This window comes from Chionomys nivalis, chromosome 14 (assembly GCF_950005125.1).
Source record: "Chionomys nivalis chromosome 14, mChiNiv1.1, whole genome shotgun sequence".
Lineage (NCBI taxonomy): Eukaryota > Metazoa > Chordata > Mammalia > Rodentia > Cricetidae > Chionomys > Chionomys nivalis.
Window position 1 is genome coordinate 46,466,717 of NC_080099.1, and position 115,718 is coordinate 46,582,434.

Genomic DNA, 115,718 nt, shown 5'->3' on the forward strand with positions numbered 1-115,718 from the left:
GGTCTACAGAACTAGTTCCAGGACAGGCTCCAAAAAACCACAGAGAAACCCTGTCTCGAAAAACCAAAAAAAAAAAAATAAAAAACAAAAGAAACATTCTTTTCTGTTTTCTTTTTTAAAGATTTATTTGTTTTACATATATGAGTGCTTTATTTGGGCTAGAGAGATGGTTCAGTGATTAAGAGCACTGCCTGCTCTTCCAAAGGTCCTGAGTTCAATGGCTTACAACCATCTATAAAGAGATCTAGTGTCCTCTTGAGGAAGAGACCTGGTCAGTTGTCCTCTCAACTTAGACAAGTTCAACAGAACCCCATATACGGGCTGCCCATGCCTGCCTCAGCATTGGCAGGGCAGACATCCATTCATTCATTCAGTGCTCTATTTGCATGTATGCCTTTATGGCAAAGAAGACATCAGATCCCACAGTAGATGGTTGTGAGCCACTGTGTGGTCGCTGGGAATTAAACTCAGGGCCTCTGAAAGAACAGTCAATGTTCTTAACCACTGAGCCATCTCTCCAGCCCCTTCTCTCTGGGTTTATTTACTTGTTTTGTTTTTGTTCTTTTGAGTTTTTAGGCATAGGTTTTCTCTGTGTAGCCCTAGCTGTCCTAGAACTTGCTCTGGTAGACTAGGCTGACCTTGAACTCACAGAGATCCACCTGCCTCTGTTTCCTGAGTGCTGGGATTAAAGGTTTGTGCCATCACTGCAAAACATCTCTTTTTTTTTTAATATTTATTTATTTATTATCTATACAATGTTCTGTCTGCATGTATGCCTGCAGGCCAGAAGAGGGCACCAGACCTCATTACAGATGGTTGTGAGCCACCATGTGGTTGCTGGGAATTGAACTCAGGACCTTTGGAAGAGCAGGCAATGCTCTTAATAGCTGAGCCATCTCTCCAGCCCCCCTTTCTGGTTGTTTTTGAGAAAAGGTTTCATGTAGATTAGATTGGTCTTAAACTTGCTATGTAGCTAAGAACTTAAACTCCCAATTTGTCTGCCTCCACACCCTGAGTGTGATGGTAGGCGATGACTGTTGTAATACGAGCGGCAGGGCTGCGTCCCCGGCACCCGGCCGCCCGCATGGCTTAGCTTATGCCCCGAAATAATTACACGGAAACTGTATTCTTTTGAACACTGCCTGGCCCATTAGTTCTAGTCTCTTATTGGTTAGCTCTTACATATTGATCTAACCCATTTCTAATATTCTGTGTAGCCCCACGAGCTGGCTTACCAGGGAGGATCTTAACCTGCGTCTGTCTGGAGTGGGAGAATCATGGCGACTCCTGACTCGGCTTCTTTCTCCCAGCATTCTCTTCTGTTTACTCCACCCACCTAAGGTTTGGCCTATCAAATGGGCTAAGGCAGTTTCTTTATTAGTTAACCAGTGAAAGCAACAGATAAAATACAAGAACCACCTCCATCATTTCCCCTTTTTCTGTTTAAACAAAAAATGGCTTTCACTTTAACATAGTAAGATTACATATAACAAAATAGTTATCAAGCAAGAATTACAGTTACAATATTTATATCTATTTTATCCTTTATCATAACTAAGGAAAACTATAACTATAACTAACCATTCTTCAACTCCATCAAAGACTCCAGAAGGATACAATATTACCTAAGTAAACAAGAAATAAGAAACTTCAAACTCTAGAAATGACAGAGACATTTTGCTGCCTGGACAGTCACCCAAAGTTCTTTTGTACCGTTGGGGCATCCATCTTCGGCCTACAGGCCCATAGTATCCAGCAGACACATTTTCATGAAGCAGGAAATTCCAAAGACAGTTCAGTCACTTTTTGCTGTGTCCTGCAGAATGTCTCGCAGACTCTTTTAGGAGTCAGGAACCCCGAAAAGCCATCTCACCTTTAGGCAAGTTCAGCAGTTCTCTTTCTGCGGGTTCTCTGTGTCCAGTTTATGTAACAGTCCAGGCAAGAGCAGTTTCTTGCCCAAATGGCTATCAAACTCCTTAAGGAGCCTCTTCGGTGCCCATCTTCCTCTTGAAGTAGATTGGTGCTGCCAGGAGCAGACGTATCTCATTATCATGAAAAGCCCTAAGTTATTAAAACATTAAATGCCATATTCTGCAGTCTTTGAAAGATATGAAGAATGCCTATCTAGCTGAAATATATCTATGCACATCTAGAAAATCTAAGTAACATGACTAAAAGCTTGACAATTATCGATGATTATCCATTAACAACCTATATACATTACATTTTTAAATGAACTATACAATCACAATACCTTAATCAAGATTAGAAATATGCATATACATATAACAAAATTGACCTTCAAATCCACACCAATGCAAATTATTTATATCTATATCATATCCCCCTTTAAATGTAAAAGAACATTTATAAACCATATTTGGGAACATGGGCGCAGTTTTTCTCTCCAAACTGCTTCCTGCTGAATGGGGGCGCTGTTATTCAGATCTTTTATGGTGTAACCTGTGTGTCAGGGTCATCTCAGTCGGCAGTTGAATGAAGTAATTTTCTGAAGGTGTTCACAGCAACCTTTCAGGAGGGCGTGGTCTATCATACCATATTGGGATAGATGCAATCCACAGAGTCTCATCCTCTGTGAAAACAAAAGAAGACCCTCTCCAAAGCATCATATCCTTAGACCCATATTCTGAAATCATAATACCCTTATATCCATTCTGGTTTAGCTTGGCAGCCCATATAATGAAATGTCTCTCTGTAGTTAGCTCCTTTACAGTCAAAAATTTTAAAGAAAACATAATAATACAAAGAATCCAGACTCTCTGTGAATTTTCCATTTTTACGTGGCTTATTTTTCTTTATTTCTTTTAATCTATAACTATCTGTACTCTGTCTCTTTAAAGACTTTACCCTTTTTTTTAAAGACATTAACTTTATTCTTTCTATATATTTTTTTCTCTCTCTCAAGCCTACGTACATTCATCCAACAGTGTCTGAATCAGTTCTATTGTGAATCTGTAATTTTTTTAGTATCCAGGAGCACTTTGTTTTGTGCTTTTAAATCGCTAAGCGCTTAAGAATCTAAGCTGTGACATTCCTAGGTCAAAAACAGGTACTGCCTGCTTGCCCCGCCCAGTCCAACATGGCGGAGCCGCTCGTGCCTCTGATTCTTGCACATTGTACCAGTAGCATGGTGGAGCTGCTTGTGCCTCTGAGCAGCAGCAAAAAATGACTTCCTTTTAGGCACACAGTGAGTCTAGTTGCCATCAAACAAATCGTAGCACTTTATTCCAAATGCTCCATTCAAAAGCTCTGTCTCCTGCAGGAGCCAGACAGAGATCGCGATGGCGGCACAGCCCAGAAAGCCGGCATTTTAAAACAGCCAGTTTTTTCTTGTTGCTGAGTCAGGACAATTTCTTTGCGGCAAGCAATCCACAAACAGCAAAAAGCTGTCTTAAATTCTCTCTGTGTCCTTTTTAAGCCCTCTCAGGTTTTACGTGGAGTTCATTAGCACGTTGGGTGCCATTCTGTTGTAATAGGAGCGGCGGGGTTGCGTCCCCGGCACCCAGCCGCCCGCATGGCTTAGCTTATGCCCCGAAATAATTACACGGAAACTGTATTCTTTTGAACACTGCCTGGCCCATTAGTTCTAGTCTCTTATTGGTTAGCTCTTACATATTGATCTAACCCATTTCTAATATTCTGTGTAGCCCCACGAGCTGGCTTACCAGGGAGGATCTTAACCTGCGTCTGTCTGGAGTGGGAGAATCATGGCGACTCCTGACTCGGCTTCTTTCTCCCAGCATTCTCTTCTGTTTACTCCACCCACCTAAGGTTTGGCCTATCAAATGGGCTAAGGCAGTTTTCTTTATTAGTTAACCAGTGAAAGCAACAGATAAAATACAAGAACCACCTCCATCAGATGACCAGTTATTTGTGTTTTGTTTGAGACAGGGTCGCATTAAGTAACCCAGGCTGGTCTCAAGCTCAATACTCTCCTGCCTCAGACTCCTGAGTACTAGAATTACAGGTGTGTACCACCCTGTTGTAGGAGTCCGCCTTGTTTGTTCCCGGCTGCTCAGCCCTGAAATATCCTCACAGAAACTATATTAATTAAATCACTGCTTGCTTGGCATATTAGCTCTAGCTTCTTATTGGCTAGCTCTTATATCTTAATTTAGCCCATTTCTTTTTAAAATTTATTTATTATGTATATAGTGTTCTGGGCACCAGATCTCTTATAGATGGGTGTGATCCATCATGTGGTTGCTGGGAATTAAACTCAGGACCTTGGGAACAGCAGTCAGTTCTCTTAACCTCTGAACCATCTCTCCAGCCCCAATTTCACCCATTTCTATTTTATATTTTACCACAAGGCTCATGGCCTACCAGCAAGTTTCCAACTGGCAGCTCATGTCTTTTTCCCCTCTGGCGGCTAAGCATCTGTAACTCCAGTTCCAGAAGGCCTGACGCCCCCTCCTGGCCTGAGAGTGCACTCCATGCACGTGGTATACACGCTATACATACAGGTAAAATACCCATACACATTAAAAATACAAATAAATACATCTTTAATATGTATGTATGTATGTATGTATGTATGTATGTATGTATGTATCTTCCAACCTGGCTATATTCTGCTAAGGCATTGACTGAAAGCAACTTCTTTATTCATTAACCAATAAAAGCAACACATGTACACATAATAAAACCACAACCCTTCCTGGCCTAGTTTTTCCAAGGTAATTTTTGGTACCAACTAGCTACCCATAATAAGCCATTCCTCATCTTGCCCCTTGGTGCAAACTGGCCTCTATTCACGTGGAGATCAGTAGACTTCAGAAGAAGCAGTAAGTATCAATAGCTTTTTGATTTCTTGCTTCTTATCCAAGCTGCCCACACCCTGTCACCTCCACTGAGTCTGGGATATTGACCCGACCATCAAATTCCTGAGGCCTCTTGGTGGCAGGCATGAAATATACCGATCATTTCCCCACGCAATCGAAGGTTCTGATGATATTCTGCACTCCCCTCCCCCCATACCTTGGTCCTTTTGTATCTTGGAAAGATGGAATCTGGACTTTGCCCTAAGTCAAGACTTTCACTTCTGAAGAAGAGAGTGGACTTTCTGGCCCCAGGCTTCTCCGTCGCTTGCCCGTATCCACACTCACCATTACAGCTGCCCCTCTTCCTTTGCCGTATCAGTAGCTGGGGCATCAGCCTTTCCTGAAATGTGTTCTTCTGCTCCTAAGGCCAGAGTAACCTTTTTTTCTCCTTAAACTCTATACAAGTGTGTTTCTTACCTGTTACTAGCATTTGCTTTTATCGTGTATGTCTGTGTATGTGATGTGTGTGAACTTGTGTGTGTATGCATGTTCATGTGTGTAAGTGTGGGCGTTTTTGTGAGCCAGCATGTACGCGGAGGTAGAGGACAACTCGGGTGTCACTTACCCCCACCTCTGTTTGCCGCTGCATGTGCCAGGCTCGCTGGCCTGAAGCTTCCCAGGGACTCTTTCCCATCTCACCCAGGAGCGTTGGGACTGAAGAACCACAGCAACATACCCAGCTTTATACCCGTTCTGGGGATTCAAACCCAGGTCCCACTGAGCCATCTCCAAGTCTACCTGTTTCTCACATTGTCAAATTTCATCTGAGACAGGAAGTTTGAGGTCATCCTGGGCTATAGAGTAAAAGTCTGTCTCAAAACAAAGTAAATAAACAAATTCACAAATGTATATAAAGTAACAATAATATTTAGAGAAGAAGAGGCCATGAATGGGAAGGAGCAGGGGGACACAGGAGAAGCTGGGAGGGAGAGAAGGGTGGAAATGATGTAAATACAGCACTCATGCATGAAATTCTCAAATAAAAATTTTTAAATAAACAAAGCAACAACAACAAAACCCAAGGTTTTGAGAGATGGCTCAGCAGTTGGTGCTCTTTCAAAGGATCCCTCTTCAGTTCAGTCCATTTCAGTAGCCACATGCCAGCTAAGCATCTGCAGCTCCAGTTCCAGAAGGTCTGACGCCCCCTTCTGGCCTGAGAGTGCACTCCACGCACATGGTATACAGGCTATACACACAGACAAAACACCCATACACACTGAAAACACAAATAACTACACCTTTAAAAGAAAAAAAGTAACAAAGAAAACAAAAAGCAGGGTTTTGAGAAAGGCTCATCAGTTGAGAGCACTTGCCGCCTTGCCAGAGGGCCCGAGTTTGGTTTCCGTCACTCACACAGGTGGCTCTGCGAAAGTGACCCCTTTTCCTGGCCTCCATGGACACCCATATACCCATATACATGTGGCGAAGGCACAGACACACAAACACACCAATAAAAATAAAATATTTAATTTGAATTTAATTTATGTGCTGGTGTTCACCTGCACATACGTCCGAGTAGCATGTGTGTGCCTGCGCTTGTCTAGAAGAGGGCCTCTTTCCACTGTGCCATCTTTCCAGTCCCTACAAAGCACTTGGGAGACAGAGGCAAAGGCAGGTGACCCTTTGTGAGTTTGAGGCCAACCTGATTTTACATAGTGAGTTCTAGGATAGCCAAAGCTGTTATACAGAGAAACCCTGTCTTGAAAAGCCAAAAAGAAAAGAAAAAGAAATAAAGAAAGAGAAAAAAACAAATCCCTCTCAAACAAGGGCCAGTAGAAGTATGTTCAGTGGAAGAATGCTTGCCTCTCTTGTACATGGCCCTGAACTCCCAACATCATGAAATAAATACATGCATAAATAAGAAAGCCAGGTATTGTGACCCACACAAGAGAAGGTGGGAGGGTTAGGAAGTCATGGGTGGTATGACCTCCAAAGTGAGTTACAGACCAGTCTGAATTATACCAGGTGCTACCTAAAAATCAATCAATAAATAAATTAATAGGCAGGGAATGATGTTGCACGCCTTTAATCCCAGCACTCGGGAGGCAGAGGCTGGAGGATCTGAGTTTGAGGCCAGCCTGGTCTACAGAGTGAGTTCCAGAACAGTCATGGCTACACAGAGATAAACCCTGTCTAGAATAAATACTTACATAAATGGAAGTAGTATTGTATGTCTGATATCTCTGTTCTTCATTTATTTCTCCTACTCTTAAGTGTTTTAGATTTAATTAAATGAGTACGTGCTGGAGCCTCGTTGTATGGTGAGCTTGTGTAGAATACTGCTGGCCTTCAGTCTTCAGGAGACAGCGAGAGCCTGAGGCATGCTATGGAGGGTAAGGACAGGGTATTGCCCAAGCGCACACTAGTGCAAGTGTCTGGACAAAGGCAAAAGGCCAGCCTCAGATGTTGTTCCTCCGGAGCCATCCACTTTGTTTTCTGAGATAGGGTCTTTCATAGGAACCTGGGCTCACCAATTGGGCTGGAGGGCCAGTGAGTCCCAAGGATTCTCCCATCTCTGCCTCTCCAGTGTTGGCAGAGGCCAACCACCTTGTCTGGCTGGAATTTAGGTTCTCATGCTTGTAAGGCTAGTTCTTTCCCCACTGAGCTCTTTGCCCAGTCTGCCTCTTGTTTTTCTGTTAGGAATAAGGAGATTGCTTGTAAGGCCTCCCTAAGGGATGCTGCAAGTCCCATCTGGACTGGGAGCCCTGAGTGGGGAGAGGAATGTGGAGAATTCTTAGTCTATAGAGCATGGGCAGCTGGTGGGTTGAGATTAGGGCTGGGTGCTTGGAGAGGAGAGTGTGTCTGGAACAGTAGGCTTGGGGGAAACTGCAGGTGCTGCAGGGAGGGACCGGAGGGATCGCCCAGAGAGGAAGGTAGTATTGGGGGCAGACTGGCACCACTGATCGCCCGTACACAGAACCCGGGGAGCCCAAAGAGGCCTCTCACAGCCTCTGCTGCTCAGGCTCACATCCTCATCTGGGATGTGCGCTCTACTGGGGCCCCTGGATCCGTCCCAATCTGTTTCCTTCTATTCTTTGACAGGAAGCTCCTGGAGGGCCAGCCCCGCCCCCCATCTCAGCCCAGCACTCCCTCTCTCTTCTCCACTATGGACAGAGAAAGCACTGAGAAGCCCGCCGGCTACACGCCCAGCTGATATGGGGACTAACAGAGCCGTGAGATTGGGTTCAGCAATCCTTGGTTTACTCCTGCTCCAAGGTAAGAGGCGCTCGCCACTTTTCTCCAGCAAGTCCCCCCCCCCCCCCCAGACACACACAGGTTCCCATCCAGGGAAATTCCAGAACCTTTCCATAAAGGGGATCAGCTGGCCTGGAGGATGGGAGTCACCGCCCTAGTAAAACAGATGCTGTTAGGTTCAGTTATGGTGTTTTCTAGGGTTCCCCATAGAGTCTGGCCCCCGAAGGTGGGAAATGGCTGTCTTGATGAACGACAGAACCTGGAAAATTCCTCCTGAGGGCACACAGGCAGAAGAAGCCTGTGGCTGCCCTGCAAAGACCCCTGACTGACCTGGTCACCACTGCCACTCTTCTGAAGGCTCTAGGCCTATGGTCCGCACCTTGGACTTAATGGTCACCTTCTCTTTTATTCTTTCCTGTGAAGAATTACAACCTGTGAATTTGAAATGCTGACTTTAATCTCAAATCACATCAAGAGGGCTTCTGGTTAGACTGTTTACCAAGGAGGGGACACACAACACAGGGGCTGGATGAGATGGCCTCCCGCAAAGGTGCCTGAAGTAAAACCTCCCTGATGTGGCTGGCAGTCATGAGTGGGGCCTTGGGGCAGGATCCTCTGATTAGGGAGTCATTGCTGGGAACCCTGAGAAGTCCGGGACACTCTGACTCACAGGGCAGCACTTCCCTTTGTCACACAGCCCCCAACCCCAGCCCACTGCTCCAAGCAGTGGAAAGATGGCCAGCCTGCTTAGGTGAAAGGGTCTGTATTCCAGAAAACACTGCCTTCTGCCAAAAAGTGAGACATTTCTTTAGAAGTCCACGGGCTGGGGGCAATGCTGATGCCCCTCCCTGCCCACAGGATAGAGTCAGAGTTTAATCGTGGGGACCTGAGGGATCCCAAAGGCCTGGACTCCCCCAGCCACGTTAAATCCTCACTTGCCCAAGCTCTCCATTCAGGAGCTCACAGCACATGTCTGCTTCATTTTGGCGACTGAGGAACTGTGTGGAGCAGACTCATGCCGACAGGGGTCTTGACTGTGGAGAGAGTCAGCCAGTTTCTAGATTTGGAAAAATCAAGAGAAAGGGGCAAATTTTAAAATGTCTAGCACTGATTGAGCAAGGGCTGTCAGAATCTGCCTATTTTATATGTATTTTCTCCCTCAACCCAACTGTTTATGAGGTGCTCTGTCTCTCTCTCTCTCTCTCTCTCTCTCTCTCTCTCTCTCTCTCGCCTCTCTCTGTCTGTCTCCTCCACCCCCCCCCCCCCCGTGTGTGGTGTGATCCTGAGGATCCAGTTAATTTAGGGCTTACACAGAATTACACCTCTAGTCTCTCACACCTCAGAGAATTCAGGTCCATCTCAGACAGTGAGTGAAGCCAGAACCCACCACTTTTTTGTTTCTCTTTGCTCTGCTGAGGGTCTCACGCAGGTAGTTAAGTGCTCTATCATTGAGCTACATCTCATGGTTTTCAACACTAAACTGCTGCTTAGGAAAACAGGGTGTGGGGGGGGGCGTGGGCAGGATTAAACTGGAAGGAAATGAAGCAGGTAGGGATTAGGAAGTGGAGGTCAGGAAAGTGAGAAACTCCTGTGGCCATGGTGCTGTGTCTGTTGCCTCTTGGTCAAAGACGCTGCCCTTAGAGAAACACATACTCCTTAAGCCTCCTCTGCCCGCAGAATAGTCTTCTGAGGTGACAATCGGGAGGAGTGGGACAGGAGGCAAGAGTACAGACCTTTAAGTTTTGATACATGTGCCTTGGGAACGCCTCAAAAACAGGTAGATCATTTTCTAAATAAGTTCAGAAAGACAGGTGCCCTCTGACTTCCACTCCTCTCAGAGCTAAGAGGATTCATAAGACGTGCCTGAACCGGAAGCAGTTGTGTTCAGAGACTTGGGAGTCTAGGTTCATCCTTTGTTAGGAAGAATTCTCTTTAGGCTGGGGTTCCTGTAATATTTACTTCCTTCTGGAACCTCTACCCACAAAGGAACAGGGGATGTGGGAGATCTTGACCTGGAAAAACACATCTCAGGGCTGGGGAAGCTTTGGCTTGGAAGCAATTCCACACTATCCAAGTGATAGCTGTGTGGAGGAAGGTAGTGGCTTAAGAAAAACAAACAGACCAGCAGGTCGCCATAACCTGGGGTGGGCCCCAGCTGCCTCAGTTCATGGGGCCTGGGCCTCATACTTCCCAGTAGGGCCAGCCTACAGCCTCAGTCCAGCCTGTGCGGAGGGAGCGGCTCCAGATGGGTGGTTCCATTTCCCCATGTTGTTTTCCTTTCACATTGTTCATAGGTTTCAAGAATGATTTCATTGTGGAAAGTGAGCAAACATGAGCTGACCTTCCAGCATCCCCCCCCCCACACACATAAACGCATACACACATCTACGCAGAGGCCCACAGACACACATCTACGCAGAGGCCCACAGACACACATGTGCACAAACAGAATGGTTAACAAGGGCTCCAACTATAGCTGCTGCTGGTAACCACCTCCTCCCTAAGTTTGGCCCAGAACAACCATTTCTTAACTTGTCTCTCTGCCTGTGAGAGTGAACCAGCCACTTCTTTCAGCCCTTCCTCCCCTCCTGGACGTACCTCAGAATCTATTTCCTGTGCAGGCCTCTACCTCCGGTGGGGGAGGAGAGAGACCGAGAGAGAGAGAGAGAGAGAGAGAGAGAGAGACACAGAGAGAGAGAGACACAGAGAGAGACAGAGAGAGAGACAGAGAGACAGAGAGAGACAGAGACAGAGAGACAGAGAGAAACCCAAAGTAAATCCTAAACCCCACCCCATTTCATTCACCTTCCCCTCCCCTCCCCTTGGAGTGGGTCCAAAAAATGACAGTCTTCCCAGGGGGGGAACAAATGAGCCAGTAGTGGCGTAGGCCCAGAGACCTGGAATTCTGGGTATTTGTCCAGACATGTCGCTAGTTTAAATAACCATCCCCTAGCCTTGTGTCAGGTTGGTGGGATACCTATAGAGGATTGAAGACACAGTAAAAGACTCTAGGACTCTGAACCATAAGGTGCCAAGTGTGTTCCCCTTCTACCATGGGGGTTTAGGCAGCCAGAAGACCCAGTTTCCCTTGTGAGCTCTGCTTGGCAGAGTTACTAAGGTAGTCTACATATTTGGTTTGATTTTTTTGAGACAGGTAGATCAGGCTGGCCTTGAACTTGCAGCGATCTGCCTACCTCTGCCTCCAGAGTGCTGAGAGCAAAGGCGTGCGCCACCATGCCCGGTCTATGTATTTTTGCTTCTCTCACAGGTTACAGCTCTCAGTCCACGACGACTCAGACCTCCCCAGGTAAGGTTCATGGTCTACTCCAGCATTTGTGCCTAAGGATTAAGAGAGGGAGTGTTGGTCTGTTTTTCTTTTCTTTTTGGTTTTTCAAGACAGGGTTTATTATGTAGCCTGTCTGTCCTGGAACTCTGTCTGTACACCAGGCCGACCTTGAGCGCAGAGAGCTGTCTGCAGCGCTGGGACTGAAGGCCGTGTGCACCACTACCTCTTGGCTTGGTCGCCTGCGTCTGCCCCCGGGCGCCGGGACTGAAGGCCTTGTGCACCACTACCTCTTGGCTTGGTCTCTGTCTCTCACTGAATGCAAGTGGTGTGAGCTTGGGCCAGAGGTCTCTGGTTCACTTAACTGGCCTAGTCTAACATGGCTTGCAGAGGGAAGAGATGAATAGTCAGAGGTAGAGGAGGGGAGGAAAAGAGACAAAAAAACCAAAGCAAAACCTAGCTTCAGAGAGGGAGAGAAGGGCACAGAATGGTTGGAGAACAGCGTAGCAGACCCTTCAAATGATGTGTTTCAGGGCTCTTCAGGAGTCTGAGCCCCTTAGCCAGTTTCTCTCAGCTCAGGTGAGTGAGTGAGTGAGTGTGGCTGCTGAGAAGGCCAGCTCTACCCACCTATGCCACCCCCAGCCATTTAGACCTCCTTGGAGCTTGGGGGTTCTCAGATGGGCAAAGGGTATGACATCACCAGACCTGCCCCACTTCCTCTCCCCATCTCCTTCTGTTCTTGCAGGAGACGAACCTTCCTCAGGGCCCGGCAGTTCAAGGCTTCTGCTTAGCACCACTACCCCAGGTACTCCGCTGCCAGGACTACAAATGTGCCCAGAGAGGGCCCAGGAAGAACTTGGCCATGTCGGCTCTGCAGGAGAATGTAGACTTGTGGCAGAAGGGACAAGGCCTTACACTGGTGATTCCAAAATAGGGAAGCAGAAGCAGGTGTCACAGGACCCATGCAAACACCACCCGCTTCCGACATCAGCTCTGGAGGACCCTCCCCACAGGCAGTGGCCTCAAGATCTGAACCTGTGAAGGAGTGAGATGAGCAAATGGAGGTTGTAGGGTGGAAGGTGGGGAAGATGGGTTCCAAGCTGAGCAAGCTGCAAAGACCAAGGTTCAGAGGTGAGCCAGAGAATGGCTCCTTGAGGAACGGAAAGCAGGGATGCGAAGGAGGGCAGGACTGGAGCACGGGTATAGTGCTTGCCTAGTGTAAAAGAAGTCCTAGCTTTATAACCATAAATACACACACAAGAAAAGAAACAGAAAGAAAGGAGGATATGTTGGATCAAGGAACCCTCCCTGTGTATATTCTGGCTGATGCTTTGAGGCAGTCATGTGTGCTCCCAATCCACAGAAATTCTACAGAAGGCCTCACAAGTCTCCTTGGTGTCCAGTCAGCCTGTAACACCCAGGCCAAGCACCACGGATAGTCACACCCTTTCTTTGCCTGACCTGACATCACTACAGCCTCAGAAGCACACACTGGGACTTGGTGAGTACCCAGGGCAGGCGGGCAGGAGGTGATGGACCTAGATATGTCCGGATGTGTTCCTTCCTCCTTTAGTCAGATGGCCTAAGTGCTGGATGGGAGGGTCTAGAAGCGACACCAGTGGTGCCCTGGTTTGGAAAATCATAAGAGAGCATTGGAGAGAAATAGAAAAATGAAGTTGGGCCTGCTCATAGTCAAGGTTAAACAATCCTGAATTTGGGACAGAAAAAAGAACGGACAGGAGAGGGTAATGGGAAGGGGACTCCCAAATACAGAGCTGGGAAAGGGCTAGACCCTTCTCAGGGCATGCTGGGAGGGATGGGAACCCTCCAACTTGGCCATTTGCTTTGGGTGCAGGCACAGAAACCCCAGACGGTGGTGGTGGCAGCAGTGGCGGTGGCGGCGGTGGCGGCAGCAGCAGCACTGTCAACAGCACAAGAGGAGGTATGTCCAGTGTGTGTTCCCAGCAAAGAGGAATGGTCAGACATGCCTATAACCATTTCTTTTCAATCATTTTTTGATCCTTGGACATTTTCCACTCCCAAGCTTATTCAGGAGGTGAGTAGAGATAAGGAAATAGGATGGCAAGTAGGTCTGAAGTATGTGACTTGTGCAAGGGAAGAGGAATGTGACATTGGCTCTCTCCTTCATCACATAGGTCCCAGGGTTTGAACTCAGACCATCAGCCTTGGTGGCAAGCACCTTTACCTGTTGAGCTATTTAGTCAATCCAATATTATTTTAAGAGGACCAGAAACCTGTGCACCCTCCCTAGCACCCTGGTTCTTTGGGTCAGTGCCTTCTCTCCTCTCATCTTCAACTGTTGGCAGAACAGAGATGGCTCTACTTTGCCCAGCATGTTTTCCCTATTCCTGCAGCATAAATCCTTTCTTCTGGGCACTAAGTGATGGTGGGAAACATCTTGAACCTTCTGGAATCCTCTGAAACCAGTATAACCAACCGGCAGAGCTATTCATGCAGGGACATAAGATCACTAACCTCTGTCTTTGTCTTCAGGTCGTCTAGTCAGAGGCAGGGAGGAAGTCTTTCCTAAGGGCTGTTAGCCCTCTGTAGGCTCTTATCTCGGGGATCAGGAGAGATCTCTCTTTGCCAGCTCCTGCCAGTCCCCTTCACTGATGCACGGACACACACTCTATTTCAGAAATGTCTCTGAATGCTACTGCCAGTTCAGTAACCACAAGCCTGCAGACAAGGGAAGATGTGAGCATCCAGCCCAGCCCCACACCACAGCCAATGATAACTGTGATGGCCTTTGGTGAGATGGCAGGGAGGATGGGGCATGAGAGGGTGGGTACTCTGCCTCAGGACTGACTTAGACTCTGGATGGGAACGCGAGTTCAAATCTCATCCATTCATTCTGGGATGGACTTGCTGGTGAACAAGTCTCTCATGGAAAGAAGTCTTCTCTGGCTTTCTGACCAGCTCTTCTTGGCTAGGGGTACCAGCTAATATAGAAGCAGAATTCACTTCACTCTGAGTGAACATATATCATGAGCACGCACGCACACACGTCTGTGTGTGCCACACACACAAACACACACACACACACACACCTTACCAGGGAGGGAATTCTAGACACATCCTTATTGCCTCACCTCTTTCCCTGTGCTCCCCATCTCTTCCCTGCTCAGGTGTTATCAGCTTCATTGTCATCCTGGTGGTTGTGGGGATAACCTTAGCCAGTGTGGTCAGTCTAAGGTTTATGTGTCGGAAGAACAAGGAGTCTGAAGGTAATTGTCTTGGCTTGCCGGGCTCCCTTGACCCCTGTGCCTAGGGAGGTGGACAAGGGGCTCAGGCTGACAGCACATGAGATGGGAAGGGGTGCTTGGGTGGCTTTGAGAAGAAGTCTGGGATCTGAACTATAGTGTGTGACCCTAATTTGTGTCCTTGGGATTTTACAGATCCACAGAAACCAGGCAGTTCAGGGCTTTCGGAAAGGTAAGATGTTAGAAGTCTGTGAGAGGAATCTTCTATCTAGCACACACACTTCTGCCTCCTGGACACACGCTGCACCCACTCACACCACTTGCAGACATATGCCCCACAGTCCTGCAGACTTCACTGAAGGTGGGCCAGGCTGGCAGGCTCAGGTGAGCAAAGATAAGGGCTCAGTTTCTGGTGTCTCTTCATGGAAAGTGCAGGAGCGCAGATTCTGGCCCAAGATACATCCTCTCTAAGCTCAGGAAACATTTTGAAAACCTACTCTGAGGCAGGGTGTGGTGGCTCACACCTTTAATCCCAGCACTTGGCAGGCAAAGACAGGCAGATCTCTGAGTTCGTGGCCAGCCTGGTCCACAGAGCTAGTTTCTAGGATAGACAGGGCTACACAGAGAAACCCTCGTTTTGGAAAACGAAACAAAAACAAACCAACTATACACCATACAAAATGGCATAAAACTTGTGATATTGTCTCAAATCTTTAGAGTAATTCTTTTTGTTTGTTTTTGAGACAGGGTTTCACTATGTTGCTCTAGCTGTCTTGGAACTCACTATGTAGACCAAGCTGGCCTTGACCTCACAGAGGTTCACCTGCCTCTCTGGCTTTTATAGCAATTCTTTAAGGGACATTTGACTTTATTTTACATATTAAAACATTGCCAGGGGGCTGGAGAGATGGCTCAGCGGTTAAGAGCATTGCCTGCTCTTCCAAAGGTCCTGAGTTCAATTCCCAGCAACCACATGGTGGCTCACAACCATCTGTAAAGAGGTCTGGCGTCCTCTTCTGGCCTTCAGGCATACACAGATAGAATATTGTATACATAATAAATAAATATTTAAAAAAAAAAAAAAAAGAAAAGAAACATTGTCAGTGCCGGAGACACAGTTCAGGAATTAAGAGCATGTACGTCTCTTTCAAAGGTTCTAGTTTGGGTTCCCAGCACCTACACTGGGCAACTACAGTCACCTGTTGCTCTAGGTCCAGGGACTCCACTGCTTCTGTCCTCCAAGGACACCCGCACTCCTGGATACCCTCCCCCTCCCAACACATACATACATATAAGGTTTAAAAAATTTAAACTTAATCTTTTTAAAAATTGGGGCTGAAGATGTAGCTCAGAGAGTGCTTGTCTAGTATACAGAAAGCCCTGGGTTCTAGTTCAGTTACTACGTAGTCCAGACCTGGTGGCACATAGCTGGAATTCCAGCATTTTGGGAAGTAGGAGGTAGGTAGATTGGAAATTCAAGGTCATCAGTGTCTACGGTTGTAGTTTGAGGCCACCCTGGGCCACAGAGACCAATCTAAAAAACAAACAGATAAAATACCACCAAAATAAAGCGAGCAAACAAACAGAAACCAGGTTGTAACTTTGTCAACCTCAAACAACTAGTAGATGGTAAAGACTGTCTTGCTTAGAAGAGAGAGCCTCACAGGGCCTGGGTTGGCCTTGATCTCATTATGCGGCTGAGGCTGAGGATGGCACTGAGCCCCTCATCTCCCTGCCTCTTACCTGCCAAGTGCTGGGTTTCTAGTTGTACCACCAACCCAACTCGAAAAAGAACAATAACATACCAGCTTTAAGTGCAAGTCTCCTGGATTTCAGAGTATATTCTCATTTTATCATGATCTGTCCCTAAATACATTTGTCTGAAACGAAGATAGAAGGTACGGTGCCCCCAAGTTCCCTTTACCCCCTTGCTCTGTCCCCTTCTCTCTGTAAACTGGACTCCTTCCCATCTCAGCTGCTCCACAGCCAATGGAGAGAAAGACAGCATCACCCTCATCTCCATGAAGAATATCAACATGAATAACAGCAAAGGCTGCAGCGCAGCAGAAAAGGTACATTCTTAAATTTTCTCTCCTTCCCCAAATTCACCCATTTCCTCCCCTCCCGCCCCCAACACTATTTTCAGGTTCCAGTTCCTTAGAAAGGCTAACACCATGATCAAAGTCTCTTCCCCTGCTTCCCTACCTTGCCCCTCCCAAGTTCACTATTCCTCATCATGTCTGTTCTTCAGATTCTCTAAAAGTGACCTGGAGTCCCTATGGGTCACAATGTGATGCAGCTGCCCAGTGACCTCGAGGAAGAAGATTTGAGATGAGACCGCTGAAGACAGGAGTCGGTTTATAAGTTATTTTGTTTCGTGTCTGCCCCAGCTCTAAAGGACACTGCATTCCTCTAGGATCGGAAGCAGCGCACCATGTGAGAGACTCTATCCCACGTGCAAGCCACTCTAGCATTTGGCCTGCTCTTCCTCCTCCTCAGAGACTAAGGAACAAGGAGTCAATAGATCAAGAGTCAAGGAAGGACTGAGGTAGACTGGTCGACTCTGCTCACATTAAAGTTGTTTTTCTGGCCTGGAATCCAATTTCTTTTAAGGTTTATGTTGCCATCTACCTGTTTCCTTCCTGGCTTTCTTCCCGTTTTTCTTTCTTCCTGTCTTTCTTTTTTTCTTCCTGTCCCTTTCCCTTTCTCTCTCTTTCTTTCTTTCTATGAGCGTGTGCTTGAGCATATGTATGTATATGCACCATGTACATGAAGGAACCCACAGAGGTCAGAAGAGGTCATGGATCCCCTAGAACTGACTTAACAGACAGTTGTGAGCTGGGTACTGGGAATCAAACCTGGGTCGTCGTCGTCGTCTTCTTCCTCTTCTTCCTCCTCCTCCTCCTCCTCCTCCTCCTCCTCCTCTTCTTCTTCTTCTTCTTCTTCTTTTTTAAAGATTTATTTATTTATTTATACAGTATCCTGCCCGTAGGCCAGAAGAGGGCACCAGATCTCATTATAGGTGGTTGTGAGCCACCATGTGGTTGCTGGGAACTCAGGAGCTCTGGAAGAGCAGGCAGTGCTCTTAACTACTAAGACATCTCTCTTCTCTCCTTTCTCCTCTCTCTCTCTCTCTCTCTCTCTCTCTCTCTCTCTCTCTCTCTCTCTCTTTCTCTCCCCCTATGTACATTTCTTAGCAGCATTCTAGCAACTTCGGTGTCTTCTCTTAGGCCATACATGCCTGTGTGTTTCTACCTCTGTACGTAGTTCTGAAAACTTGAGTGGTGGGGGGAGTTTTTCTTAGATTTGTCTGTTACACGTCTTTCTTTTCTTTCCTTTTTTTTTCGTTTCTTTTTATTTTATTTATTTATTTTTTTGCTGTTGTTTTTCAAGACAGGATTTCTCTGTACCTTTGGAGCCTGTCCTGGAACTAGCTCTTGTAGACAGAGTTGGCCTCGAACTCACAGAGATCTGCCTCTACATGTCTTTTCATTTACTAATTTAGTTATTTGTGTGTGTGTGTGTGTGTGTGTGTGTGGTAGTTGGGATTGAAACTCAGGTGGCATTCTACTGCTAAGGTGTATGTGCTGAGGTATACTTTATATTTTGAGACAGTCTCACTGAATTGTACAGGCTAGCCTTGAACTTACTCTGAGGTTAGGTGGGCCTTGAATTTAATAATCTCCCTGCCTTAGCTTCCTGAGTACCTGGAATTACAAACTGTGCAACCAGGCTCCAGCTTTACTGATCTTCTTAGGTAATATGGAAGCAGTGAGTAACCACCTCAACAGAAGAAACAGAGGCCATAGTCGGTGCCCAGTCATCATCAATAGTGGATGGAATCAGGCCATCAGGATGGTTCCGTGCATGGGAGTGCCTGTTGTAGGATGTTTGTACACTGTGTGAAAATGTATTGCTGTGATTGGTGTAATAGAAAGTTGAACAGCCAATAGCTAGGCCGGAGAAGAGGCAGAACTTCCAAGAGGAGAAGAGACTCTGGGAAGAAGAAGTCAGGGTTGTTAGCCAAACACAGAGAGGAAACAGGAGGTACAAGATGGAAAAGAGGCAGAATATAGATTAATATAAATGGGTTAATTTAAGTTATAAGAGCCAGTTGAGACAAGCCTAACTAAGGCCAAGCTTTCACACCCAATAATAGTTCTCCATGTTATTATTTTCGGGCTTGCTGTCCCGATGAGAAAGCTTGCTGCGGGTGCCTGCCACCAAGATTGGTGACTTGAGTTTAGCGCCCAGGACCCAAAGGTGGAAAGAGAGAACCAACTCCTGCAGGTTTTTCTTAAACTTCTACAAGAACCTACACATATAAACACACACATGCAACAGACAAGCAAGAAATCCTTCTTAAATTAATTTTTAAAAATTAAAATATAGGTCGGGTAGTGGTGGTGCATGCCTTTAATCTCAGCATTTGTGAGGCAGAGGCAGGAGAACCTCTGTGAGGTCAAGGCCAGCCTGGTCTACACATTGAATTCCAGGACAGCCAGGGCTATGTAGAGAGACCCTATATCAAAAAAATCAAAATAAGAAGAGAGAGAAAGCCGGGCGGTGGTGGCGCACGCCTTTAATCCCAGCACTCGGGAGGCAGAGGCAGGTGGATCTCTGTGAGTTCGAGACCAGCCTGGTCTACAAGAGCTAGTTCCAGGACAGGCTCCAAAACCACAGAGAAACCCTGTCTCGAAAAACCAAAAAAAAAAAAAAAAAAAAAAAAAGAAGAGAGAGAAATAAAAAGGAAAAAAAGAAATCTTCAGGAAAAAGAACACGAGAAAGACAGCTTACCTGACAAAGAAGCTCTAGGGCTGAGCACTGACAAACGCACTCTGCCTGCCTCAGCGTGAGCAGGTGTCATTTTGGTCCTGGCGTGGGAGGGAGACTGGAAAGGTTTACAAGGGCAGGTAGTGGGGCTTCGTACACCAAAGACTCACTTTGCTCTGTGCAGCTGATAGGCTTATTTCCTAGAAACAGAATTAAGGATCTTAGGTACACTGTGACATCACATGATCTTTTTTAAATTTACTTTTACGTGTATGGGTGTTTTGCCTGATATTGTCTGTGTTCCACAGAGGACAGAAGGTCGCTGGAGTGACAGATGGTTGTGAGCTACCATCAGGGTGCTGGGAATCCAACCAGCATGAGCAGCCAGTGTTCTTAATGCTGAGCCTTCTCTCCAGCAAGAGCAGCCAGTGTTCTTAATGGCTGAGCCTTCTCTCCAGCTCAGTGACATGAATTTTGAAAAGGAGAGGAAAAAAAGGAAAGATATATCTTCCTAACAATAGCTGTGTGCTACTATGTTAGTTTGGAAAGGACAGAGGGAATAGTTCTGCATGTGTCTGCAGAGTGTTTAATTTAGAACCCAGAGAGAATATCACGTACTTAATCTGCAGAAACAAAAAGCCATTTTCTTCTGGCTTAAACTTCACAAAGTGATATGAAAGAGGAAGAACAAAAACTTTTATTCTCCCTACCCCCATCTTGTTAAAACTGTAATATAATCATTTTTTCTCTCTTTTCTTAAATTTATTTTTAGATGTATGGTTGTTTTGCCTGCATGTATGTCTGCACCATGTGCAGTGCCCACAGAGGCCAGAAGTCAGGTCTCCTGTGCCTGGCATTACAGTTGTTAGCTGCCATGTGGGTGCTGGGATTTAAATGGATTCCTCTCCACCCAACCCCCCTCCAAAAAAAAACCTATTAAAATAAAAGTTTGGAGAGGTTGGGTTTGATTGGAGAGATTAATACTAGAATTTGGGAGCAAAGGCAGGCAGATCTGGCCAGTTGACTTTACATAGCTAGCCCCAGGCCAGCCAGGGCTACAGAAAGACTTTATCTAAAAAAAAAAAAAAAAAATCCACATGGTGGTGGCATGCACCCTTAGTGCCAGCACATGGAAGGCAGAGGCAGGCGGATCTCTGAGTTTTGAGGCCAGCCTGGTCTAAAGAGTGAGTTCTAGGATAGCCAGGGCTACATACAGAGACCTTGTTTCAAAAAACAAAACAACAACAATAAAAATAATACAACAACAATACCAATGCAACAGCAAAAACAATAATAATGAAGACAAGATGTGGTATTTACATTCATAATCTTAGCACTCTATGAGGCTTGGGCAGGAGAATATTAAGTTGGAGGCCATCCTGGAGCTGCATTGTAAGACAGTGTCCAAAGAAAAGAGCAGAAGAGACGGTTCATCAGTTAAGAATGCTTGCCGCTCTTCAGCGGACTGGAGTTACATTTCCAGCACAAAAGTCAGGCAGCTCACAACCATCTGTGACTCCAGCTCCAGCAATCTGATCCTCTGTTCTCAGCAAGCACACTCGTGTGCGTACACACCCACAGAAGCCACATAAAAATTAATCTTAAAAAAGATAAAGACGGGGGCTGAAGATATGGCTCAGCAGTTAAGAATACTGACTGCTCTTCCAGAGGACCCAGGTTCAATTCCCAGCACCCACATGGCAGCTCACAACTGTCTGTAACACCAGTCCCAGGGCATCCAACACCCTCACATAGACATACATATAGGCAAAACACCAATACAAATAAAATAAAAATATATTTAGAAAATTTAAAGACAGTGCACATCTTTAATCCCAGTACTCCAGAGGCAAGAGGACCTCAGTGAATTCAAGGTCAAGTTCTGGCCAGTATGGCTGCACGGTGAGACACTGTTTAAAAATAGCTGTATTCTAAAAAGAAAAGATGAGTAGGAGCCAAAGATGGTGTGAGGTGACTCCAGGCAAGTCTTCAGCATGCTGTGGACTTCCTCCTCTTTGTGTATTAGGAGAAGGAGCTGTACTTTGCCTTGCTCACCCCACACTCTACAGGGCAGTAGAATGGGAAGGAACTTGGGAAGACTAATCAACAGTTGTAGCGATCAGCGTGGGGTACCACTTCCCAGACCACACTTCAGAGCCAAGGCATTTGTTCCTAAGCTGTGGGCTGCTGAGGACACATGGCTGGCTGATGGTTGGCTGGTGGATGTGAAGGGCCTTGGTTTTTCTTGCACATGATCAATCTTCCCTTACTTGTTACAGAAACATTCATTAATAACTCTTTGGTATACATATCTCAGTGTCTCAGAGTCCATTTCTTGGAGCACTCATCCTATATAACAACACTATAGTATTTTCTTATTTAATTTTGAAACAGAATCTCCTCTATCCCAGGCTAGCCTGAGCTCACAACGTATCCAAAGATAACTTTGCCTTTTCTCCCAAGTGTAGATATGTACTACCGTGTCCGGTTTTATGCAGTGCTGGCTACCAAACTCATGATTCATGCATGTCAAACACTAGCAAATGAGTCACATCTCTGGCCCTAATACTACAGTACTTTTTTCCTTCATTGTGTGTGTGTGTGTGTGTGTTATGTGTACTTATGTGTGTGGGCACATATGTTTGTCAGTGGGAAGGCACATGTGAGTGCATGTGGAGGCCAGAGGTTGACAGGCCATGCAGGTCTTCTTCGCTCACTGTCTGTGCTGTGGATTCAGGTGGGTCTCTCAGTTGAACCCAGTGCATCTTAGTCTGGCCATCTGGCCACCCAGCTCATCCCAGGGAACGCCCATCTCCTACTTGGCTAACACTGGGCTCATAGGCCGGTCCCCACGCTTACCCAGCTTTTATAGGGTGCAGGAGAGCTCCGACTCTAGTCCTCAGGCTTGTGTGGCAAGTACTTTTAATCACGGAGGCATCTATGACCACACACTACAGTGATTATTTTTTAGAACTTCAGGCATGTTTTATTTAAATTGTATCTCCAACAGCACATGCTTTACTGTTCAAAAGTTTATCACTGGTGTAGAACTTTCCAGGTGACCTAACAATGTCTAGAAGGCTTGAATTCTGTTAGAACTGTTGTCATTCTGCCATGGCCACGTGGTTCAGCTGCTGAGCTTACTGCACTAATCAGGTCAAGGACATGGGTGGATTTCACTCTGGTTAACTCATGTGCCTTCTTTATTACAAAGCCACAGATTTCCCCGACTCTGGATAATGTGCTGCAAATGTGAGCTGTTAGTCATAAGGTATTTATATATGGGAGGGGGAGAAATGACCTGGTATTAATAGCCTTGAGACTGCCGGGCTCTTCCCCTACTACTGATGCTGTACTACACTAGCCACTATGATCTTCCTGTTGCTAAGTAACAATACTCTGGGGAGGGGTCCAGGATGAACTCATTTAACGCTAAATCCTGCTCTCAGCAAACGAGGTTGGAGGGGTGTGTCTTTGGTAGGATCCTATTTTGTATGTAAATACAAGAGTCCAGCTCTGACAGGAAATCCGAGTGCCGCCCTCTGCTGCTCCTGTAGCTTCCCTAAGCTTACTTCTCTTCCTTGACGTCTAGACAACAGGATGGTGACCATTTACAAGACAACTTCCTCCCTTATCTTACACAAGACTACACAATCCTAAAGCGGGAAGCTGTTTCTCTCTCTCTCTCTCTCTCTCTCTCTCTCTCTCTCTCTCTCTCTCTCTCTGTGTGTGTGTGTGTGTGTGTTCGAATGTCTTTTCATTTCTTTGCTCAACCTATAAGAAAGCAGGCAACACACCAGCTCAGGTACACAGGCCGTAACTAAAAGAAAGTTTACCCAGTATCTCTCTTTTTCCGGGCCTGGATGGGACAAATCTCACATCGGTATCTCTAAAAACAAATACACTGATAGAAAACTGACTCCATTGCCCTTACTTGTCACATAATTTCACAAAGTCAGGTCAATCCTACTAAATTCTATGTAAATCTGTCAAAATACCAAAAACCCATACAAAACAAAACAAAAAACAATAAAAAACTTGTGGTCCTGATTGCTAGCCACCTGGATTTCTGAATAGTCTGCTTTTCTCCACAATCCTTTTCACCTATTTTCTCTCTGCGAACTGCCTTGGAGATCCCAGTTCTCTTCCCTGTGAGTTCAAGGTGAGCCTGGTCTACAGAGCTAGTTCCAGGGCAGGCTCCAAAGCTACAGACAAACCCTATCTTGAAAAAACTAAACCAAAGCCGGGCGGTGGTGGCGCACGCCTTTAATCCCAGCACTCGGGAGGCAGAGGCAGGTGGATCTCTGGGAGTTCGAGGCCAGCCTGGTCTACAAGAGCTAGTTCCAGGACAGGCTCCAAAGCTACAGAGAAACCCTGTCTCGAAAAACCAAAAAAAAAAAAAAAAACTAAACCAAATCAAATCAAATCAAATCAAACAAACCAAAAAACAAAGGAAAAAGAATTGTTTTTGCTCTGCCATGCTAGTCTGTAGTATCAGCTGGCATTTATTAAATACCAGACAAATTGTTAAGCATTATCTTCTTGTATCCATCAGCAATGCTAGGCTAATCTCTTAACCATTATGCTGTTCGTCCTCCTAAATCAGATAATGCTCAAATGTGGAGACAGCTGTCATCTTCTTGCCAGTCATGGAGGTGGGGGCAGGGCACAATGCTATCTTTAGGGGCTCTGTTTGTAACTGACATTACAAATGGCACAAGCATTTCGGGGTGCATTAATCTGGGAGCTCTCAATATATGCTTTTTTAGGTAACAAAATATAAATCAGAAACGCTTTGGTTGGAGGAGGGCAATGCAGCTTTCCTGGCCGTCCCTCTCCTACCCCTCCAACTCCTCATGGATGATCTCAGAGGCAGTCACACACTTGAATCTTAAGGACGCCTCAACTTTGACAGAGGCCAAAGCAGAAGTAGAAGGAAGTCGGTCAGGGCCACACAATGAGTTGAGTCAAACTCCCAGCTACAACCTGTATCTAACTTCTCAGCCAGTTCTTGTTCCCGCTGAGAGGCCTTGTTCTCCTGGAGTTCCAAGTGGTTGTGAAGTCCGTATGCCAGGCTCTGACAGCAGGGAAGTATTGAGCCACATGTCCTCTGGGGCTCTCACCATTCTGTCTGGGTTCAGGGCTATGCATCCCCATGTAAACCCCATTTTCCCAACAGCCTAAGTAGCAGGTGGTTGACAGCATAATTGATCTAGTTTTCTTGAATAAGCTCTAAGCGAATTCCAGGAATTTTTTTTTCCAGATAATTTTCTGAAATCCTGATCATTTTGCCCTTTTGTAGACCTGATTTTTGGCTTGGTGATTAGATTAGGTTTGGTGATCCCCACCTCATCACCTTCCTCCGTGGATTGTAAGGGAGTGAGGAGACCAGAAATTCCCCTCTGAATCATGCGAAAGAATTGCTCTGAGTCTTTGCTAGACTTCCCAGAAAACAGGGTGAGAAACAGAAGGAATAATTGTTCATTTCCTCTTTACAAACTTCTTAGAGCTGGCCCTTCAGAAAAGAGAACGGGACAAAGAAAGAACTGGGAGGGACTGGAGAGATGGCTCAGAGATTAAGAGCACTGTCTGCTCTTCCAGAGGTCCTGAGTTCAATTCCCAGCAACCACATGGTGACTCATAACCATCTGTAATGAGGTCTGGTGCCCTCTTCTGGTGTGTAGGCATACATGTAGGCAGAATGCTATATACATAATAAATACATAAATCTTTAAAATAAAAAAAAAAAGAAACGAACCTCAGAGGTAGTAGAATGGTGATGAAGTAAACACAAGGGCTCTGATGGCGGCTCCCAAACTTAACGCCCCGCTCCCCATTGGTCCCTCTGAGGATTAAGGAGCTAGGATGGGAGGAATCCAAACTACTGTCTAACTATACTAAATTCACCCCACTTTTCTTTTTTTCTTTTTTTGCGGCCATTAAATCTCCCAGAGTTGAGTTTAGCCTTCCCCAAACCATCTTTCTATCCCCCAGGGCCTAGCATAGATTTTGCAGAGAATAGGCACTGGTAGATATTTAAGAGGAACATTCCTGAGGGTGTCACCGGTTGGCCTGCAGTGTGTGAAGCCGTTGCCCCCTAGGACCTTTGTATGTTCTCAGGATCAGGCAGGAAAGAAGCCACTCTTCCCAGCTATAGATGAGTCTGAGTCTGAGCCAGAAACACAGAAACGAGCCAACTAAACCGTCCTGGCCTCACTCTGGGGATCCCGTCTCTTCACACCTATGTATCTCTGCGTTTCTCGCGCGGGCCCCGTCGGGACTTGTAGTCGCGTAGCCCCGCAGCCTACATGAACTAAACTACAATGACCAGCGTGCCCCGCGCCCCGCGCCCCCTCTCTTTCAGCCTCCGGGACTTGAGAGGCTCAGCCGACCTGCTGACTGAAAACCGATATGGCGGCCACTCTGGGCAGCGGGGAACGCTGGACCCAAGGTACTAGGTTCCGGACTGGAGGGTGGGACAAGGCAGCATTCCGGAGAGATCAGGGATGCGGGCTCCTCGGATCTTAAGGCCGAGATCCTGGACCAGATGGAGGCTTGTGGAAAGATGCTAAGCCTGGGAAGGGCTCGGGTTGCGGTGGAGGACGGCCCAGGGCAGCGGCCGGGAACGCTGGCCCCGGCTGAGGCTGTAGCTCACAGCGCTGTCATCGGCTACTAGTTGCCTCAGAGCCCCCAGCTCCGCCCCGGCCATGCCCCATCCAGAGCCCCCGGCTGTCCGGCCAGTCTTGACCTCCTGTGATTCTAGGGCTCTTAGTATGCTGAGTTCCGTAGCATACCTGCCCTTTATGGATAACTCATTCACGTTAGGCCATCCGACTCTTTAGTTCCTCACAGCCTCACATCAGGGCCAGTAGGCAGTCTGTCCTTTTCCACCCTACAGTCAGGCAGAAAGTTTTGATCCCGATACCTATCATCTGTCCTGCGTTATGCTGATTCTGCAGGGGGAATTTGACAGACGCCGGTCCCTGAGCTCACAGAATTGTCAGTCCACTGAGAGAGTTTTATCGGTTAACAACCTTTTATAAAACCCAGCCAATAAGTTCCTGGGTTACCGCAGCAAGGTTGGGGTTTGGGGCTACACATTGACAAGGTACCCAACACAGCCTGGATGTCAAAAGAAGCTTCGTTTTCTCCAGACATTACATATAAAGATATGAAGGATGCCTTAAAGGAAGAGTGTCAAGGATCTTAAGTAGGAGAGAAAGATGTTTTTAAAGCCTTTTCGGGTCTGTTGACAAGACAAGAGTGCCCTGTACATTTTGTAGGCTTCAGGACTTACTGAATCCTCTTGCACTAAACTATAACCTTTGTGTGGTAGGAATTGGTCTGACCCATACAGCCCCTGATATGTCTAGCCCAGTGTCTCGGTTCGTATTAGTTCTACAGATGTTCGTTTCACTTTTTAAAAAGATTTATTTTATTTTTAATTATGTGTATGTGGGGGAAGAAATATGTCCCTGGGAATTAAGGCGCCCTTTGAAGCCAGAGGCATCAGATCCACCTGGAACTGGAGTCACAAGAGGTTTGAGCTGCCATGTGGGTGCTGGAAACCAAACTCAGGCTCTCTGCAAGAGCAGCCTAAACTTTTAACTGCTGAGCCATCTCTACAGCCCGACAAATGCCAGTTTAAGAGAATTAAACGACTCCATTCTTTCTTGTTTGTTGTGTTGTGGTTTTTATTTGTTTTTGAGGCAGGGTCTGTCCATGCTTCAAATTTTAAGGGTGGGAGCCTTTGCAAGCAAAGTATTCTTTTATGAGCGATGTCACCTCTGGCCATGCAGCACAAAGAAATGGGCCTCTCTCTGCACTGCTCGAAAGGCAAGGTCTTGGGTGGAACTGCCTCACAAGCCCCCCTTCTGTATCTCAGTTAAGAGCATTTGTTGAATGAGCACTGTCAGTATGGTGGAAATTTGGGGCTTTGTGCTTCTGGCATTTAAGTTTCTTCCTCGGGTGCATCCTGTATTCTCTGTGTAGTATCCCAGGCAAGACGTTTGTTGGAGTTTTGAATGGAAGCTTTGAAGTCTCCATGATGTCTGTAGTCATCTAAAGACACTTCTCCACCCTTCTCCACCCTTCTCCACCCTTCTCCACACTTCTTTGCTCTTATCTACAAGCTGCCTTCCAGAGAGGGAGGCAAGCAGCAAAATTACAGAGCCAGGCATAGTTGTGCATGGTTGTAATTCCAACCTAAGAGAAGCCGAGGCAGAAGGTTCGTGAATTTGAGGCCAGCCATAGTGAAACTTTGTCTCAAAAAGTAAACAAAAGTCTAAGTTGGTTTGAACTGGAGGTTGATTCGGCTGTTGGCTTGCAGCTTACATTGATGCAATTAGAAGAAACAAATACCCAGAAGACAGACGACCTGGCAGTCATGATCCCTGTGGTTGCTGTAACTGCATGAAGGCACAAAAGGAGACGAAGCCTGAGAATGAGAGGACTCAGCCCCGGCAGGGAGAGGGGAGCTCCACTTACACCGAGGAACAGCTACTTGGGGTCCAAAGGTAAGCCTGCAGGACGGTGGTTCTCAGCCTTCCTGATGCTGTGACCTTTAATACAGTTCCTCATGTGGTGAACCCAACCACAACATTATTTTGTTGCTACCTCATCGCTGTAATTTTGGTGCTGTTATGAACATAATGTAAATAGCTGGATATGCAGGATATCCAATATATGACTCCATGAGAGGGTCGTTCGAGCCCCAAAGGGGTAGAGACCCGCAGGTTGGGAACTGCTGTCGTCGGGTTAAATAAAGGATTTTATAGAAAGTGCTTAGAAGAATGTCTGTCTCAGGAGGGGCTAGGCAATGACTGACCTGTGTCATCACCATTTTCCTTATATTTATGTATTATTTTATGTGCGTAGATGTTTTCCCTGCACATATGTCTGTGCACCATGTGTGTACAGTGCCCTCCGAGGCTCAGGACTTTGGACACTAGAACGGGAGTTACAGGTAGACAGCTTTGAGCCTCCCTGTGTGGTGGTGGGAATCAAACTCGGGTCCTTCAGAAGAGCAGCCAGTGCTCTTAACCACTGATTCATCTCTCCAGCCCCCGTGATTGTATTATTGAAAGACACTAGCTTCTTGACTTCGAATGAAAGACTGGGTAAGAATGGAGTGTTAGAATACACTGTGAGTTGTGTGATATGCTTTAGGAGAAGCCAGGAAAACAAAGTAAGAAAGCAAGGGCTGGGAATGTAGAATGTAGCTCAGTTGTAGAGAGCTTTGTCTCGCAGACAGGAGGCCCGAGGTTTGATCTCCGGTACATTAAAATAAAAAAGATGTCTTTTAGCCAGGTGTGATGATCCAGGTTTGTGACAGCAGCTACTCAGGAGACTGAGAGCAGAGTGTTCGCAGGGTTGTGGCCAGTCTGACAACGTGAGTTCAAGGTCGTCCAGGGCAACTAGGGAGACCCGGTGTCAAAATAGGAAAGTGCAGAGTGGACTGGGGATACAGTTCACTGGTGGAGTGCCTGCCTAGCACTGCAGGACCCTGGGTCCAGTCCCCAGAATCACAAAACAGACAACAAAGAAACTAGAGGGTAGGGCTGGTGACATAAGCCTGTTGTCACAGAGCTTAAGTTGAGGTGGGAATATTTGGGGTTTGAGACCAAAACAACAAAACCCTACATAAGAAGGATAAAGGAAAAATATAAGAACAGATATAAATGAAATAGAAAATAGGAAAACAATAGAGAAAAACCAATAAAGTCATAAATCTTTAAAATGTCATTAAAACTGATGAACTTTTTTTTTTTTTGAGACAGGGTTTCACTGTAGTTCTAGAGCCTGTCCCGGAACTAGCTCTTGTAGACCAGGCTGGCCTCGAACTCACAGAGATCTGCCTGCCTCTGCCTCCCAAGCCCTGGGATTAAAGGCGTGAGCCACCACCGTCCAGCAAAACTGATGAACTTTTAACTGTACTGTCCAGGGAGAAAAACAATACTCACTCAAATGACTAAAATCAGGAATGAGGCATGCCTGGTTGTACAAACCTGTAATCCCATCACTCTGGAGCAGGAGGAATAGACAACTTCCAGGGTAGCCAGAGTTACACAGAGAGTTGTCTCACCCTCAACACACAGACATACACAAAATCAGGACTGAAAAGAGAGGACAGCACTACCCCTTTTTATTATTAATTTTATTTTTATGCCTCTGTGTGTGGGTGTGTGTATACGAGTACAGATACACGCAGAGACCTGAAGAGGGTGTCAGATCCCCTGGAGATGGAGTTATAGGTAGCTGTGAGCCACCTAATATTGTACTGGGAATGCGAGTTTGAGGCCAGCCTGGTCTGCATAGCAAGTTTCAGGCCTGAAAGAGCTATATAGTGAGAGACCCTCCCTCGTTGTTATTTGTTTGAGACAGGGTCTTTTTATATGCTGGGACTAAAGGCATGCACCTCTATGCCCTAGGAGACAGGATTTCTCTGTTTAGCCTGGTCGTCCTGGAACTCACTCTGTAGACCAGGAGGTTGGCCTCAAACTCAGAGATTCACCAGCTTCTGCCTCCTGAGTCCTGGGAATAAAGTTATGTGCTACCACTGCCTGGTAAACCTGGGAAACTCTGTCCAAAAAAGGAAAAAATAGAAAAAAAAATTAAAGAAAAGAAGGAAAGAGAGGAAAATCACATGGAGATGGAAGGGACCCAGAATAATTTTTGAAAAAGAACAAAGTTGGATAAGTAATGCTTTAAACTTTAAACTTACTTCAAGACTAATGATGAAGACCATCTGACAGATGTGAGGATGAACATGGATCTCAGTGGGATAGGCTGAGAGTCCAGAATAACCCTCATGTTATGGGCCCTTGAGTCTCGTTGTTGTGTTTATATAAAGCTTCACTCTGTAGACAGACTGGTTCCAAGACAGACTTACTCCCAGTAAGTGTCCTGCCTCAGCCTATCAAATGCTTGCAATGCCAGGTGGCATGAGCCACCAAGCCTAGCTCTGACCCGTTATTTGTTGATAAGATGCCCAGACATTTTAATGGAGGAAAGAATAGTCCTCAGCAAAGGTTTAGACAACTGAATATTTGTATGAAAAGGATAAACCTGGACCCCAGTTTCATGAGCACAGAAAATCAATTCAAGGCAGGTGTGGATCTCTGTAGTTTCAGGACAGCTAGGGCTACACAGTGAGTCCCTGTTTCAGAAAGAGATGAGAGGATGAGAGAAAGAAAATGTAATCTTAAAAATAAGGCGAAGAGTGGGAAGGAAAACACCTGATGCCGATACATGCCCATAAGAAGTCATTTTCCACTACATGGAGAGTTGGGGCTGAGCCTGGACTACACAAGAGTCTATCTGAAGAAAAAAAAAGACCAAGCATTGTGTGCATGCTTTTAATCCCAGCACTTGGGAGAGACAGACACAATTAGATCTTTATGAGTTGGGGGACAGACTGGTCTACATAGAAAGTTCCAAGACAGCCAGAACTACATGAAAAATCCTGTCTCAAAACAAAACGAAACCCCTCCCCATGTCCCTGAAGGGAAAACCACCTACACAATTTTGAAAGCTAGCCATAAGGGCAGATGTGAGAACACACACCTATAGTCTCAACGTGTAGGGAATGGAAGCAGGAGAATTAAGACCTCAAAACCTGTGATGTCTGCACCGCCTGGAACCAAGGTTGGGCAAGGGCCTGGGGATTAAAGAACACACAGAGACACAGGTCACTCTTGAAGCAAGAATGCCAATTTTATTATGTTCCCAGACAGCTTATATAGTGCTCTCCTTGACTAATGGCCATGCCCTAGCTCTCTGGATTTTTCACTGCAAGCCCACCAGAAACCACGTCCTTGTTATCAGGGTTCCTTGTTATTACGGTTCCGTGCTCAGAGCAGCTGCAAGCATAGGAAAACAAGTTGTTTACTCTGGCAGGCAAGAGGTCATAGAAAGTTCAGAGTCTGAGGGTCTGCAGCTCCCAACAAAAACCAGCCTTAGCTACATAGTGACCTTGAGGCTAGCCTGGACTGCTTGAGATGCTGTCTTAAGAAAAGAAAATAAGATAGCTAGCTAATTCTTCTAGCTTTGCTGTTCTTTGATTAATTTTCAGGATCTTAGCCTGAACTTTGGCATAGAGGCTGACATGCTTCTTCTGCCCACTTATATGACTGAAGGTCTGGATAGGATGATTTGAATGTTTATATTTTGTTAGGTTTGTTTTGGAGTTCACAGGTTGGAGGGATGAATTGTTTGGCTATTAGTTATACAAATAGAGCCTCTGTAGATATACACATTTTTAAGTTTTTTCTTTTAAGAATCAAGAAGTGCAGAAATTACTATGAAATTCTGGGAGTTTCTCGCAACGCCAGTGATGAAGAACTTAAGAAAGCTTACAGGAAGCTCGCCCTGAAGTTTCATCCTGACAAGAACTGCGCTCCTGGAGCAACAGACGCCTTCAAAGGTTTGCCCTTGAGCCCATGCCCATCTGCCCTTGTAGCAGTGGTGAAAGGAAATTTGTTTGTTTTTAAATCTTTTATTGTATTTATTTATCTTAGCAGGGGCATATTCATGGAAGTCAGAGAACAACTTTTGAGAACCAGTTCTCTCTTCCTATTCCATGGGTCCCAGGAATTAAGCTCAAGCCCCTCTTATCCTCTGTCTTAGAGTTTCTATTGATGTGAAGAGATACTACAGTGCGTGTGTGCGTGCATACACACACACACGCACACGCACACACTCGCACACGCACACACACACACACAGACAGCATTTTGCTGTTTATCTTTGGAGCCTGTCCTGGAACTTGCTCTGTAGACCAGGATGGCCTCAAATTCACAGAGCTCTGCCAGCTTCTGCATGTAAAGGCATGTACCACCACTGCCCGGCTGACCACGGCAACTCTTAGAAAGGGAAACATTCAATTGAGGTGGCTTGGTTACAGTTTTAGAGGTTCAGTCCATTATCATCATAGCAGGGAGCTTGGCGGTGTGCAAGAGATGTGGTGCTGGCTACATCTTGATCAAACTGTAACAGGAAGTGAACTGAGACACATGGATGGCAGCTCACAACTGCCTGCAGCTTTAGTTCTAGGGGATCTGGCATCCTCACACAGACATACATGCAGGCAAAACACCAATGCACATAAAACAAAAATAAATAAATAAACAAACAACATAAATATCATAGGAAGAAGAAGCAGTAATGCAGTTAGTAATTATACAGCCAAAACATGAAACCCTAGCGGAACCACGTTGGTCATGGAAAGTAAAAAGAGAACCTTAAGGTCCTTGATGAAGGACAGCAAAGGGAGCTACAAGAGAAGCACAGGTGGATTTAGTGATGAATCCAGGTTTGTACAAAGGGTGATACAACAGGCTTTATGGGTAGCAGGAAGAGGCAGAATAAATGCTTTTGTAAAGGGTATTTACAGAGAAAGGACTAAAAGTTGGAGTAGGCCAATCAGGGGTGTACCAAGTAGTAAAATTTTGAGGGAGCCGGGCGGTGGTGGCGCACGCCTTTAATCCCAGCACTTGGGAGGCAGAGGCAGGTGGATCTCTGTGAGTTCGAGACCAGCCTGATCTACAAGAGCTAGTTCCAGGACAGGCTCCAAAACCACAGAGAAACACTGTCTCGAAAAACCAAAAAAAAAAAATTTTGAGGGAATAAGGATTGAGGGTCACAAATAAATTTTTGTTTGTTAGATTCAAAATATGTTTTATAATCAAAGCTAAGGTTATTAAGGAGGCATTGAAAGGATAATAATGTACAGTTAGTAGCAAAAGTTAGTAGCAAAGCCATAAGAAAACCATTTAGGGAAAGCTTCTCTAGAGGGAATATGTGTCCATCATTACCCAGTGTTGAAGGGTCAGGACAAGCAAGGTTCTAGAAGGCAATGGCAAAAGAGTAGACTCATATTTACTATCCTTGAGGGCAGGAAGCATAATTTATAGAGTCCAAAGGTTTCTATTATATACATATTTGTTATCAGAGGTAGTAGTTACTCCACCAGGGAAATTAGCAACCAAAGTATGTTGGGTAACCAAAAACCAACCAGTAAATGGGGAAACAGAATCGGTGTAAAAACAAATGGGCGCTGGGCAGTGGTGACATACGCCTTTAATCCCAGAACTCAGGAGGCAGAGGCAGGCGGATCTCTGTGAGTTCGAGGCCAGCCTGGTCTAAATAGAGCTACTGCCAGGACAGGAACCAAAGTTACAGAGAAACCCTGTCTCGAAAAACCGAAAAAAAAAAAAAAAAAAAAAAAGAATTGCAATGAAGGGTGACTAGGCAGATGATGTAAAATCATTTGTCTGTGAGAGTGACAGGTAGACAAGAGACCATTTGCTGTAATACACCCATGGGTTTATGAGCAGTAGGCAGTGTTATTAGATCCCATGGTTCATCAAGTTTTATACTTTGTAATTGCTGTTTATTAATAGCCTGTTCCACAATTGTCAGTGCCTTTTTTGCTTCATCAGTTAAGGAACAAGGAGACAAGGGTGTCAAATAAAGACTTAAGTTCTTCAGTGGGTAACTTTTGTTGTTGTTGTTGTTGTTTTTGTTTTGTTTTTGTTTTTTCGAGACAGGGTTTCTCTGTGGTTTTGGAGCCTGTCCTGGAACTAGCTCTTTTAGACCAGGCTGGTCTCGAACTCACAGAGATCCGCCTGCCTCTGCCTCCCGAGTGCTAGGATTAAAGGCGTGCACCACCACCGCCCAGCTTTTTTGGTTTTTTTTTTTTTTTGAGACAAGGTTTGTCTGTAGTTTTGGAGCCTGTCCTGGAACTAGCTCTGTAGACCATGTGGGCTTCGAATTCACAGGTCCTCTTTGAGTTTTATTAGGACTCAGCTTATATGTCCTTTCTGACCATGGAAAAACAAGGCCCCCCATTCCCTGGTTGGGAAGTGGGGCTACCTCTGAGGAACTGAGTAGTTGTTTTACCTTGGAGGGTGGCAGCAGCAATAGCTATGCCCTGAGCAAAAGAGGGGGTGAAATCAACCCAAGCCTTCAGATAATCCGAAATAGTTCCCAGTCTTCTGACAGATTTACCAATGGCTTTTGCAGACAGTATTAACATTCTCATAGGCCAGTTGTTTGATAACTACTTCTGAAGCCTGCTCCTGAGGTATGTCTGGTCATAGCATCAGTGAGCCAAGGGATAAATGACTCATAAGGCTCAATCCCCTTTTTTGTTTTATATTAGCCACCTCCTGGGAAGAAAGAGTAGAAGCAGGCAGATTTCTCCAAGCAGCAATAACCGAATCAGACATTAAAAGCAAACCTTTCTAGGTATTTTTAGCTGTTACCTAGGATCAATCCATTGGCCTGCTCCCAACAGCATAGAAAGATCTAGATCCTCTTCTCTTTCTGATGCCAGCTTCCTTTTTGGCTTCTTCCTCATATTCCACCTTTCATAATAAGAAATGTCCTCCTGGTAGGCACACTTTAGCCAGTTGATGCCAGTCATTAGGAATCATCCAATAAGTACCAGAGTTCTTCAAAAGTGCGGTAACATCAGGTGATGTGGCCCCATAGCTGGCAACTGCCTCCTGTAGTTCTTTAACAAGCTCATAAGGCAGTGGTTCTCAAGAAGGTTTGTTATTTCTATCCTCTTTGTCCCCATAAATAAGAGGGGCACCAGACCTCCTTACAGATGGTTGTGAGCCACCATGTGGTTGCCAGGGATTGAACTCAGGACCTTTGGAAGAGCAGGCAATACTCTTATCCACTGAGCCATCTCTCCATCCCCAAGAGGGGAGTATCTTAAAAGAGGATCTCAAGATAAGGCTGCTTCCCGGGCAGTGCCAGAAAGCTTGAGTCCTGAGAGCTTTGATGTTTGATATCTCTCTCTCTTTTTTTTTTTTTTGTTTTTTAAGAGGAGGAGCAGATGACTTATCATAAGGGGGAGGCCAATCTTTATTATGATCTCGCAGCTTCTTCTAAATCCCGGGCATTATGAGGATCTGAGGGCTCCTAAGGAGCATCCTCAGGATCAGATTCTTCTGAGTCATTATTTAACAAATCAATTAAATCTCCATGTTTTAGTGCACGAGGCTTAGAGGAGATTTTATGTTAACAAGAGAAATTCTTTCAAAAATGTTGTCGGGGATATCTGTCCCTTCTTCTGCAGACAGGGCTTGTTTAATAAGGGTCCACAAAGAAATGCTTGAATAGGCACCTCTTTAGGGCCATGCTTAGTGTACCAACATCTTACATCTTTTCCAACTTCTTTTTCAAACTTCTAAGTGGGTGGATGCAAGAGCAGCAACAGAGAAATCAGACACAGGACACCCCTTAGTTTTGTTTCACAGAAGATGGACAGAGAGGAAGCACATCTCTGGATGGCTTGACCTACTCTGACAACCTGCACCTCTCATGGGCTTTATTTTATTTATTTGTGTTTTTTAGAAAAAACAGGGTTTCTTTGTGTAGCGAGCCTGTCCTGGAACTCACTCTATAGAGCAGGCTGGCCTCGAACTCACAGAGATCCTCCTGCTTCTGCCTCCCGAGTGCTGGGATTAAAGGGGTGCACCACCACTGCCTGGTCATCATAGACTTTATTTAGACTCAAAACCATTTCCCCGTAGACTTTCATCATTGATTACAAAGTCTTTTCATGCTACATACTTTTTTAAAAGTCTTCCTTGATTACATAAACATATCAAAGTAAAAAAACAGAACAGCGAATTTAATGAGAACTAAAAACTAACATGATAAAATCAATTCTTTTAACTCAATTTTTTTAAATTGGTGTTGTAAAAGTCTGTGGTTACAGAACTTAGACAAAGATGTCTCTATTTGTTTGACTAAGTTTATAGATCAGAACTTATTTCCTCCTACCTGTTAAATCAAGTTTCTACTGTATTATTCTGTTAATCTACTGTAATGAATAGCTGATCTTTCTACTGAAATCTAATTTCTTGGTCTCTTGTTTAAATTCTTTCTTTTATATCTACTGTAAGACCGCCATCCTTTCCCTTGACCTCTGAAATACCATGCTCTTCTCTTTATTCCTCCTATAGGCAGAGAAGTCCTGATCTGTGAGTCTCCTCAGGAAGCCAGGCAGTTCACTGAGCCAGATGTTTCTCTTTGTGTCTCTGTCATAAACCCTTGTTTTCAGCATGGTCTCTGTCTTTATCGCAATCCTCCAATGAGTAGAAGAACATCAAGGCTCCTAAAACTGTTTGCTTTGCCTTCAGGAGGGCACCAAGGCCTGTCATTAATATCCCAATCAAAATCCTTTCCTGTCATTAATATCCCAATCAAAATCTTTTCCTGCCCATGCTGGTTCTGTGTTTCTGAGACAGAACATGGATACCCAATGATTCAGTTATAGTTTATAGACAGTTTATAGACAGAACATGAATACCCAATGATTCAGTTATAGTTTGTTAGCTTCTAAAATTTCCCTGAGTTTTTCTTCTTTCATGATTTTTTTCCAAATCTTGTCTCAAACTTACTAATACCACCTAAGTAGTAGATTCTATAGAAGACTCAATATCTTGCCTAACTAATTCTCCTAGGGAACCATCATAAATTTTATTCTTATTAACATCAGCTTTTATAAGAATTGTTACATTATCCTAGTTCTAGCCTTAAGTGAGGGGCTCTTCACAAGCAATGAATTCAAACACCAAACATTTCAAAGACATAGGCAAGAGTTGTGTAGGAAATTCCACCAGGGCTGTGAAGGGTCAGTTCAAGTCGTCCGAGCACTGGAGCTTTGTCAAGCAGCTCCTGTAAGACGCGTGGCATCGCCAGAGACCTAGTGTCCTCTCCTGGCCTTTGCAGCTGCTCACTTATACATACACATACATTTTAAAACTTGTTTTTAAGTTGACCTTCTAAATAACGAGTGAATGAATCAAGTTGGCGTGTCCTGTGACACTTAGAGGTCGGAAACTGCTTTCACATGGCTTCCAGGAGCACTTCAAACTCCTTGTTCATGTTACATGTTATTGGCATGCTTGTAAGAAAACACCATACAGCGAGGCAGTGGTGGCACATGTCTTTAATCCCAGCAAAGGCAGAGGCAGGCAGATCTCTGTGAGTTCAAGGCCAGCTTGGTCTACGGAGTGAGTTCCAGCACAGCTAGAGCTGTTACACAGAGAAACCCTTTCTCGAAAAACAAACTAACAAACAAACAGACAAACAGAATACTGATCTAAAACCCTCAAGAAAATCAGTATAATAATGTTTATATGGAGACAGCTGAATACCAGCTTTGTCTCCTGCTTGGATTGCTTGCTGTACTAGGGATTGAAGCCAGTGGCGATAGCCATGACCTAAATCTCTAGCCCTTGATGGAGAGTTACAATGTAATAAAATACTAAGAATTAATCAATCAAGAAGCCCACCATGCTGCCCCTGGTGTGTGCAGAGGACAGACAGTCCAGGAAGCACAGAGACAGCACCGCAGCCCAGCACGCAGCTGAGCACTTGGGTGGTGGAGCAATGGGAGAAAAAGAAGCAAGCAGGCAGGTGGCAGAGAAATGGAGGACGAGGAGTTTGTGTACTGTGAAGCGAGGTGGAACTGGACTTCTGAAGGCGATTGCTGTTCTTGCTCCTTGGGAAAAGGTGAATTGCACTGCCCACCAATTGAGACAACAGCAAATTTCAAGGCTAGTGGACCTATGCCTTCTTCCTTTGAGAAAACTGACCACTATATGAGTCATTGTGACTCCCAGAGCCTCATCCTAGCCCAGGAAGAAGAGCGGTGCCTTCTTCCAGACTTGTCCTGCTGTTTCCTTCTCATCATTCTACCAGGCCCAGCCTCTATGTCTTTATTGTGCTAAACCAAAACAAAACATAACCCCATAAACCTTTCTGTATGTTTGATATTTTGAAAAAGAAGAAAAAAAAAGCCTTGAAAAAACTTGAAAATCTTTTTATTTGTGTGGATATGGGTATGTGGGTGTCTGAAGGCCAGAGGACAGCTTGCAGGAGTTGGTTCATCCCATGTGGTTCCATGTAGACCATGTGACTTCCAAGGATTGCACTCAGTCATCAGGCCAAATGACAAGTGCCTTTACTCACCGAGCTGTCTGTGGGCACCTCAGAGGGTTGGAGAGATAGAGCTGCTCAGTGTTTAAGAGCTCTGGCTATTTTTTTTTTTTGAGACAGTGTTTTTCTGCTTAGCTAGTTTTAATGCAAACATTATTAGAGTTTTGTAGAAGAATCCTAACAAAGTGCTTCTTCTGACTGTTGACACCAGCAGACACCTGAATCTGTGTGTGTGGTATGAGCGTAAGCATGTGTATGCCACAGCATGTGCAAGGAGGGCAGAAGAGCCTCTACCTGCCTGTTTTTGCTTTTCTGAGACTTGAGCCCAGGTTATCCTCAAACTGGCCACGTAGCTAAGGGTGGCCTTGAGCACTTGGTCCTCCTCCGTCTCAAGTGCTGGGATTACAGGTATCATGTTCCACTCTTGCAGGCACACTGCTCACATTCAGAAGACTGTTTCCTACAGTGTGCTCAAGTGAGACTCTGGGGAGCCTTTCAGGCTTTTGTTAGTTTGTTTTTGTGGTGTTTTGAGACAGGGTTTCTCTGTGTAGTTCTGACTGTCCTGGAACTCTCTCCATAGACGAGGCTGGCCTTGAACTCAGAGATCCACCTGCCTCTGCAACCTGAGTGCTGGGATTAAAGGCGTGGGCCACCACCGCCTCGCGGAACACCTTTCTTTTAAATTTCTGTTTCTGTTTGTGTGTGCTTATTTGTCTGTGTGTACAGATGTCCACAGAGGCCTGGACAGGTGTCAAAACCCCAGAAACTAGAGTTACAGGCAGCTGTCGGTACCTATTGCAATGTTGAGAACTGAACCTGGCTTCTCTACAAGAGCAGCAAGTGCTCTTGACCTCTGAGCCATCTCTCCAGCCCCCCAAATTCTATTTTTGAATAACAGGAACATTAGGCATTCCTTCAACATTCTGACATTATTGGCAGCCTTGAGTAGGGGCAGGGCCCCAATGTCAGGAGAGCTGGATGACATGAGAACATCGGCCAGGGGTTAATGCTCACTTCAGTAGCAGTTCCTAGTTGTTGGGTGCTAGTGTTGTTTCTGTTTTATCAATATTATGAGCAATCTCTGGGGGGGAGTCCTTCAGGGGAACTTTGTAGGCCTAAGTACCTCTCTTTGGAATTCTGTGAGCGGTCTAGCACCGGCTCCGGGCTTCTTGCCACCGCTGCTGCAGTGGTCACCCCCAGGCACAGCCAAGGATGTGCTCATGTGCTGCTTCTTGTTGGTTGCAGCAATAGGAAATGCCTTTGCGGTCCTTAGCAATCCCGACAAGAGACTCCGCTACGATCAGTATGGAGATGAGCAGGTGACTTTCACTGCACCTCGAGCCAGATCTTACCATTATTACCGGGATTTCGAAGCTGACATCTCTCCAGAGGAACTATTCAATGTGTTCTTTGGAGGACATTTTCCTTCAGGTTGGTATTTTTTTTTTTAATTTTGCCTGCATGTATGTGTATGCGCCTTCTGTGTGTCTGGTGCCCGCGTGTATGTGTATGCGCCTTCTGTATGTCTGGTGCCCGCATGTATGTGTTTGCGCCTTCTGTGTGTCTGGTGCCCGCATGTATGTGTTTGCGCCTTCTGTGTGTCTGGTGCCCGCATGTATGTCTGTGCGCCCTATGTGTGTCTGGTGCCCGCATGTATGTCTGTGCGCCCTATGTGTGTCTGGTGCCCGCATGTATGTCTGTGCACCCTATGTGTGTCTGGTGGCAAAGGTTAGAAGAGGACGACCCTGGAGCAAGAATCACTTTTTTGTGAGTGACTGTGGATGTTGGGTTCTCTGGAGGAACAGCCAGTGCTCTTGACCACTGAGTCTTCTCTCCAGCCCAAGGTTATTGTCTCTCCCCTCTCCCCCATGACAGAGTTTCTCTGTGTAGTTTTGGAACCTGTCCTGGCACTAGCTCTGTAGGCCAGGCTGGTCTCGAACTCACGAAGATCCATCTGCCTCTGCCTCCCAAGTGCTGGGATTAAAGGCATATGCCAGCTGACCTGAGGGTATTATCTTAAAATTAAAATTATTATGATTTTTTTTTTTTAAAGACAGAAATTCTCTGTATAGTCCTGGTTGTCCTGGAACTCTGCAGACCAGTCTGGCCTTGAACTCAGAGATCTGCCTGCATCTGCCTCCTGAGTGCTGGGATTAAAGGTGTGTGCCACCATACAAGGCTAAAATTATGATTCTTTCCACAATTTATTTATGGATCTCAGCAAATTCTTGTTTGATTTTTTATTATTTTATTTATTTATTATGTATACAATATTCTGTCTGTGTGTATGTTTGCAGGTCAGAAGAGGGCACCAGACCTCATTACAGATGGTTGTGAGCCACCATGTGGTTGCTGGGAATTGAACTCAGGACCTTTGGAAGAGCAGGCAATGCTCTTAACAGCTGAGCCATCTCTCCAGCCCTTTCTTATATGGAATTTTTATTATTTTATTTATTTTCTTGTTTGAAGATCTGAATAGAAGAACATCAGTGCTAGAGAAACAGCAAGAATTCGGATTGAGATGAGTGGAAGTTTGACGAAGTCTCTAGCCTCCAGCTGTGCAAAATTTTTTTTTCTTTTTTTTTTGGGGGGGGGGTTTCGAGACAGGGTTTCTCTGTGGTTTTGGAGCCTGTCCTGGAACTAGCTCTTGTAGACCAGGCTGGTCTCGAACTCACAGAGATCCGCCTGCCTCTGCCTCCCGAGTGCTGGGATTAAAGGCGTGCGCCGCCACCACCGCCTGGCTGAGCTGTGCAAAATTTTGACCATATCATCTGATTTCTTTTACTGTAGTCACCCACCTGAAAAATGGGGCTGATATTTCAGGACTGCTGTGATATATATATATATATATATATATATATATATATATATATATATATATATATATATATATATATATATATATATTCATATGATATAGAGACTGAACCCAAGGCAAAGTCTAAGTGCCCTGGCTGGTTTTGAACCTCTTGTGTACCCACAACAGCCTTGAACTTGCTGTCCTCTTATCTCAGCCTTTCCAGTGGCTGTGGTTGCAGACTGTACTGCTCTGCCTGACTCAAGGACTAGGCATGCCCATCAGGGTCAGGTAGTTACAGACTAAATACCTTTCATTAATGTCGTCATCACAGAATTACAGTTACAGAGAAGTTAGACCTCCCCCCAACACAAAAGTTCTTTGAGAAAAGAGGGGACCAGGGAGAGGGGGAGACAAGATAAAATAAAGGAGAAAAGTGAATATGGCCTAAGTGTGTGATATTCATGTATAAAAATTAATGCTAGGGGCTAGTGAGATGACTCAGCAGGTAAAGGCTCTTCCCACCAAGCCTGAAGACGTGAGTTTATCTCTGGGTCAGACATGGTAGAAGGAGAGACACAGTTCCTGAATGTTGTCCTTTAGCCTCCATACATGTGATTTGTATGCATGTATACATGTGCACACGTGGGCGTGCACACATATACAAACACAATCTAAAATAAATGTAATATTTTCAAAAGTTCTGTCAGGCAGTGGGGTACATGACTTTAATCCCAGCATTTAGGAGTTAGAGGCAGGCAGATCTCTGTGAGTTCAAGGCCAGCCTGGTCTACAGAGTGAGTTCCAGGACAGCCAGGGCTACACAGAGAAACCCTGTCTCTCAAAACCAAAAAGAAAAACCAACCAAACAACAATAAAAAAAAAAAAAACCACCACCATCAGCAACAACAACAAAACAAAAACAAAATGTGTATCTGGGGTTCAGTGGGTGAGGGTTCAGAGGACCTAGGCTGGAGCCGTGGTGCTCGAATGGTGACTCACAAACATTTGTGACTCCAGCTCCAAGGGACTGACTTCTGCAGGCTTGCGTGTGGTACACATGTATACAGATATAAACACTTGAGCTCTGGAGGTTGAGGGGAGTTGAGGGGAGGGAATGGGAGGAGAAGAGAGAGAGAAAACTGTGATGGGTATGTAAAATAAAAGATAAAACAAGTTAAATAAAGCCCATAAATAAATATTTATTGTTCTTTTAAGACAAGGTCTCTCTATGTAGGCCTACCTGTTCTGGAAAGCTCTGTAGTTCAGTCTGGCCTCAAGCTCAGAGATCTGCCTGCCTCTGCCTTGAGTGTAAGAATTAAAGGTATGTGTAATCACACCCTTAGCAACATAAAATAAATATTTAAACAAACAAAAACACATAAATTTGTGGTTGGAGAGATGGCTTAGTAGTTAAGAGCACTTGCCCATGTAGAGGACCTGGGTTCAATTTCCAACACATACACACACAGCTTACTCCCATCTGTAACTCCTCCAGGTGCGTCCTTGTGATGCCTTCTGGCCTCCGTGGGTACTGTGTACATATAGTGCACAGACATGCAAACAGGCAAGACACCCTGTCTTAGCCAGAGTTCTGTTGCTATGAAGAGACATCGTGACCAAGGCAACTCTTATAAAAGGAGGTGTTTAATTAAGGGCTTGCTTATAGTTTCAGAGGGCTAGTTTATTATCGTCATGATGGGAAGAGGACAGGCATGGCAATAGAGCAGTAGTGAGAACTCCACAGTATGATCTACAGGCAGCAGCAGAGACAGGGAAACTGAGCCTGGCATGGACTTTTGAAACCTCAAAGCCCAACCCCACTGACAGTCTCTTCCAACAAGACCACAGCTACTTCAGCAAGGTCACAACTCCTAATCCTTCCCAAACAGTTCCACTAACTGGGGACCAAACATTCAAATGCATAAACCTGTGGGATCCATTCTCATAAAAACACCACATACCCATATACATAAAAATAAATCTTTTTAAAAAATCACAATGAGCCAGGAGGTCCCAGCACTCAGGAGGCAGAGATAGGCAGATCTCTGTGAGTCTGAGGCCAACCTGGTGTAGAGAGTGAGTTCCAGGACTGGCTCCATAGCTGCTGACTGAGAAACCTTGTCAAAAAAAAAAAAAAAAAAAAAAAAAAGAAAGAAAGAAAAAGAAAGAAAGAAAACGAAAAAATAAAAAGATAGTAAGTTGAATTTTTGTGTTGCTAGGGATGCAGCCAGAACCTCCAGCATGGTAGACATGTATCCCATGCTAAGCTACATACCAGCACAAATTGTATTTTTTTTGGTTTTGCTGTTTTTGTTTTTTAAGATAGGATTTCTCTGTGGAACAGCCCTGACTGTCTTGGAACTCTGTAGACCAGGCTGGCCCCAAACTTACAGAGATCCACCTGCCTCTACCTCCCAAGTGCTAGGATTGAAGCCATGCACCACCACCACCCGGCAATAAATTGAATTTTATGAGTGGCTATTAAAGATGGTAGTGCCTGGGCTGGGAAGATGATGGTTCAGTGGTTAAAAGCACTGACTGCTCTTCCAGAGGACCTGGTTTCAATCCCAGCACCCACATGGCAGGTAACAACTGTCTGTAACTACAAGATCTGACACCCTCACACAGACATACATGCAGGCAGAACATTAATACACATAAAAAAAATAAAGTTTTAAAAGATGCAAGTCATTAATATCGGACACAGAAGCAAACCTAAGTATGTCAGATGCCAAAATGCTGTCTTCTGGCCGTTTGGAGTTTTCCCCCACAAACTTGCAAAGGATTGGTCCCTGAAGTCAGGAGAGCCTTGCACACCCCCTGCCCAGCTGGCCCTTTGGCTCACCTATTGTCTTCTTTTTCTGCTGGGCCAGATAGGCAGATGCCCTATCTTTAGCCTTCTTGGGAACAAGACTTTGAAAAGAACCAAAAGGGAATTGTCATCTCATAAATGTTCTCTCTCTCCCTTTCTCCTTCCCTCTCTCTAATATCTGTTTTCCAGGAAATATTCACATGTTCTCAAATGTGACAGATGACAGTCACTATTATCGCAGGCGACCCCGCCATGAGAGGACACAGACACACAAGAGAGAGGAAGAAGACAAACCTCAGGTGTGTGTGCAGTTGAGTTCCTACTCATGGCCATACTAAGCCTGCTCCTGTGGTATATAATCAGTCCTAGAAGTGCAATTGAGCTATGCTGGTAAAACGTACTTTATACTATGATAAGAAGATCTGGATAAGTGTCCCGAATCGGCCAGTGTTGGTAATCCTCCATCCCTGATCCCTTTTCATGTTTTCCTAGGATCCCAGTTTTTCTGTAAGGCTGTATTTTCTTTCCCTCCCTCCCTCCCTCCCTCCCTCCCTCCCTCCCTCCCTCCCTCCCTCCCATCCTTTCTCTGTCTCTTAAGTTTTTTTTTTTTTTTTTGTTTTGAGATAGGTTCTCTCTGTGTAACCCTAGTTATCCTGGAGCTCGCTCTGTGGACCAGGCTGACCAGGAGAGTCTCACAGGAAGCTCAAAAGGCAGTGCTGCTGGGATCAGACCCAGGTTCTCAGGATTGGTAGCCCCTTGACTTCTGAGCTATCATGGTGGCCAAACACTTGTGTACATATTCAAAAACAGCAACAACAACATATTATGCCTCTGGCTTGTTTACAACCCGGAGAGAATGTGCCCTTTCTCCAAACAGTAGTTAATAAGATGTGTGATGAACCTCGACCCCACGTTGTCAAGGGAGAATGTGGTCGTCTTTGACACAGTTGGATGTCACCAGTTTTGGACAGCGACAGCAGAGCGAGAGCTGCTTAACACTGGCCACTGCTGGAGTTCCATCCGTGTCCGGCAGGCTTACCTAGAGATAAGGGACAGCAGTATTTTTTTTTTTTTATTATTTTTTTTTTTTTTTTTTTTTTTTTTTTTGGTTTTTCGAGACAGGGTTTCTCTGTGGTTTTGGAGCCTGTCCTGGAACTAGCTCTTGTAGACCAGGCTGGTCTCGAACTCACAGAGATCCGCCTGCCTCTGCCTCTCAAGTGCGGTGATTAAAGGCGTGCGCCACCACCGCCCGGCGGGACAGCGGTATTATTGATGGTCTATGTCGGAGAGGCTTCCTTTAGCCTCTCTCCAGAGAGAATATGAGTTATTTGGTTCTAAGCTGAAGTTGGGCCTTTCGGGCAAACCTTGACCTTGTGGATACTCCTGTGCAGTAATAATCTGTATTCTCACACACGTCATTTTTTCTTTTACAGACTCCATATTCCGCATTTGTTCAGCTGCTTCCAGTTCTGGTGATTGTGATTATTTCTGTCATTACTCAGCTGCTGGCCACCAACCCCCCATATAGTCTATTCTATAAATCGTAAGTGGAATATTTCTATTTTTTTTCCTTGTCAGCTTAAAAGATAAAAGACTTAGCTAGATGGTGGTGGTACACGCTTTTTATCCCAGCACTCGGGAGGCAGAGGCAGACGGGTCTCTGTGAGTTCGAGGCCAGCCTGGTCTACAGAGAGAGAATTCCAGGACAATCAAAGATACACAGTGAAACCTTGTCTTGAAGAAAAAAAAAAAAAACAAATTGAACAAAAGAAAGATGAAAGACTTAAGGTCTTGCTGATTCATGCTGACACCTCTTTTCGCCTTCCTCTGTGGAAATGCTGATCCTATGTGTCAGCGTTTCTCTAGTGTGTGTTATGGAGGCACTAAATTTAGGTACCTGAGAACAACTAAACTGAACCAAAAGGAACAGCTGAGCAGTGATGGTGCAGACCCAGTGAGTGGGGCTGCCTGTGCCTAGGAGAGGGATCACTGTTACTCCGTGACACCCTCCGATCAACTGCAAACAGTCAGGATTGGTGTGGAGGGACCAGCAGAATAATTTGAGATCCATAAGTCTTTCTCACCATGGTGAAGTTAGGACAGAGAAGAGAAGAGAGACAGGGTGGGGATGAGGGGGAGAGAAAGAGGAGGAAGAGGGAAGGGACGGGGCTGGAGAGATGGCTCAGAGGTTAAGAGCACTGACTGCTCTTCCAGAGGTCCTGAGTTCAATTCCCAGCAACCACGTGGTGGCTCACAGCCACCTGTAATGAGATCTGGTGCCCTCTCCTGGCCAGCAAGCATACAGATAGACAGAACACTGTATACATAATAAATAAATAAACAAATCTTTAAAAAAAAAAAAAAAGAGGGAAGGGACAGAGGGCAGGCTGTGATGAGTGGGTTTGGAATGATAGTGACTGGGACCTAGTGGGTTTTTTTTTTTTCAATTTTTTTTTAATTGAAAAGGGGCTGGAGAGATGGTTCACAGGTCAAGAGCACTAGCTTCTCTTGCAGAGGACCCTGGTTTAATTCCCAGCATTGGCATGGTGGTCACAACCATCCATAACTCCAGTTTCAGGGGATCTGAGGCCCTTTTTTGACCTCTGCAGTCACCAGGCATGCAAATGGTTCACAGACATTCAAGCAGACAAAACACCCATACACATAAAATTAAAATTAATGAAAATTACAAGGAGGGACGGCACACACCTTTAATCCCAGCACTCAGAGGCAGAAGGATCTCTGAGTTCAAGGCCAATCTGGTCTACAGAATGAGTTCCAGGACAGCCAGAGCTGTTATACAGAGAAACCGTCTCTTGAAGGAACAATAATTACAAGGGCCATTTGTTATTAATAAGAACATATAGTCAAATTGTGCTATCGTGTTTCTTTGCTTTTGTTGAGAACAAAGTTTGTTATGATGCTTGTTGAGGCATGTAGATTACTTATAAATGCAGATCTTTTTTTAGTTTTTCCACTTAATGCTTTCAGTTGCTTTGGTCAAAGTTTGGTCCCTAAGTGAGCATTAAGAGCATCAGCTGGCAATGCATTCAGACTTGTAAGAAAAGTAAACTTCAAGCTGGACAGGGTGGCACACTCCTTTATTCCTGGCCCCTCAGAAGCAGAAGCAGGTGGAGCTCTGTAAATTCATGTGTTTGGTTCTCTTGCTCTGAGCTTGTGGGTGCTAGGACACAAGATGTGTGCCACCAGATTTAAATGCTAGAACAATATGCCTGTACGACTATAGCTGGCTTTTTTTTTTAAGTATCCAAGAACTCTTACATATTTGTTCATTTGTTTTGTGAATGTGAGGCCAGCAAGGTAGCTTAGCACATAGAAGTACTTGCTGCTAAGCTTGCTGGACCTGAGTTTGATCCCTAGGACCCACTGGTAGAAAGAGAGAATAGAGTCTCTCAAGTTGTCCTTGAACTTTCACACAGGCGCTGGGGGCTGCACACATCTGCACTCACACATATACAAGACAAACAAATAAGACTGGGCATGGTGGCATATGCTTTTTGTTCCAGCACTTGGGAGGCAGAGGTAGACCTCTCTCCATGTGTTCAAGGCCAGCCTGGTCTACATAACAAGTTCTAGGTCAGCCAGGGCTTCAAAGTGAGACCATGTCTCAAAAAACAAAAGAGAGGGGCTGGAGAGATGGCTCAGAGGATAAGAGCACTGGCTGCTCTTCCAGAGGTCCTGAGTTCAATTCCCAGCAACCACATGTTGGATCACAACCATCTGCAATGAGATCTGTCACCCTCTTCTGGTGTGCAGGCATACATGAAGGCAGAATGTTGTATACATAATAAATAAATAAATCTTTAAAAAATAAAATAAAAAACAAAAGGGAATAAATAAATGTGTATGGGGCACGCTAGTGCATGTGTGGTCAGGGGACAGCTTTTGGGAATTAATTTATAACTTCCACCTTACTGTAAATGGAGGTTTTTCTTTGTCCGCCAGTTCCTGAATAAATACTTAGAGGCTTAATATTAATTATAAACTGTTTGGCCTATTAGCTCATGCTTATTACTAACTAGCTCTTACAACTTGAATTAACCCATAACTCTTATCTATGTTTAGCCATGTGGCTTGGTACCTTTTTTCAGTAAGACATTCTCATCTTGCTTCCTTTTGCATCTGGCTTGCAATTGCATCTGGTCTCTGCCTTTCCTCTTCCCAGCATTCTCCTAGTTTGCTTGTCCCACCTATATTTCCTGCCTGGTTACTGGACAGTCAGCATTTTATAAAACCTATACAAGTGAGAAATCTTAACAGTGTACAAGAGCATTGTCCCACAACACCTTACTAAGGCAGATCTCTCTTGTTTCTGCCACTGTTTCATATTCCAGGCTAGCTGGGCTATGTGCTTGCAGCCAACTCTCTGGTCTACTTCCCACCTTACTGGAGAAGTGCTGAGATTACAGATGCTTCCCACTTTGTCTGGCTTTTTACATGGGTTCCAGGTATCAAACTGAGGTCCTCAGGCTTACATGGCTAAAACCTTTACCTGCTGATCCATTTCCCCAGTGCCATGCCCTCCACAAATTATTTTGAGACATGATCTCATACAGCCAAGACTAGACTTGGACTCCCCGAGTAGCTGAGGATGACCTTGAACTTCTGATCCTCCTTCTACAGGGGTGTGCCACTACTAGTTTTATTTGGTACTAGGAAAAAGTCCAGGGTTTCCTGTATGTTAGGCAAACATTATACCAACTGAGCCACATCTACAACCCTCAAAACAAACTTTTAAAGGTTTAGTCATTCTACTTTTCACACAGACTTGTAAGAAAGGTGAACCTTGGGCTGGAAAGATGCTCCAGTTAAGAGCACTGACTGCTCTTGCAGAGGTTCTGAGCTCAACTCTCAGCATCCACATGCTCACAACCATAACCGGAGTCCTATGGGATCAGGTACCCTCTTCTGCTACACCTTAGAGAGAGAGAGAGAGAGAGAGAGAGAGAGAGAGAGAGAGAGAGAGAGAGAATATAAACTGTAAGCTACTTCGGTAATTGTCAAATTGTTTGCTTTGAAAACAAACTATAACGCATCTTTTAAGCTTTATTTCTAGATGTCTTTAAATGTATACTGATAAAATTAGTTCTTTGGTCACAGTGCTTCTTAGCCCTTGCTGACCCATCCGTACTCCTGCCTCCCACTGCCTATAGTGACTAACAAATGTTGGGACATGCTGGCAGTCATGTTTAGAGGCCAGCCAAGAGTAAGATTGACAAGTAGCACTAGCTGATGTGAGCTACTCTCTGTTTCAGAACCTTGGGCTATACCATTTCTAGAGAAACGCAGAACCTGCAGGTGCCTTACTTCGTGGATAAAAACTTTGACAAGGCCTACAGAGGAGCTTCTCTTCGTGACCTGGAGAAAACAATAGAGAAAGACTACATTGACTACATTCAGACAAGCTGTTGGAAGGAGAAACAGCAAAGTAAGTAAGGCCAAGCAGGCTGTCATGAGGTCTCCCAGCCTTCTGACCCCCTCCTTAAACAGAGACAGAGCAGACACTCACTCAGATAATACCGCAAAGAATGGATGTTTATTGACATGTTACCAGGACTGGAAAACTTAGGAACTTGGGCATCATTGTATTCTCCTATTGTATTTTCTTCTCTGTGCCGCCCGCCCCCCACAGGGGGATGGGCTTACTACATAGCCCTAACTGACTTGTTTGTTTGTTTGTTTGTTTTTTGTTTTTCAAGACAGAGTTTCTCTGTAAAACAGTCCTGGCTGTCTGGAACTCACTCTGTAGACCAGTCTGGCCTCAAACTCACAGAGATCCGCCTGCCTCTGCCTCCCAAGTGCTGGGATTAAAGGTGTGAGCCACCGCCGCCCATCCCTGACTTGTGACTACTCACTGTGTAGTTTGGGCTGGTCTCAGAAATCTGCCTGTTTCTGCCTCTAGCCTGCTGTTATGCAGCCCTGGATTTTTGATCCTCCTGAGGACTTAGATTATAGGTATGCACTAGCTCTTCTGTCTTACTACCTGACTTTTTTTTCTTTTTTCAAAAAAATTACTTTTATTTGTGCAAGAACATGTACAAGAGTCTAAAGAGATGGCTCAGAGGTTAAGAGCACCTCCTGCTCTTCCAGAGGACCCACATTCAATTCCCAGTACTCACACGGCAGATCACAACTGTCTGCAACTCCATGATCTACCACCCTCTCATAGATATACATCCAGGCAAAACACCAATGCACATTTAAAAAGAAGAAAAAGAAGAAAGAAAGACTGTGTACAAATGCACAACATGTGTGTGGTGGTCAGAGGACACCTTGTGGGACTTGGTGCATCCTAACTGTTGCTCTTATTGATGTTGTAAGGTCCCCAGCCTCACCTGTCACTGGACCCATTTTGCATCCCAAGCTTCTTTGTAAAGTTCTCAGTGCTATCTGGTTTCCTTCACAGTCCCTAAATCACACATTCCCTAGAAAGAAATTTGATTGAGCCAGCCTCCCTTTTTGAGTGATACCAGAAGTTTAGTTGCTGGCTTGAGCCAAGCAGTGGTGGCACATACCATGATCCCAGCACTCGGGAGGCAGAGGCAGGCAATTCTAGGAGTTAGAGACTAACCTGGTCTACAGAATTTCAGGACAGCCAGAACTACGCAGAGAGGCCCTATCTCAAAAAAGCAAAACAAAACAAAATTCAGTAACAAAAAAAGAAGTTGCTAGCCTGGAATCTGGTGTCCCCTTACTTCTTGTTGCTTGTGGGCGCATAGAAGAAGAGTGACTCCTGTCTGACTTTCCAGTAGTATGGATGTGAACTAACTTTCTTTTCTTCCGCTCACAAGAGACAGTGTCTCCCGCTTGGCTTACACCTCCAGGTGTTACGGGGAGTCCTGGCAGTAGCCCTGTCTCAGCCAGTAGTTTCATTTTAAATTCCAATCAAACTGCCCCCATGCGCAGTTTAGAAACACACACACACACACACACAGTAGCTGCATCTTGGCTTTGTAAACTGGGCTCTGGTCGATCATTCTTCAACAAACTATAATGCATCTTTTAAGCTTTATTTCTAGATGTCTTTAAATGTATACTGATAAAATTAGTTTTTTGGTCACAGTGCTTCTTAGCCCTTGCTGACTCATCCGTACTCCTGCCTCCCACCGAGTTAACCCACCCTTCCTGTGTTTAAAGCACTTTGCTCTTCCTGCTAGCACGGTACTGATCAACAGCATTAGTGGTCCATAGGTGCATGCCGGTTCCCTCTCCGGACTGCTGGCCCCAGAAGCAGACTATCTTACTAATTCTGTGTCCTGGGCTGCAGGCACAGTCCTGACTTCAGGACAGGAGCTCCACACATGTCAGAGAAGATTCTCCTACTGCAAAGCAGGGCGCTGAGGAGGAGCGTGAGGAACGGTTCGGTGCTGGTGTCTTATCCCTCCCCTCAGGGACTTCGCCTCTGCCCTCCATTTCTACAGGGCAAAGCTGGCTACCCCCCCAAATGAGGGGAAGTTAAATACTTCATTGTTAATTAATCTTGTTTGTTTGGGGTTTTTTGAGACAGGGTCTCACTATGCAGACTGGGTTGTTTAAATTGGGTTTTATCTTTTAAAAATCAGGAAAGATCTGGGTGTGGTGGTATAGGCAGACCTGTGATCCCAGCACTAGGGAGGCAGAGAGAGGAAGATTTTTTTTTTTTTTAAAAAGATTTTATTTATTTATTATGTATACAACATTCTGCCTCCATGGATGCCTGCAGGCCCGAGGGCGCCAGATCTCATTACAGATGGTTGTGAGCCACCATGTGGTTGCTGGGAATTGAACTCAGGACCTCCGGAAGAACAGTCACTGCTCTTAACCGCTGAGCCATCTCTCCAGCCCGAGAGGAAGATTTTGAGTTTAAGGTCAGACTGAGCTTCATAGTATAAGACTCTGTCTTAGGAAAAAAAAATCAGGTTGGTGAGATGGGTCAGGGTAAAGGCTCTTGACATCAAGTCTGACCTGAGGTCAGTCCAGGACCCAGAAGTGGAAAGAGAGAACTGATTTCCACAAGTTGCTCTCTGACTACCACATACATGATATGGTTCATGCATGAGGGTATGCACACACAAAAATAAATAAAGGGAATTTGAAAAGAAAGAAAGGAAGAAAAAGAAATAGGGAAAGCATTGTTATATAGTCCAGGCTGGGCTCAAACTCACAGAGATTCTCCTGCCTCTGCTTCTGAGTGCTGGACTTAAAGATGTTTCCCAGCAAGGCCTACCCCAGGAAAAAATTTAGGAGCAAGAATCTATGTGGATCTAAATCCGGTGAAAGCCACAGTAATGTGTCCTTACCAGCCCCTCTGTGATGGGCACAGGAATGGTTTGGATTTATTGCTTTGTGCAGGAACTACATGAAAATCTTCATTTTGCATTCTTCAGACCCTCACACACACAAGAACTCATATGACACCACATACAGATGCATGTGCACACATACACACACACACGCTTGTGTGTGCACATCCACATGTATTGTATTCTACGTTGCAGCATTAAGATGCAGTGCAAAAAGATGAAAGATTTCACCAAGAGTGGTGTTTGAGCTTTTGTTCCCGTCCACACGAGGTTTGTTAGATCTGTGGCTCTGTCCAGGCACAAGTGAAAGCTCTGTGAGAGCCACAGCTGGTAGGACAGGCCTGTAATCCCACTCTGTAATCTCTGGGAAGCTAAAGCAGGAGGTCACAAATTCAGGACCTGCTGTGGCTACAGAGTGAGTTCAAGGCTAGCCTGGGCAACTTAATAAGCGCTATCTCATTTTGCTTTTTTGTTTTGTTTTAAAAAAGAACTGAGAGTATGACTCGGTGTTATGCCCAGTAGTATATATGAAGTCCTAGGATCCACCCTCAGTTAACCCCCCCACACACACACACACATACAAATCCATGAGTGAGCCCTGATTTGTGCGGTTCACCAGTTCTGAATGGAGGTTGTCAGCACATAGCCCTGAAAATAATCTGTTCCTAGCATTTAAACACAATGGGTGTGTGGAGCCTCCACACCACTCCAGTGCCATTTGAGAAGCAGCATCTGCCCTCTGAATCCAGCAGCAAGTGCAGCCAGGAAGGTTAAATTTAGCACTTTTGAGTTTGTAAAAATAAACTCACTTGAGAACAAAGTTCACTCTTGGCAAAAAACCAAATGGAAATTTTATCAGGGGTAGCCATTGTCTTTGAAAATCTTTATTATTCCTTTATTTGCTTTTCCCTGGAATGCCTAATATGGGTGATTTTTTTGTGAGTAATCCTTTACTATGGACGACGTCTACATGTTCTACGTACTGCCGGGGAGAGAGGCCGCGCTGTGCTAGGTGGGATATACATGGCCGTCAGGAACCGCCTCCCGGCCCGGGAGAGGGGCTGAGTGAGTCTTGGCCTGGACTTCTTTCCATCCCTTTGAGCAGACACAGAGTGGGCAGAATCCTCAGCTTTGAAGTGGGGGAAGAATTCATTTCCTACTGAGAGGTTGTGTGTGTGTGTGTGTGTGTGTGTAGCTTAGTGCAGGGCCTGGCACACAGTGAAACCCAGGCTTATACAGCTTCACACAATAGATTGAAGGGCAGTGTCCCCTGGGCCTGGGTCATGGCTAGTTACAATTAAAGAGGACATTTTTTCTCCTTCGCTTTGTTTTCTCCTTTGTTGAGGAGAAACTGCATTTTCTTGATCCTGCTTCTTCCAAAGACATTTTTCTTTCACTTCACTTAGCGGTTATTGAGTGCTGGGGCCGGAGCGACGGCTCAGTGCTTCAGAGCACTCACTGCTCTTCCGAGGCCTCCATTCCTGGCCAAATGTGGAGTGACTCACAACTGTAACCCCAGTTCCAAAGGATCCAGCACCCTCTTCTGCCCGCAGATCTGTGTGTCGGTGCATGGTGTACATATATACACTATATGAAGCACTTATACATACTCGTAATTTTATTAAAGATTTGTTCATTTATTTTATATGTGAATGTTTTGTCTGCATGTATGTGTGTGCACCACTACAGAGGTCAGAAGAGGGCATTGGCTCCCCTGGACCTAGTTATGGATAGTTATGAACATCATATGAGTGCTGATAATTGAACCAGTTCCTCTGGAAGAGCAAAAAATGCTCTTAGCCTTTGAGCCATCTCTCCATCCCCAAAATATTGTTTAAGTTATTGAGTATTAACAGAATTTGTTAGAAGTATTGTATTCTTTGAGCAGGCCCTTGGCTTGTGCCTCTTCATTGCTACAAAGCAGCATTGTCTGCCCCGATTTCATTGAGCTTTGTGAAGGCAATCCATGTCTCACGTGACAGCTTGTTACAGTGGCTGTCAAGATAGAAAATACTAGCCTTCATTAGTCTCTAATTCCTCTGATGAGGACTTCCAAGAATGAGACACAGAAAAGTCAATAAACAAAACAGCTTGGTGCAGTGAGGAGCAGAGCCGCAGAGTCTGTCCTGGACACTGGTGTAGCTGTGTCTGTAAAGGAACGAAGTGCAGACTGATTCACAGAAGTCTCCTGCGTAGCCTTCCTGCCTGCCAAAGAACCCTAGGAAAGAATGCTGAGCACCTAGTGGGCTGCAGGAGCAAAAGCTTAGCATTTGGGTGCCGTACACGACCCTCCACAGAGCCCCATCACTTGCAAGATGATTGTGCCAAGGCAGGCCCTGGCATGCAGGCACTGTGGGCTCCCGCACCAAGGGTAAAAGCACCTTGTTCTGCAGCCTGGGAGACCTACTGCCTGCCAAGCCACTGCTGGCTGGAGTCCGGGCCTGCAGTCCGATTGTTCAGGGAGGCCTGTCATGCTCATCCACCCCACCCTGGAGTCCTGCACCTCAGCTGCACTTTGGGCCTTACTTGGTGTAAATAGAATCATTGTGAGCAGAAATGCCAGGCAGTGTTTTGTGTTGGTAGACATTTATTCATAGGTCCATGCCCATTGTTCCTTCTGGTTGAAGGCTAACTCCTGCGTTCGGGTAGTTTGCTGATTAATCAGACAGGTGTATCTTGTTCTACCAAGATAAACAAAAGCTGTCAGCAAAGATGATTAAGGATGGTAGATATATTTCAAAATGATTAAAATAGCATTTTCATAAGCATGGTTCTTTAACAGCTGCCTGCTACTGGCAGCCCTGAGAAGCCACGAAGCCCATCCAAGCCACATATGTGGCACACATGACATGTTTCCAAAGGTGCATGTTTCTGCTCACAATGATTCTATTTACACCAAGTAAGGCCCAAAGTGCAGCTGAGGTGCAGGACTCCAGGGTGGGGTGGATGAGCATGACAGGCCTCCCTGAACAATCGGACTGCAGGCCCGGACTCCAGCCAGCAGTGGCTTGGCAGGCAGTAGGTCTCAGGAGCTCCCCCTAAGAAGGAGGAACTTACAAGAGAATAAAAACTTAGACCAACAACCATGGAGTTGGGAAACAGCAGAGATTATATTCCAGCTAAAAATAGAATGGCCTACTCTATCATGAGGAGAAAGTACAATTTGTTTAGTCAAGGGCACAGAGGCCATTGGGCTGAGATGACTTCACTTTTAAAAGAGCCACTTGAGTTGTGGGCCCTATATGTGGTGAGAGGGTGAAGAAAGCTTCCGCCTGACCCTCTGTAGATGCTCAGCTTCCAGAGTAGGCCCCGTACCATGTGTGACTTAGGGCCCTGCAATGCCGAGGGAAGAATGAAGCAGCTGTCTTTGTTCGGATGACAGGAATAGGCTACGGGGCTCCAGGCTCTCCCACTGCTGTCTGATCGGCACTGGAGCAAGGCATGACCATCTCGTCTTTCTGCACCTGTGCAAGCTTCCTAAGCCCAGGGCCAAATGTTTTGTTGATAAGAACTAAGCCTAGTGCTCTTGTGAGACCACAGACTGTGGGGTCGGGTCCCAGGCGGCTTTCCCCCTCGGTCCCTGGTGCAGTGCCCATCGGGCTCCTCCAGGGTGGAGGAGTGGCAGGGGAGTAAGGCCTTGTGGGTCTGGGGATACTGAAGTGAAAGCGCTCGGCCTTAGTGAACCAGCACCTGTCGTGTCTTTTCAGAGTCAGAGTTGACCAATCTGGCGGGGCTGTATCGAGATGAGCGGCTGCGGCAGAAGGCAGAGTCACTGAAACTTGAAAACTGTGAAAAACTTTCCAAGCTAATTGGCCTCCGGAGGGGCGGCTGAGACGAAGATGGCCCGGCTCAGGATGGGGGTTTCTTACTTGTTACTATTTACATTGCAAATCCATTTTATAATACAAGTTAGGAGATGATGAACACTTACTCTCTGCTGACTTTGTTGGGCAGAGCTGCAGGACATGGAGCCACGCTCGTCACCATCCAGTTCTTCCAGGCCGTCTCCCAGGGCAGGGGCAGTTCATCTCAGTTACGGGAATGGAGAGCAGGCATCCCAGAGAAGACCCACATTTCTGCCTTCATCCTTCTTGCAGCAAAAGCCCACTCCCTAGGCATTTCTAGGCTTGGCCAGTGCACTTCACAGTACTGATGGCGCCTGCTGAGAGTCACACCTCTCTTTGCCATAGCCACCATCCCCCAGTGTTCGGTTTTCCAGTTCCTAAGGAGAGTAGAGAGAAACTGAACTTTTTGGCCAATAGTTCGGTGTTATCCAAGTCTGTTGAGGCAGGAGCATTAGCAAACTGCCTGATTTGTGGTTTCTTTTCTTTCTTTTTTGGGAGAAGGGCTCATTCTGTATCCTAGACTAGCCTGGGACTCACTATACACTCCAAGATGGCCTTGAATTTGCAACATTCTGCCTAAGAGCTGGGATTACAGGCGTCAGATACTGTACCCAGTAAGGTTCCTTTTATCTCTGTAGTCAGCTCTCTCAGAGGGTCTAGAAAGTCAAACCTGTGAGCAGGCTGGGCGCGGTAGCGCACACCTTTAATCCTAGCACTTTAATCCTACCACAGGCAGAGACAGGCCAATCTTTATGAGCTCAAGGCCAGCCTGGGATACACAGCAAGCTCCACACCAGCCAAAGACGTAAGGAGATCTTGTCTCAATAAATAAATAAATAAATAAATAACACAAAAAACCCGTTGAGCTGTTCAGCAGACAGCTCAGCGCAGGAAGCAGGGCCGAGGAAAAATGTAAAATACAAGACTGTCAGCTCCTCGGTGTAGATTCCTGGTCCATTTTGGAACTAGAGAGCACCGTGTCTCTTCCCCTTTAAATCATCATTTAGTATGGTAGGTTGTGCCCTGAGCACAAGTATGCACAGAAGTGCAGTGGTCAAACCCAAGAGGAGGCTCGGGCCTAGAGATCCAAAGGGAGGAGCCTGTCTCTGTGGCACGGAGGGCTAATATTAGCCTTAACAATCACCTTGTTTGACTCAGAGTCCTGTGCATTTTAGTACAAGGTGGTCTTCCATGCATTCAGTATTTATGGAGTGTCTACTACAAAGCAATGGCTTTCACATGTCTCTCTCTCTCTCTCTTTTTAATTTATGCCTCCTCAAAATTTGCGGAGCTGGTGCATTACCTCTTTCATGAATCAGAACAGGACAAATGGTTGGCCTGGGTCATGTGACTGGGTGAGGAAGTACAGAACGTGAAAGATCGTCCTGTTTCTCAGATGACTCTAGCCAGGTTGGCAAAGCGGAGATTTTCCCTGGAACGCTTCTGCCGTCCGGAACACCTCTGCCACCAGTTTGCACCCTTCAGGACTGCTACCCTGCTGATCTTTCAGAAGCAGGACCAGGGCTGGAGAGATGGCTCAGTGGTTAAGAAGAGCCTGGCTGCTCTTCCAGAGGACTCAGGTTCGATTCCAAACACCAACGTGGCACCTCACAACTATCTGTAACTCCAGTTCCAGAGGATCCAGCTCCCTCTTCTGGCCTTCACAGTCACTGCATGCACCTGGTACACAGACATACATGCAGACAAAACACCCATACACGTTTTTTAAAAAGTAGGACCCTTTCATACAAATCTTTCAGAGGAAGAAAAAACAGTTTTTTGTAGAACTAAGTCATTGATTTCCCAGACTTGGTGGTTGTGCCTTCCTGTGGAGGGCAATGCCAGATCTGAGCTCCTGAGCTGCCCAGATTGTCATGAAACTGACTTTGAACAGTTACTGGTTCATATTTCATTTCTTTTTAGATAGGGCCTCATGTATCCCAGGCTGGCCTTAAAGCCTGGCCTTGAAATATAGCCAAAACCTTTGAACTTTTTTTTTCTAAACAGAGTTTCTCTGTGTAGCTCTGGCTATCCTGGAACTCACTCTGTAGACCAGTCTGGCCTCTAACTCAGAGATCCACCTGTCTCTGCCTCCAGAGTGCTGGGATTAAAGGCGTGTGCCACCACATCAAGCCCCTTTTTATTATTAATCGTCATTATTATTTATTATTATTATGTTTTGTTTGTTTCAAGACAGGGTTTCTCTGTGTAGCTTTGGCTGTCCCGGATTTCACTCGGTAGACAAGGCTGGCCTTGAACTCAGAGATCTGCCTCTGCCTCTGGAGTAGTGAGATTGAAGATGTGCGTCACCACCCTGAAACCCTCCTGCCTCTACCTCCTGAATGCTAGAGTCGCTCCTGGCTGCTGTGCTGCTGGGGAAAGGACCCAAGGCATTGTGCATGCTAGCCTACTAAGCTACATCCCCAGACTTATCTTCCAAATTTTTTTTTTTTTTTTTTTTTTTTTTTTGGTTTTTTGAGACAGGGTTTCTCTGTGGTTTTGGAGCCTGTCCTGGAACTAGCTCTTGTAGACCAGGCTGGTCTCGAACTCACAGAGATCCGCCTGTTTCTGCCTCCCGAGTGTCTTCCAAATTTTTTGAAAACCTCTTTAACCTATGAGCAGCAGGGAATTTACTTTGTAAAATATGCCAGGCACGGTGAAACACACCTTTAAACCCAGCACTCAGGAAGCAGAGGCAGATTACTGTGAGTTCTAGGCCAGCCTGCTCTACATAGCAAGTTCATAGTGAAACCCTGTCTCAAAACAAACAACAGCAAAAACCATGCGTTGTAAAATGTACCCATGAACCAGACAAGCTTGTGGAGAGCTCCTAGCCATGAAGAACACAAAGCTCTCCTCTCCCAGCCTCAGCCTGGGCTAGAAAGTGGACCTCCCCTGGATGCCATGAATAGTTTGTGGATTTCATGGCAGTGATGAATTATCTTGGTGATGACCCCAGAGTCAGTCTAGCCCAGCTCCATTAAATGTCACACCGACTGTCTGTTCTCATAGCCTGGTGTACTGTTTTATTTACTGCTGATAGACTACAGTACTCACATCTGGTCTCCTCAAGAGGGCCAGGCTTGCTCTGGTTGAAGGGTAGTTTAATCTATTTGGCATTATGTAGAATCGCGTTAAACTCTTAATTCCTTGCTTATAGTTTAGATACCTTGTCTTCATATTGGTAATATAAGCTTTGTACTCTTGCCTATGTCTTTGATGAGGTTTCCTGGCAGTGTAAACTCTTTAGCTAAGGCTTTTCTAGCTGCCAGTGCGGCTCTCTGTTTGAGACACAGGAAGGAGACTGTGATGGGAGTGAGGTGAAGCAACAGGGCTCACCGGCCAGGAACTGACGTTCAAATGAAGTGCTCTCTTTAGTAAGAGGGAGAAGGAAGCTCCTCCCGGTGAGGAGCAGGGCAGCCGGAAGGAGCCCATGTCCTTGTTCATGTGCTCCAGCAGGAGCCATCTCAGCCTCACTGGTCAGCTCCGGTAAGAACATAGTATCACCGTGCATGCTTACGGGACCTGTTAGGCATGACAGGAAATGCCACGCCCTGCTGGCATCAGGGCCCAGCAGGCTGGCTGAGCTGCGGCCGCTTTCATTCTCCTCATCACTCTGCTCAGAGCTAGTGCTGCCAGGGGCAGCGTGAGATCCCAGCAACTGGCCACACAGCAACCCGTTGTTTGCATGCACTGCCCTCACAGGAGCTGGCACTTAGTTTGAATCACTTCAAGTATTAGATTGGTGTCCTAATTATTTATTTTGGGAAAGGACCAAGTTACTATACATCTTAATGTTTGGGCCTGCGCTGTTGGTACCTCATGCAGTGGTCACCAAGGTACTGAGTCTACATTTGCATCACTCTCAGTGTTTGGAGGTGGGAATGTTCTGTGACCAGAGTCAGGAATGACACATGGGGAAATGCTGAAAAGTCTGGCCACCTGATCATTGCATCTAGAATGAGTGTATTTTAACAAAGTAAACATTAAACAATTTTATATACAAAATGCGACCCTACGGCTTTTCTTTGTTTGGCCTTTGTCCACTACCTCATGTGTGGAGTCACTTTGGACCAAAGATGCTCCTGTGGAAGTAGTCTGTGTTTAGATAGTACATAATGCTAATGGGATGAATTCCAGACGGGGGGCAGGGTTTCAAGACAGGGTTTCTCTGGATAGTCCTGGCTGTCCTAGAACTTGATCTGTAGACCAGGCTGGCCTCAGACTCTCAGAGATCCACCTGCCTCTGCCTCCCAAGTGCTGGGATTAAAGGCGTGTGCTGCCACCTCCTGGCTAAAGATTTTTTTGTTTTGCATTTATCACCTTTTCTGTGTATAAGTGTTTTGCCTGCGTGTGTGTATGTGTGCCATGTGTGAGCGGTGCCCTTGCAGGCCAGAAAGGGCATCGGTTGTTCACCATGATGTGGGTGATGGACAGAACCTAACGTGGCTCCTCTGCAGGAGCAGAAAGTGGGGTTTTGGCTTTGGAGGGGGGAATTTGGAAACACAATTTATATATAAAATTTTAGCAAGAAACAATGTAAAATGACAACACACATTAAAAGTGAAAATAAGCCTGGTGTTGGTGGTGTACCCCTCACACCTTTAATCCAAGCACTCAGGAGGCAGAGCACCTGCCCTTTCAGAAGGCCCAGGTTCAGTTCCCAGCACCCACAAAGTGACTCACAACCATCCATGACTTCAGTTCCAGGGAATCTAAGGCCCCGTTTCTGAGTCCCCACAGGCAATAGGCACAGATATACATCAGGCGAAACACCGATACACATAAAACATTTTTTCTGAAATTCTTAGGCACATGGGTCACATTTTGAGAACCAGGCAAGGCTAGTGGCTATACAGGACAGTATAGACTATAGACTATGCCCACATGAGGTTTCTACTGACTGCTTCTCTAGCCAACTCCCCACCCCCTTGGGTTTTGTTTTTTTGAGACAAAGTCTCATTATGTAGCTCTGGCTGTCCTGGAATTTACAGAGGGTGAAGATTAAAGGCATCTGCCACCATGCCCAGCTTGTTTAAGGTATATTTATTATGTATACAGTGTTCTGCCTGCATGTCTGCCTATAGGCCAAAAGAGGGCACCAGATCTCATTTAGGATGGTTGTGAGCCACCAACCACCAAACTAGCCTTGAACTTGCTATGTATGAAAATATGACTCTGAATTTCTTATCTCCTGCCTCTACCTCCGAAGTGCTGGGATTACAGGCTTTCCATGCATGCTAATAAGAGGCACGCACTCTTTCAATTGAGCTTCTGTATTTTTGTGGGCTTTGTTTTTTTTTTTTTTTTGTTTGTTTGTTTGTTTGTTTTGGTTTTTCGAGACAGGGTTTCTCTGTGGTTTTGGAGCCTGTCCTGGAACTAGCTCTTGTAGACCAGGCTGGTCTCGAACTCACAGAGATCCGCCTGCCTCTGCCTCCTAAGTGCTGGGATTAAAGGCGTGCGCCACCACCGCCCGGCGGGCTTTGTTATTTTGAGGCAGGGCTTTTCCATGTAGGTCATGGCTGGTCTTGAACTCACAATCTTCCAGCTTCCTGAATACTGAGGTTTCCATCTTAAACTACCAAGCCCAGTCATTTGTTGCTGCATTGTTGGGGGATGAATCCATCTTGGCTCTTCCCCGACCAGCGCTCTACCCACTGCGCGACACGCCCCGGCCTCGAGAAGCTTTCTGAAAGCCGGTCCTCGGCCTCGTTAACAGAGGAAGTCCCCGCCCCCGGTTGCCAGGGCGCTCTGTGGCGTTGCATTCTCATTGGCTGGCGACGGGTAAGGCGCGCAGCCGCAGGCCATTTCCAACGAGCTGGCGGGGGCGAAAGATGGCGACGCCCCTTGGGTGGTCGCAGGGGGGCTCCGGATCTGTGTGTCTCGCCTTCGATCAATTGCGGGACGTGATTGAATCTCAGGAGGAGCTGATCCACCAGCTGAGGAATGTGGTAGGCAGCCAGAGCTCGGGGAAAGGCCGCAACTGGACGCCTCTCCCACGGGGGCGAGGCCAGACCCTCTTTGGATTAGGGGGCGTGGCTAGAATACAGTGCGGAGGGCATCATCCCGGAGGCGGGGCTCACCTGGCTGCTAGGGGCAGAACCAAGAAGAGCGGGACTGAAGTTAACCCAGATCAGGCAGTGTTCCCACTCTGCCTGGTTGCTGCAGGGGCAGGAAGATGCTCATTGAACCTCAGTGTCTCCACTTTTAGTGGAGATGACCTCACTGACTCCCAAAGTCTTCTGCGCACAGAAACCAGAACATTAAGTCATACTCCTCCCCAGTGTCAAATGCAGTCCTAATGCGAATTTGGCCTTTCCCGGTGGTGGTTTAAGGGTCTCCAGACCTTTCGGTGTGCGTTTGTTTCCAGCTTCAGCTAGTGGGTGCTAAGCATTGGCGTCACAAGTTGCCTCGGTGCTGGCTAGCAGGAGCCAACAGTTTTTTTTTTTTTTTTTTTCGTAACAATGTTGAGATATTTCTCTAGCTCAAAAAAATAAAACTGGCTTCACATCTATTTTTCACTCTAATGACTTTTAGGTAGTTTCTTCCCTTCTGTGCAGTTAGATTCGAGGGGGATTGTGAGAGGCATACTTAGCCTATTTCCAAAAAATGTATGTTTCTATGGGCACTGAATTCCCTCCAATTCCCTGAGGGTCCCCAGTACTTTCTCTTGGCAGCTCACTTTGGCATGTGTGTCCCCACCATCTGGAACATTTTTTCCCTTCTCATATTTAGCAGTCAGACATCAGGATTAATGCCACTGTCTCTGAGAGGAATCCTGGCCCTTAGTAAACCTGGGTCCAGGGCTGTTCTGTGCACCACAGTCTGCTGCGCTTTCCCCCACGACCTACAGTATGAGCCGTCTTCATGAGGCGGCTCGCTCCTTGCAGGGAGCACTTAGGACTGGGCCTTAGTAAATCTCTGGAACTAAAATCTCCTGTCCCAAGGCCTGAAGTCCTGGATATCATCCCCTTATCCATCCTTGTCCCTGGTCCTTAGAGAGCATCCCCTCCCACCTTAGTCCCAGCCCCTTCCTGAGCCGGGCTCTGTTGCAGATGGTTCTCCAGGACGAAAATTTTGTCAGTAAAGAAGAGTTCCAAGAAATAGAGAAGAAACTGGTGGTGAGTAATGGCATCTGCAGATTCCTGATTTCCTCTCGATTCCCAAGATCCTGGTGTCTGGGCAGGGTCCTTGTAGTGAGGCTGAGTCTTCCTGCACCCAGGCTTCAGCACCTTTGAGAAAGGGGGTTAGGGGACCCTACAAGACCCAAGGTGTCTTGGGATAAAGCGGTAATCACCTCCCCTGCAGGAAGAGAAAACTGCTCATGCCAAAACCAAGGCCCTCCTGGCCAAGGAAGAGGAGAAATTGCAGTTTGCCCTTGGAGAGGTGGAGGTACTGTCCAAACAACTGGAGAAAGAGAAGCTGGCCTTTGAAAAAGCGTGAGTGAGTGGGTCCCAGGAAGAGGTGTGGAGGCTGGGGGCTCATCTGCCTTCTGCCTGCCCACCCTTTCATTGTAACTTCCCCTGCGCAGGCTCTCCAGTGTCAAGAACAAAGTCCTGCAGGAGTCTAGCAAGAAGGACCAGCTCATCACCAAGTGTAATGGTAGGCGGGAGGCCCGTGCTGCCCCTCAAGTTAACATACACGGGCTCTTTCCCAACAGCCCAGGGCCTGTGACAAAATCAGGGTTCTACCCCAACTTCTGCCCCCGGCTGAGGGTACAGGCAAGTCCAGGCGGGTCACACCCTCGAAAATGCCTTCAGGGACCAGGCAGGCCACGGAAATGACGGATGAAATCAGTGTGTGATATTCTTCACAGCCATAAAGGAACGGGCTTGCTCCCATTTTTCTTGAAACATACAACCTTCTTAGTCCACCTTCTGTTTTTTCCCATTTTTGATAAGTGTTAGAGATAGTGTACCCGACTGATAACCTTGCTTCTTGAGGAGTCGTAGAACAAGCTCAGTCCTCCTGGGGAGCTGGTCTTCCACTCAGGATCAAGAGACCCATGAAAGCCGTGCCCTCACATGAGAACAGGGCTAGGATCCCCAGATCTTTTAGAAAAGAATCTAGGAGCCAAGTGTTGTGGCACATGGTTCTAATCCCAGCACTCAGAAAGTGGAGGCAGGAAGATGGGAATTTGAGGCCATCCTGGACAGTGTAAGACCTTGTCTCAAGAACAGAAAAGAATTTTCAAGCCAACTTTAATGGGAAAAATCTGAATTATTAGTGTAGGCAACTAATTTAGGCAATTTGAAAGAATTTTATTCTCGGAGTAAAATCTGCTGAGCCGCTGGATTTCAGCTTGATTTCGGCTCTGCCATCTGCTGTGTACACATCTTTGGCCACTTACTGGTCCGTGGCGTGCTCTGAGCTGAGGGGCAGCACCTTTCAGTTCCAGAGACTACTAGACTTGCTACTTAGCCTAAGAAGTGTCTGTGAATTCCATGCCTGGAATCTGTTCACTCTATGTAGCAGATCTTCAATAGGCCAGAGACAGCCTGAGCCCAAGAGGGTTAAGGTCCCTCCCGAAGCCTAACAGATAGTCACTGTCTCCCTGAACCCCCAACACCTGGGTCCTTTCCTCCTCCCTTATCATCTCCCCTACCTAGGGGTTGGAGAGACCGCCTAGCGGTTAAGAGCGCTGACTGCTCTTCCAGAGGACCCGGGTTCAATTCCCAGCACTCACATAGCAGCTAACAACCGTCTATAACTCCAAGATCTGACACCCTCACACAGACATACACGCAGGCCAAATATCTCCCCTATCCAGAGAACCCAGAGAACTGGAGTTATTTCCTGTTATAGCCAGAGGTGTCTTTCCTTAGGCATTTTCTTCTACCAGAACTAGCCCAGGCCCTAGGGCTCACTGTGTGTTGTGGGGTCAGGGTCTGGCTGCCTCTCCACAAAATGTCCTGCACCTCTCCAATGGGCTACAAGCCCTCACCTAGCCAGTACGGTGCTGTGACCCTCACTTTAATCAATACTCCTACCTGACCCTTTGTGATTCCGTTTTGTTTTTATATTTACATAGCTTTTTTTTCTTCCTTCCTTTCTCTTTCTTTAATTTTTTTGAGACAGGTTCTCTCTGTGTAGCCCTGGCTGTCCTGGAACTTGGTAGACCAGGCTGGCCTTGAACTCACAGAGATCCTTCTGCCTCTGCCTCCAAGTGCTGGGATTAACAGGTGCCACCACTGCCCAGCTAGTCACACAGATTTCTAGTTCTTTCCCAAAAGAATTTTAGATGCAGTTAATTTCATATCATCCAGAAGACCTTGAGAACCAGACTCCAAGGCCCTGTCCTGCCTCGCACTGAGATCCTTCCTAAGTCTCTCTCCTTATCTCTGTCTCTTTCCTCTTTTCTACTTTGTTCCTCTGGGACCACATTTTATCTGAACTGATAATGCACCAACATTTCTGCATGGCTGGAGCTTGTGCTGTAGTTTCCTCTTCTCCTTCCTTCCTTGTATGTGTACATGCCTGTTTATATGTTCATGTGCATGCAAGGACCAGAGGCCAAAAAACGGGCAGCTTCCTCAATCACTCCCCATTTTTATTTTATGTGCATGAATGTTTTGCCTTCGTGTGTGTGTGTGTGTGTGTATGTATGTATGTATGTATGTATATCTGCACTGCATGTGTGACTGGTCCCCACAGATACAGAAGAAAGCGTCCAATTCCCTGGGGCTGGAATTAGTGTGTGAGCTGCCACATGGGTAATGGGACTTGAAACGGGGTCCTCTGCAAGAGGAACAAGTGCTTTTACCACTGAGCTGATTCTTCACCCCCCTGACATTTATTTTAAAGCAATGGTTTTTGTGTTACAGTTCTTGTGTGTGTGTGCATTGTGTGAGTGTGTGTGTGTGTGTGTGTGTATACATCGAACCCTATATGTGTGGAGGTGAGGGAAGATTTGGCCTTCACATTTTCCATCCACTGTGTGGGCCCTGGAGATTGAACTCAGGTCCTCTATGTGTTCAGGAAGAACTTTAACCAGCTGTGCCATCTCGCTGGCCCATTGCTCTGGCTGTGACAAGGTCTCACACTGAACCTGAAACTTGCCAGTTTGGGCTAGACTGCAGTCTAGCCATCCAGAAAGCCCCAGGGACCCACTGTCGGGATTACAGGGACACACAGTTGCACCTCCCGTGTGGGTGCTGGGTATCTGGATTGTGTGCTAACATTTGTTGTGCAGCAAGCACATTACCAACTGAACCCCCTCCTCAGCCCCCATTCCACTTACCTTGTATGTGCTCGTGTGTGCATGTGTGTGCGTGTGTGCACCTGCATATGGAAGCTGGAAGACAACCTCCAATATTTCATCCTGAGGACTGGTACCCAATTCCTTTAAAAAAGGTTCTAAAAAAAAAAAAAAAGAAGAAGAAGAAAAAGAAGAAGAAGAAAGAAAAAAAGAAAGGCTCTCTTGCCGGGCAGCGGTGGTGTATACCTTTAATCTCAGCACTCGGGAGACAGAGGCAGGAGGATCTCTGTGAGTTCAAGGCCAGCCAGGTCTATAAGAGCTAGTTCCAGGACAGACTCCAAAGCTACAGAGAAACTCAGATTCTTATGCTTGCAAGGCAAGTGTTTTACAGACCAAGCCCTTCTCAGCCTCCGATTTTTTAAAATATTTTTCAAACTTCAATGACTTTATTTTTTTAGGTTTATTCATCTTAATATTTTGTATGTATGGATGTATCTTCTACATGTGCCTGGTGCCCTCGGAAGCCAGAGGAGGGCATCATATTCCCTGGGACTAGCTAGAGCTACAGAAGATTGTTAACTCTCATGGGTCTGGGAATGGAATCCAGGTCCTCTGGAAGAGCAGCCAGTACTCTTAACCACCAAGTCCACTCTCCAGTCCCCGCACCTCTTTTTTTTTTTTTTTTTTTTTTTTTTTTTTTTTTTTTGAGATGGGTTCTCAGGCATCCCAGGCTGGCCTCGAGCTTGCTATTGAATGACCTTGAATCCATCCTCCTGCCTTCACCTCCTCTTACTGCTCTTCCTTTCTTTTTCTCTCTTTAATGGTTCTGGCAGCTGGACCCAGGGCTTAGCATGCTAAGCATAAGCTGCTCTCTACCAGTGAACGTATTCCCAATCCTGTGCAGTCTTTTCATCAGTGGGATATGTCCCTCCCCGACCGTGTGATCAAAAATTTCCAGCGCTCCATGAAGGGCAGTTATATAAATGAATGCTCTTAGATCCTGATAGCCATCTGGATTTTTTATCCAAGACACAGAAATCTATGTATTGAATGTGTGCCTGTTTAGGAGAGAGGCTTTTCCAGGACTGTCCTCGCATCCTCTCCATGCTTCCTTGGAAGAGGGACGTATGAGGAAACAGGCCTCAAAAGCAGCTAAGCCAGCATGCTAACACTGCCTCAGCAGTATGAGCCTCTTTGAAATGTGTGGCCTCATCCTGCGCTCTGGTCGTTTTCTCTTCTGTCTGCCGTCTGTTTCTCTCTCTCTCTCTCTCTCTCTCTCTCTCTCTCTCTCTTGTTCTCTCTCTCCCCCCTCCCCTCTGGTGTGGGAGCCTCATACATGCTAGGCAAGTGTTCTAGGAATGAGTCATACCACCAGCCTTCAACGCCTGAGTCTTTATTTTTTATTTATTTATTTTTTCTGGAACTAATTCTGTTAACCAGGCTGGTCTCGAATTCACAGAGATCCACCTGCTTCTGCCTCCTGAGTGCTGAAACTAAAGGTGTGCGCCACCAACCAGCACACTTTTTTATGTTTTTTTTTTTCTGTTGAGACAGGTAGCCCAGGCTGGCCTCAAACTTGGTAGGAGACCTTGGGCTCCCAATACTCTCACCTCTGGCATGTGCAAACCCCCTCAGTGTAATTTCTGAGTTTTATTTTTGAGGATTTTTTTAAAATTTATGTGTATGAGTGTTTTGTCTACATATATGTATGTGTGTGTACCATGTGTGTGCCTAGTGCCTGTGGAGGTGAGAAGAGGGTGCCAGATTCCCTAGGCACCTCTCTCTATATATATCTATCTTAGAGAGAGAGTTAATTCACATATTTAGGAACCACCATGTGGGTGCTAGGAACCAATTCAGGCTCCTCTGGAAGAGTCTGGGCTCTTAAGCACTGAACCGTCTATCCAGCCTCTAGTTCCTAAGTCCTAACTTTTCTTTTGGGGAAGATGAACACATGTCTGATTGGGTCACAGACATCATTGCCCACCGGCAGCCCTCTATAGCACAGGGCTGGGCACCCAGCTTGCCCTTTATAGGTCCGGTTGGTGGACGTGGTCAAACTCGATGTTTCCGATCCCAAAGTCCATCCATTCCACAGTACACAGATCTGTGAGACACTGTTTCAGGTCTTAGGGACAACAGTGAAGGAGACAATAGTCCCTGTCCTTGTGAACCATGTGTCATAGTTGTAGAAGGACATGAGTGACATACGAGGTGTGTTAGACATTGGCAAGGAGAAAGGGAGCAGGCACGGGGACTCGGAAGGGGAGGGGTGTAATTTCTAGATGAAGGGTCTAACCAAGGATGTGTAAAGGCCCAAGAGCAGCAGCTAAGAGCCAGGGCTTTGGCCTTCTTCTTTCCAAGGAATTTTTGCCCATCCTTACCTGGGCGAGGTTTGTAATTGAATGATGATGTCGCTGATTTACTGTCCCCACTCCCAAGACCCCATAAATTTGTTGATACGTCAGGGCCTCGTGATGAACACCTGTAATCCCAGGCTGAGTAGAAGGACCAAAAATTTAAGGCCTACCAGGGTTACAGAGTGAGTTTAAGGCTAGCCTGGTCAACCTAATGAGACTGTGCTTAAAAACCAAGTAGAAAGTAGATGGGTGTGGTCGTGCATACTAGGCTGAAGCAGGTGAATGTCTTGCATTCGAGGCTAGCCTGGTATGCATAGCAAGTTCTAGAACAGCCAGAGCTACATAATGAAGAGAAAAATAGTAGAAAGAGGGAAGCACGCCTTTAATCCCCCACTCTGGGGGCAGAGGCAGGCCGTTCTCTGTGAGTTCGAGATCAGCCTAGTCTACAGAGTGAGTTCTAGGACAGCTGGGGCTGTGTCGAAAGACCCTGACTAAAAAAAACAAATTAAGAAGCCGGGCGATGGTGGCGCACGCCTTTAATCCCAGCACTCGGGAGGCAGAGGCAGGCAGATCTCTGTGAGTTCGAGACCAGCCTGGTCTACAGAGCTAGTTCCAGGACAGGCTCCAAAGCCACAGAGAAACCCTGTCTCGAAAAACCAAAAAAAAAAAAAAAAAAAAAAAAAAAAAAAAATTAAAAAATAAAGGGTTGGGGATATAACTCAGTGGTAGAGCACTTACCTGTCATGTGTAAGAGCCTGGGTTCAGTCTCCAATACAGAAACACAAACTCATTCATACTGAGGCACTGCAACTGTTCAAAGATAACCCGAGTGGCAAGAGCAAACCTCTGAAACACCCCACAAGGGAAGACCTCCGCTCAGGAGCGGCCTGAGAGATGGGAACCTCCCCTCCTCCCTGCCTCTCTCCCCCACAGAAATTGAGTCTCACATTATAAAGCAAGAAGATATACTTAATGGCAAAGAGAATGAGATTAAAGAGTTGCAGCAAGTTATCAGCCAGCAGAAACAGATTTTCAGGTGAGGGGCCGGGCCAGGCTTGGGGGTTGCTGATGGAAGTGGGGAGCCTGACTTGGCCCCTACCCAGGACTGTCCAGCCTACGACCAGCTGGCTCCGTTGCAGGAATCACATGTCCGACTTCCAGATCCAGAAGCAGCAGGAGAGCTACATGGCCCAGGTGCTGGACCAGAAGCATAAGAAAGCCTCGGGAACACGTCGGGCCCGGAGCCGCCAGTGTCCCAGGGAAAAATAAAATGCTGGTTGCCTTGCTGGTCTCTAAATGCAATGCCCAACTTCTACCTTCTCTATTCTGGGGAGACCAGCTCTTCCCCTCCATCCTTGGGACACCCACCACAGTACTGCCTCTTCTGAGTTTAGGAGGAAACACTGCCCAGTCTCCAGTCCCTGCTGCTGTACTACTCCTTTGGGATAGGATAGCACTCATGGTAACGGAGTGGGAACTGCTGCTGCTTGCTTTTGGTGGTTAGTCTTCTCCATACACAGCCCAGGTTAGCCCAGTCACACCCTGCCTGAACTTCAGTGAATGTGGTTCTCTGAGGTTGGCTGTAGGGTTAGGGAAGAATGGAGTGTGTGCATGCGTGTGTGTGCATGTGTGTTGGTGTAGCCCTGACTACAGACTTTAATACTCGATTCCAGAGCCACAGTAAATCTGAGAAACCAGAAGAACCCAGATAATTAAAAACAAATGCGTCTGAGCTGGACTGTGGTGGTGCACACCTTTAACCCCAGCACTTTCCAGTATTTGGGAGGCAGAGGCAGGCAGATCTCTATATAGAGTTCTGAGTTTGAGGCCAGCCTGGTCTACAGAGCAAGTTCCAGAAGAGCCAAGGGAGAAACCCTGTCTTGAAAAACAAAACCCCCAAAAACAACGCGTGTATGTACTAGCCATCCAAACCACTCCTGCACTTTCTTACCCTAAAGACCAAAAACTCCCACAGGGAGGAGGATGCTGCACAACCTTAAATCCCCGGGAAACAGGGAAAGGGCCCAAGCCCCTCAAGTTGCTCAGGCAGGCCTTGATGGGGTGAAAGGTTAAATCCTCCCAGAAGTCTTCACTGAGTGTGCCCCTAAGTGATCTTGGGGAACTCAGGATCCACAGGATTGGTTAAACCTGGCCTGTGCTGGGTCAGTGTGAGGGTGGGCATAAAGCTGGGCCAGTGCTCTGGCCTCAGGGTCAGCTGGGGCCTGAGTCATAGCGGGACCTTCAAGCCAGAAGTTAAGGGCAAGTGGTGTGCTATTGTCAGAGGACAATGACAGCTGGTGGGAAGGAATGCTGTGGGGCACTGGAATAAGGTCCTGTGCGCCTGGGCCCTTAGAGGGAACCCTACAGTGGTTGGTTTGTCTCCCAGCTTTGTTCTGGGTGCTAAGCAGCTTGGGGAAGCTAGCCAGCGCCTGCCTGATTCTCCTTACCCTATCCAAGGTGGTGTATGGACGTGAGAAGTCAAGGAAGCATATGGATTGTAGCTAAGGAAGCCATGGAGGAGTTTCCTTGCGATGTTAAAGAGTTGGGGGCTGAGGATATGGAACTTCAAACTCACACCCTGACCAGCTCAGAAGTTCCTTGCAAGGCCAAAGTTTTCCCACCTGTGTTAGGTGGAGTTGGGCATAGCTGTTTGCTCCTTTTCAAAACTAGGCCTGTCTTCCTCTCACCTGCCTGTCAGCCCCAGCCCTGTGTTCCACCTGTGCTGGAGAAAGTTCGGGCAAGGGGGTTTGCACCCGGTAGTGCCCAGGACTTGGGTCTCTGCTGACAACTCCGCTAGCTTCAGCGTAGACACTGGCGCTTTAAGACGCTTTGACCCCATGGCATCCCAGCGGGGCGGAGACAGTGCAGGCGCCACCAGCGGAGGCTTTGCCCTGGAGGTAGTGCTAAGTGTCCTGCCCACCATGCTGACTGCGCTCGCCCCGCCAGCCCTTCCAGGGCTCTCAAGGCAGCTGCCTGCCCCTGCCCGGCGTCAGGATTCCTCCGGTTCGTCCGGCTCCTACCACACAGCTCCGGGTTCTCCGGAGCCCCCGGACGTTGGGCCGGACACAGAAGGCCGGGGGACTTGGCTCTGGGTGGCCCCTGGGCGGGGGGCGGGCGCGCAGCCTGTGCTGTCCGTCAGCGCCCAGAATAGCCGCCAGCAGCACAGCTCCGGCTCGGATTTCCCGCGAGGCCCGGGCTCCGGCCCGCTGCCGCCCCGGCCCCAGCTGCGCATGCTGCCGTCGGGGGAGATGGAAGTCATCTTCGGCGCCAGGGCTCTGTTCAGCCGCTCCGACACGGAGGATCGGGAGGAACAACAGTTCATGGCGCCTGCCATCAGCAGTCCGTTGCTGCCTGGGTCACCGTCTCCTGTGTCAGTGTCGCCGCAGCCGCAAGCCCCTGACGGGGGCTCTCGCTGGGCCACCTATCTGGAGCTGCCGCCCCGCGGGCCGAGTCCGGCCGTCTCAGGCCAGTACGAGTGTGTGGAGGTGGCCCTGGAGGAGCGCACCGCGCCGGTTAGACCCCGCACGGTGCCGAAGCGTCAGATCGAGCTGCGTCCGCGGCCTCGGAGTCCCTCGCAGGACAGTCGCGCGCCGCGTCCCCGACTGCTCTTGCGCACCGGCTCCCTGGACGAGTCTCTGAGCCGCTTGCAGGCCGCCGCGGGCATCGTACAGACGGCGCTGGCCAGAAAACTGGGCTCTGAGGTCCCGGCCCCCAACAATGCCACTTTTAGATCCACGGGGAAACCAGAACCCACGACGAATCCTCGGGAAACGGCACGCAGCACCTGTGTGATCCGGGAAGAGGTCAAGTCTCGGCCACCCCGCGCACACGATAGTTCTGTCCACACCAAAGCCCCGCGGCCTTGGCCCAGTCTCCGAGAGCGAGCAATTCGGCGGGACAAGCCGGTGCCTGGGACCGAGCCGCTGGGTCCTGTTAGTTCCAGCATCTTTTTGCAGTCAGAGGAAAAAATTCAACAGGCTCAAGAACAGGAATCCAAGACTCAGTTCCCTCGTGAGACTCCTGATCGAATCGTACCGAGAACACGAAGTCCACCCTTCCATTCTAGAAGCTCCCGAGTGGTTCCCAGTAGGGTTGTGAGACCAAGGAGCCCATCTCCTCCGCAGCAGACCCCAAACGGGGCCGTGCGGGGTCCTCGGTGCCCGTCCCCCCAGAACCTCTCACGACCTCATAGGACTGTCTGGAGAATGAGCAGTCCGTCCTTCCCTGAAGCATCTTCTGAGTGGGAAAATCGGAATGAGGCCTTAGAGGACTACAGCAGAAGGAGCCCTTCCCCTCCATCTCTTTCCCAATGGACTCAGGGTGTCGCTAGAGTTGGGAACCCAGGTCCCGAAACTCCTTCTCTGTGGAAGGTTCCACATTCGACAGGTGGAGATGCTATAGGACTGAGTAGGGACCGGTCCTTGACAGCCCTGCTCCCACAGGAGTCACCTGAACATCCTATTGAAACGAGTAGCCCATCCCCCCGAGAGACATGGGGTCCTATTGTGCAGGGCTCATCGACGGTATTGAGTCAGGAAGCTATGAATGGCCTAACTCAGGAGTTGGAGCCGCCTACACCACCAGCCCCCGGGACTCCAGAACTCACAGAGGCGCAGTGTCTGCTCACTCTGGAAAACGCGAATAATGCCTTCAAAGGCAGGCAGCCGTCTCCAGTTGTCGATACACCGGAACCTCCCGGAAGTCATCTCACAAGCATCCTAGACGACGATGTGTGCCCAGAAGCCTTGGCCTTGGGAGAAGCAGCTTCTGGACGGTCGCGCGTGACCCTTCCGCGGCCGCGAGACGTGCGCAAGATGGTTAAGACCACTTACGCGCCAAGCTTTCCCGCAGGAACCCCAAGTTCCGGGCTTCCCGCGCCTTCTGCTGACACCCGCGGGGAGGGCGATGCATCAAAAGCGCAGGAGCTCCCGGCGCTGGAGTCGCCGGCCCCGGCTCATTACACTTCCATTTTTCTGAAGGACTTTCTGCCGGTAGTACCTCATCCCTACGAGTCTCCAGAGCCTTCACTCCATGCGACCTCTAAGGATGTCTCCCACTCCAACCAGGTCCCGAGGCGGAGGGCAGAGAACAACACCGCGAAGCCTTTCGCGCGCAGTGAGATCCGCTTGCCTGGCGCTCTAGTCTTGAGCCGCGGGCGGGAGAAAACCCCAGGTGTCCAAGGATGCGGTCCTGGAGTAGAAAACTTGGATGTTGAAGCCCAGCGCCTGGTCCCAGACCACGAGGGTCGAACCAGTCCCTTAGGAGGCGCTCACACCTCAACCGAGTGGTCCCCTTTAGGATCAGCAGGGACCCAACCTCCTCACCCCCGCTCCCCGCAGGCATGTCCCAACTCGAGCCTTGGGACAGCACCCCAACTGGAGACACCACTTGTGGCTCCTGCAAAGGCGGTCCAGGCGCAGCTCCCTCGGGAGCCTCAGGCGACAGCGACCAGGACCGCTGCACCCCTCCCGCGAGCTGCCTCTGCGCCTCCCACGGATCGACTCCCTCCTGCATCCACCCAGGGGGCGCGGAGGCTTCCAGGAGCCGCGCCACCAGGAAAGGTCCTCGTAGACCCGGAGAGCGGTCGCTATTACTTTGTGGAGGCTCCGCGGCAGCCGAGGCTACGGCTACTCTTCGACCCCGAGAGCGGGCAGTACGTGGAAGTGCTGCTGCCGCCCTCACCCTCTCTTTCCCGGCCGCCACGACAAGCCTATGCCCCGCTGGCCCTAGGGCCGGGCCTCTACCCGCCCGCCTATGGGCCTGTCCCTGGCTCGTCACTGACGCCGCCGTCCCCCAATCTCCCGGCCCTTGGCAGTCTCCAGCTACCCTGGACCCCTGAAGCCGGGCCCCTGGAGGGAATGTACTACATGCCCTTGAGCGGGACCCCCAGTCCGGCTCCACCGATGCTCTTCTGTGCCCCGCCCTCCAGTTCCGGTCCCATCCAGTCCAGCAAGGGTTCCCTGTTTCCTTTGTGAAGCCTCAGGTCTCGGCCCCTTGGAGTTGTGTTCCCTAGAAAGCTTTGGGAGTTCTGGTTCCTAGTCACTTAATTTTTTTTTCTCCCATCAACTATTTGGCTAGTTCCAGCCAGTCCCCAGACCAGATGTGACCTTAAGAGAATATATCTGCTCCCTGGGCTGACAACGGTGGATCATCATTAACAAATGCCTGGCTGCCTATGCCCCGTCCTTCCCCGCGCCCCCCCCCCCCCGCAACAAAAATCTGTATCCCTTTCCCAAACCTTCCCAGGGTGTGGTGTATGTGTGTATGCAATCAGGTATGTCGAAGTGAGAACGCCAAGAGTAAGATGTTGGGGTTTCCCAGAATGGCAGGTGTGGGAGCAGCAGGGCCAGAGCTGCCTATGGTGATGGTGAACTGTTGCTCTACCTAACACTGGGCCCCAGTCGGGTGGGCAGGACAGTGGGTGCTGCAGAGATGGAGGGGATGGGGGACAGCCATCAAATCTGGATTTGAGCCTTGCTCTGGAAGGTTTTGGGAGAACGCAATGAGGCCCCGGGCCCGGGGGTTGAGAATGCAGCTGTGGGGATAGTATGTGAGGTGGAACATGGATGTTGTATAAGGACGTGGAGGGTCGGCTGGGAACTGCAAGTCTCAGGATCGCTGTGGTCCCTGTAAAGACGGCCAAAGGGGCAAGCAACTCATTGGCAGAAAGGCCTGCAGAAGGCACTAGGAAAGGAGGAAGGGGAGTGAAGTTGTTCTTCTTTGGGCTTTCTGTTTGTTACTAGGGGTGACTAGGTACAAGGGGTGAATTAGAGAATGTCAAGTGATCAGTAAATACTTCTCTTGGCCAGCTATTCCTGAAGACTGACAGGACAACCTAGAAAAATAAATTAGTTTTGGGAGTTGTGGTTGTTTAACCAAAATGGAAAGGCAATGGAGGGATGACGGCTAAAACAGTTCACAGCATGGAGCCTAACACCTAACTCATCAGGCCCCAGTGTCTGTCTTCTGTGAGCCATCCGCACCCAGGCAGGAGGCAAGTGAGTTGAATCTCCAAGATGACAAGAGGGGGAAGGCTGGGGTTTAGCATAGGGGCATGCTCTTGGTGTCTAGAAGGGAGGGCAGAGCTAGCAAGAGAAACCCAGGTGTGGTGGTGCATGCCTTTAGCTCAGAACTTGAGAGGCAGAGGCAGGCAGATAAATCTCTGTGAGCTCCAGGCCAGCCTAGTCTACAAAGTGAGTTCCAGAACAGTCAGGGCTACACACAGAGAAACCCTGTTTCAAAAGACCATTAAAAAAAAAAAATAACTGGCAAGAGGAAGGATGTCCATGCAGAGGCAACAGTGCCCAACAGTGTCCACACAGGGACTGGGGCCCTTCAGGCTGCTCACAGCCCAGGGAAGCCCCAGACCTGTGTTCCACCTGCCCTGATGTAAACTGAGAGATGGAGCACGTCTCAGTGGGATGGGAAGTGATCTCTGTAGATTTGAGCCTGAGGTGACTGGACCTTGCTGGAGGGGTGTTTGGAGAGGGACGATTCCCACTAGAAGCAGGGTCAGGACTGGCAATTGATAGCTTTCTGGTTCCAGGCCTATGCAACAAAGATCCGCCAGATCCCCTATCAGCCTTGCCCTGGACTGGAAACTGGCTAAAACACTAAATCAGAATAGCCTGAACATCTCTACCAACGATTCTGATCCCCATGGCATAGAGGGACCAGGCCACCCCCAGAGTCTTGTCCTGGTGTGCAATAAACGGCTGCCCATGGAAAGCCATGGTGACTGTGATAACAATCAGTGTATGATCCTTATTTCCTGCTGCCATCCTTAAAACAAAACAAAACAACCCCACTTTTCCCTGGAGTGGTGGTACCCAGCTTAAATTCCAGTACTTGGGAGGCAGAAGCAGGTGGATTTCTTTGAGTTCAAGACCAACCTGGTTTACAGAGCAAGTTCCAGGACAGCCAGGGCTGTCTCAAAATAGCCATGTAAAAAACACTTAAAATTCTGTATTTTTATTTTATGAGTGTTTACCTGCATGTATGTATGTATACCACATGCATGCCCATGAAGACCAGAGGGTATTGAACCCCCAGGAACTGGAGTTACAGATGGTTGTGAACCACTATGTGAGTGATGGGAGCTGAGTCCAGGTCATCAGCAACAGATGCATTTGTTCTTAACCACTAAACTTTGGTCAGCTTGTTGCTTTCCCCCCATCCCCCGACAGACAAGGTTTATCTGTATAACAGCCCTGGCTGTCCTGGAACTCACTCTGTAGACCAGGCTGGCCTTGAACTCACAGAGATCCACCTGCCTCTGCCTCCTGAGTGCTGGAACTAGATGGGACTAAAGGTGTGCACCACCACACCCAGCTAGCTTGCTCCCTCTAACCCCCCACAAAGCCCTTCCATGCCTGGCTCTGGCCTGGGTGAAGGGGACTCTACGGTCAGAGAGAGATCATGTATGCTCTCACATACTGTGGTTGCCAACCACACCACAAGGAGAACCCTAGGCTGGCAACCACAACCATGGCCACATTCCTCCTGGTGGCTGAGTGACCTAGAGGCACTGGGGACTACTCTCATCATGGCTCCTCTGGTAGGAGGATTTGTCTCTTCTCTCTGAGCTTTCACATCCTCACAGTAGAATAAAGATGACTGTAACCGACCGCTTCACCCCCCAGGATGTTCAGCACAGTCCCTGCCACTCGAACAGGTCACAGTATTGAGATCCATCACCCTCCCCCCTCCTGGGTCAGCCTAGAACCTCTCTTTGCATCTTCATCCCCTATATGTGAAATGGAGCTCGGTTCTTGGGAGCCAGGGTCCCCCTGTGGAAACTGCGTACGTGTCACCTCCAGGGCCCTGGGGGAAGGGAAGAGGACAGTGAGGTGTCGGTTCCCTATTGGCCTGAACCACAAATAACTCGAATGCACAGCTGCACCCCAACCGCAGTGCACGCTCCATGAAGTAACTTCAGAGGCCATGAGGCTGGCTCTGCCATTGCTGCTACTGTTTGGGTGCAAGGCCACCCTGGGAAGCCTTGGGGACAGGCCTCCACTCTCAGCTACCGCTCCAGTGCTGGATGATGAGGAGAAGTACGCATCTTATATGCCTGTTCACCTGCGCTGTGATGCCTGCCGGGCTGTGGCCTACCAAGTAAGTTCCGCCTGTCCCCCAAAAGTCCTGGCTCAGACCACTCCATCTACCATAAACTTCATCATTGGCCTTTAATCCCCAGCCCGCAGCCCCAAGCAGCCATCTCTCCAGATATCACCAGCCTCCTACATTTGAATTGCCCTGCCTCACTTTACACCCTTGCCTGGTCACCTAAGAGCGGCCAATCTAAGGTGCCCTCATCTTGTCACCCCAGGGAAACATTCATCCTCTTGGATTCCTTCTCTGTAGTCTTTTTCGTCTCAACACCCTCCCCAGGCCCCAGAGGTGCCTTTACTTCATGCATGTTGGGTACATGTGTATCTATGTGAACCCATCATACTTGTTGCTCCCTCAAGCATGCCTATGTGACCATGTTTCTGTATGTACGCAGGGCGGATGAATACATGTGTTATTAAAGACTGGGCTCTGGTTATTTTATTTGTTTATTATTATTATCTTTATTACTGGCTTTCTTTGTTCTTGTGGATTAAAAATAGCACATGCTACTGGGCAAGCATGCCCTCAGAGTGGCCTGGTCTTTCACACAGCATTTCCTCCCCTGCCTGAAGTGGCCCAGTCCAGCTTTGGGGCCTGGGCCGGGGTGGGGATGGGGTGGGAGGGGTGGTGGAAGGTGGTGGGGAAGGGAGTGGGAGGGGTGCTGCAGCTTGCCTCACAGGTGCTTCCGGCTCAACAGCGAGCGCCTTGGCCACCTCAATCTCCCCAGAGACTTGGGTATCTGTCCTTTCCTCCTTCCCACAATTGACAGCTGCCCCAAAGTCCTAGCTCTCAGCACCTCCTCATTCCAGATGGGGCAACATCTGGCAAAAGCAGAAGCTAAATCTCACGGTCCAGACTCCAGTGGATTGCAGGAGCTGAGCGAGTCGGCATACACAGATGTCCTGGACCGGACCTGCTCCCAGAACTGGCAGTCGTGAGTTGCCAATCCAGGCCCTGCCACTTTCTTAAGGGAAAGGGCTGGCGGGTACAGACCTCTGTCCTCCCGTTGACACCACATGCCGGGTCCACAAAGGCTCTGGCCTGAGGGAGGAGGTTGACTGGGCTGAAATCTGGGAAGTGCTGCTCTTGGGGGGCAAGTAGGGGAGCAGATGGCAGCAGAAAAGTCACTGTGAGATCTTGGGCCTTGAATTTAACCCATTCTGAACCCAGCAAAAACTCAGTGTACTTAGGATAGAAGCAAGTCCCTCCTTGGCCAGGCCCCCATTGATCCTCTATCCCTTGCTTCCCACTGCCGCCAGCTATGGAGTTCAAGAAGTGAACCGGATGAAACGTCTCATGGGCCCAGGACTCAGCAAGGGGACAGAGCCTAGCATCAGCGTAATGATTACTGGGGGTCCCTGGCCCAATAGGTAATTACAGAGTGGGGAAGGGGTCCCTGGAGTCCTGGCTTCCCCCCAACATCCCTGTGGTTAGGGGTTCAAGGTACCTATTGTTCTCTTAGGCTCTCCACCACGTGTTTCCAGTACCTGGGAGAGTTTGGAGAAGATCAGATCTACGAAGCCTACCGCCAAGGCCATGAGGCCCTGGAGGCCTTGCTGTGTGGTGGCCCTCAGGGTTCCTGCTCACTGGAGAACCCAAGAGAAGAACTTTAGTACAAGTGGTACACCTGCAGATCTTCTCTCCCTATATATATATATATTTTAAATTAATGGTTGCTTGGAGTCAGGGTCTCATCATATAGCACAGGCTGGCCTTGAACTCGTCCTCCTGCCTCAGCCTTGGAAGCACTGCCACGACTCTCCTGAGCCTTTGGCCCTATTCCTTCAGCAGTGGCGGCGGGGAGGGGGCAGGCCTTGTTGTCAGTCTTCTTCCTCCACCCCTTTTTGGGGCAATGGGGGTTTCTACTTTCAAATAAAGCTCAGTGACTTTGAAGTCTCCTTAAAGGGGTTTGGGGATGGTGGGACAGACATGGGAGTCTCTGTTGAAGGCCTTCTCATCGCAGGCCACATACATAGCACTTTACCCTCCTACAAGACAGTTGGCGCGGCTGGAAATGGAAGCAAGCTAGGAAAGGATCCAGACACATGGATCCAGTCCAGGGCCAAGCAGTCCAGGCCTTTGGATCCCTCAGAGGGAAGGTGCAGCCACCTTGTGGCCACCTAGGCATGGACTTCTTACTCTCTGTACCTGTTTAGACAATGGAGGCTCAATCTAAGTAGCAAGAGAACATGAGGACATGACCGCCTCAAGGTATGGTTGAGAAGGATTTTATTGTAGACGTGAGGGAGAAAACAGACAGAGGCATCTGGAAGAGTCCATACTGAAATGGGCCAAGAGGGGACGTGGGGGCAGGGGAGTGAGAGACACTGGGAGAGGCGCAAGAAAGGGGACCAGGAGCCAAGAGCAGAAGACCAAGAGAACGCGTGGTCAAGATGGCAGATTTATATGGGAATGAGAAGCTGCGGGAAGGGAAACCCAGCCCCTGGGCTGGAGAGGTTTAGGGTGGGGTGCAGGGGGGGCAGTGCTGCCAGGAGCCATGAGGCTGTGTCTGAGTTTCTTGGGGACCTGGCAAGCAACAGACCCAGTACCGTCAGACTTTGAAGGTAGGAGCAATGTTGGCTACTGGAGGAACTGGGGTGTCTCAAACAAGCTTGACCGGTCAGGTCCTGGGTGTTGGTTTCCACTGCAGGAGCAGCAGCAGCAGCAGCCTGCCTCTGCCACCAAGGCAGTTACATCATCACCTGCTGCCAGGTGCTTTCCGCCCATCAGCTATGCGACATGGGCACCCCCTAAAGGTGCCCCCCAGCACAGCTAGCTTGCTCTGTTGTCTCTTTGTCTCTTCTTTCCTCTTACCCTTCTTGTTCTTCTCTCGCCTGTTTTTTCCTGTGTTGCCTTGCTTGTCTCTTGCTCCTCTTCCCTGTTCCTGCCTGCCTGCCTGCCTGCCTCTCTCATGTCCCCACTCCAACAGAGCCTTTCACTCTCCCCTCCCCCGCAAACCTACCACACTGACTCCGTCACATAGTGTTTGCTTAGCGGCATCCTTTGGCAGGGCCTGTGGAAAGGTACCCACTTCACCTTTCTTTTTATTTATCTTTACACTGGGTACTGCTCTGAATCCCTAGTGCCCTACCGAGTGGATTAATTCATAAAGGAATGAAAACACAGCAGCTTCCTCTTGGATTAATTTAACCAAGATTGAGCCAAGTTTGAATTCTTCATTTCTCTCTCTGTACCTTCCAACTGTGCATAGTCTGGTTTCTGGTCTGCCAGGAATCTGTCTGTTGTGTGTGTTTGTGTTTAAACTGTGCCTGTCCCCTAACACAAGGGCCTCACTGTATTTATTGTTTGTTTTTGAGACAAGGTTTCTCTGTGCAGCCCTGGCTATCCTATAACTCACCAAGATCCATTTACCTTTGCTTCCCCAGTGCTGGGATTAAAGGTGCGAGTCACTAAACTGGGCCAGGAATGAGGGATTCTTTACAGAAATCTTTAACAGTTTTACAAGGGAAAGTCACTTGACTGCTTCCACATGACCTGGATTAGTAAACGCAAGCTGCAAATAGATGCTATCAGCCTGTAGCCACGATTGTGGACTGTTTGTAAGGTGTTTTGTGGCTATTGGTTTTGAGGGTTCTTCTAATCTGCTGGCTGTTTTCAGTAAATAATTGTCACTACAAATGCATGCACACATACATTATTTTCAGTCAGGGCATTGCAGGGCACATAACTTAAGATTAAAGCTATGCGGCCGGGCGGTGGTGGCGCACGCCTTTAATCCCAGCACTTGGAAGGCAGAGGCAGGAGGATCTCTGTAAGTTCGAGACCAGCCTGGTCTACAAGAGCTAGTTCCAGGACAGGCTCCAAAACCACAGAGAAACCCTGTCTCGAAAAACCAAAACAAAATAAAACAAGATTAAAGCTATGCATTGGTTTGGATTGTAAAAGCTGATGGCATGGGAAATCCAAGGCAAATAAGGTTGGTTATAGCACTCCCCTAAAGGCAGGTTAAACTTAAGCAGGCTGAGCGAGGACATAGCAGGATAGCAGGTTAACTATATCGTCTTAAATATCTCAAAGGGTGTTATTAACTTTGTTGTGAGAATTGCCCAAAGTTCAGTCTACTGAGAGTCAATAAATATCTATAAAGATATTTCTTTATACAAACGTGTCACTACCTTCCACATCCCACTGATAGGGTCTAGGAGTCTGTGTTTTGTTTTTGTTTTCCAGTTAAAGAATTAAAAGTCAGGGGAAAAAAATCTTGAATGCAACAGGGAGCAGCAGAGAAATCTGGACCCCTACAAGCAGAAGCAGATAGACTCGGCCGTTGTAGAAAGGCATGTGTTGTGGTTAGGGAAACACACATGCAGCACGCACATGAGAACAGTACCCTCCAAGAGTGAAGGGGCCTTGGGAGGCTGAAAATGCAGTCTTCTTGAGGCTGAGACTTTTAAGTCCCTGAAGAGTTTTCCTCCCCTAGGGTTGGTCAGTTTGAAGAGAAAGAAAGGATGGCTGTTGGCCCACAACTGCTGTTTAACATTGTTATGCCCAGATTGTGGAATCCCCAAAAACCCACCATGGAGTCCGCACTTGTATGCAAAAGCAAGGAGCCTTTATTGGACCTTCTCTCTATCCCACATAGCGGTGAGGTTGGAGCACGCCAGGTCTGGGTGGGGAAGGTTGGAGGTTCCAGGGTTCAGGACCCCGAGTGACTGACATTTGTCTAGGGGTATCTTGGCAAAAGGGTGATAAGGTGTGTGCTGAGCTCGGGGGACATCTAGTGATCTTATTTAATGGTTGCAATGTCTCTTCAGATGCTGTCCCTCCCTGGGCGGTGTCGGTTTATGGCTTTTCCCTGCCTGCCAGTGAACTGAATCTCAGGTTTTTACTAAGCCTGTTGTGGCAACAGTGTGACCAAACTGTCCTGAGCCCCACAAACATGGTCTCTAACTTGTCGAGCCAATCCATCATCAGGAGGTCTGCTGGCAGGAGAAAAAGTCCACAAGGCCTTTGTTTTAAGTTGGAAGGCTTTTGTGTTAGGTCGAAAGGGTAAGAAAGAAGTCAGCCATTTTGGAAGTCCGTTGCCTTTGTTACCTAGTGATGGGCCCCTTCCTGTCTGTCCACCATGGAATATATCTGTTAGGAGCATAAGTGAAACCATTTTGTCTGACTTGGAATAATGCAGTGCCTGCAAGAGGAGATAACCTCAAGGCCTGGCAGACTTTGATAAGCTAATAAACCGATCCAACAGGGCACCCATAGGCTAATGAGACCGGCCACTGTGTAACTCTGGCTTCAGACTGTCAAGTTCCCAGCACCGTTGCTGAGTTCACACATGCTCTTCTGTCAGCACTAGCTGCTGACCGGAGCTCTCAACGACCTTCTGGAACCTTCAACAGTGCCATTCTCCCATCATGCCACAGATTACGCACATCATGGTGGATGCCAGGTGAACTTGCAAGCTGCTGAGAAGTTCTAACTGGAGAATTCCCTAGTGGAACATTAGCTGCCGGATGACCAACCCGGATAGATGAGATGTCTGTTTACGTGAGAGTAGCGGAACCTTTAGAATAGCATGGTGTTGTAAGGGATGATTGTGTGACTAACTGAGCATATTTGGCCGGCAAATCTGGGGTGGACATTCTAATTGCTGAGCACTGGGTGTGCTCTCTGCAATGTCTAAGTCCTAGTCCAGCATCCTCACTTGCCCTGGGATATACACAGTGCCACCTTCTTCCCCAGCCCTTTCTCTAGAGAGAAGCTGCAGAAACCAGAAAACCAGGGCCCAGGTTGCTGGCCGGACCCTCAAGGTTGTGAACTGTGGGTCTGTGCAGGTGCCTGTGATGAGGGCCCAGGTGATACTGGCTGATGTCACCAAGGAAATCTGGAGTTCCTGTTTGGTTCTTAGTTTTGTTAAAAGGAATGGAACTATTTGGGAAGGATTAGGAAGTGTAGCTTGTTGGAGGACCTGTGTCATGGGGGTGAACTTTGAGGGTTCCCAAACCATGCCCTGTCTCTCTGTCTCTCTGTCTTTCTCTCTCTAGTGGTTTGAATATAAATGGCTTTCCCTAAGGTCATATATTTGAATGCTCGGTTGCCAGGCTACAAAGGTGTGGCTTTGCTGGCGGAGGTATGCCAGTGGGTGTGGCCGTGGAGTCTTTCATGGGTCCACACTAGGCCTGGTGTTTCTCTCTGCCAGCTGCCTGCAGATCAGGATGCATAGCTCTTAGCTAGTGTCCCAGCGTCATGCTTATCTGCTTCTTAACAGAAAAGTATAACCCCTCCCCATTTAGGAGCCTAAAAGCACAAGCCTGCTTTCCCTGACATTCCGTGAAGGGTTAATTACCTACAAACCTCAGGTGTACTGAAGTTCCTGGCAGGAGGGTTGACCTGACGGATCACACACTTGGAAGCACACCAAAACTGCTGGCATCTACCACCTGCAGCCTGCAGTGGAGCTGGCCGGGCAGATGGACTCTGCCTTCCCCAAAGATACCCCTTTGCCCTCCTATAAAAGCCCAAGGTCCCACACACTAGATGCCCAGCTGTTCTGATTAAAGAACAATTCTGCTTCTGGAGAGGACTGCCTGCTTTCATCTCCCTGCTGTTTCACTTCATGGATGATGTCTCAGCTGATCGTCAGTATCTGCCAGGATCCCGAAGAAGAAGGCTCCAGGGCCAGGGAAGGACTGGACTTGCCAGTGAGAGCAAAAACAAGCAGGCAAAGAGAACAAGCTTCCTTCTTCCACGTCCCTTACATAGGCTGCCAGCAGAAGGTGATGCCCACATTAAAGATGGATCCTGCCACCTCAGAAGATCCAGAATAAAAGTGGGTCTTCCCACTTCAAATGATGTAATCAAGAAAAAGCCCAGGGCTGGAGAGATAGCTCACCAGTTAAGAGCACTGCCTGCTCTTCCAGAGGTCCCAGGTTCAACTTCCAGCACCCACATAGCAGATCACATCTGTCTGTATCTCCAGTTCCAGGGTATCCGACACCCTCACAGAGACATACATGCTGGCCAAAGAAAGGAAGGAAGGAAGGAAGGAAGGAAGAAGAAAGAAAGAAAGAAAGAAAGAAAGAAAGAAAGAAAGAAAGAAAGAAAGAAAGAAAAGAAAGAAAGAAAGAAAGAAATTCCTCACAGGTGTACCTAGCCTCTTGAGTTTTAGTTAATCCCAGGTGTAGTCAAGATGACTACCAAGAATAGCCATCACCAGGGTCTATTCTTAGCTAGCCTAAAATTCACTATGTAAACCTTATTGCCTTCTGTGTGCTGGAATTAAAGGAATGTGCCACCATGCCAGCTAGGCTTGGACTAACTCTTGAGAAGAAACAATAGGTAATGTTCTAATCTTGGGAGCCGATCAGAATGTCATGTCTTCACCCCAGGCCACAGGTACCCTATTCTTTTGAATAGTAGGCTTAGGAGCAGTAAGAAGCAAAGCGAATTTTCATCTTCCTAGTGTGGCCAGAGAAACAGGAGGTGGGGTCTGAAGCTGAGCACAGGGATGGGGTCCACCCTTGGCCTCAAAGGTCACACCACCTAACAGGGTCAGGGTCCAGAAGACTTTACGCTGTTGGAGTGCTAACGTCACGGCCCCCACACGGGGACACACTTCCGAGCCTTGTAATAATGCACATGTCCAGGTGAGGTTTGGGCTGAATTGAGCATTGACTGAAGAAGTGGTGGGGGGGGGGGGTAGGGGCTCCCTTTCTGCCACCTGCAGAGCACTGGGAGGAGTCACAGAGGCCCAACAGGTCAGACCACTTTGAGAACCAGGAGAGAGGAGTGGACCAAGAAGCAGAGGAAAAGCTGGGGCTGGAAAGGGAACTGCACGCAAGACTGCCATGAAGCTACTGCCCAGCTGGAGAGCCACGCTGCCCATGGGCCCTCGGCATGGCCTGTGCCCCTGCATCCCAGCCTGGCCATGGGCACAGCAACCCAGAAGTAGGTAGCTCCAGGGTGGATGGGGCTAGCGTAACCAGAGGGGAGCAGGTACCCATCCCAGGCCCAGCTCCTTCCAGCTGAATGGGTCCCTGGATCCTTGGGACTGCCTCAGCTAACTCTCTCGGCTCTAGCCGAGGTCAGGAAAAGAGATGTAGGCACAGAGTGAAGGGCTTAGATAGAAAGGTCCCATGTTCAATTTAATGTTTGACTATTTTTATTTTAACCCTTTGAGATAGTTGGGGTTTTTCTGTTTGTTTGTTTGTTTGTTTTTCTATTTTATTTTCTGAGGCATGGTCTTACTATGTAGCCTTGTCCTGGAACTCACTCTGTGGACCGGGCTGACCTTGAAATCGCAGAAATTTGCCTGCCTCTGCCTCTTCCGCCTAAGTACTGAGTTTTAAAAGCGTGAGCTGCCAAGATCTTACGTGGCCAAGGATGTTTGAGGCTGGTCTTGAATTCCCAACCTCTGCCCTTAAGCTGGGATTACAGCATCCTACCCAGTTTTCCTGTTATTTGAATAATTAACAATTTATATGTAGTGCATGTGCCCGAGCACGCGTGACGCATGTGTGGGGAGGACAACCTGTGGGAACCAGTTCTCCTCTAGCCTGCGGGTCCTGGGGAGAGGATCGAACTCAGGTCGGCAGACTTGACAGCAAGTGCCTTTTCCTGCTGAGCCATCTTGCCAGCCCCCAACTTTTATTTACTATTATTTTGTCTCTGTGTGTGTGTGTCTGTGTGTGTGTGTCTGTGTGTGTGTGTTGTCTGAGTTTGGGTGTTAGTGCCACAGGTAAACAGGAGGTGGTCAGAAGACAACCTATAGAAGTCAGCTCTTTCCCTCCACCATGTAGGCCCCAGTCACTGGGGTCACTGGGCTTGGTGGCAGGTGCCTTCACCTAATAAGCCATTGGCTAGTCCTTTTCTGTTCCGTTCAGGTTTTGCTATGTTAGGTGCTATTTCTTTAGTGTATAGTCCAGGCTGGCCCAGACAGAACTCACCATACAGGCCAGGGTGTGCCTGACTTACTGCGATCTAACTGCCTCCTGAGTCCAGGGATTACAGACATTAGCTACTAGACCCAACAAAATTCTTAACACTTTTGCAACAAGAGCCCCTCCTCACTTTCCCAGGGTCCCACAAACCTCGTAGTTCATCCTGGCTAATGTGTGTGTGGGGAATCCTCACCCTGAGACAGGGCATGGGCTACACAGGCCTTTCTGCAGATGCCTCAGGAACCCTATATGGTGAAGGCTGGCAGGGAGGGGGGACCCAAACTAACCCGAGTTTAGCGTCGGTTTCCTGAAACCTCACTTCCTGCCTGGCCTTGGTCATATCACTACTAAGTCTTTTTCCTTCAGCAGTGAAAGAGTTAACAGCCCGCAGCCCCAGAGGGGCGGGACATGTGGCAGCACACATACAACACAGATATTGGCATTTGATGGTGATGCTGATAAGATTAACTTCTATTAATAATGTAGAGGGCTTTAGGCGTGAGTCATGCCTGTTCTCTCTCCTCTCCTGTCATCCTCCAACCGCCCCCTCTCACCCTGTAGACTCTGGCCCTCCCTAGGGAAACAAGGACAGGCTCCATGCCAGGCTTGGATGCGGGTAGAGGATATTCAGAAGATAAACGTGCCTCATGCTTGGGTGGCCAGAGTTAATACCTTACCTCTCCCTGAATGTCCCTTTCGCAATCTGGAGCTATGGACCTGGTTACAGATTGACTTCGAACAATGTCTGATGTGCAGAGTAAAGTCCTCCTTGGCTTTGGTAAAGCCTTCCTCTTTTCTCCTCAGAAGTTTCTCCGGCCCATGTCTCAGAGATGAGTGCTCAGGACTCCAGGAGCCCAACACAGGTGCTGGTGAAAGCGGGGAGCTGGGCAGGGACACGGCAGGTGGGGGCCGGGCCTCTGCTGGCCTTTCTCAGAAGGCAGAGGCAAAATTTCTAATGTACTTGGCAAAAAGAGACAGTCCTGAGCTTCCGTGGCATGCGGGGAGTGGAGTGGAGGGGATAAGGATAAGGGAGCCTGTGGTTTGGGGGCTGACTGACCTGGGCTTACACGGTCAGTAAGGGCTGGGTCTACTCCCTCTGTAGCACCTTCAAGAACTTCTGAGAGGCAGAGGTGGGACGGGAGGGGTCTTATCCAAAGCCTAGACCTCTCCCTTGGGCCTCTTTGTCTTCTGACTTAGGGGCCTCACTAGAGAGCCTAAGGACTCAGGGCTCTAGAAGCCAGGCCAGTGCCTTCATTCCTAAATTGGGATGTGGGAAGGAGCAGTGACCAGGAGCTGTGAGGGTGGCCGGTCCATTCCATCCTCACTGACTGGCCGGGAGGCCGTGTGACTCCTGTAGTCCAGGCAGCATAGGCTTCGCGGCTCATCACTCTGCCCTGAGCTGCAGCGCTCTCTTGCTCCAGCATGAGCCCCTGGGTTCAGCAGAGGATTCCACCAGGGACCGGAAGACATCCTTGCCCATGGAGCCCAAGTTGGACATGTTGTACAAGATTGAGGATGTGCCGCCATGGTACCTCTGCATCCTGCTGGGCTTCCAGGTGCGTTTCCCCAAGGCCTCCCTGGACAAAAGTTATTTCAGGCCAGAGAAAGGAACAGGTCAGCACAACGACTGTCACCAAGCAGCAGTGTCAAAGCAGGTTAAGGGGCCTGGGAGGACTGTGGACGGCATGTGACAGGCAGGAAGGGCCCATCCACAGAAGCCATAGGAATGACTGAGGGAGGCTGGGGCCCTGAGCGGTGAGCAGCAGCGCTTTGGTAATTCCTAGGGGATGATGTCATTTGAGTAAGCACCCTGTCGGTATGGGCCAGGTTCAGGACACTGACCTGGGATGCACGTTTCCACGTGAGTGTCGTGGGGCCACCTCTCACACTCCTCTCACCTCAGCATTACCTGACGTGCTTCAGTGGCACCATCGCTGTGCCCTTCCTTCTGGCTGAAGCGCTGTGTGTGGGCCGTGACCAGCACATGGTCAGTCAGCTCATCGGCACCATCTTCACCTGTGTGGGTATCACCACTCTCATCCAGACTACAGTGGGCATCCGGTGAGCTGCCCCTCCCCAGCGCATACGCGCTCCCACACTGCACACGGCAGAGGCAGAGCAGGCGGTCTCTCTGAGCGCATCTGGTTTCTTCCCTGTCTGCTGCACTATCTACCTGGCCAGCCTTAGAGCTGGGTAGCTGGGCTCCCAGGAGACCGTGTGTAGGGCGTCTCCTTCGCTCGCTCTTTACTCCAACGGTTAGGGGCACTGCTTCCTTGCCCCACTGTCCATCCCTGTGAGCAGGCTTTCAGCATCTATGTGGACCTGGGGGATTCCTAGCCCTGGATGAACAATTCTAATCCGGTTGGCTCAATGGTGGTGGATGCGAACAGTCGCAAGCAGCCCTCAGATGCAGAAAAGGAGCTGTCCGTTTTTAGACCACGAGGCTCTCCCAGATGATGAGATGGAGGGCCGAAGACAAAGCTTGGGGTTTGAACTAGGGAAGTCCCCCTGGGGCCCCAATGCTTTCCCTCTCTCTCTGATGCTTCCTCCAAGCCTCCAGTTTCTTTCCCTTTCCCTCAACCTCCTCTGCCACCCACCACCGCTACTCTGTGCTGCCTTCCAGGCTGCCGCTGTTCCAGGCCAGCGCCTTTGCCTTTCTAGTTCCAGCCAAAGCTATCCTGGCCTTGGAGAGGTGGAAGTGTCCCCCAGAAGGTGGGTTCGATTTTGATGTCTGCGCTGGAGGAGCCATCAGCTGCCCAGAGTCTAGATACCAGGGTGTATTCACGGCACTGTGTTCTCTCTCTCTGTCCCCAGAGGAGATCTATGGTAACTGGAGTATGCCCCTGGATACCTCTCATATCTGGCACCCGCGGATTCGCGAGGTGGGTAGAGAGAATGGGCTGGAAGGAGGGGTTAGAAGGGTAGTTTGTATACACTGCTGAGTTGTGTTCAAGGAGGTGGTCGAGAAACTTGAACATTATATTGGGGCCCCTGTCAAGGTGACTTACAGCCGATTTTGCCTTTTTAGGTCCAGGGTGCAATCATGGTGTCCAGTATGGTAGAGGTGCTGATTGGGCTGATGGGGCTGCCTGGGGCCCTGCTCAGCTACATTGGGCCTCTCACGGTCACCCCCACTGTCTCCCTCATTGGTCTCTCTGTTTTCCAAGCTGCTGGTGACAGAGCTGGCTCCCACTGGGGCATTTCAGCTTGGTGAGTGGACTGCGGGACTATTTCTGTCCAATCCTAGACCCTGCCCCCAGCCCCTTCACTCCTGCCGTGTTTCCAGGTGCCAGCCTGGCCTACCAGTTATTTCCTTCCTGTGTCTCTACCCCCAGTTCCATTCTTCTGATCGTCCTGTTCTCCCAGTATTTCCGCAACCTCACCTTCCTGCTACCTGTTTACCGATGGGGCAAGGGTTTCACTCTCTTCCGCATCCAGATCTTTAAGATGTTTCCGGTGAGGAGCTGGCAGATGCTAAGACTAGCAAAGGGGAAGAGCTGAGGCAGGGCCAAGGCTGGGGCAGGGGCAAGGGCTCCAGCCAGAGGCTGAGTGTCAGTGGGGGTTCTGGGGCTGGTGCTGACACAGGAGCCTGCAGCACCCCCTCACCCCACCCGCTCCAGATCGTGCTGGCCATCATGACAGTGTGGCTGCTCTGCTATGTGCTGACCCTGACTGATGTGCTGCCTGCAGATCCCACAGCCTATGGCTTCCAGGCACGAACTGATGCCCGAGGCGACATCATGGCTAGCTCACCCTGGATCCGCATCCCCTACCCATGTAAGCAAGTCTACTTGGTCCCTTCTGCTTCCAGCCAGAACTCCTGTGAGACACCTGCTGACTCCAGTTCGGCTGACAATGCAGTTAGCATTAGCCCTGTTTGTGAATGCCACATGGTGTTTATCCCCAAACCTTATGCCAGATCTGTGGTTCAGTGTGAGACCCTTCCTACCAGCCCCTTTCCCTTTCAAATAACCCCGTCTATCCCCACCCCTGTTGTCTCCAACCCAGGTCAGTGGGGCCTCCCCACAGTGACTGTGGCTGCAGTCCTGGGAATGTTTAGTGCCACACTGGCTGGCATCATTGAGTCCATTGGTGACTATTATGCTTGTGCCCGGCTGGCTGGTGCACCGCCCCCTCCGGTACATGCTATCAACAGGTATGCCCGGCTCCATGTCTGATCCTGAGGGGCCACTATGAAAACAAGTGTGGGGATAGGACTGGGTCCCATGGTTGGAGGCTTGGGCAAGAAAGCCACTGTCACCTCCAGCCCTCATTTCCTTGAGTACGGAACTGGGAATTACTCACTCTATAAATGCTGGGAAGTGTGGAGAGATGCAAGAGTCCCAGGGAAACCAGTTACTGACAACTGTGTACCCAGTTCCTCATGTGCGTCCTACTGCATGGCTAGCCATGCTGTGAGGTGGGGACCCTCATCATCTCTGTGGTACAGATGAGGAATTGAAGCTCAGAACTGTCCAAGGGAGTAAGCACTGGCACAAAGTGCTGGTATTGGCTCCTGGCTTCCAGAGTGGAATGCAACGGATAATGCCAGCCTGAACAGCCCCGGAGCCAAGGGGACAGGACAGTCTGTTAATGAGGCTGGACCAGCACCCCACTCACCATTTCTTTACAGGGGAATTTTCACTGAAGGCATCTGCTGCATCATCGCTGGGCTACTGGGCACAGGAAACGGGTCTACCTCGTCCAGCCCCAATATTGGGGTCCTAGGGATTACCAAGGTGCCACGCCACCAGCCAGGGCCGCACTGGCCAGTTGTGTGTTGCAAAGCCCTGTTCTGAGTAGTCTTGGCTTTGGCCCAGCCCCACTTGTGGGAGCATTCCACCTTCACCCTCCCCTCTACCAAGCACTGGAGTTCATTTATATGCCTGACACCCTGTCCCCTGAACTGGCCCTGCTTCTGGTTCTAGCCAGCCCCTGGCTTCCGCAGGTGGGAAGCCGTCGAGTCGTGCAGTATGGTGCATGCATCATGCTGGTCCTGGGTGCCATCGGCAAGTTCACAGCCCTCTTCGCCTCTCTCCCAGATCCCATCCTGGGAGGAATGTTCTGTACCCTTTTTGGTGAGTGGCCGATGCCTGCCCAGTGGGCATGGTGGGGCTCATTCAACCAGGCTGCAACTCTGATGGTTCTGCGGTGGCAGGTATGATCACCGCCGTGGGACTGTCCAATCTGCAGTTTGTGGACATGAACTCCTCCCGCAACCTCTTTGTACTGGGATTCTCCATGTTCTTTGGCCTCATGCTGCCCAATTACCTGGAGTCCAACCCAGGTGCTATCAACACAGGTACCCTTTGTTCTCGAGATGTGGGGGAAAGTGGGGCGTCAAAGCTTTCACACACGTGGAGTGGAAACCAGCAAAGCGGTAGCGCTTCCCTAGCTCCTGTAATGAGGCTGGATTACAAGCATGAGCCTAGCTATTTTTTTTTAAATATTTATTTATTTATTATGTATACAATATTCTGTCTGCATATATGCCTGAAGGCCAGAAGAGGGCGCCAGACCTCTTTACAGATGGTTGTGAGCCACCATGTGGTTGCTGGGAATTGAACTCAGGACCTTTGGAAGAGCAGGCAATGCTCTTAACAGCTGAGCCATCTCTCCAGCCCGAGCCTAGCTATACGTGCTCATTTAATTTTCAAAACGAACAAGAGTTCCCAGGGGCTAAGTGTTGTCCTAAGCCAATAACTAGCACCTGACAGAAGACTGTCCCAAAACATGGGACAGAGGCATGACAGGCTTGAAAGTCAGGGCTTTGAAGAGCCCACGGCCACGATAGTGGGCCACACAGGTGGGAAGTCCCTGAGCCTCCTAGAAAAGGCCACTAGCCCACTGGCCCTCGACTTATTCCACAGGTATTCCCGAAGTGGATCAGATCCTCACTGTGCTGCTGACCACGGAGATGTTTGTTGGCGGGTGCCTTGCTTTCATACTGGACAACACAGTGCCAGGTACTGGGTCAGTCCGGGAGGAAGCACAGAACCAGGCCATACTCCTATGTACAACAGATGGCCTGGTTCCGGCGGAGAGATGGCCAGGTCTGATGCCATGCAGCAGCAGGAACAGACGGGCTGGTGGAGTGTCCACCTGCTGGGGGAAGAGCCTGGAGCATGGCATATTCCCTAGGTCTGGAGAGTCAGTTCTGGGTTTTGGGAGTCTCCCACCAATTCTTTATGGCTACCAGACTAGAAGTGCCTTCGTTTTTGCAGAGTTGGACAGGTAAAAATGCAGATTTTGTGGGGACAAAATCTACCAAGTAAGTTAGCAGCCTGCTACGCAAACAGAACCCCAAGGTGAACCTTTGCTGCCCCAGCTTTTGCAGGGAATGTGGAAATATGACAACCCAGTATGAGTATGCTCAGTAAATACATGTTAGAGACTGACGGCCATGAGATCTCACACCACCCTCAAAACCTGACAGGCTGGGGGGCTGGATCAGCAGTGAAGCATGCGCCAAGCATGAGTGAGGCCCTGATTTAATTTCCAGTATTGAAACCAAACAATGCCTACACCATAAAGTAACTGCGAATGGACAGTCACTGTACATGACCCCTGCAGGCAGGCTTTGGAAACTGACTGGGGAAAGCTCAGTGAAGACAGTCAATGAAGACAGTGATCATTAACCATGGTTTCTTGAGGTATGGCAGTTCAGACTGGCTTAAACTTGCCATTCTCGTCTTTATCTACTATCTGACATATCACCATACCTGGCTTATTCCTGCGGCAAATGCAGTTCAGAAAAAGCTGGTGGAATTTACCAGTTGGGTGAGGCAAATTGAGGATGTTTGTTTTGAGGAATTCCTCCCACAAAATGGGACATAAAACTGGGTTTAAATAACAAGTTGCTGAGACTAAGCTGGAGTCATCTGCAGATAAGGCAGCTCTGTCCTGAGAGGAGCTCGAGACTGGGACCAGACTGTTAGCGGGAAGGAGTTCTGGGCTAGGCAGGCTTTCAGGCTATGGCAGCGGCATAGAGGCAAGTGTGAATGCCAACAGTTCAGGGGCAGCCTTTCCGAGGCCTCCAGCCCTCCTTGTTAAGAGCCTGAGATTTATTCGAGACTGCAGTGGCTCTGGGTTATTCTTAGCTCTGGCTGCCCTCACTCCTCCCACTACACTGGAATTATTTCAGTCTTTGTCAGCCCCAGCCCTTCTGAGAACCTGCAATCTCTGGGACTCTGGGTCTTCTCCCATAGGTGTACGCTCCTCCATCAAAGAGTTTTGCTCAGCTTGGTTTTCATTCATACTATAGGAATGATTTATTTCCCAAATGTATAGTTAGAGTGAATCTTAATATTGATAGTATTTCAAGATCTATGCCCTTAGCCTGGAAGGGCGGCTCAGCAGGATGACCCAAGTCCAGCCCCCAGGGCCCACATGACGGAGCAAGAGAACCCGCTTCCTGTGCTTATCATTTGATCTCTGCACTTTCATAGTTACAGGATAAACATATATATATTTGGATTTTTCAAGACAGGGTTTCTCCGTAGCGTTTTGGTTCCTGTCCTGGAACTAGCTCTTCTAGACCAGTAAATATTTTTTTAAGCCGGGCAGTGGTGGTGCACGCCTTTAATTCCAGCACTTGGGAGGCAGAGGCAGGTGAATCTCTGTGAGTTCGAGGCCAGCCTGGTCTACAAGAGCTAGTTCCGGGACAGGCTCCAAAGCCACAGAGAAACCCTGTCTCGAAAAACGAGCAAACAAAAAAAATAATTTAAAAAGAAAGGATAAACAATAAATGTGACAAAAAGTTAAAAAAATACGTCCTTATGTATATAACCTAGATACTACTTGGGTCCCATGAACTCAGCACACACTAGCCCTATATTCATATCCATCCATCCACCCACCCATCCATCCATCCATCCATCCATCCATCCATCCATCCATCCATCTTTTGGGTTTTCCCAGACAGGTTGCCTTGGCTGTCCTGGAACTTTCTCTTTAGACCAGGCTGGCCTTGAACTCAGAGATCCACCTGCTTCTGCTGGGATTAAAGACGTGTGCCACCACTGCCCAAACCAGACAGAGTAAAATGACTTAGCCTGTTTCTTCTCAAAATTTTGTGCAATAGTGTCTACATACCTCCCAGAAGTGTTCTGAAATAATGAAATTAGTTAGCACAGAGCCTGATGCTATGGTTACACAGCATTAATCTTTAAAAATTTTTATTGTATTTGTAACACTGCATTTTATATGCATTGGTGTTTTGCCTGCATGTATGTCTGTATGAGGGTGTCAGATCTTGGAATCACAGACAGGTGTGTGTGAGCTGCCATGTGGGTGCTGGGAATTGAACCCAGGTCCTCTCGAAGACTAGCTAGTGCTCTTAAACATGGAGGCATCTCTCTAGCCCCATTATTAATCTTTTAGAGTTTCTCAGAGCTATGGCAAGTAAGGCATCCAGGGTGGTAGAGAGTGCTTATCTAGCATATAGAACTGCCTTGGGATCCATTCTAGCAATGCAAACTCATCAAGACTTGATTCCAGAAGTATGCATTACGACTGGTTGTATGAAGGGGAAGCAGCACAGGGCTGTCACCCTCTTAGGTGACCCCACTGTCCTCCTGCAGGGAGCCCAGAGGAAAGAGGCCTGGTACAGTGGAAAGCTGGAGCCCATGCCAACAGTGAGACGTCAGCCAGCCTGAAGAGCTATGACTTCCCCTTTGGGATGGCCATGGTAAAAAGGAGTGCCTTCCTCAGATACATTCCTATCTGCCCAGTCTTCAGAGGATTTGCTAACAAGTCAGAAAATCAGACTCCAGTTCCAGAAGATACTCCAAACAATACAGAAACCGCATCTGTGTGCACCAAGGTCTGAAACTAACTACGGAAGGAAAGGTAGGATGTGTTACGACTCTTGTGGGAGGCTGAATAATCCAACATCTGCTTCAGCAACGAAATCTGAATTAATTCCATTTTTTGTAATCTGTTTCAAGTTTCTTCAAGGGGAGAGTAGGTTGGATAAAAAAATCCTACGTGGATTTTGGGTGGAATTCCTTAGGTATGTTATAATGAGAGCAGAGATTCCCAAGTGTTGTGGGTCACCGATGGTTACAAGTAAACTGGAATATTAATCATACCAGATATAAGCAGCATTTAGGACAAGCAGTCTATAGCAGTCACCGTGAGCCTGGGTTTCCGAATTCTTTTATGCTTGTATGTATTTTTTCAGTCTTTCAAGTACTGACATTATTGGCATAAGTCACCATGATTAGTTCACTCCCTCTCAATTCATGATCCTTCTATCATAGCCTCTCTCAAAATGTAAGAAAAAAAAACTTTAAGGTAATTCATTTTATGTGAGTGTTTTGCCCGCATGGCTGTGTGTCATGCACCTGTTCAGTGCCTGCAGGTAAGCAGTAAGCATGGGATCCCCTGGAACCAGAGTTATGGAGAGTTGTGAGCTACCACGTGGGTGCTGGAAACCAAGGGTCCTCTTGCCAGAGCAACAAGTGCTCCTATCCACTGAGCCATCTCACAGCTCAAATGCAGGAATTTTGCAGGTGTATATCACTACACCTAAATAATGTTTGGTACGGAAAAGGTTGAAACACTAAGACATTAAACAGGAAAAATCATTCCACATATACCGTTTTGTTTCAATCTTAGTGGTCATAAAACTAAAATAATTTTAATCACTTCAGTACTACAAATCTGTTAGTACAAGCCCGTAAGGGGGGTGACCATTTGTCTTTAGGGCTTCAAAATGCGCGGACAGTTCTGAATCCTGACTTTGCCTAAAATGCAGACCCCTGGTTCGGGTTAATGAAATGCTTTCTCCCTACGAGCAGTGGTTCAGTGAAGGCTGAAAGGCACTTGTGTCTGCTATGCGAGCTGCTAAGGAGGCACATGAGATTGAGGCGAGTTTCAGCAGTGCCCCTTGTAGTACATTTGATTCAACATTTAGAAAATAAAGATATGAGCCGGGCGGTGGTGGCGCACGCCTTTAATCCCAGCACTCGGGAGGCAGAGGCCCGCGGATCTCTGTGAGTTCGAGACCAGCCTGGTCTACAGAGCTAGTTCCAGGACAGGCTCCAAAGCCACAGAGAAACCCTGTCTCGAAAAACAAAACAAAACAGAAAACAAACAAAAAGGTATTATGGACCCCCCCTTCAAAGATACACACATTAAAAAAAAAGAAAATTGGGGCAGTTGAGATGGTTCGGTGGTTAAGAGCCTGGCTGTTCTTCCAGAGGTCCTGAATTCAATTCCCAGCACCCATATGGCAGCTCATAAGGGTCTGTAACTGTAGTCCTACAAGATCAATACTCTGTGTAGTGGTATATTATTTGTATCTTGATAAAAAAATCTTGCCTGAAGACCACAGGCAGTCAAGCCACTAGAGAAGTTTTACCTCTACCAAGGCTGGGCGACTGCAGACTAAGCCTCTCTCCTCCCATTTTATATTCCCTCTAGTGCTGGGATTAAAGGCATGTGACTCCCTAGGACTGGGATTAAAGGTGTGAGCTACCACCACCTGGATTTGTTTCTGCATTGATCTTGTGTAGCCCAGGCTGACCTCACAGAGATCCATCCGCCTCTGTCTCCCAAATCCTGGTATAAAAGGTGTATGTCACCGTTGCCTGACCTCTAGTGGGTCTTCAGGCAAGATTTATCAAAATACAAATAATATATCACCACATTCACACTTTTTTTGTCTAAAAAAAAAAAAGGCTATATTCAGGCAGACAAAACATTTATCTACATTAAGTAAAAAAAGGCAATACGTGTTAGCTCTCAAAAAGTACTAAAGGAAGGGAGGGAGGGAAGGAAGAAAGAAAGGAAAAGAAAAAGGAAAAGAAAGAAAAAGGAAAAATTAAAGCCAGCCTTGGTGATATATGCCAGATCTCTGTGAGTTGGAGGCCAGCCTGGTCTACAAAGTGAGTCCCAGGACACCCAGGGTGGCACAGAGAAGCCCTGTCTCAGAAGAGACAAATGACCAGTTAACAGCGGCTGCTTGCCACGTGGAAAATAGTCCCTAAGTCCAACCTCCAGCACCACAGATAGAAAGTAGTAACTTCTCAGCGCTTTCCACAATGAATGTGAGCCAGAAACACTCACACAGAAGAGTAAGATAACCTCAGCACCCAAAAGCCCGAGGTAGGAACCTGAGCTGCAAAGCTGGCTTTAGCTATGTAGCAATATAGTGTCTCAAAACATAAAGTCGGGTGTGGTAGGCATGCCTTTCAGGAGGATCTCTGCGAGTTGGAGGCTAGCCTGGTCTACAGAGTGAGTTCCAGGACACCCAGGGCTGCACAGAGGAAACCCCGTCTTGAAAATAAGCAAAAATGATGAAATAAATGACTACGTGGCCCGTTTTAGTCTTCAGCCCTATAATATCGAGAGAAATCTATGCTGCTGCTCATGCTAAGCAGGTGTTCTACCACTAACACATATCCCCAGCACACCAGTTTTACACCACGGTCATCTACGATTTCAGACACTGGTCTTAGACAACAAAAAAGCAAGGACAAGTCAAATACTGGAGAGACTCTTGCACAGCTCAGTTCTACTATTATTTATTTTTTTAAATATTTTTGAAAAAATATAATTTTTTTACAATATTTTCAACTTAAACACTATTCACACTGAACACGTATGGCAGCTTAACCTACCCAAATACGAAGTTTAAGAAGCCAAAACTGTTCTAGCTTTGTTAAAAGAAAAATTGTGCTGCAGACTATAGTCATGATAGTTAACAAAGCAAGGAAGAGCACCACTCAGAATCATGCTTCCACTTCTTTAGTGCTCCAGTGGATGATGGGCTGGTGTTGGTCCTGTGCCAGACGTCACACACGTATGGCTATGATGCAGTGGATCCGCAGAAGACACAAGCCTCAAGTCCTACTTCTTCAAGTTCACCACCGCTGGGCGAACCCAATGTTCCTAACATGATAACGCACCAGGCAAAAGCCAGCCTGGCTCTGAACTGACCACCACCGTACCCTCTGCAGACATTCTTGTGTGATAACTTACTGCTAGTTAACACTTTCTTCAGAAAAGGTCATTTTCAATGGACAAATGCAACTGAGAAAATCTGTTTAACAATCAGAACTTAATTTAAACTTACTCATTTACTTATTTTACAAAGTGTAGATATTAAAAAGTGTCAATTAATCCTAAGGGACCATCTACCTTCAAAAACAGACAATTCAGTGAGAGTTGGAGCTTATTTAATTTGGTTCTTTGCCACAATTGACTGGTGCTTCTTCCACTGCTGTCTTTACATTAAGCCACGGGGCCAACTCTACTTCCAGGAACTGTGTGACAGCTTCTTACTTAGTAACAGTCTCAGCACTTTTATTAAGCATGCAGACTAACAAAAACTTTGGCAATGCATAAGTGTAACACAGTGACGAGAGAGCTTTTACAATGAAGTCTTCTAATACTGCCTTCACAGTGTGGAAATTGTGCTACATCCACCAAAAGAGGGCCCCGTCTACTCAAATATGTTAGTACTTCACCCCAGGAACAAACTCCTTTGCATTTGGATTCAGATTGCTCTTGACCTGGAAAATAAGTACATAAGAAAGAAAAAAAAAAGCAAATTCATTATAGTTGGCTGTGGATTCTCAGAAGCATTCAGCCTAGATCCTTATGTAAAAAATATCTTAGAAAAATACAACAGACTGGACTACAGTTATACCTAACCCCAAAAACCTATGGCAGAGAAAGAATGTGATGGACTGCTATATCCTTCTTTGTTTTATATAGGTCTCTTTGTATAGTCCTAGCTGGCCTTGAACTCAGAGATCAACCAGGCTATCCTCCCAAGGGCTGGGATTCAAGGCATTTGTCACCACACAAAGTCTCTATATCCTATTTTACCAACTTCTAAAGTAGGAGCTGACATTAAATATAACAACAATAAAAAGACCCCACTAACTTCACATAAACTATAGGGAATAGTATGGGATAAGGACTTCTGTCAACTGCACTTGGTGCTCTGGGTGACTTCCAAGTAAGTTAAATACAAGTTCACAGTCGAATAACTGGGCATTGTTGGCTGTTGGTGAATTTTACTTATGATTGTCACTGAAAACTCGGGGGTTATCTTTCTACAGGAGGAACTGGACGTAACAAGAAAAGAAAACCACACAGAAGACAGAAGACCTGAGTTGGGAATCTCAGCTCTGCCTTTTCCAAATTCCCATGTAAGCTTGGACAAATCACCCCCTGAGACTGTTTCCATATCAGCTTACAAAACATCAGAAGAGTAGGCCAAAGTCTCTAAGCACTCTAGAGACTTGCACTAGAATTATTCTGTTTCCCACTTCTACTTTCCTAAGCATACATGTCAATGTAAAGAAAAGAGTGGGAAATTCTCTTCAATGAGTTGGGAGTTGACAAAAAGGAAATCAGGAGATTCCAGGGGTAAATGCAGACATGCAGGTAGGCTTTTTTTTTTTTTAAACGGAATTTAATTCTAATGTCATGTATTTTAAGACCAAAACATAATACTAAACAATACATTGGACCAATAACTTAGATAAATATCCCCCATTCCCACAGGGAAATAAATCTAAATTTTAATTAATGTCTCAGGCCTGGGCTTGATCTTCAGCATTATATACACAGAAATAAAAACCCTTAAGAGGAAGAAGAGCAAACATGGTTTAATTGTAAAACCCAGAAGTCTTTTATATATAATCTCTGGCAGCTAGAGGAGTCTAAGAATGAATTAAAGTACTCTCAAATAGTTTGAGTTAAACTAATCAGTTTCTGTGTTATGGATTTATGCAAAATCCAGCTTATACTCAAGACTAGCAAAGGTTCATCAGAGCACCAGTATCATTTGACACGACTAATGTAGCCCTAAGCAAGCATCTTGACATCATATACCTTGTTCAGCTGGGTCACTGTCATTTACTGCAACAAAGATTATACCACAATGTAAATGTTTTCTGCATTGTCCTTTAGCTGCAGAATGGTTTCCAAAGCATGACGGGGAGGATGACTCTAAACTATCTCCTCTGGGATGCTTTTAAACAATTACCATGCTTAAAACCTGATTCTTCAAGTTTAGGTGATTATGACGACAGCTTAGTAAACGAATGCACACTGAACAGACAACAATGAAGAAATTCCAGAGCCCAGGAGTTCCAGATAATTCTCTTGGCTAGAAAAATGAACATTGAAAACCAGAAAAAAAATGTAATTTCACGTGGAGCATGGTGGCTCATGCTTGTAACTCCAGTTCTTGATAGACTGGGGCATGAGGATTACTCTCTAAGTCTGAGGCTAGTCAGGGCTATGCATTGAGTTTCAGGTTGGATTGTGCTACAGTGAGACCCTGTTTCAAACACCCACCCACTTCACAAAACAAAGTCTTTTGATTTTAGTAAAAGACTCATCAGGGTCTACCTTAGTGACGATGAGAACTTTATTGCAAGAGCATTAGCAGTGATGACACTGAGGATAAGCAAGAACATAAATCTAGCTTTGCGTTCTTTTCCTGCCAAACGCTTGTAAAAGCATCTCAAAGAAACCCAATCAGGAGATCTAAGAAATTTTATCAGATAAAAATTTCCAGATTTTACCAAATGTTTAGGTGACAATTAAAGAGCAAAACTTTCAAGGTACTTTTATATAATCAAGCCATATGGTAATATTGTAAATTTTATACTACTCCAAGACATTCAGATACTTCAAGGGCAACATAAGTTTAATGCAACATCAAGGTTGAACCAACAAGTTATCCTATGTGAGACTGGGGGACTGCTGATTCCATGCTTAAAAAGAGTGGGAAATTTTTCAAAGGGGAAGAGATGTGGAACTCTTCTTAAATAGAGCGTAGTTGGATTTTCCACTTATGGGAAAGATGAGGTAGGGTCTAAAAAGATGAGAAATGACTTTTTTTTTTTTACCACAAGATCTTCCAGAGAAGAGCCATCACTGATAACAAGATCATTAAACTGGTCTTGGATTTGGTCCATAGTTTGTGGGAGATCTCGAGCTGGAATAAACCATTCATGTTCTTCTTCCTCTTCCAACATTTCTTGGAAACAGCGTTCAATAAATTCTTCTTCCCACAACTCCTCTTCTATCTAGAGTTACCACAAATAAGGGATAATTATAGCATAGCTGTAGGACATCCCTAAGTATGGCTTAAAATATCTTAAACGAAGCCACTTGCAATCATAATGTGAGAACAGGTTGTGGTAGGTCGTACACGCCTTTAATCCCAGCACTCAGGAGGCAGGCAAGTGGATACCTGAGTTTGAGGCCAGCCAAGAACACACAGCGAGACCCTGTCTCAACACAACAGAACAGAACCAGATCAAATAATAATATGGCTGGCTGTGTGGTTTACACACTTGAAAAACAAAGCAAAACTACTACAGTGAGTTCTAGGCCAGCTTATAATAGAGAATGTACCCATTTCTCAAAATTTCCCATAAGAGCCAGGCACAGAAGTGCACAACTGTAATCCTAGTACTATGGAGGCTGAGAAAGGAGAATGGTGAGTTCACACACACAAAAAACAGAAACACCAAACCATAGTATCAGAGCCAGAAATGCAGCTCACTGGTATAGTATATCACTATGCATGAGGCCTTGGGTCTGATCTCCAATAACAAAATTCAAAAATTAAAAACTTTCCCTGCTGCTTTTTTACTACAGGTAACAAAAGAAAACAAAACCTCCCATAAAGACTAGGAAGAGCCGTTTAGGGTTATTCTAGGTCTTTATTTGTCTCTACAGAATGTTTTTCCATTTGAAACAGCAGGGAGAAAGTAAAGGAGTGAGCCAGGTGGTAGCGGCACATGCCTTCAATTCTAGCACTCAGGAGGCAGAGGTAGGCGAATCTCTGTGCACTGGAAGTCAGCCTGGTCTACAGAGTGAGTTGTAGGACTGCCAGGGATATGCAGAAAAAACCCATCTTGAAAAGCAAAATGAAAATAAAGAAATAAAGGAGTGATCTCTTCGAGAAATATTTATCAGAATTACCCATGAAGCCTTGAAATACTCAGCCCCTAACACAATCTGCATAAAGACTACAGGAAAATGTCTAGGAGGTAGAGATTAAACAGCCAGGGATACACAGAGAAACCGTTTTGACACCCCCCATCCCTCCAATAGAAAGGGAGGCTGGAAGAAACGATTCAGTGCTGAGCAGCACTAGCTGTTCTTTCAGAGGACCTGTTCCCAGCACCCATGCTGGGCAGCTCACAAATGCTTGCAGTTCCAGCACTAGGGGATCCATGTCCTCTACTGACTTTTGCACCTGCACATACATGGCTCAGCCATTAGGTTAGGCTCATCACCAAAAAAAGTAAAAATAAATCTTAAAAGTCAGGCCTGATGGTTCATGCCTTTAATCCCAGGACTTGGGGGGTGTAGGTATAGGCTGGTGTATTTCTGCAGGTTACTGAGTGAGACACCCTGCCTTAAAAACAAACAAGACAACCCTTTTCTCCTTTACTAACAGCCCCCGCACCTCTACTGAATCTCACTGAAATGATAGAAACTGTTTTACTCTACAATGTCCATCACTGGATACAGAGATATTAGGCTACCTACTGATTGCCAAACCAAACGATCAGAATTGGGACTAAGAAAGCGAGAATAGTAGAAATGGGGATAAAGGTGTCGCTTACCAATCTACCAGAGTTCTCTAAAGAGTAGTAGCAGATCTTAAGGTTGATTAAGATTGAGGCTTAGGTGAAAAACAGACCAATTTTGCACCAGATGTCTATGGTCTGTGTGCTTCAATTTCTTAAATTCTCTCGCATTTATACTGTAATACAGAGATCTGATTGGTTTAAAGCAGCGGTCTTCAAACTGAACTATCTGGGACCTTTTTTGGCTTCCTGGGCTCTACCCTATTATTCTGCACCAATCTCTAGAGTATGACCCCGAAACAAGCTGCCCAAGTAATTTTAATGAGCAGTTAAGCCTCGCAGTAATTAGCAGCCAAATAAAGTAAGAGTAGTAACACACAAATCTTTACCCTGCATATAAATGACAACACACACACACACAATGGGGTCAAGCACATCTTTGAAAGATATGAAGCTACGAAAGAAACAGGTTTGTACACAAAACTGACTTGTCTGTTGAATTCCTCTTCGTTTTCCATCCACATGTACTCTGCAAATGGATTATCATCTTCATGAGAATGACCGTTAATAATCACATCTTCATTGATGATGCTTGGGCTAGTACTGCTGCGACTTGGATCTTTCATGGTTGGTGTTTGTTGTCGTTTTTAACCTTTAAAGTAGAGTACAATCATTCTTTTAGTTACTAATGAGTGCACCTGCTGTTATTACCACCCACCAAGGTGTTAGAGGCACATGCGACATTAGTTGGAAATGATTAAGAAATAGCTGAGAAAAGGGCTGGAGTTATAGAAGTAAACAATGCTTTTGTGTTTGTGTGAGGACATGCACATGTGTGAAGGCTATGTTTTAAAAGTTAGATTCATAAATTTTACTTGACTTTTGTTAGTATTTTTTTCCTATTAATGCTGCTTAGAAATCAGCTAACCTCTTCAATATAGAAGCTTGTTTTCACTAGATCATGTCCTTTATCTCTGTTCCTACTTGAAATTCCTCACATATTGGTTTCCAACAGTATATCACTATTAAAATTTTAAATATGATTTTATCATCTTTCTCCACTAGTTTCATATCTTTTTTTTTTTGTTTTTTTTTTTTTTTGTTTTTCGAGATAGGGTTTCTCTGGCTTTGGAGCCTGTCCTGGAACTAGCTCAGTAGACCAGGCTGGTCTCGAACTCACAGAGATCCGCCTACCTCTGCCTCCCGAGTGCTGGGATTAAAGGCGTGCGCCACCATCGCCCGGCTTAGTTTCATATCTTAAGAATTAGCATTAAGCCAGGAGGGCAGTGATGGAGCATGCCTTTAATCCTAGTCCTGGGAAGTAGAGGCTATGCAAAGAAACCCTGTCTTGAAAAAAAAAAAAACCGAAAGGAGGGGCTGGAGAGATGGCTCAGTGGTTAAGAACACTGGCTGCTCTTCAGTAGGACCAGGGTTCAACTCCCAGCAACCACAAGGTAGCTCACAACTGTCTGGATCTCCAAGATCTGACACCTTCACACAGACATACCTGCAGGCAAAACACCAATGCACATAAAACAAAAATAAGTAAATAATTAAAAAAGAAAGAAAACCCAAAATGGTCTCATTAAACTTCAAATAGATACATTTCTTGCCTGGGCTGCATTCTGAACTGTCATGACTCCTCAGCTTTAGTTGTACTCTGACTTTATCACAGACAGTCAGTCAGACAGACAGACATTAGTCTACCAGTCTCTTTAGCTGTAAAGTAAAAATAACTATTCCACCAGGCATGGTAATGCCTATCTGTAATTCTAGCACTCAAGAGGGTGAAGTAGAAAGACTGCCCTGAGGCTGAGCCACCCTATATCACACACTAAGTTCTAAGTCAGCCTGGGCTATGTAATAAGGTCTTGTCTCAAAACCCAAACAATATTCACAAAAGAAAAATATTTTCATTAGTCCTTTTCCACACAGAAGTTTTCAAGAAGCATTAAGTTTCTGTCTTAATGTTTGACACTACAAGGTAACGGTTAGAAGAGCACCCTAAGAGCCAGACCCTAACTCTAACCCTCTAAGTGAGGCAGACCTGTAGACCTGTAGACTCAGGAGGCTCGGGTGGGAGGATCTAGCTGTACTATGTGCATAGAAGACTTATTTTCAAAAGGAGAGAGAAGCTACAGGCTAGAGAGTATTGGATGGAGCATGCCTTTGATCCCAGTACTCAATAGACAGATCTCTTGAGGTCCAGGGCAGTCAGTGTTATATATACAGTGAGTCCCTATCTAAAAAATAAAACCAACAAAAAACTATCACGTCTGTTTTATTCTTCTCAGCTGTGTAATGTATAAATCAGTTATTTATCCTAAGTCTCACCCTCCTCAGATGTGAATTGGGTAATAATGAAAGTACCCAGGGCTAGAGAGGTGGTTCAGCAGTCGAGAGCACTTATCGCAGAGGAGTTCCCAGCACCAATATAATAGTGGCTCACAACCATCCTTAGCTCTGGTTCCAGGGGACCCTTCCTACTCCACCCTCTGATCCCTGCAGGTGCAAGGCACACAAATGGCACACATAATTACATGCAGGGAAAACACTCATAGGCATAAGATAAATCTAAAATTTTTAAAGATTACATTTATGTGTGTTTTTCCTGAACATATGCAGGTGCACCACATGTATGCTCAGTGCTCGAGAGGTCAGAAGTTGGCAACATATACTCTGGAACTGAAGTCACAAGTGGTTGTGTGCTTGGAACTGACATTTGGGTCCTCTGTAAGGGGCAACAATTAAACAAGCACTTTTCTTAACTGCTAAGCCACCTCTCCAACTCCAGCGCCATTTTTTTGTTATTTTTTGATTTTTGTTTTTCTGAGACGGGGTCTTATAAACGAAGAGTGGCCTTGAAGACCTGGACCCGAAGCTTCTGCCTTTACCTCCTGAGTGCTGGGATTACAGTCACCCAGCACTGGTGTTTACTTATTTACAGACAAGGTCTCAGTACATGGTCCTGGCTTGCCTGAACTTGTAGACCAATCTGGTCTCAAACTCATAGAATCTGCCTCTGCCTCCTATATTTATAATACAGGCCAGCCCCAATCTCCTAAATGCTAGAATTATAAGCCAGACCTAACCACAACCAGTTAATCATTTAGAAAAATTAAGCATCAAAAGCAAGGTACAAGATAAAAATAATCACAGGTCTTCTACCTGTAGGAGTGAAACAATGTTATAGAAAAATCCTAATCAAAGGTGGCACATGGCAGGAATCCTCGCTACTCGGGAAGCAGAGCGGTAGGAAGTCTGGTCGATTTATCAAGACTCTGCTTCAAAGGGCTGAAGATGTTGGTTGTTACACTACAAACAGCAAAAAACCAATCTCTAAGCCTGTGATGTAACACTAATCTCTAATGTTATAAGGCCGATTTGGTAAGAGTAAGGATGGCTCACCATTCTCCATCATTTGAGTAAAAAGCTCAAATATATCAGAAACACTAATTTATGCAACCAGTTGTTAAAATGTAAGATACAACTTAAGGGCTGGAGAGATGGCTCAGCCGTGAAGAGCATTTGCCTGCTCTTCCAAAGGTCCTGAGTTCAATTCCCAGCAACCATGTGGTAGCTCACAAACATCTGTAATGAGGTCTGGTGCCCTCTTCTGGCCTACAGGCATACTTGCAGACAGAACATTGTATACATATTGAATAAATAAATCTTTAAAAAAGAAAAAGGACATAACTCAAACCCTTTAGGCAGATGATCATCTCAATGGTATCAATTAAAGCCTTTTAAATTAAAATTTACATTTTTTGTTCTTTTACTTTTAGTACTTTTTTTGTACTTGCCATATTTCAAGCCTCCCTGTCCATACTGGGTTTCACTATGTAGCTATGGTTGGTCTTGTACTTAAGAGATCTGCCTCTGCCTTCTGAAAGCCCCATACTCCAAGTTTTCAATAGCCACAGGAATGCTGGGTTTCAGAGTCCAGCCACTACATCTAGCTTAAATAACTAATACTTATAAAAGTACTTAGAACAACAATTGGGATAATTAAATGATATATACTTGCTAAATATCTGCCAAGCTCCTGTTTTCTCAACTTCAAGTTATGTAAGAAAAAACCTGCTCTATTTCACACATTGTCATGATGAATATGAAAATACTTTATAAATTATAAAAAGGGGTGAAAGTGCAAAAGGTTGTTAAATACTACCTTCAATCTTCCACAATAAAATTGCTCTAACAGTGGACATTTTATAAGTGTCATTAAAATGAAGGCATCACTATCTAGGGTCATAAAGTGATAAACCTGAATTAAGATTTACTTATTGGAGGACACTTACTCTGTCCCAAAGAGGGTAGAAAGTACCTACCTCAGTTTGAGTTCGCAAGGACCAATATGCACATCCTTTAACCATTACAGTGAATCGCCATCCCCCCATCCCCTAAAGAAAGATAAATAGGGTATATTTTTTTGAAAGTTACCTGTCTTTTGATACATACTTGTGAGAATGGTTTTTGTTCAAGGTCATTAACACAGAGACTGTGTTCAATATCCTGTCATTTACAGACCAAAAACAGAGCCACAGAACAGCAAGAGCTGGATCTCATTAAAGTTCTTGCATAGTTTCTCTTCCTAGTTGAAACGATCTACAGTTCACATTTCAGACATTACTTAAATGAACCAATACCTATCAACTACTAAATGAAACGTGAAAAATGTGCCGCCGTGAAAAATGAAATGCTCAGCCAGCACACGCAAAATGAGCATTTCCTGAAATTAGCGTCAAAGGCTGTCAGCAAACTGAAAACCAAATTTATTTCTAGGGTTTGGGCCTGCAAAAGTAGGGAAAACAAGCCTTTAACACCAATTAGGAAATTATCGCGGGCTACTGCAAAACGTTTTTAAAAGTAAACTTCACTAGAAGTCCGAATACTCCCTTTCGTTGAGGTAGCAATGGTACCGAAAGGTAAGGGGGCCAGTATCCAATAATATGAATTCAACGGGCCTTTATCTATCAGTACCCCAAACAAAGGCCCTATCGGGAGCACATGATAAAGCTTAGAATAAAGGGGTAGGGGTGGTGAAGAAATGGAAGAGGTTGAAAGATACAGGCCGTTCGACCGTTACAGAGTTCTCCCCTGGGACACCGCCAGCCTGCCAGTTCCTTGGCCCCTTTCCTCCCCAAACCCCAGCGCCGCAGAAAGGCGCAGGCGCAGTAGCAGGGGCTGCGCGTGGCGACGCGCAGGCGTAAAGCGGGTAGAAACAATGAGCTTTGTTGCCCAAGCGGCGAAGGGGGGGCACAGGGAAAAGGTACTGGATAGGTTAAAAAAAAAAAAAAAAAAAAAAAAAAAGCCTGAGGATTGAGGAACGCAAGAAAGTGCTATCCCGGCAACACTCACGCGCCACAAAAGACCCGGACAGACGACTGTGCGGTCGAAATCATAAATAATGAAATGAGAAAAACGAACAGAAAAACGAGCTGAGGCCACTTCGGAGGGTTAGATGGAGCCTGCCCCGGCTTATCCCTCAGACTCGGCGGAAATGGACCAGAAACAACCGAGGTCAAATCGGCCGCGGAGGCGCACAGCCTGAGCGGCCTTTTTGCCCCCCTCGGCCTTGCCGAGAGCGACCTCTCGACCGTCGGGGTCGCCGCGCCCTCACAAAGCTCGGTCTGAGGGGACCCCTCACCCAGTGCACGGCAGCGGGGACGGCAGCCAACGAATCCTGTCGGCCTCCGCGGATCTCCACAGGCAGCGCCGCTCCCCCGCTCGACGTGCGCTTCGCCCGCCGCCTCCCTTCTCCAGTCCAAACAAACACCCCAGCCCGGAAGTGATTTCACTTCCGTCACCGCAGGCCCCGCCCACTCGTTCTGTCTTCTCTTCCCAGCCAGGCCACCAGAGTGCGCAAGAGAGAATGCGACTGGTCTGAGTTGTGCTCCCATTCAAGAGCAAAGGTTTTCCAGATGCTCAGCAGAGACCCACCTCGGGGTTTTCTAGGTCTCTTGGTTTCTCTTTATGCGAGTGTGACTTCTCACGCGTCCGCCCCACCAGAATGATGGGATTCTGTGAATATGGGAGCTGGAAACTAAGGTATGCATATGTGAACTTAAGTATACATACTAAAAAGTGCCATCCAAATAATCTACTCCGATATACATACTAAAAACAACACACTGGGTCACGCTAAGAACACGCACTGATGTCATACTGAGATCCTGACAAAAACAAAAGGCAAAAGCAGAGGTACATAGCTGATCCACAAGCATTCGTTCTCACACACGTTAAAGACAGACCTTCACACGCTATCAAAATAACAGCAGGGGAGCTGGAGAGATGGCTCAATGGTTAAGAGCATTGCCTGCTCTTCCAAAGGTCCTGAGTTCAATTCCCAGGAACCACATGGTGGCTCACAACCATCTGGTTTTTTTTTTTTTTTTTTTGGTTTTTCGAGACAGGGTTTCTCTGTGGCTTTGGAGCCTGTCCTGGAACTAGCTCTTGTAGACCAGGCTGGTCTCGAACTCACAGAGATCCGCCTGCCTCTGCCTCCCGAGTGCTGGGATTAAAGGCGTGCGCCACCATCGCCCGGCTTTTTTTTTTTTTTGGTTTTTTTTTTTGGGCTCACAACCATCTGTAATGAGGTCTGGTACCCTCTTCTGGCCTTCAGGCATACACACAGACAGAATATTGTATACATGATAATAAATAAATATTAAAAAAAATAACAGCAGGTGGTTCCTATGCAGACTACTCAACCTCTTTGAAACCAACACAGGAAACTGCTCAAACTCAGATAAAACTAAGGAAGGCTCAAAGAATTTCCACAACAGTAATTCCATCACGTTTAAGACGTAAGAAGCAGGAATACAGGACCATCATTGCTACATGAGACTCTGTCAAAAGAAAAAAGGCCAGCAAGATGTTTTAGTGGGTAAAGCGAGCTTTGTGACCTGAGTTCCATCCCCAAGACCCAAACATTAAGGTAGAAAACACCAACTCCACAACTTGTCTCTGACCTCTACACATGCCATAGCAAACAAACCCCAAACCTTTGAAGCTTAAAAGCTTCAGTGTACTGGCCTGTGTGTTGTCACATTTCCTTGCTTTCATCATTGGCAAGCTCTTAAGTTCTGTCAATGACACTAAGCAAGAAAAACTATCTGGATGTTGTGGAAAACTGAGTATACTCCGATATAGGAAAATTGGACCTGGAAATTAAATTTGAATCCTCAAAAAATACCACATACTCATCCACTGAAACAACCACTTTTTTTTTCCCCAAACAGTTGCAACCAGATTCATAGTTTCATCTCTTTCTATAGTACTCAAAGGTCTTTGCATCAGTGACATTCCTGTTGTCTTCACCTCAGGCAGCATTTTTACCCTGGGCCAATCTTGGTGACAAGGGGTTTACTCCTTAGTATTTATTTCTGGACAGTTCAAAGCCCCAAAGAAATCAACACGAGTGGCCTAACATGGCTAAACTACTTCACGTAACGCTTACAGAACTGTATACTAAACTTTTCATAGTAGCCTCTCATCTGCAAGGAAAGTGCACAAACCACTAAGCTGAAGTCCCACAATTATAGCCAACTGGAAGGGAAAGTTTGACTCTGCTGCTGCTGAGCAACCATACAGCTATAAGAAGAGACTGTATGATTTATCCAAAGGATGCTGATAACCAGCTGGAGTGTTACACAACTGTAACCTTGGCCCCCAGGAAATTAGCCTTCTCAAAAAACCCAGAAAACAAAACAAAACAAATAAACCCAAGTCTGTTGTAAATGTGAGCCTCAAAAACCAAGCAGCATTGGCGAGGAACTTGGAAAATAGTCTGAGGTAGGAGTAACAGAAATGAAGACGTTGTTTACATATTCTGTAATTGACTTAAACACTTTTAAATTTTTTGTTTGTTTTTTGTTTTTCGAGACAGGGTTTCTCTGTGGCTTTGGAGCCTGTCCTGGAACTAGCTCTTGTAGACCAGGCTGGTCTCGAACTCACAGAGATTCACCTGCCTCTGCCTCCCAAGTGCTGGGATTAAAAATACTTATTAGGTATACAATATTCTGTGTGTATGCCTGCAGGCCAGAAGAGGGCACTAGATCTCATTACAGATGGTTGTGAGCCACCATGTGGTTGCTGGGAATTGAACTCAGGACCTTTGGAAGAGCAGGCAATGCTCTTCACCGCAAAGCCATCTCTCCAGTCCTTGAAAACATTTTTTAATTAGTGTACGTACATGTATGTCTAAACGTATGCCATTTGTGTGGGTGCCTGAGGCTGAGTTGGATTTAAAATGTGGTTGTGAGTCTCCATCTAAGTGCTGGGACTTGACTATAGATCCTCTTCCAAGAGCAGTATATACTATTGTGAAACTGAGCCATTTTTCTAGTCCATCCCCCAGCCTCCCAAGACAGGGTTTTTTAAAAAATATTTATTTATTATGTATACAATATTCTGTGAGTGTGTATGCCTGCAGGCCAGAAGAGGGCACCAGACCCCATTACAGATGGTTGTGAGCCACGATATGGTTGCTGGGAATTGAACTCAGGACCTTTGGAAGAGCAGGCAATGCTCTTAACCTCTGAGCCATCTCTCCAGCCCACCATACTCATTTTGAACTCCTAGTAACCCTTCTGTCTCAGTATCCATAGTGTAAGATTCTAGGCAAGAGGTACCACACATTTGGCCAACCCAAACACTCCTAAAAATCAGGTAAAAGCCAGATCTAAAGGCACATACGTCTGGAATCCCAGCTGCTCAGGAATAAAACACTGCGGTGATGGAGTGTATCTTTAATCCCAGCACCTGGGAGGTAGAGATAGGTGGATCTCTGTAAGACTTGACACGAGCCTGGTCCACAGAATAAGTTCCAGGACAACCAGGGATACGTAGAGAAACCCTTTCTCAAAAAACCAAACACAAACCAAACCCAACCCAACAAAAAACTCAGGGCTACACTGCAATTGCAGGGCCAATGCTGACAATTTAAAGAACTTGTTCCAAAATAAAAAGCTAAGAGTTATTGGGAATACAGTGTTTTCTTAGCACATGAGGCCTGGAGTTCTGTATCTAATATTGGGTGGGGAGAATCATGAGTTACTAAGGAAGCTTAGGTAGGATGATTCCAACTTCAAGGTCTACTTGACAATTCAGTAAGACCTGTCTCAAAGCAAAAACCAGGGCTAGGAGTATAGCTTAGCGGTAGAATGTGTCCCTAAGACATGAAAAGGCCTCCTACACTAAATCCCCAGTATTTTACAGAAACTCATTTGAGCTGCTAGTCTAGAATCCCAGCACTCAGAAGCAGAGGTACATGACAGACTCTGCATTGGGGGAGGGAGGATGCTTGAGGATGTAGCTTAGTTGAGCTGTCTACCATGTTCTAAACCCTAAGTTTGGACTCCAGCACTAAATAAAACTGGGTATAGTGCATGCATACCAACATTTGGGAGGTTAGAAGCAGGAGGAACAGAATTTCAGATTAGTTTATCATACTCAGGTACACACAGAGGTGCAAATCCAACCACCTTTTCTAAAAGCCCACCATGGTGTCAACATACCTTCAATCCCAGTACTCAAGAGACAGAAACAGGCAGGTCTCTGAGTTGAAGCCAGCCCAGACCAACTTAAGTTATTTCTATATAGTTTGAATCAGGGATTTGGAAAATAGTGTGCATAGGGGAATAGAGTAATGATGATATGTGCCATATTGTAAAGACAGAACAATTAACTTCTCCAGCTTGGATTGGCTTTCTACAGCTCAGCAGCAGCTTAAAAGACATGATACACCTAATACATACAAGCATCAGGCACAACCAGAAAATAAAGAGTTATGTTTAGGCTCACAGGTCATTACATTAATATTTGAAGGCAATCTATTCCACAGGTTTGCATGGCATTAAAATTTAGGTGGCTGTCAGAGACACAAACATGTTTCTTAGTACTGAGGACAGAAGTGTCTTGGGCATGCTAGGCAAGGGTTTTAACAGCTCTATACTTACAGCCCTAAAGATTTTTTATTTTTAAAGATTTATTATGTACACAGTGTTCTGCCTGCAAGTATGCCTGCAGGCCAGAAGAGAGCACCAGATCTTATTGCAGATGGTTGTGAGTAACCATGTGGTTGCTGGGAATTGAATTCAGGACCTCTGGAAGAACACAAAGTGCTCTTAACCCCTAGTCATTTCTCCAGCCCCTAAATATTTTTTTTTTATAGGACAGGTTACCCCACCTAAGATAGAGGTCAATATAGAAGTTGGTAGGCACCAGTTGGTAACTCATTTATAGTCAAACCTAATTTAGGGTGCAAAAATATTCCATTTAAATGGTTTCTCACTGTACTTTGAAGCTGCTCTTCATCTGTAACTTGAGGCACTCCTGAGTAGTTTGGACTACCACATGATCACTACTGTGCCTGTCACAAATCAAATAACCAATGAGAATGCTCACTTCTAATTTTGGCAAAGTTGAGCAAACAGGAACTGGCCTTACTTCTGATAGGCAGTGGCAACAGCATCTTGTCCAAATCAATTGTAACTGTTCCTTGGAGGAACGGACTCAATCCCCAACATCACAAATAATCCCACCACCCTTCTCACAAATGAGGAATCTTTCTGCTCCTGAAACATCTTCATTTGACTCGTTTTGAAAAGAGTCACGGATACGATCACGTAGTATCATGGATACCATGCTTTAAAAAAAAATCCTTTAATCACTAGAATGCAACATTTGCATTTTTTTCACCAAGTAGTTTGAACTCTCATATTTTTGGTAATGTGTCATTTTTCATTATAGAAATATTGCAAAAAAAAGAGGAATATTGGAAAACAATCCTCAAAGGGTTAATAGCTCAGTGCTGTAACACCTGCCTACCTAGCATGTACAAAGTCCTGGGTTAGCTCTCCTACACTATAGTGATTAACTCAGCTAGATTATCTTGATATACTTCCAGCTATGGAGAACTCTAAATGAAGGGAGGGCATCATGTTGTTCAAGCCAGCCACCAGTCTAGAACTCCTTATCTTCCAAGTGCTAGGATTTTAGTTCTGTCCCCATTCCCCAAGTTTCTGTTTAGCCCTTGAAGTCCAGGAACTGGCTCTGTAGACCAGGTGACTTCAAAGATTCCCCTGCCTCTGCCTCCTAGAGTTAGAATTAGTGTGCCACCACACCTCAGTTGCCCATTTTTTAACTTCCAAAAAACTTACTGTAAAAAATGCTAAACAAATAACCTAACTTGTCACATTACCTTAAAAAGGAACATTCAGTCAGGATGCAGTGGCACAGCTTTATCCCCTGCACTCGGGAGGCAGAGTTAAGTGGATCTCTATGAACTTGAGGGCAACACTGAGAAACCTGGTCTTGAAAAACTGTGGGGTAGGGGTGGAATGGGCATATGGGACGTTGATGACACTCCACAGGGGATATGGCTCAGGGGCTGAAGACTTATTATATTCACCATGTACAAGGCCCTTAGTTGAATAACTAACATTGCAGCAACTACTCAGTAAGAAAAGTGTATGTGAAAGCAGGAGTGGTGGTAGAAAGGAAATCTTTCCCTCCTAGATAATTCAAATAGTGGATATGACCTTGAAAATTCTTTTTTTTTTTTTTTTTTTTTGGTTTTTCGAGACAGGGTTTCTCTGTGGTTTTGGAGCCTGTCCTGGAACTAGCTCTTGTAGACCAGGCTGGTCTCGAACTCACAGAGATTCACCTGCCTCTGCCTCCCGAGTGCTGGGATTAAAGGCGTGCGCCACCACCGCCCGGCGACCTTGAAAATTCTTAGAGGAAGGCCTGGTAGTGGTGGTTCCTGCTTTTCACTGAACACTTAGGGGACAGAAGAAGGTTATCTGAGTTTGAAGCCAGCCTTATCTATCTAGAGAGTGAGTTTCAGGATAGCCAGGGCAAAACAAAACAAAACAAAAGTTTGTAGAGAAAGCTAGGTGTAATGATACACACCTTTAACCCCAGTACTTGGGAGACAGAGAGGTGGTCTCTGGGAATTGGAAGCCAGCCTGGTCTACACAGTTGAGTTTAAGGACAACCACAGGTACATTGTGAGACCTTGTTTTTTTATTTGTTGGGGGGAAGGTGTCACTGGTATGGTTCAGTGGGTAAATGTGCTTGACATAAGCCTGAAAACTTTTGAGTTTGGTCTGGGGATCTGGCAGTAGGAGACAAATGACCCCAGAAAGTTTTACTCTGATCTCCACAAAGATACATGTGTCCACAGAATCTAACCAATTAAGTGTTGATAGCATATGCTATAGCCAGAAATTCACCTTCTCATTTCCCCTCACCTAGACCATCTACACTGCTCAGGCTGGGTTCAAATTAAAACTTTAACTTTTGGCACTCCGAGTACCTGAGAGGTACACAATAAAATGAAAATTACTTCTGGGATATGCAAAGTAACACTAGCAGAACTTAAAACTGACTAGCAATGAGGAAAAATGATTAAAAATGATAAAAATGATAAAAAAAAAAAGATAAACTCAGGGTATCTTTAAAACCTTCACTCACGTTTCTAGAATAAGATTGAAATAGCAAGAATATATGTTCAACTTTAT

At 46.8% G+C, this 115,718-nt stretch overlaps 7 protein-coding genes across 9 annotated transcripts; 6 read left to right on the top strand and 1 right to left on the bottom strand.

The window, feature by feature from the left end:
• Positions 1 to 7,924: 7,924 nt before the first annotated feature.
• Ecscr (endothelial cell surface expressed chemotaxis and apoptosis regulator) lies at positions 7,925 to 17,137 on the top strand. Its single transcript, XM_057788294.1, has 10 exons — positions 7,925 to 8,060; positions 11,308 to 11,346; positions 12,068 to 12,127; positions 12,686 to 12,823; positions 13,178 to 13,264; positions 13,982 to 14,095; positions 14,472 to 14,570; positions 14,742 to 14,778; positions 16,522 to 16,618; positions 16,798 to 17,137. The coding sequence occupies exons 1-10, from the start codon at positions 8,000 to 8,002 to the stop codon at positions 16,804 to 16,806; spliced, it is 741 nt and encodes a 246-aa protein (XP_057644277.1). The 5' UTR covers positions 7,925 to 7,999; the 3' UTR covers positions 16,807 to 17,137.
• Positions 17,138 to 25,672: 8,535 nt separating this feature from the next.
• Positions 25,673 to 60,024, top strand: Dnajc18 (DnaJ heat shock protein family (Hsp40) member C18). Its single transcript, XM_057788293.1, has 8 exons — positions 25,673 to 25,770; positions 27,649 to 27,835; positions 31,598 to 31,743; positions 39,528 to 39,713; positions 44,084 to 44,193; positions 45,328 to 45,437; positions 49,171 to 49,343; positions 55,905 to 60,024. Exons 1-8 carry the CDS (start codon positions 25,731 to 25,733, stop codon positions 56,027 to 56,029), a joined length of 1,077 nt encoding a protein of 358 aa, XP_057644276.1. The 5' UTR covers positions 25,673 to 25,730; the 3' UTR covers positions 56,030 to 60,024.
• A 1,842-nt stretch (positions 60,025 to 61,866) lies between these two features.
• Spata24 (spermatogenesis associated 24) lies at positions 61,867 to 69,869 on the top strand. The gene is made up of 6 exons (XM_057788295.1): positions 61,867 to 61,993; positions 63,098 to 63,163; positions 63,351 to 63,481; positions 63,574 to 63,644; positions 69,534 to 69,636; positions 69,740 to 69,869. The coding sequence occupies exons 1-6, from the start codon at positions 61,877 to 61,879 to the stop codon at positions 69,867 to 69,869; spliced, it is 618 nt and encodes a 205-aa protein (XP_057644278.1). The 5' UTR covers positions 61,867 to 61,876.
• A 1,648-nt stretch (positions 69,870 to 71,517) lies between these two features.
• On the top strand, positions 71,518 to 74,751 carry Prob1 (proline rich basic protein 1). The gene has a single exon (XM_057788291.1). The coding sequence runs from the start codon at positions 71,522 to 71,524 to the stop codon at positions 74,573 to 74,575; it is 3,054 nt and encodes a 1,017-aa protein (XP_057644274.1). The 5' UTR covers positions 71,518 to 71,521; the 3' UTR covers positions 74,576 to 74,751.
• A 2,747-nt stretch (positions 74,752 to 77,498) lies between these two features.
• On the top strand, positions 77,499 to 79,596 carry Mzb1 (marginal zone B and B1 cell specific protein). Its single transcript, XM_057789182.1, has 4 exons — positions 77,499 to 77,717; positions 78,524 to 78,648; positions 78,974 to 79,084; positions 79,177 to 79,596. Exons 1-4 carry the CDS (start codon positions 77,544 to 77,546, stop codon positions 79,325 to 79,327), a joined length of 561 nt encoding a protein of 186 aa, XP_057645165.1. The 5' UTR covers positions 77,499 to 77,543; the 3' UTR covers positions 79,328 to 79,596.
• A 7,846-nt stretch (positions 79,597 to 87,442) lies between these two features.
• Positions 87,443 to 100,227, top strand: Slc23a1 (solute carrier family 23 member 1). Its single transcript, XM_057788509.1, has 15 exons — positions 87,443 to 87,477; positions 88,036 to 88,170; positions 88,518 to 88,675; positions 89,238 to 89,326; positions 89,429 to 89,496; positions 89,643 to 89,824; positions 89,950 to 90,070; positions 90,235 to 90,391; positions 90,623 to 90,770; positions 91,248 to 91,353; positions 91,563 to 91,692; positions 91,773 to 91,916; positions 92,485 to 92,580; positions 95,197 to 95,464; positions 99,691 to 100,227. Exons 1-14 carry the CDS (start codon positions 87,445 to 87,447, stop codon positions 95,442 to 95,444), a joined length of 1,815 nt encoding a protein of 604 aa, XP_057644492.1. The 5' UTR covers positions 87,443 to 87,444; the 3' UTR covers positions 95,445 to 95,464; positions 99,691 to 100,227.
• Paip2 (poly(A) binding protein interacting protein 2) lies at positions 98,130 to 108,976 on the bottom strand. Of its 3 annotated transcripts, XM_057788505.1 has the most exons (5): positions 108,842 to 108,967; positions 107,523 to 107,594; positions 103,680 to 103,843; positions 101,494 to 101,673; positions 98,130 to 99,135 (listed from the first exon to the last, which is right to left on the bottom strand). In XM_057788505.1, exons 3-5 carry the CDS (start codon positions 103,815 to 103,817, stop codon positions 99,079 to 99,081), a joined length of 375 nt encoding a protein of 124 aa, XP_057644488.1. In that variant the 5' UTR covers positions 103,818 to 103,843; positions 107,523 to 107,594; positions 108,842 to 108,967; the 3' UTR covers positions 98,130 to 99,078. The 3 variants fall into 3 exon arrangements, with proteins under 3 accessions (XP_057644488.1, XP_057644489.1, XP_057644491.1); XM_057788506.1 differs by lacking the exon at positions 107,523 to 107,594 and having other exon boundaries at positions 108,842 to 108,976; XM_057788508.1 differs by lacking the exons at positions 107,523 to 107,594; positions 108,842 to 108,967 and adding an exon at positions 108,553 to 108,784.
• Between the last annotated feature and the right edge of the window lie 6,742 nt (positions 108,977 to 115,718).

What these genes read in the sequence shown, in the direction of transcription:
- Paip2 (XM_057788506.1), bottom strand. Translation starts at nt 103,817, where the DNA reads ATGAAAGATCCAAGTCGCAGCAGTACTAGCCCAAGCATCATCAATGAA. An exon ending in AAGAGGAATTCAACAGACAA is followed by an intron (nt 101,674 to 103,679) that starts GTCAGTTTTGTG and finishes TGGTAACTCTAG; the next exon opens with ATAGAAGAGGAGTTGTGGGA. An exon ending in CTTCTCTGGAAGATCTTGTG is followed by an intron (nt 99,136 to 101,493) that starts GTAAAAAAAAAA and finishes CTTATTTTCCAG; the next exon opens with GTCAAGAGCAATCTGAATCC.
- Ecscr (XM_057788294.1), top strand. Translation starts at nt 8,000, where the DNA reads ATGGGGACTAACAGAGCCGTGAGATTGGGTTCAGCAATCCTTGGTTTA. An exon ending in GATAACTGTGATGGCCTTTG is followed by an intron (nt 14,096 to 14,471) that starts GTGAGATGGCAG and finishes TTCCCTGCTCAG; the next exon opens with GTGTTATCAGCTTCATTGTC. An exon ending in AGTTCAGGGCTTTCGGAAAG is followed by an intron (nt 14,779 to 16,521) that starts GTAAGATGTTAG and finishes TTCCCATCTCAG; the next exon opens with CTGCTCCACAGCCAATGGAG.
- Slc23a1 (XM_057788509.1), top strand. Translation starts at nt 87,445, where the DNA reads ATGAGTGCTCAGGACTCCAGGAGCCCAACACAG. An exon ending in ACTCCAGGAGCCCAACACAG is followed by an intron (nt 87,478 to 88,035) that starts GTGCTGGTGAAA and finishes CTCTTGCTCCAG; the next exon opens with CATGAGCCCCTGGGTTCAGC. An exon ending in CACTGGGGCATTTCAGCTTG is followed by an intron (nt 89,825 to 89,949) that starts GTGAGTGGACTG and finishes CTCTACCCCCAG; the next exon opens with TTCCATTCTTCTGATCGTCC.
- Dnajc18 (XM_057788293.1), top strand. Translation starts at nt 25,731, where the DNA reads ATGGCGGCCACTCTGGGCAGCGGGGAACGCTGGACCCAAG. An exon ending in CGGGGAACGCTGGACCCAAG is followed by an intron (nt 25,771 to 27,648) that starts GTACTAGGTTCC and finishes GTTGGCTTGCAG; the next exon opens with CTTACATTGATGCAATTAGA. An exon ending in TGGAGGACATTTTCCTTCAG is followed by an intron (nt 39,714 to 44,083) that starts GTTGGTATTTTT and finishes TCTGTTTTCCAG; the next exon opens with GAAATATTCACATGTTCTCA.
- Spata24 (XM_057788295.1), top strand. Translation starts at nt 61,877, where the DNA reads ATGGCGACGCCCCTTGGGTGGTCGCAGGGGGGCTCCGGATCTGTGTGT. An exon ending in TCCACCAGCTGAGGAATGTG is followed by an intron (nt 61,994 to 63,097) that starts GTAGGCAGCCAG and finishes GCTCTGTTGCAG; the next exon opens with ATGGTTCTCCAGGACGAAAA. An exon ending in AAATAGAGAAGAAACTGGTG is followed by an intron (nt 63,164 to 63,350) that starts GTGAGTAATGGC and finishes CCTCCCCTGCAG; the next exon opens with GAAGAGAAAACTGCTCATGC.
- Mzb1 (XM_057789182.1), top strand. Translation starts at nt 77,544, where the DNA reads ATGAGGCTGGCTCTGCCATTGCTGCTACTGTTTGGGTGCAAGGCCACC. An exon ending in GCCGGGCTGTGGCCTACCAA is followed by an intron (nt 77,718 to 78,523) that starts GTAAGTTCCGCC and finishes TCCTCATTCCAG; the next exon opens with ATGGGGCAACATCTGGCAAA. An exon ending in GGGGGTCCCTGGCCCAATAG is followed by an intron (nt 79,085 to 79,176) that starts GTAATTACAGAG and finishes TTGTTCTCTTAG; the next exon opens with GCTCTCCACCACGTGTTTCC.
- Prob1 (XM_057788291.1), top strand. Translation starts at nt 71,522, where the DNA reads ATGCTGACTGCGCTCGCCCCGCCAGCCCTTCCAGGGCTCTCAAGGCAG.